The sequence below is a fragment of the Stenella coeruleoalba genome (genome assembly GCF_951394435.1).
Source record: "Stenella coeruleoalba genome assembly, chromosome: 11".
Classification (NCBI taxonomy): domain Eukaryota; kingdom Metazoa; phylum Chordata; class Mammalia; order Artiodactyla; family Delphinidae; genus Stenella; species Stenella coeruleoalba.
Window position 1 is genome coordinate 51,597,969 of NC_137157.1, and position 126,805 is coordinate 51,724,773.

General features: G+C 41.4%; 1 protein-coding gene across 2 annotated transcripts; it reads right to left on the reverse strand.

The window, feature by feature from the left end:
- Window positions 1-30,431: 30,431 nt before the first annotated feature.
- TBC1D30 (TBC1 domain family member 30) lies at window positions 30,432-118,284 on the reverse strand. 2 transcript variants are annotated; one of them, XM_079937837.1, is made up of 13 exons: window positions 117,645-118,284; window positions 112,899-113,063; window positions 74,900-74,961; window positions 74,308-74,373; window positions 71,719-71,844; window positions 69,693-69,878; window positions 58,329-58,497; window positions 56,004-56,172; window positions 51,528-51,633; window positions 42,088-42,200; window positions 40,157-40,296; window positions 37,551-37,757; window positions 30,432-34,298 (listed from the first exon to the last, which is right to left on the reverse strand). In XM_079937837.1, exons 1-13 carry the CDS (start codon window positions 118,081-118,083, stop codon window positions 33,511-33,513), a joined length of 2,736 nt encoding a protein of 911 aa, XP_079793963.1. In that variant the 5' UTR covers window positions 118,084-118,284; the 3' UTR covers window positions 30,432-33,510. The 2 variants fall into 2 exon arrangements, with proteins under 2 accessions (XP_079793963.1, XP_079793964.1); XM_079937838.1 differs by lacking the exons at window positions 112,899-113,063; window positions 117,645-118,284 and adding an exon at window positions 77,978-78,399.
- Between the last annotated feature and the right edge of the window lie 8,521 nt (window positions 118,285-126,805).

Consider the following 126,805-nt stretch of genomic DNA (forward strand, 5'->3'; position numbering starts at 1 on the left):
GAAGGGTCCATCCTTAGACAGCATTTAATCCAGTCTCCTGAGGGACTTGCAGATGAAGCAATTAAGGCCCCAACCGGTGAAGGGGCCAAGCCTCTGTGAGTCACATAGTCAGGATGAGCTAGAATCTGAATGTCCATGCTCTTCCCAAGGGGATGAGCTACACTCGTCACGCACAGATATTGGTCCCTATACACATATTTAAAATCTACTGTTTAGAGTTTGAGGTCACCTTAATCATCTACAGATGGAAAATGGAAAGAGATCCTCTGGTGAGCCAGATAAGGTCATGTCCAAAACCCCAAAACCAAGCTGGAGAGAAGATGGCACCGCCAGTCCCAGGAAACTGAGTGTTGCCCTTTCTCCCAGACACTTTCATGCACTCCAAGCAAAATCCTCAGTTGCACACATGTGGCCAGTGAGACAATGAGCTATTCAGTAGATATCCTCAGGGCAACCCATTGAGGTTAAAAAAAAAAAAAAAAAAAAAAAAAAGCCTCAATGGTTGAGCAACTGAAGCTTTCTTCTATATTCTCTGAGCTGGAAGCCAGGCTTCCCCATCCTGTTCTATCCACTGCTGAATTTAAATAATGGTGATAGCTACAATTTGCTGGGTGCAAGCGGCTGGACTATGTGATTTTCTTTTTTTTTTTTTAACATCTTTATTGGAGTATAATTGCTTTACAATGATGTGTTAGTTTCTGCTTTATAACAAAGTGAATCAGCTATACATATACGTATATCTCCATATCTCTTCCTTCTTGCGTCTCCCTCCCACCCTCCCTATCCCACCGCTCTAGGTGGTCACAAAGCACTGAGCTGATCTCCCTGTGCTATGCGGCTGCTTCCCACTAGCTATCTACCTTACATTTGGTAGTGTATATATGTCCATGCTACTCTCTCACTTTGTCCCAGCTTACCCTTCCCCCTCCCCGTGATTTTCTCACATCCTCAAAATTATCCCTATTTTTCTGATGTGACTGCTGAGTCTCGGCAAGATTGGTCCATTAGTCTCCCTCCAAAACCTGCTGCTGCCCTCCTGGCCATGCATTAGTCAACCAGGAGTCTGTGCTCTGTGTGCTCTCCAGGAGCGGAGGAGGAGCTGTTCAGACCCGTGGGACAGCAGGTCCAGAGGCTGAGGCAAGTGCATCTGTGGGTTTCCTGCCCCAGGCGTGTGAGGAGAGGTGCCTGACCTCCTGGAATAAAGATTCACATTATACGACATCAGGGTGGCCAGTCACAGCAGGAACACTATAATTCCTGCTTGAGCTCCAAGTCCCAATATTAGATATCTTATACAATTGCTTTCATCCCTCCCTATGACAGTCTCAGATGCGGCACGGTCCTGCCTCCTTCCCTGAAAAACCTCTTCTGCCACTGCCATTCTCTGGTGAGTAACTGGCCCCTGTTGATTCTGTGTTCGTTATACAGAAGTTGTCCTCTGCACAATCTCTTTGCTTCGTGGTGGCAGAGTCAGGTGATGTCTTCACAGTCACGTAACCTGAAGAACACTTCCGCTGCCCCAGTGAGTGCATTGGCCAGAGTCTGCACAGGACAGTGTAAATCCACTCCTGTGCGCATAGGTTGTATGCTGTGCTGTGGATGTGGCTGAAGAGATGTTGGTGCTTGAGATGAGTCCGTGTCTCAAGGGATTTCACATAAATGTTTCTCTAACTCTCATACATTTGTGATGGCCTCTAGGCTCTAAAGTCACAGCCCAGGTGACTGAGCTGGCCTCTGAATCAAATCAGCCTAGCTCATAGCTCATAATTAACCTCTACCAGATGCTGCCTCCTCTTTCCAGAACTTTCTCCTTCTTTCAGGTACTCATGGGACTTTCCCACATAGGTCCGCCCATCTTCCCCATCCTTACCTGCCATGGTGTTTATTTAGTATAGCTAAGCTTTTCTCAAACTTGAGAAACATACAGAAAGAGTGATGAACTCATACCCCAGTTTAAGAGAAAGTTTAAAGCTGTCACTTTCTGTCGTCACTAGTCACGAACCTAGAAGCAAATGTGGGCACTAAAATTAAATGGCAGTGCTTGGATGTGAGGTGATCACAGATATGATCCAAAATTCCACTTTTTAAAATATGGAAATATTAAATATATTTAATATTAAAGCATTGAAATAAAAAAATAAAACTTTATAACTTCTCACTGCATCTCCTGGGAATTCATGGCTGCAGCTTCAGAAATACCTTCAGAGGTGAAGCTCACTTTCCCTTTCTCACAGGTGGGCCCAGAGAGGCCCCTGTGGACTCTGTGACAGGAGATGCCATGTGTGTGTGTGTCTCTGTGTGTGTGTCTCTGTGTGTGTGTGTCTGTGTGTGTCTGTGTGTGTGTGCATGTGCAGCTGTCTGTGTGTGTGTGTGTCTGTGTGTGTGTCTGTGTGTGGTGTCTGTGTGTGTGTGTCTCTGTGTGTGTGTCTGTGTGTGTGTGTCTGTGTCTGTGTGCGTCTGTGTGTCTCTGTGTGTGTGTCTGTGTGTGTCTGTGTGTGTCTCTGTGTGTGTGTGCATCTGTGTGTCTGTGTGTGGTGTCTGTGTGTCTGTGCGTGTGCATCCGTGTGTGTGTGTGTGTCTCTGTGTGTGTCTGTGTGTCTGTGCATCTGTGTGTGGTGTCTGTGTGTGTGTCTGTGCGTGTGCATCCGTGTGTGTGTGTGTGTCTCTGTGTGTGTCTGTGTGTCTGTGCATCTGTGTGTGGTGTCTGTGTGTGTGTCTGTGCGTGTGCATCCGTGTGTGTGTGTGTGTGCGCGCACGTGCATGCAGGAGGAGAGCAGGGATGTTTTGGCTGACATTTATTGAGTGCTGTCTTTGTACAAGGCCGGTTAAGCACATTGTATGTTTTATTTACTTGACCCTCCTCCCAAATCCTATGCTGGGTGCTGCTCTTAGCTCTGCTTTTCCTGATGAAAAAATGGAGACTGAGCGAGGTTAAATCATTTGGCCCAGGTCACAATTAGTAAGCAGCGAAGCACTTGTCTAGGGTCAAAGCCGGAGCTCCTAACATGAACACCTCGGAGATTGGCTTGCTCTCTCTCCCTCTCCCTCTCTCTCTCTCCCTCTCATGAGAGGTGGCAGCACAGTCTGCCTTTGTCCTCCTCCCTTTCTTTTGCCACTTCTAGCTGTCCCAGCGCTGATTCTACAAAAAGCAGCTTCAGCCTTACTCACAGAGCCATGCCAGCATCGAGCACATGGAAAGTGCTTACGAAACACTTGTTGGTTTGTCATGGGGGGCAAAATGCTTTAAACAATGGGCTCTGTGTGTGTGTGTTATTGTGTTTTTCAATGATCCTTATAGTTCTGGTCCCCATTTTATGAATAACTGAGTACTGGCTGGAGTAAATCCAAGCAAATTAACTTTCTATTATTGACGGCAGAGCTAGGAGACCAAAATCAGGACCATATCCCCCAAATAGGTCCTCATACGCTTTCTCCTCCTCCTCTGGGACCAGCTAGCCTGTGAGAATCTTGAAGAGACAAAGCCCCTACATTTCTGTTATGAGGGTAAGTTCTGGGACAAAAATGATGAGGCCTCACTGGTGAGAGACATCCTTTCTGGTTTGGGGAGGGTGGGCTCCATGCCTGACTGTTGGGCTCTTTCCCTTGTCCTCCTTCAGGATTTCAAACAGGCAGGGAAGGACACGAGGGCTACCGCCACTGTCTGCCTGAACAATAGCTTCAGCTCCCCACCTCTGTCACTAAGGCTCCCTGTGGACAGACTTGATGGAAGCAGCATATGTTCAGACATGATTAAACCTGCGCACTTCAAGAGGCATTAAAGGCAGGAAATGAAAAAGAGATGAGCCGTATTACTCTACCTTTGGGGCCCCAGGTAGTATATTTACGGTCACCATGAGGTAACAACATGGAAGGGCTCCAAAGATTGGCATGATCTAACCTGCAAGTCTACTTTCCTGCTTTCCGGTCTAGAACCCTCTCCTTGGCCGGGGGTGGTGGTGCTAAGTGCTGTCTGGTGCTAAATGTTTCCAGTCAGGGAACTTGTAACCTCTCTCTCGAGACACTCCTGAGTAAATTAGTGGGTCCAAGTCTTCTCTTTCATTTCACCTCATTGCCATTGCTTATGCTCTGGGTATCAAGCTAAATAAGTCTTCACTTTGGTGGGTTACACCTTTCAAGTATTTTCTGTCTGTTATCATGTTCCCTGAAGTCGTTTCTGGGTCCCAGCTCTGTGTTTTTGGTGTCTTTAAGTTCTCCTCATAAATCAGCCCCCTCCCCCCACATTTGCTTCATCATTTTTATTGCTTTTCTCTGAACTCTCTCCATCTGTCTACATATTTCTCATGCTGGTTGTCTAAATATAATTTGCCAGACTAAAAGCCATCTTTGGAAGGACCTCACAAATTAATCTCCTGTCCTGAATCCTTTCAAAGGGTCTTGGGTACAGTTCTAAATACCACTGACCTGTTTACCTCACAAATGCATAATAAATATCCCCTAGAACAACATGATAATGTTTGTCATGGGGGTGCATGTCACAAGACTTCCTTACAGGAGAGGCTATACACTTTCCTAGGGAAATTGTGCTATTTGTGGTTAAGGCTGGACACCAGTCCACAAAATATACCTAATCAAGTTTTTAAACTTTCATAAACCCCAGTGTGAGCAAAAGAGAGGTAAAAGGGTAATGATAATGTTTGTGTGAACTGACGTAACCTTACTGTAGGGTAATTCCGCAATGTGCGTCCAAAATCTTTACAAAGTACACGCCCTTTGACCAAATGCTAAGCAACGAGGTTCCTTATAATAAGTTATCCTAAGAAAATAATTGAAAAGAGGACAAAGGTGTATGTACAAGGAGGTTTATCCAAGTATTATTTATAGTATATATTATTTATAGTAGTAGGAAAATATAAGAAATACCTAAATTTTTTTAAAAACAGTGATTAGGTAACTATAACTGAAAAAAGGCACAGGGCTTCCCTGGTGGTGCAGTGGTTAAGAGTCTGCCTGCCGATGCAGGGGACACGGGTTCGTGCCCCGGTCTGGGAGGATCCCACATGCCGCGGAGCGGCTAGGCCCGTGAGCCATGGCCGCTGAGCCTGCGCGTCCGGAGCCTGTGCTCTGCAACGGGAGAGGCCGCGACAGTGAGAGGCCCGCGTACCGCAAAAAACCAAACAAACAAACAGAAAAAAGGCACAAAGATGCAGATACAAGGATATTTAGCCCAGTATTATTTATAGTAGTGGGAAAAACTGGAAAAAGCCTAAAATTCCAATGTACGGTGATTGGTTAAACAAACGATGGTCCAGCTCCATATTTATTCACACAGAAAGATGCTTCTGGCACACTGAACCAAAAGATCCTCTTACAAAGAAGGAATCACAGTGTGATCCCAATTTTATTTAGAAAAATGTCTACCTCTATGTTCCTGTAAACATAGCAAAAGGTCTGGAGAAAAATATTCTAAAGTATTCAGAGTGGCTCTCTCTGTGGTGGGCTGAGGGTGTATGATTCCATCCCAATGAGCTTGGTTACTTGTAAAATGAGCAAAAACAGTAAAGCTTTTTCTTTTACCTTTTAAAATTTCAATTATAACCTAATCAGGGTTTACTGAGCTTCTACTACATGCTAGGGTACAAAGATAAATCAGGTGGCTTTCCCTGCCACGGGTAAATGTGCAGTTGCACGCAGTGCCAGGAGGGCACGCGGAAGACTGGCCACACTGAGGAAGGGATCACAGTGGGGCCTGGGAGGATGGGAGAGGCTTGAGAGAGGAGGATATTTCAATCAAACCTTAAAGGATGATCAGACAAAATAGACAGGAGAATTCCAAGTCCAGGCAACAGAATCAGTCAAGCACGCAAAAGCACACAGAGGGCAGCAAAGGGTCTGGAAGAAAATAAGGCTGGAAATGTGGGCAGGGCCTTGAATGCACACTCAGCATTATCCGCTTAATCCTGTAAGCGGATAGAAGCTGTCAATTTTTTTTTTTTTTTTTTTTTTTGCGGCACGCGGGCCTCTCATTGTTGTGGCCTCTCCCATTGTGGAGCACAGGCTCTGGATGCACAGGCTCAGTGGCCATGGCTCACGGGCCCAGCCACTCCGTGGCATGTGGGATCGTCCTGGACCGGGGCACGAACCCGTGTCCCCTGCATCGGCAGGCGGACTCTCAACCACTGCACCACCAGGGAAGCCCCGAAGCTGTCAATTTTTAAGTTGGGGTCAAATGTGGACAGATGTGTATTTTAGAAAGACAACTCTGGGGCGCAAGGAGAATTGATTGGAGTAATAAGGCTGGAAACAGGCCAGTCTGAAAGCTACGACAATAATCCAAGTTAGAGCATTGAAGGGAGAGGGATGGACCAAAACAAAAGACATATTTTCAGAGACAGAATCAAAAGAACTTGGTAGCTGAGCATAGATGTTGAAGCCTGACTGTTCAAGGTTCAAACCCTGGTTCTACCACTTACTGGCTATGTGATCTTGGGCAAGTTACTTGACCTCTCTCTACCTTAGTTTCCTCATCTGCAAAAAATATGTGGGAAATAATAGTATCCATCTTAAAAGATTGTTACAAAAATTAAATTAGTAAATATATGTGACACGCATGTAACATGGTTCCTAGCATCTAGGAAGAGCTCGTGTGTAGCTGTTCTTAAGCTTTAGCCCTTATTCAATAATAATTGCTAACATGTACGGAGGCTCGATTCTGAGCCCGCTGCTGAGCTCCACGCTTTACATACATTTTCTCTACCCACAACGGCAAGTGCTTTTAACAGAAGAGAAAACAGACTTGGAGACATATGTGATGTGACCAAGGTCACAGAGCTCTCCATGTCTGCAGAAAAGCTGGGTCTCCCCGAGCCTGTCTGGGGTCCAAACCTGGCTCTTTCCTCTAAACTTGCTTAGATTGCCGGGAGGTGAGGACGGGAAACAACTCAGGGAGGGCTCCATGATTTCTAGTTACGGAACTAGACAGGTGGTGATGCCATTGACCCAAACAAGAAAAAGAAAAGGAGGCTTTCAAGAATCCTAGAAAAGGAGACCTCTTTCAAGGTATCTAGTTCAACCTACATTTATAATTTCAAATGTTCCAAATCTCAGGCTTTAGCCCTCTCTTCATAACATGCTGTCTCCTGAGTATCAAATCTACTTTTTAACTTAAAAAAATACTTCCTAACATATACACACTACTATATATAAAATAGATAACTAACAAGGACCTACTGTAGAGCACAGGGAACTATACTCAGTATTTTGTAATAACCCATATTACAAAGGGAGGAGAATCTGAAAAAGATTCTTTTTCAGATATAGATATAGATAGATAGATAGATAGATAGATAGATAGATAGATAGATATATATATACACAACTGAATCACTGTGCTGTACACCTGAAACTAACACAACACTGTAAATCAGCTATACTTCAAATTTTAAAAAAAGTTCTATGGAAAAAGTAAAAAAGAAATCCTTTCTTCCCAACATTCTGTTAGTCTCAAACTATCCCTTTAGCCTAAATATTGTTACAATTAATTGGTTATCTCTGGAGCACACAAGTATTTAATGCTTGTGTTTTTATTATCTATAAAGCGATTAGTCAATGTATATGACTAGCATTTGGTTGATTTTCCCAGAAATCTATTAAAAATAACAAAATTAGGGACTTCCCCGGCAGTCTAGTGGTGAAGACTCCTCGCTTACACTGCAGTGGGTGCAGGTTCAATCCCCGGTCAGGAAACTAAGATCCCACATGTCATGCGACACAACCAAAAAAAAAAAAAACAAAGAATTAGAAGAACAAAGCAAACAGTTGCTTTAAAATCAGGTTCAATCAGACTCTCACTAAGGAAACACCCAGCTTAGAGTTGGCAAGAACATGTGCCCAGCACTGAGCTAGGCATCGCCACAGTCTCCTGCAACCCCATCCCAGCCTCTTCCTCAGCGCACCCTCACACACGTCCAGTTTTCATCATCGTGCCATTAAGCTGTGAACCAAGTGTTGATAAGTTTTCTTCAGTGCCATTGTAAAAGACCGAATCACATCTGAAGTTCTCACCCACCTTCCAGATTCTTGGCTCTAAGACAGAGAAGAGTTGATTAAATTCCAGATGCCAAGATGCAAGCATCATGAAACAGAAGGATGATTCCCTGTTGAGAGGCAGTATTTCTCTCCCTGCAGGTGACACGAGAAAGCAAGGATATTCTTTTTGTGGGCACTGGCTCACACCTTGCAGGGCTCTGGTTCTTTGCACAGGCTACCAAAAGCCTTTTGCATTCTAAGTCCATGGTTTACCTGCAGAACATTTTGCTGACCTGCCTCCCAAATAAAGGTCTTCACCCTCATCAAAGTAAACACCTACATTCTGAAGCAGCCCAAAAGGATAAAAATGGAGAAACCACTAGAATCCATATTGTTGCACTCTCCTCCACATGTAGATTCGCATACACACACATACACACACACACTTACACATACAACATTTGGAACCAAAGAAATGATCTAGAAATGCCAGAAGGGCATTTTCTTGAATTAAAGGAAGACCAATGTCTGCAGGTAGCAAGAACTCAAAAGTGCCGGGAAAGGACAACACTGTGAATGTTCTTAACATCACAGAACTGTACTCTGAAAAATGATTAAAATGGTAAATTTTATGTGATGTGTATTTCACCACAATAATAAAAAAAAGAAGTACCAGGGAAAAATGTACATAAAGTTGATCCTGATTATATAGAATAGGCAGGTAACATATATAATTTACCTGCATATGCATAGAAAATAAACTGGAAAATATTCTATAATATGAACAGGTCTTATCACTGGATATTGAAATTTCTGGTAATTATTTTCCTTTATTATAATTTCCTATACTTTCCAAATTTTGTATAATGAGTGTGTATTTCTTCTACAATCAGAAGAATTCAGTAAAAAATAATATAATACTTCTCAAATCTGCCCCTTCTTCACCATAGCCTTTAGCAAGACCCCCTCCACCAATCATGTTTCACAGGAACTATTTCCATAACTCCCTCACTAGTGAATAAGACCCTCTCCGCTTTCACCTCTACACCACCACCAGACATAGAAAGAGTTCTTCAGAAGTAGAAGGCAGAGGAGACATGCCATGTAATACCACTTAACATCTGAAGTAGTCATCCCCACCCTATTCCTGGTATTTACTTATCCCAAAGCCCCATTCCTCCCCTAAGCCTTGCCTTGTCCTTCCACTCCACTCTTTCTTCTTCCTTCTCTTTGGATGAGCATAAGGATGAGGCTGGTTTGTAGGTATAAGGGATGGGGATGAAGTAGAGGGGTGGGTTGGGTGAGGGATATAGGGCAGCGACACCTCCAGAAGTCTCTATAGGAGGGGATTCAGGTAGAAATCTAGTTAAAATTGGGGAACTTGTACTCTATATTAATTTTGCATAACTTGGGGTAGGGTGATGCACTTAGGGGTGTTGTAATAAAATAGTGTCTGCCCACCAAGCACAATGGTTTTAATTTGATTGTATATTCCCTTGGGTGGTGTAAATTAGGGTTGATGGAAATTATGGGGCATTCTAGTCCCATCAGGCCACCCCTGGTTTACCTCCACTTTAGCTTCCTGCTAACTCCTCATGACTAAGTCTCTCATCACTCAGTTCAAGCATCACTTTCTCCGGAGGTCATTCCCTGACACCCTAGTCGTGATCACATGCCCCTCTCCTGGACTCTCATAACACTTTGGGTAAACCTTGATCCAAGCACTTACCACACTCCAGTCTGTTGCTTCTCTTGCCTACCCTCACTAGACTACAGCTCCTTCTTTCATTCTGCACCCTGAGCACCAAGCACTGTGCCTGACAAATGACAAGCGCTCAATAATTACTTTTTAACAAATAATCATATGAATGAGCAGAGAAGAATTAAAGCTATAGGTAATTCATCTCAAGAACATAAGCGATTACAGAGGGATAACTGGTCTGCTATTCTATACCTCCACAACCCTGATGATTAAGCCAAAAGAAACAGGCTTTTTGGATAGGAAGTTACAGTGAACTAGCATGTGAATCAAACAGTCATTGATGAATTAATGAACTAATGAATTCATCTAAAACAAGGCTCAGGACGAATCTTAAGGCAAAATGAAACAAAAATGTATGACTATTTGATCCCCTAGAGCTGAAGGCAGATAACAGAGGGCAACAATACCTCAGACTCAGAATCTAAGAAAGTCCAGGTAGGGATTTGCCAGTCCCAGTTAGGCGATAGTTATTTCAAGATTACTATCTTGAAATAGTTGTGGGAGCATCTGATATTCCTCTCCACGGACCTCTATAGCCTTGTCTTCCTCATCTTCCCACTCCAGAGCAGTAGGAAAGCCACTCTTATTTTTAGTCGCTTGCGACCAAACATAATTCGAATTAATACAGCTTCCTAAAGGAAATGAATCTTGAACAATGAACAAAGGTTGGCCAAAGCGCAGAAAAATAGATAGGATGTTTCAGAAAGACATACAGCGTGAGCACAGGTATGGAGGTATGAAACTGCATGGTGTGTGGAGAAGCAGACAGTAAGAACTCCAGTACACGTTACAGGGCAGAGAAGAGCAGGATGTGAGGCTGGAAAACAGGTAGGAACTAAATCCAGGATAACACTGTATGCCACACAGGGAGCCTAAATTTTTACCCTGACTACGGCGAGAAGCTATAAACAGCTTTTAGACAGGGGTCTGATACAGTTGGATTAGCATTTAGAAAGATCACACTGGAAGTAGAGAAGGGAGCAAAGGGGAGAAAGCTGGAGGCGGATAAAGGGCTGCCACAATAGTCTAGACATCCACTGCCCTGAAATTTACCTCCACGTTCAAAGCAATAGAAAATAAGTCCACCCCAAGAAGTCAGAGATAACAGGGAATTTCGGGTGGAGTAATTGTGAAAAATTCATGTAGCCAACTCCAGTCCTTTATTTGAAAGGACAGCAAGCACAGAACTGACTAGTATGGCTTAGCCCGAGTCAGCAGGTCTGCCTCTGACCCATGAAGCCAACACCTCAAAATAATTAATCCCTAGACTTTTGCCTCATTCTTGACTTGTGTCCTGAATCAGTTCAACTTGAATCTGCCTTTGTCTGGGGCTCCTGCCTCATTTCCTGCTTATGGTCTTATAGTTAGCTCTCAAAACTCATGCCCAATTCTCTGATACATCCTCTGGTCAGCCACTGCACCATTTCTTTTTTTTTTTTGGTACTCGGGTCTCTCACTGTTGTGTCCTCTCCCGTTGCGGAGCACAGGCTCCAGACACGCAGGCTCAGCAGCCATGGCTCACGGGCCTAGCCGCTCCGCGGCATGTGGGATCCTCCCGGACCGAGACACGAACCCGTGTCCCCTGCATCGGCAGGCGGACTCCCAACCACTGCGCCACCAGGGAAGCCCCAACTGCCCCATTTCTTTGCTCCCTTTGCAGCAAAACTCCTCAAAACCTTCTCAGTACTGATTGTCTCCAAAACCTTTCCTTCCATTCTATCTCAAACCCCCCCACCACAGGCACTGAAATTTTTGTCAAGATCACCAAAGATATGCATATTGCTAAACACAATGATTGATTTTCGGTTCTCATCTTTGAATTATCGGATGCATTTGACCTCCTCCTCCTTCTTGATAAATGTCCTTCACCTCTAGTTTTGTCCTAGTTGCCTGACTGTCCCTTCTCAGTCTCCTGTGCTGTCTCCCTCTTCCACCTCACCTTTTTTTTTTTTTTTTTTTTAGCGGTACGCGGGCCTCTCACTGTTGCGGCCTCTCCTGTTGCAGAGCACAGGCTCCAGATGCGCAGGCTCAGCGGCCATGGCTCACGGGCCCAGCCGCTCCGCAGCATGTGGGATCCTCCCGGACCGGGGCATGAACCCGTGTCCCCTGCATTGGCAGGTGGACTCTCAACCACTGTGCCATCAGAAAAGCCCCCCACCTCACCTTTTAAATGTTGTGGGGTGTCCCAGGCTTGGTCCTCGGTCTTCTCTTTTCCATTTCCACAATGCTTTCTCAACTTGACACTCCTGACGCTTGGAGCCAGGTAACTCTTTGTGGCAGGGGGCCATCCTATGCACTGTAGGATATGCAGCAGCGTCTCTGGCCTCTATCCACTAGATTCCAGGAGCAACCCTTCCCCCCCATTGTGACAATGAAAAATGGTTCCAAACGTTGCCAAACATTCCCTGGGTGGAGTGGGGAATCACCTCTGGTTGAGAACCTAGGTCTATAGGAAATTCTCCTTTAAATATTTTAGTTTATTTTTTTAAGTGATTTTTTTCTCTTTTTTTATTTTTTATTTATTTATTTTTGGCTGCACTGGGTCTTCGTTGCTGTGCACGGGCTTTCTCTAGTTGCGGTGAGCGGGGGCTACTCTTCACTGCGGTGCGCAGGCTTCTCACTGCGGTGGCTTTTCTTGCTGCAGAGCACGGGCTCTAGGCACGCGGGCTTCAGTAGTTGTTGCACGTGGGCTCAGTAGTTGTGGCTCACAGGCTCTAGAGTACAGGCTTGGTAATTGTGGCACACGAGCTTAGCTGCTCCGTGGCACATGGGATCTTCCAAGACCAGGGCTCAGACCCGTGTCCCCTGCATTGGCAGGCAGATTCTTAACCACTGCGCCACCAGGGAAGTCCCTCTTTTAAATATTTTAGACTTTAGTGATCTCTTCCAGTCTTTAGGCTTTAAATGCTACCTGTGTGCCAATGATTCTCAAATTTTTATACCCAGTCCAGACCTCCCTCCTGAGCTCCAGACTATTCATTTTTGCGTTCAAGTATTTCACTTCCATGTCTAATGCATATCCCAAACTCCATACACAGTCTTCCCATCTCAGTTGAAGGTAATTCCATCCTCCCCCTTGTTCAGACTAAACATCTTGGATCCATCCTTGACTTCTCTCTTCTTTCCACACCCTGCATCCTGCCAAGAAATCCTATTAACTCCACCTTCAAAATACATCCAGCACCCAACCACTTCTCATCACCTCCACTACTCCCCCCGATCCAGGTCACCATGATCTCACACCTGGGTCACTGCAAAGGCCTCCTAACTGGTCTCCCTGGTCACATCCTTGCACCCCTACTGTCTGTTCTCAGCAAAGCAGCCAGAATGAGTCTTTTAAAATATTAGGTCTGATCATTTCATTCCTTGCTTAGAACCCTCCACTGTCCTCTCACCTTACTCAGAGGAAACTCAAAGTCCTTACAAGTTCTTACAAGATCTGGCTGCTTGTTACCTCGCTGATCTTATAAACTGCTACTTTCAGTTATCACCATCTGAGATGAGAAAGCTGAGGGGAGCAGGTTTGGAAGGGACAACCAGGAGTTCACGTTTGGATGTTCTTAGACAAAGATGTTGTGTAGCAGTTGGATCTATAAATCTGGAATTCGGAGGGATTCTTGACGGGAGGTATAAGTTTGGGAACTGTTAGTACATGGATGGCATTTAAAGACATGAGCCTGGAGCAGGTCACCAAGGGAGTAGATATAGATAAAGAGAACCAAGGACTGAGCCCTGGGGCACCCCAATATTAAATGAGTGGAAAGAAGGGGAGGACTCAGGAAAGGAGACGGAAAACAGCAATAAGTGAGGCAGGAGGGAAGCCAAGAGAGCATCGTGTCCTGCGAGCTAAGTGAAAACAGTCTATCAATGAACTAGAATCTGTCAGTCAAAGGTTTCTTTCCAAACCTAAACTCATCTCAGGGACTTCTCTAGGAAATTATAGTCTACTTGCATAACAAAACGCAGTGGGCAATGTAAATATTTCTTTCATCACTATGCTTAAATGCTCAATAAGTTATTACACACAGTTCTTACGGTTCAAAGTCTTGTCTCCATTTAACTTCCATCTGTTTTCCTATTTATGACAGTATCACAGTCTAATTAAATAAACTGAAAGCTTAGGTGTTACGTGAATAGGGCATATTTATGTAGAAATACCGAATCAACATGTATAACATCTGAAATGTAATAATTGCAACATTACCTAATTATTAATCGTGTCATTTATCAAAATGAGTAGCTAAGGACCAAAACTGGGAGAAAGAGCTGTTCCTAACTCTAAACTTCATCCTAACAAAACCCTCTAAACACAAAATGGCTAACATTTAATAATCAATGTAGTATTTGTTCAGATAATATATTAATTAGTCAGTTAATTTCAAAGGTGTAGCCCAACACTTAGTGAGTGTCGGAACCACTTCGACTTGGTTATTTCTTCCAGCAACAGAGGTGAGTACTGATCTGGCCAAGTGTGGCATTAGTACCTTACGATAGCAAGGCACAAATGAAACGAGAATTGGAACTCAGGTCAATGTCTTTGCAAGAAAAGAGATGCCTGACGTCATTTCTAGATGGCTTCTTGGAAACATTTCCTCCCCCATAAAGTGGAGACTGCCTGTTCTTAGCTTCTGATCACCCTTTGAAATCAGAAGCTCTTGCGGATATACTAAAAAGGGCCTTCAAGGTCTTAAAATGTGAAATTAAGTAACCATTCGAAATTTTTTAAAGCACCGTTTTTACAACACAAGGATAAATCCCAAACCCAAGCTAGGTTTCATTCATAGTCCCTGACGAATCAGACGTCATAAAAATAATTCAGGTCCTTCTAAAGTTCCTGTAGAGTAAACAAGCACCAACAGTCACGTTTTAGCGGTTAGGATGAGGTCAGAGCAGACCTACGTTCTGAATCTGAGAATGGCACAGTCCTGGGAGGGTCAGCTACGCTAGATGAAAGAAAAGGTAGAATAGTTGTCACGTCTCCTAGCCAAGTGACATGCACAACTGCGAGGTCCCCAGTACCCACTAATTGAATGACTGGATGAATAAAAACCTGGGTTTTAGTGAAAATGTCTATGAAAAAAAGTCCAGGATGGAAAAAACTGCCCTGACACAGATCCTGGGAAAAGAGCCCTGGGGAGTGAAATCCAACTCAAATTCAAATGATCCAGCATTGTTATAATACATAGTAAGTTAATACAATCTTATTAGATGGAAGCTTTCAGATCAAGTGAAGTAATTGTCCCTATACTTGACATGAATTAGACCTCACCTGGAATGTTCTGTTTCATTCCAGGAAAGACATGGTAAGAAGGACATTGGCAACCCCAGTATTCTCCAGAGGATGCCCTAGATGGCTTAGCACAGGACCTTGGACCTAAAGCTGCTCAACAGGTAAGTACGGTATTACCCTGATATTGTAGAGTCTGGAAATCACATGAGAAATGATTAAGGGAAGTCGAAAGGAGGTGGGCTTTATTTAGCTTAACACAATGCACTTTCTAACAGAGCTGCCCCACAATGAAACAAGACACCCAACGAAGTAAGAATCTTAGTATGGAGAGTATTTCAGCAGGTATTCCAGCTCATCTACCAGGGGTGCTACCCAAGAACCACTTGTACTAAGTGGGAGATTGAAATGAATGACTTCTAAGAGCTCTTTCAGCTCTGGGGTCTCTGGAACAGAGGCCAGGGCCTACAGAGGGTATTGCCATGGCTAGTTCGCTCCGCTCCCCACTGTGAGCCTCCACTCTTCGTCCTCTTCTTCAAAGAGGGATGCTGTTGGGCTCCAGGCTGCAACTTTACCCTTCGCACAGTCAAGGACGGCCGCCCTGTGGGGCATCTTGTTGTGACAGAGTCACCAGCACTCTACACTGGGTACTGCCCTATGCCTAAACCGGCCATACCACTTGCTTTCCCTTGCCGTGCTTCACACTCTACTTGAAGCTGATTTTGAAGTCATTCTGCAAGAAATAATGACCTTTGGCTGGGAACTTTGTACCTGAGCTCTCCTTATCCAATAGCCAATTGTACATACTTTAAAAAATTAATAAGATAGGAGTATGGGGTCGGGGCGGGGGGGCAGGTGCGCAGCAGGAGGAGCCATCCTGGTCCCTCCCTCACACAAACACCCTGAACGCTTTAGAGTAAAATTCCCAGCATATCGCTAGAACTCAAGCATCTGGCGATATTGCATGAGGCAACAGTGGCACCTAGTGGTTCCATAAATTAGTCACACCCATGCTCAGCCGAAGCAAGAAAAAAACAATAAAAACCCAATCTTTCTCCCCCTCCCTTTGTACCTCTTACCCAACCAGACCTGATGGGAAGTTAGTTGGAAAATAGAAAGTCAGTAAAACAGAGAATCATTAAAACGATGCATGAAGAGCTTCCTAAACACTTAACATAGCTAACTATACCTTCATTTAGCCATTGATGTATAGCCAAGGTTTCTTTCCTGAAGGTAGATCCACTAAGTCATTGCTATTCTATGTTGCATAAATCAAACATCATACATCATCTATAATATCCATTTTTTGTTTATTTAAATAGTTGAGAATCTTAAGACACTTGGGAAATGAGATTCCCTCCACTGATTTTTGTGGCGTTTTTTCTCTTACGGTTGTCTCTCATTACTTTTTTTTTATAATCATGACCCTTCAGCTCCAAAACTAACTTAAGAAGGGAGAGACACCAGGGTGGATTTCAGTATTTGGGGAGCTAGTTGCCCATGTGGCATCCCGCACACCATGGGAGGCCAGCCCCTGTTCCAGTCGACCCTAACTCAGAGGTGGGGAGATCTTGTCAGTGTCCATAGTACCCTTCTCCAGTTGCCTCCTAGTTCTGCCTCTTTCATCATATCCAATTTTTAACTGGGGGGAGGGGTGCAAGAGGGCAGATGAACGCACAGGCTTCTAGAAGCACTATCACTTGTTAGTTTAGGGTGTGAGAGCTGGAACCACACTTCTGGCTTCAACTCAACTCTCTGCCACTTTCGAACTCTATGACCATGAGAAAGTTCCTCATCCTTTCTAAGCCCAGGTTCCTTCCTCATCTGTAACCTAAGAAGGAACACTAGTACCCGCTCCTCGGGCAGTTATGAGAGTTGAATGAGGTAATCCACGTTAGGCCCTTAACACAGAACCCGTCAAACAGGAAGCGCTCAATAAATAATTATTGTTATCTTGTGTTTATCTCCTTTCATTATCCCGTGGACCAACAGTTCTCAAACTTTTTGGTCTTAGGACCTCTTTAACTTTTTAAAAATTTTAAATTCTTAAAAATTATAAGAACCCTAAAGAGCTTAAAGTTTATATATACTTTTTGGTATTTACTGTATTATAAGTTATTTTGAAATCTTTGAATTCTTTTTTAAATGACAATAAATCCATTAACATAAATAACATTTTACACAGAATACCTTCATTTTCCAAAACAAAAATATTTGGTAAGAGAGTGGCATTGCTTTACACTTTTGCAAATTTCTTTCACGTCTGGTTATTAAGATAGCTGGTTTCCCATATCTGCTTCTGCATTCAATCTGTTCTAATATCACACATCATGTAGCCTCTGAAAAACTCCTTGTACACCCATGAGAAAATGAGAGTGAAACAAACAAATAACATCTCAGTGTTGTTATAAACATAGTTTTGACCTCAGGGACCCCATGAAAGGACCTCAGGGACCCACAGGGTCCCCAGACCACCCTTTGAGGTTTGCAGTTGTAGCCCATAGCACCAGTCCAGATTTTCTGCTGTCAAGATCAGTACGGCAGGGGCTTCCCTGGTGGCACAGTGGTTAAGAATCCGCCTGCCAATGCAGGGGACACGGGTCCGAGCCCTGGTCCGGGAAGATCCCACATGCCATGGAGCTACTAAGCCCATGTGCCACAACTACTGAGCCTGCACTCTAGAGCCCACGAGCCACAACTACTGAGCCTGCGTGCCACAACTACTGAAGCCCGTGCGCCTAGAGTCTGTGTTCCACAACAGGAGAAGCCACCACAATGAGAAGCCCACATACCACACCAAAGAGTAGCCCCCGCTCGCCACAACTAGAGAAAGCCTGTGCACAGCAATGAAGGCCCAATGCAGCCAAAAATAAATTAATTAATTAAATTCATTTTAAAAAAAAAGATCAGTATGGCAGAATCACTGGTCACAAGTCAGAATCTGGGAGGATTTTTGTAGACTACAAGGCCAATGGACCTGGACATGAAAACACAATTGCTGGTGCAGACATGACCTTGCCCTGCTGAAAGGAGGCAGGAAGGCCTTTCATCCCAAGCCTAACTCATACCATCTGGTTCAGAAGCTCAGACCCAGGCCATGCAGAAGGCCAGATCCCCACTTCTCTACTGCACAGATGAAGCTGGGCTCTGACTAATAATATTATTACAGGAATCCATCCATTTCTCTGGGTCAAGGTATGCAGTTGTTTTTTGTTATTTGTTTCTTGTTTGTGTTAGTTTTTTTTTTTTTTTTTTTTTGGAAGAGAGTGATTTCAAGGAAAGTAAGATATTCACTTGGTATAATTCCTTTCTAGAAAATATCTCTTTTAAAATCTGGAAATCCAGTGGTTGGGTGTGACCTAATCATTAATTTGTTATTTTTACATCATTACAGGTCGAATTGTTGTTTGTGGCAAGCCTTTACACAAATTTTGATGCTGAGTGAGACCTTTTCAAAGTGTTTTATTTATTCTTTCCTTTCTTGACCTTTCAAGTTACTTCAGTGTAACTACGAGGTGACATCATAGTTACTGTGTCCCTCTGTGATACCCAAAATCCCATATGAGGCAAACTCAAGCAATGGTTTATTCTCTGCACCCAGTGGGGATGGTTCCTCTCTGAGAGGCTTCCTTCCAGAGATAATCTCAAAGAGAGTTTGCAAAAGGAGGGCAGAACCAGGCTGGGACTGACTCTGGGGGTAGAGCTTACATTTCACCCTCTTCAAGGCTCTAAAACACAGGTTATCTTCCCCCACCCCAGCCCCACTAGTTGAAGAAACTTGAAAAGTTACCTTATCTGTCAACACCTTGAGCTGCTGGCAGCAAAACCCAAAGCAAAGCGGCTCAAGTGGAGAGGGATTCCTGAAGGAGATGCTCATTTATTGAAAACACTTGCAGTGTTTCCACTCAGTTCAGGAGTGCTATGAAAATAAAAACAATATGATGTTTCAATTGTCGGCTGTGAGATTTTTAACATAGGAACACATTTGTATTAATATAAATAGGACACTAAGTGAAAATTTTCCTACTCTTAGGTGAAGCATATTCTAATCTCTAGATCTATCACCATCTCTGTCTCCTATATTATCTATCTTGTGCCTATTCCTATTTTTATACCTATAGCTATGTCTCTATCTACACACATGTATCCCAGTAACTTTGCCTTTGCTGTTCCTTCTACCTGGGACATTTCTCCCCCAAACGCCGACGTGATCACCTGTGACAATGGAGTGGTCCACAACATGAGCTCTCTGACCAGCTTCCTGTGACTCCCTCCAGCTCCTCTGCCAATGGTACACTCCATGCACATGGGGAGGGAAGGGACATACAACGGTGTTCTGGTAATGGTACAATGGTACCGTTGTCATCCATGAAAAAGACTAGGCCAGATCAGTGGTTTTCAAACTCTGCTCTCCAGAACCCCAAAGCCTCCACAGAGCAGCTTGGGGGTGACCTCAGGCAAGAAGAGGGGAAGCGAGTCAGGAAGGCTTTGGCCTCTCCACCCCTCAACCCCCAACCAGAGCAGCTCTGTTATTGCTCAGGAGATTTGCTTTGAATACAAGGTTCTGTTGTGGATCTGAAAGTCCAGAAATATACCGTAAAACATACAGGAACTTAGTATGGGATAAAAATGGCATTTCAAATCAGTAAAGGGAAGATGAATTATTTAATAAATGGTTTTCGGACCACTGGGTAACCATTTAGAAAAAAATGTGAAAAATCAGTTCACCAATATCAAAAACGAAGTGAAAATAAAGGCAAACAAAACTGGTCTTCTAGCACAGATGGATTAAGAAGCACTGATGCATTTATATTTGTGACCTCAACATGACAGCCTTCTATACTTCGTATACCCCTGTGCCTGATGGTTAAGGTGATTATTTCTGGAGATCTGATTGTGACAATGTCCGAGATTTGCCCATATAGTGTAGGATCATGAAGGCTTTTCTTCCTCCTCAATGAGTCCACTGTCTAGCAATGGTTATGTGACTTCAAGAAGAAAGCACCTGGTTGAATTCATTAAAACACGAATTTAACGTCAAACAACTGAAGAATCTTACAGCTGGTTCACTGGGAAGAAGTTTGTACACAGCTACCTGGTGCTAATCCTTTCTCACCTCTAGGGCGAGTGCCTCAGAAAGAACCAAACCAGTCCACACTCTGATCTTGGACTCCCAGCCTGCAGAACCGGGAGAAGATTAAGTTCTAGTAGATAAGCCACCCAGTCTGTGATACTTTGTTAAGGTGGCCCCATACGGTAATACACTCAACATGCACTAGATGTCGCCACACAGGAAGACTTTCATAATAAACTTGAATTTTGTCATCAAAAAAAATATGTTAAGAGGGAAAATAATGCATACCTTACACAAAAGAAAATACCAGTTGGATCAAAGATTTAAGCATGCATGGAGAGGGTGTGGAGAAAAGGGAACCCTCCTACCCTGTCTGTGGGAATATAAATTAGTGCAGCCACTGTGGAGAACAGTATGGAGGTCCCTTAAAAAACTGAAAATACAACTACCATATGACCCAGGAAACCTACTCCTGGGCATATATCCAGACAAAACTCTAACTGGAAAAGATACATGCACCCCAATGTTCACTGCACCACTAATTACAATAGCCAAGCAACCTAAATGGAAGCAACCACAATGTCCATCAGGAGATGAATGGATAAAGGAGATGTGGTACATATATACAATGGAATATTACTCAGCCATAAAAAAGGAATGAAATAATGCCATTTGCAGCAACATGGATGGACCTAGAGATTATCATACTAAGTGAAGTAAGCCAGACAAAGACAAATATTACATGCTATCACTTACATGTGGAATCTAAAAAGTGATACAAATGAACTTATATACAAAACAGAAATAGACTCACAGACACAGAAAACAAACTTACAGTTACCAAAGGGGAAAGAGGTTGGGGAGGGATAAATTAGGAGTCTGGGATTAGCAGATACAAACTATTATATATAAAACAAACAACAAGGTCCTGTATAGCCTTGTACTATATAGCACAGGGAACTATATTTAATATCCTGTAATATAACATAATGGAAAAGAATATGAAAAAGAATATGTATATTATATATACATACATACATATGTATAACTGAATCACTTTGCTGTATACCCGAAACTAACACAACGTTGTAAATAAACTACATTTCAATTTTTCAAAAGATATTTAAGCATGAAAATGGAACCTATAAAAGTAGAAGAAAAACATTAGAGAATTTTCAAATAATTACAAAGATGTGAGGAAGCACTTTCTAAATATCACACAAAACCCAGACGCTATAAAATAAAAGGCTGATGAATTTGAAAAGATAAAAAATGTTTTAAAATATATATAGGTGTCAACAAATTAGCATAATCATTAGAATTAGAAACAAAAAAGGAGAAGTAGCAACTGACACTGCAGAAATACAAAGGATCATGAGAGATTACCAGAAGCAACTATATGCCAAGAAAATGGAAAATCTGGAAGAAATGGACAAATTCTTAGAAAAGCACAACCTTCTGAGACTGAACCAGGAAGAAATAGAAAATATAAACAGAACAATCACAAGCACTGAAATTGAGAATGTGATTAAAAATCTTCCAACAAACAAAAATCCAAGACCACATGGCTTCACAGACTCATTCTATCAAACATTTAGAGAAGAGCTAAAACCTATCCTTCACAAACTCTTCCAAAATGTAGCAGGGGGAGAAACACTCCCAAACTCATTCTACAAGGCCACCATCACCCTGATACCAAAACCAAAGATGTCACAAAAAAAGAAAACTACAGACCAATATCACTGATGAACATAGATGCAAAAATCCTCCACAAAATACTAGCAAACAGAATCCAAGAGCACATTACAAGGATCATAAACCATGATCAAGTGGGGTTTATCCCAGGATTGCAAGGATTCTTCAATATACGCAAATCAATCAGTGTGATAAACCATATTAACAAATTGAAGGAGAAAAACCGTACGATCATCACAATACATGCAGAAAAAGCTTTTGACAAAATTCAGCACCAATTTATGATAAAAACCCTCCAGAAAGTAGGCATAGGGAGAACTTACCTCAACATAATAAAGGCCATATATGACAAACCCACAGCCAACATGGTTCTCAAGGGTGAAAAACTGCAACCATTTCTTCTAGGATCAGGAATAAGACAAGGTTGTCCACTCTCACCACTATTATTCAACACTGCTTTGGAAGTTTTAGCCACAGCAATCAGAGAAGAAAAAGAAATAAAAGAAATCAAATCAGAAAAGAAGTAAAGCTGTCACTGTTTGCAGATGACATGATACCATACATAGAGAATCCTAAATACACTACCAGAAAACTACTAGAGCTAATCAATGAATGTGGTAAAGTAGCAGGATACAAAATTAATGCACAGAAATCTCTGGCATTCCTATACACTAATGATGAAAAATCTGAAAGAGAAATTAAGGAAACACTCCCATTTACCATTGCAACAAAAAGAATAAAATACCAGGAATAAAGCTACCTAAGGAGACAAAAGACCTGTATGCTGAAAACTATAAGACACTGATGAAAGAAATTAAAGATGATACAAACAGATGGAGAGATATACCATGTTCTTGGATTGGAAGAATCAACATTGTGAAAATGACTCTACTACCCAAAGCAATCTACAGATTCAATGCAATCCCTATCAGACTACCACTGGCATTTTTCACAGAACTAGAACAAAAAATTTCACAATTTGTATGGAGACACAAAAGACCCTTAATAGCCAAAGCAATCCTGAGAAAGAAAAATGGAGCTGGAGGAATCAGGCTCCTGGACTTCACACTACACTACAAAGCTACAGTAATCAAGACAGTATGGTACTGGCACAGAAACAGAAATATAGATCAATGGAACAGGATAGAAAGCCCAGAGATAAACCCACGCACATATGGTTACCTTCTTTTTGATAAAGGAGGCAAGAATATACAATGGAGAAAAGACAGCCTCTTCAATAAGTGGTGCTGGGAAAACTGGACAGCTACATGTAAAAGAATGAAATTAGAACACTCCCTAACACCATACACAAAAAATGGATTAAAGACCTAAACGTAAGGCCAGACACTATCAAACTCTTAGAGGAAAACATAGGCAGAACACTCTATGACATAAACCACAGCAAGATCCTTTCTGACCCACCTCCTAGAGTAATGGAAATAAAAATAAACAAATGGGACCTAATGAAACTTAAAAGCTTTTGCACAGCAAACGAAACCATAAACAAGATCAAAAGACAACCCTCAGAATGGGAGAATACATTTGCAAATGAAGCAACTGACAAAGGATTAATCTCCAAAATTTACAAGCAGCTCATGCAGCTCAATATCAAAAAAACAAACAACCCAATCCAAAAAAGGGCAGAAGACCTAAATAGACATTTCTCCAAAGAAGATATACAGACTGCCAACAAACACATGAAATGATGCTCAACATCACTAATCATTAGAGAAATGCAAATCAAAACTACAATGAGGAATCACTGCACACGAGCCAGAATGGCCATCAACAAAAAATCTACAAACAATAAATGCTGGAGAGGGTGTGGAGAGAAGGGGACCCTCTGGCACTGTTGGTGGGAATGTAAATTGACACAGTCACTATGGAGAACAGTATGGAGGTCCCTTAAAAAACTAGAAATAGAGCTACCATACGACCCAGCAATCCCACTACTAGGCATATACCCTGAGAAAACCATAATTCAAAAAGAATCATGTACCACAATGTTCACTGCAGCTCTATTTAAAACAGCCAGGACATGGAAGCAACCTAAGTGTCCACTGACAGACGAATGGATAAAGAAGATGTGGCACATATATACAATGGAATATTACTCAGCCATAAAAAGAAACGAAATTGAGTTATTTGTAGTGAGGTGGATGGACCTAGACTCTGACATATAGAGTGAAGTAAGCCAGAAAGAGAAAAACAAACACCATATGCTAACATATATATATGGAATCCAAAAAAATATGGTTCTGAAGAACCTAGGGGCAGGACAGAAATAAAGACGCAGACGTAGAGAATGGACTTGAGGACGCGGGGAGGGGGAAGGGTAAGATGGAACAAAGTGAGAGAGTGGCTTGGACATACATACACTACCAAACGTAAAATAAATAGCTAGTGGGAAGCAGCCGCATAGCACTGGGAGATCAGCTCAGTGCTTTGTGACCACCTAGAGGGGTGGGATAGGCAGGGTGGGAGGGAGACGCAAGAGTGAGGAGATATGGGGATATATGTATATGTATAGCTGATTCAGTTTGTTATAAAGCAGAAACTAACACACGATTATAAAGCAATTATACTCCAATAAAGTTGTTAAAAAATATAAAACAAAGTAGCATAAACAAATTTAAAGATAATCAGCAATGAGAAAAATATCAGAACTCATATTACAGACGAGGACATTTTTCTTAGTGTATAAAGAACTGGTATCAATAAGGACCAAAAAAAAAGAAAGAAAGAAAGAAAGAACAGGGCTTCCCTGGTGGCGCTGTGTTTGAGAGTCCGCCTGCCGATGCAGGAGACACGGGTTCGTGCCCCGGTCCGGGAAGATCCCACATGCCGCGGAGTGGCTGGGCCCGCGAGCCATGGCCGCTGAGCCTGCGCGTCCAGAGCCTGTGCTCCACAAGGGGAGAGGCCGCCATAGTGAGAGGCCCGCGTACCGCAAAAAAAAAAACAACAAAAAAAAGAAAGGTTCAAGACTTCCCTGGTGGTACAGTGGTTAAGAACCCACCTGCCAATGCAGGGGACATGGGTTCGATCCCTGGTCCAGGAAGATCCCACATGCCATGGAGCAACTAAGCCCATGCACCAAGACTACTAAGCCTGCGCTCTAGAGCCCATGAGCCACAAATACTGAGCCTCCACGCCACAACTACTGAAGCCCGCGCACCTAGTGCTGGTGCTCCGCAACAAGAGAAGCCACCACAATGAGAAGCACGTGCACCACAGGGAAGAGCAGCCCCTACTCACTGCAACTAGAGAAAGCCTGCACACAGCAAGGAAGACCCAACGCAGCCATAAATAAATAAATTTATTTTTTAAAAAAAGGTTCAGAAGGTTATTATGCTGCTACTTATAAATATGTGCGTGTGACAGTGCTTGAACATGCATAAAATCTTCCTGGAAGGGTATGCAAGAAAATAGTAGCGGTGGTTTCCAGTGGGTAGAGAAATTGGTTGGCTAAGAGACAAGGCATGGAGGGAGACCTAGTTTTTACCATGTGCTTTTTTGTACATTTTGAATTTTCACCATGTGCAAATATGTGCAAAGTGAAAGTTTAAATAATTTCGTAAATGTCCTGTTGCTTAAAGATATTGAAAACCACTGAGCTCCATGATCTCTAGATCTGACATTTAGTAATTCCATTATTCCAATACAAACACTTTTGTCAAATAATTCTATGATTCTGTGATTTGTTTCCCACATAAAAAATGCACTAGACACTCTGGTCCATAGTTCCACGTGCAAAAAAAAAAAAAAAAACTTTAAGCTTTTCACCATCTGCTAGTTTGGTTGCATATACATATGTGGAGTTTATCAGGTGACAGTTATATGTAACCTGACTTTTCACAGACCTCAGCAAATTTTTCATCCAGGTAGGGTCCCTGTAACAGCAACAACTCAAACCACTGTTCTCACATACATCTTTTGAGGTAGGGCCTATAAAGTCTTCCTATCCTCTTAACACAGGGCAAGGTTTTCTTGAAATCCTCAAGAGGTGCTTCTCTTGTTTCCCCAAACAGGTGTGCTCCCCAGCAGGTGCTCCTACAACTCTGCTGGACGCCTCAGCTCCCCAAGAGGCCCACTCCCCAACCCAGCCCTGCTGCTTCCCATCAGATGCCACCCGAGCTGCTCCAGAGCCTTCTCTGTCAGAGAGCTGCATGAGCACCTGAGGGAGGGAAGGGAAATGCCCTCAGTTTCCATTATAGCCGGTGAGAGCAATTCCACAAATATGCTGTTGGACCCCCAAATTTTATGGAATTCGGTTAAAACAACCCTTCCATGTTTTGCATCTAGTTTCTCTGCTCTTCACAGAACTCAGCTGTGAATGCAGATGGGGCTGGAACAATAGGTAAGATTGGTGGAAAATCGTTTCATACTCAGAATCACTTGTCCTTCTGCCACAAGGAGATACAAGGCCAAAGAAGATCAAAAGGCTGGAGGAAAGAACCCTCTTCGTGAAACAAGAACCACTCTCCCTGACTCTATCACCAGCTTACACTATCTATTGTTATGATGGGGAGGACAGAGCCCCCCAAAAATAACAGAGCTCAAGAGAGGTTTGACTCACTAAACTAATAATATTAGCTAATTTTTACTGACTATACCACTATTTTGCCCTTTTAACCCGTAATATTCATAAAATGCCTGTTCCAATTGACAGGTTTTTAATATGAATGATAGAAAACCCAACCAAACAGGGTAAAACCCAAAACTGGAATGTTGGCTGATGTAATAAATGGTGTAGAGAGATTAATTTAACTTCAGGTATGGCCTGATCCAGGGGTCATCTGATATGAAAAGGGCCTGGTTTCTGTTTCTGAGCTCTGCTTGTTCAGTGTTGACTCACTTCTCCAAGAAACTCTCCTCTCATGGGGAGATGTTACAAGATGGCTGCCAGCAGCAACTCCTGGGCTTTTTCCTTTAGGTTCAAATCCACTAAAAAACGAGAAAATCAGCTTCCCCAAGAGTTCAAAACAAGAGCCCAGGAATTGAGTTTCTTTGCCCATGTGCTTGACCATGAGTCAGACACCACAGCAGGGAAGAGGGAGAGTGCTGAATGGCTTGGTCCCTGTGCTCCTGGGGCAGCAACTTCACCAGACTACATGGAGAGAGTTAGAGAACAAAGCTCTCCAGGGCACTGTTGCCCAAGGAAGGTAGTTAATTCTAGGCAGCAAAAATAGCAGAAGCCCACAACAAACCTTATGAGATTGAAATTATTATCCTCCTTGTACAGATGTGGAGATAGAAGGTCCCAGATGTTAAGAAACTTACACAACATCATACTATTGGAAAGTGGCAGGGATTGGATCTGATCCCATTGATGTGTGTGATATGACTAAAAGGATGGGTGGGTGTTTCCCAGGCAGACTGGAGCAAGGAGGGTGTTCTAGGCAGAGGTTAATGAATACACAGTTACGAGGGTGTTGGGAGAGCAAGGAGCTTTCAGGGAATATCAGGTTGCTGTATGCAAAGTTCTCAGACAGTGCAGACAGTGCAGGGCAAAGAGCTTAAGCTCTCGTGTCAGAGGGATAAGGACCCTGCTATTTGCCATGAGGTAAACGTGGTCAAGGACATAACAAGTCACCCCACTTTTATCATCTCTAATACAGGAATAATATGCTTTGTGGGGTTCTTGGGAGGAATATGCCAGCTAGATAACATATATAAAGGAGCTAGCATAGTGCCTAGCAGATAGGATCTCAACAAATGGTTGATGTTATTCTGCTGATGATGATAGATCAAACTACGGGCCAGATCAAACTAAGACAAGAGTTTTAGCCTTTATACTTCAGAAGATGGGAACCGATTGAAGGATTTTGTCCAGAGGAATGGTCTGATCAGTTTTTCATTTTAGAAGAATCACTCTGGCAGCAATGTGTAGCCACGGCAACAGAGAGAGGTGGGGTAGGATGGGAGAGACTAGTTGAAGGACATTTAAAATAGGTTGACCAGTGGGTGTCAAATCTAGTTCAGTATCAAAATTTCTAGGGGAGGTTTTTTTGTTTTGTTGTTGCTTTATTTTGTTTTAATACAGATTTCTAAACTCTCCAGGGGTTGGGAGACACCTGGGTTGAAATATCAGCTAAGTCCCACCCAGAAACCTGTTGGCCCCTTAGGGAAATTGATCCACCTCCTCCCCAAGGATCAACATCACCTAAAGAAAAACTAGAAGTGCTACAGGAATATATAGAAGGAATGCAAATATTAAGAAACAGTCAACTTTCTGGTTTTTTAACCTTAAACAGAAGACTCTCGAGGCCCCTGGGATGCAGGGTATAGCAGTCATAAGGCTTGCCTGTGCTGGAAGGAATGAAGAGAATGGGATAGAGAGTGACTTTGAAAAAGGTCAGTGGGTTTGATCAGAGCTGAGCACCAGGAAAGAAGTAGACTCAGATTCAGGACACAGGCAGCAAGGAAATTCATGGGAGCTGATCCAACCCCCAGAGTCTGTGGGTCCCCATTTGGTCCCTATTTAATTGAGCCCAGGCTGCCTTTGTGGAAGAGCTACACTGCACAGTTCTGCTTTAGCCATCATCCAGTAAGGGCTTCCCATCCGTAGCTGTATCCTAGTGATTCTATGACTCCAGACTTCACTGAAACTTTCATCTGAACTGCCTCATGTGGATAAGAGATAACTGCCATTTCAATGGCCCCAACACTCATGGGCCATTGCACTTCCATAATTAAGGTAACCATTACCCCTATTCTCAGATGTTTACATTGTTTCTACTGTTTCCAAATTTCCTCTAGTAAATTTAACAGTGCAATGAAAATTTGCACATAAAACTTTCACTGCTATCACTTGCAACTCTAAAATATCTTAATATGCTTCGATGAAACCCGGTAATGGCTATTTTCTCAAGTTCAAAGATACCAAATCTCAAGCACCACTTCCCTCTCAAAGGATGCAATTAGGGATCATTTGATAAAGTTAAATATTTGTTGATTTTTAAAAAATCTCTTAGTGAGCAAAGAATAAAAGGTACTTTCCTTAACCTGATAAAAGATACCTACCAGGAATCTCAGGAAACATCTGACTTAATTGTTTTCTTAAAAGTCAGGAATGAGATATGAATGCCCATTATCACTGCTTCTATCAATGATGGAGGTCCTAGGGAAAAAAAAGAAAGAAACTACTGCCTCATCCGGAGGTGTAGAGAAACAGGCATTCTGCTTGTATATATAGTAAGTTCAGTCTTCAAGGATGGCAACTTGGCAATACATATATATAAGTTTTAAAAATGCACATACTTTCTGACCCTGCAACTCCACCTGGATGAACATACCTTAAGAAAATTCTTAGGGTTGTGTACAAAGTTATAAGTATTAGGATGTTCTCTCCAGTACTATCTACAATGAAAAAATACCTGTTTGAGATACACACTACAATATATAAAACAGATAAACAACAAGGATTTACTGTACAGCACAGGGAACTATATTCAATATCTCTTAATAATCTATAATGGAAAAGAAGCCAAAAAATTATACATACATATATGTATAATCAAATTACTTTACTATATACCTGAAACTAACACAATATTGAAAATCAACTACACTTCAATTTAAAAAAAAAAAAACACCTCGTGGACGAGACACTGGTTATGTGAATTCTGGCAAAAACACATGATGAAATAACAGTTACTGAAAATGATACTGTAAAAGAGCATTTAATGGAAAGAAAGCTTAGTTTTCTCAATATACCTTTTTGTAGATAGTGGTGTGTATATACACGAACACACATAAAAAAACATAGTGGAGAGACCCATACCAGAATACCAATGATTCCTCGTGCTCTTTCTGTTTTCCAGATTTTCTTAACACATGTCATTTTTCTAATCAGAAAATTAATATATTTAAAATGCTGCCTCAAGTGACAGCTGTAGGTAGCAAAAAGAAGTGGCTCAGCAGCTCTATTTACAATAGGCAGGACATGGAAGCAACCTAAGTATCCATCGACAGATGAATGGATAAAGAAGATGTGGCACATAGATACAATGGAATATTACTCGGCCATAAAAAGAAACGAAATTCAGCTATTTGTAATGCGGTGGATGGACGTAGAGACTGTCATACAGAGAGAAGCAAGTCAGAAAGAGAAAAACAAATACCGTATGCTGACGCATATATATGGAATCTAAAAAAAAAAAAAATGGTCTGAAGAACCTAGGGGCAGGACAGGAATAAAGACGCAGACGTAGAGAATGGACCTGAGGACACGGGGAGAGGGAAGGGTATGCTGGGACGAAGTGAGAGAGTGGCATGGACATATATACACTACCAAATGTAAAACAGATAGCTAGTGGGAAGCAGCCGCATAGCACAGGGAGATCAGCTCGGTGCTCTGTGACCACCTAGAGGGGTGGGATAGGGAGGGTGGGAGGCAGGGAGACGCAAGAGGGAAGAGATGGGGATATATGTATATGTATAGCTGATTCACTTTGTTATACGGCAGAAACTAACACACCATTGTAAAGCAATTATACTCCAATAAAGATGTGAAAAAAAAAAAAAAAAGTGGCTCAGAAAGAGTAAAGGGAGATTTTATGAGGGGAGATGGCAGGCTGTACACTTGACCACGGCTCTCCGTTATCTAGAATCCATAAGACCAGGAAGCTAAATGGCATTCTTATTGTTCTATTTTATTAAAACAAAGAAAAATGACAGATCCACAGGTTATTTTTATACACACACATACTTCCACACACACATACACACACACGCATTCCTGAATAAACTCTTTTACTCATATTCGGGAACTCGCCATTTTGCCAAGTTCTTGGCAGGTCATAGGCCACCCAGCAACCCAGTGATTAGACTGGCGGAGATGGAGTTTATTGGGCTGTTCTCTTGGTTCACGTGACCAAGGTGGGGTAAAGTTGACAGGGTAAGAGAAGGGGGTGGGGGAAGTCACAACAGCGTTCTATGCAGGCGCTCAGATAAACAACGTCACAATAGCTACAATAATGAGAATCTTTATGCATATATCTTTGTAATCAGTACAGTTCTTCAGAACAAGAGAGACTGAAAAAGGGAATACAATATTCCAAACAGTTACAGCCCCATAGGTTGACATTACAAACTAGGTTTAAAGTATCTGGAGGCTTTTGTAAGAGAACCGAGGTGCAGAGACATGAGGAGTCGGCTCCGGCCTAAGTGCTGACGGGGTACAGACATATCTAAAAATGAAGAAACCGCTACTTGGTAAGTACTGGTGCTGGCATACAGTGTCCAATACAAAGAAGATAAAAGTCCATACTGGTCTCTTCGTACATGCTGTGTGCTACAGGCTACTGCAGATCCTTTATTTTCTAAAGTAGGCAAAGCTCACAAGTTGACCGATACACATGGTGATTACATGGTACAACGCATGCACTTTAACAGGACAGAGTGCTTTCACAGGAATCTGTCAGGTTTGGAAATCCTGATGAGGTCATTTTGACCTCAAAGGACTATTTTCCTTTCAGTAGTTTATTCATTCATTCAACAGATACTTATCCCAAGCCGTGTGGTCACATCCATTCTTTTCTCAGGAAGACCAACCCCAGGAAACAGATACAGCATGTGCTGCTAACCCTAAGACAGGTGGCAGACAGCGATGGTACACGCCTAAGAACTGCAGTAAGTGCCCTCCACCGCCTCACCCACCTCCCCAGACCCAGACCCTCCGGGAGCTGGGAGCTGACTCAAGAGAGAAAAGAAAAATTCTCTATTCAAGTCAGACATCCCTCAAGGGGAAATGACTGTTCTGACTCACGTGGGAAGGGGGAGGAGGAAAGAATACAAGGTGGAATGTAAAGTTCAGCAGATGGAAGAAAATCGTTTCACTGCCCTAACTTTGGAAAATGCAGTGGGTCTCGTCCTGGGGGTGGTATGCGAAGTAATCCCGACTCTCCACCTACACCCTTCCCAAGACACAGGCTGTGGGAGCGGCTGCTTTTTAAGAAGCTGCATGCTAACTTCAGATGGCACAGAATTCTGCAAGACCAAAACTGCAATAACTTATTAGTCATATTTTCCACCTTCAGTTCTTTGGAGGGTAAAAATACCACAAAAGGGATAACTTTTCTCATTGTATATATCATTCTTGTGTTTTCTGTGCAAAAAAGCCCACACAACCACATTCTCTGTTTTATTATAAAAATTAGTGCCTCTCATAGTAAAAACTCTTTCTAAAACTATAGCTTTGGTTTCAGAATTAACAATCCAATTAGCTCCAATGAATACTGACTGCCTCATCAAAATGCCGGCAAGCCTAGCCGAGGTCTTCCAGGGAACGAGGATAAAAATGCCAAGTCTATCTTCTAACGTTGGTGGGAGAAGGGGATTGAGGAGTGAGCCTTTTGTCCAGCCAAAATGACAGCTGCATGAAGCATTTTTTAAATGAACTACGTTTTCGGATAAGAAGGTCAAAGCTGGTTTTATGAAATGCCATCTCAGGACTCTGTACCATCTGGAGAAAGGTCCTTTGAGTCAGGAGGGAGTGCAGTGAATAGCTTCCCAGTCTTGGTTTCTAGAACCTATGTAGCCAATGCACCTGGGTACACGGAGCATAAAACCCACCTACTGCACTGGAGGCAATGTGGCTGAGTCACACTGAGTATCGGGAGTATTTACCTTGAGTATCTGAAGTACTACTTCACCTCTGTGTGGCTCAGAGTTCCCATCTGCATGGTGGAGATAACAGGTGCTGTCTCTGGGGAGGAATGGGCGAGACAGAGCTAGAAAGCACTGGGGCCTTCTCCGGGGAAAGGCTGTGTTCAAGTAAGAAAGTACTCAACAAAGTACTCCCACCCATTAAAAAAAGCACAAAATTCAAGTAACAGAGTTGCAGGTGCCATGTTCCGGCTTTTGAGCAGAGGCTCCTCGCATCTGCAGTGGAGAACTGATAGGTAAATGAGCTGCATGGTGGAGGCCAGACAAGCTCTGTATAGAGCCCATGGATCATCCCACCAACGAGGACCAAAACTCTGCTTAAGAAGCGAACACGAAGCTCGAGGAAAGCTCAGTGGAGTCAGCAAGCTGTTGAGAGCAATTGCTTAAGGCATAACCCATTTGTGTCCTCTTCATAAGATCTTCCAGCTGATGATCAAGCTACATTTCAACAGATAAAGGTTTTCTTCCTTTTGCGGGTAGAAATAGAAAGTGAAAGAAAGGCTATCTAGATTTTTCTCCTGCATTTTAGCACAAGAATAAAACCCAGTTTTGAGACCGGCTGAAAGAAACTACTGAAGGAAAACTCACACGTACAAACATTCTCCCCAGGGGGGCACGAAGAGGGAAATTGGGAAGTTCTTTGCAACTAAGGAACTTACTTTCTTTTTACAGTTTCTGTTCTAGCAAGCTAGTGTGTGCATGCTTGAGTATTAATAACACCCAGAGAACTGGAAGGTTGGGTGGGGGGGTTGTCAAAGGCACCCTGAAGGCCCTCAGAACAGGAGGAAGGAAGAGGGGTTAACAGCCTAGATACAAAGTCTTTTCTAAACAGCTCACAATGAAAAGTTAGGAAAACTTCACACTTTAAAACCACAATATTTATTTTGCCACAAGAACCCACTGTATCGATGATCGGAAGACATCCCTATTCTAGCACCCATTATAAAATTTCCAGTTCCCATTTTTATGAACCGTTGCTCATCTCTGAACCTATCTCTTCGTTTTCAATGGACAACTGAAGCTCTCTTGGAGCCTTCCAGCTGGAACCCTTCTGCCACCGCGAAGAGGTGAATGTGGATACACAGTTGCTGAAAGATGTCACCGTTTCTTAGTACTACTGTTTCCACCGCTGGACTTGCTGAAGCTCCTGCTCATGTAAGGAAAGTGCACGGTTGGGGTTCTTTCTGTAGGACCATATAATCCCAAATTCCTGGCAGTGGCTGACTTCCGCAGTGGCTTGACGCTGGGAAAGGGGCTAAAGATGGGAGTTTTCGGGTGGCTGCCTTGGGGAGACTTGCCAGGGGCCTTGTTTCCTCCAGGTGTGTCTGGCGGCTCCGGGAGGTGCTGCTGGCAGGGCAGGTGCACCTTGGGATCAGTTTCAGCAGCAGCATCCCTTGCGTTCAGTTCCAAGGCTTCTAACTTCACCTGGACCACAGACACGTCGGCATCAGCATCCCCAAACAGTGGCTCTGGAGACTGCCCTTCGATGGTCCTCCCAGTGCCGCCATCAGAGCTGCCACCTTCCCTTTGAGCTGCCCCCGCACAATCGGAGGAAAATGCCTGCACTGCCCCCAGACTGTGAGTCTTGCAGCCCTCGTTCTGCTCGTCTATCAGCCCGACGGTGTCCCCACAGCCCAGCTGACTCTTGGTCCTCGCCGTGTTCTTTTTGTGGACCCGGATGTGAGTTCGCCATGGAGAATTGAGCTTGGTCCTGAGGTCTTCATAGGGGACGGGAGATACTTTGCCTCCTGTGTGACCAGGGATGTGGATGACGGCATTCTTGGCAGCTCTGTTTGACATTTTCATCTTCTTTCCTAAAAGAAGGTGGTTTATAACTGGAGAGTTGTTTACCTGAGATGGGAGAATGCTGGTCACTGGCCCTTTGTCTGAAAGAAATGTTGAAAGGTCGTGTGAAAGGTACCACAGAGAAAGACATCCAGCACAGAACAGGAGTCACACACAGGTTGTGCCCGGACCCTGCCCACATATTTCCCAGGTCTTGGCAGAGTCATGTAACTGAAGGCAGCAGAAACTGAATTCGATCCTAGAGCCTGGGGTACGGATTCCCTCCTCTTCAAAGAGGAGGAGACAAGCGGCTGAGGATACAAAAAGGAACAGACTCTGACCCGTTGTTACTAATTAGAGCCCAGCCTCCCTAATGTTTTTTACAGAGAGCCTTGTGTCTGAGAAGCAACCTCGGAGGTCTTGTATCTAGGAAATCTTTGAGGATTTTTTTTTTAAATAATAGGTCAAACACTATGACCATATAGATTACCAGCTGTCAGCTTCTGAGAGGTAGAAAAACAACACACTGCATATTATTGAGAGACAGCAGAATGAGAGAAGTGATAAGAAGGTGGTAAAAATGCAGTGACATCACAGCTATCCAGTGCCTGGCTCTACTTCCACTCCTGTGTCCTCAATTGACTTTGAAAGCAAATTGAAAACAGGAAAGCACCAAAAGCTGTGTTCTCCTGCAAGGCACTGTTAACAGTATTACCGTCCTCATCCTGCGGCTGACCCAGCCCCTATTTCCAATGAAGCTTCAACATTCATGGCCCCAGGGACGACAGCTGCAGGCAGAAGTATCAAAAGCAGACCCCGCCGCCTTTGGCCTTTGTGTGAACAGCCTTCCTCCTGATATCCAGGTCACGTGGCTGAACTCCCGTCTGTGCTTCTCGACTGCTCCTATCTACCTACCTCTGGTCACAGTCCAATCTTCACTGAAATTTTGACACCTGTTTCCTCTTCGCTCTATGTCCTCTTACCTACCTCGGTTACTTTACTGCCTCGGTGACTGACCCATCCTCCACCTGCCCAGTTCCATCCTAAACCTCATCACTCGGCTCTGCCTCATGTGAAAAATATTTAACTCTCATATTCCTCTCTTTGACTCTTCCAGCTCTCAGACTCTCGACGTAACTATACTTGGTACTAAACCATAAAGATTTCCGTTCCTTGATCCCTCAATCTTCTGATAACCTCTCACCGTCTCCTCGGCTCAATTACACCCCTACCCTGCTAGATGCACGGTGGATCCCTTGGACCACACCTCACCAATAACCACACATCCAGGCATCCCTATGGCTTCATCACACAGGCCTGGCAAAACTCCACTCTAGATCCACAATTCACATTCTCCTTTCCAAAACAGGAGCTGCTAATAGCTGCTGGGGGTGGGGATGCGGGTGGGGGGAAATCACACAGCCATGTGGATTGATTTCCCTTAAATTCATAACTTCCTATTTTTGTTAGGTCCGCAATGCCGCTGAACAAACTTTCTTTCCCTCTCCCATTGCTTCTGATGGCCGATCCAAATCTTCATTACTTTCTTTAAGCTCCCACCCAACCTTCAACTTACTCCCAAGCAAACAACTTTTCCTCCAATTTCTTCATACAAACAGAAGCTATCAGGACTGAAAAGCCTTAACTTCCTGTCCTCCCTAACCTAGGAAGCTGGTACCTCAACCACCATCCTTACCACCTTCCTTTAAATCTCAGAAGCTGAGGACTTTTGCCTCTAGCACAAGTTCAATCTCTCCGCCTGTGCTGCTGATCCTATCCTACACCATCTCCTCTAAAACCCCCGCTACTCAAAGTGCAATCCCCACCCAGCAGCAGTGGCATCGCCTGGAGGCTTATTGGAAATGCATCATCTCAGTCCCACCCACAGCTACTGAAGCAGATTCCTCCTCTTGACACATCCCCAAGTGATGCGTATTCACACTAAAGTTTGAGAAACAATGCTCTCAAACTTTGCCCTTGAGCAGCAATCTCTCCCTAAAAATAACCACATAAACCCTGATCTAGAGTAGGGGTCTGCGAACTTTTCCTGTAAAGGACCAGACTATAAATATTTTAGCCACTGTAGTGCAAAAGCAGCCAATAGACAATATGTAGACAAATGGGCATGCCTGTGTTTCAACAAAACTTTATTTATAAAAACAGGCAGTGCGCAGAATTTGACCTACAGACCATAGTTTGCTGACCCCTGACTAGAGTACAGACACTGGGCAGATTTAGTACCCAATGGCAATTGTTCACCATTCCACCTAAAGCTTCTGAAAGTGGTTGGAAAATAACTACATAAAGAATCAGAACATGGGGGTTCTAGCCCTAGCCTGACCACTCACTATAGTTATATAATCCTAGACAGTTGCTCAGCCTTCCTGAATTACCATTTCCTCATTTTTTAAAAGGATAGAAGAATATCTGTCCTTGCCTTTCTCATAGATTTAAGGACAAATGAGGATATGTATGTGCCAATGTTTTGAAAATTAAAGTGTTAGAGTTGTTAGTTCCTTTTGTGATTGCTTTTTTAATGATTCAGGATAAAGTAAGCATCTTTAAGAAGTTGCCTACTCCTCCCCAACAAGGGAAAGGTAAATTCAGTTTTTTTGCAAGATCAGTCACATGCTCACAAGCCTCTTAAAAACATGTCAAATTTACATCTTGGTTAATCCTGGATCGGCATCATTTTCATTAGGATTTCGCTTAAAAGAAGACAAACCAATTCCCAAATCAGCATATATTAAACAATAAATCAGACTGTTCATTGGGATTTGGGGAATTTAAAGGAAAAAAGAAGCTTGACAATCCTTGGAAAAGAGCATTTCCAACTGCAGTACAATTGTGTTCTTCTCAGCAGACTCCCAAGACACCGCTAACCCACAGTTAGCAGGCACAGTAATGGCTTTTTCCTTTTCCTCTGATCACAACATCTGTTGTATTACTACCTAAATGACTGGTAGCAATATTATTTACCAGTATACAGATGACTAAATTCTACTTCCAAATGCCTGAAATTTAAGAGGCAATAGCTCCCAAATGTCTCAAATCCAAGGACTGCATGGCTTTGCAACATTCTAATCATTTGTAAAGCCTTCTCCACAAGCATACAGAGTAAAGAAGTATTGAATACCATCAATTGCCTGGTCCTTGGGACCTTTCTCTTATTTAGAGCCTGATAAGATAAAATAAAAAGTGAGAAGATAAAGATGTTATTGTCTCCTGCCAGCTGTGTTGGTGGATGCCGAGCCAGAGTGAGCAGTAATTCCCAGGACATCCTGGGAATACTTGGTCTTCCTTTCACAATTTGACATGGAGCTGAAATTGACTCAAACAAAGAAGTACATTACCTGCCCTGATATACACCTGATGAACCTGCTGCTGCTGCTTCTTTTTAATCCGAGAATATTGCTGCTTCAGCGCGTTGATATCTGTGGTCATGCGTTCCATCATCATACTGTTAAAAGCTGCATGGTATTCACTTCGGCAGGAGTTGATCGCTCCTGGACTCAGCTCCGCAATGTTATTGGATCTCAGATTCTGGTCCCCATTTGGCTCTATATTCCAAGGAATAGAGACAAGGAGACACTATCACAGGAGGAGAACGGGACTAACTGGGAATTGCTTACACTATATAACCTGGGGTAGTATCTTAACCTCCAGGAAATTCTGAACCATAAAAAACATGTACACTAGAATTTGTCTAGTATTTGTTTTTATTTGGTCCTGAAAACATTTCTGCATTTTCTTATTAGGCTAACTGTGAGTCTGAAACGAGCTGTGTGGGTTCATTGTTTGATTTTATGACCCCTTTGTTCATTATATGGACATAAGATCCGCTGTTTCCAGATAAAAAATCACTGTCATTTTCTAAAATTCCCTTAGAAAAATATCACTCTAGCTGTCCAAAGTCAGGGTACAGATTTCCATATAACCACATGAGGATTTACAAGGTTCCACATTACTAACTGCACGAGGACTCACAACTATAAATTTGTACATTTTACACTGTAGGGTTTAGTCAGTCATTAAAAGTGAGTTTTTCTTAAATTAAAAACAGCAAGATAGTCTATAAGATTATCAAGACCTTAGATCATCGTATCACTAGAAACGAAATGTTTTTATTCATTTAACAAGCACTTCCTGACTGTCTACTATGTGTGTTATGTCTGACGTGGTTTCTGCTCCTGTTAACACCAACAACTCGTAGATTTATCCCTTAAATAAATTTGAGATTACCTCCAAGAAACAGAAATAAGTACCGTGTGAAAATACACTCACATGCCACACAGGTAAACAGGGGATAAAATTAGGCTTTTCTAACACGGTATGTAAAACTTTCCTGGGGACAAGCTTAAAAAAAGAGATTAGTAGGGGATTTCAAGTATCCTAACATCTGCTCAAAGTGTTATTCAGATAAAGACCGAACATCTGGTAAACTTTCTTTTTTATTGAAAATACTTCTCTAAGGAGAAGAAAATTAAAAGAGGACCTCTAATCTAACTAAAGTAAAACCAACAAGAAAGACTAAGGATGAAATTTAGGAGAAAATGACCATGTCATCCCAGAGCCTGTAATTGCACAGAAAGAATAACGGGGGAAAAAAATGGAACGTAGACCCAGATGACAGAAAGCAGATTCAAAAACATTAGAGTTAAAATACTAATTGATCCCGTAGCTAGAAACCAAAAGCTAAAATTCAGGCAACTAAAGAGGAGATAGAAACCATTACAAAACCAACAGAACTCTTGTTGAGTTCAGATTTTTTTAAGTCATTTAAAAAGATGACAGGGGAGTGCATACCAAGAACACACACAAAAAATGACATGAACCGAACATTAAGCAGGTTAAAACTCAAAACAAGCTAAGGCTTGCAGAACATACTCAAAACTACCACGACCAAAACAACAACAAAACAAACAGACAAACAAAAAGGAAGCCTTCTAAGCAAGAGGAACAAAAACAAGAAAATAGCCCCATGACTTTGAGAAGGCAGTATAAAGCTAGCAGATGGCAAAGAGAATGCAGAGGTGCCTGACATCTTTTGTTTCTGTCCTCTTTCAGCACGGAGAATGGTCTTCAAACTAGAATAAATGTCATAAAGGAAGAGCTGCCACCAAAGATAGGAAAGATCACAGTGGGGGAACCGCGAACTGCTTCAAAAGAGTTCATTACACGAATAATGTCCAATCTATTTTCTGCAAGAAAAAAACAAACATAGCATGACATTCAATTCAGAGCACCACTTTTTAAGGGGGATACTATCAAACTGCAGGACATTTAGAGGTGAATTTATAGAACTTTAAAAGTTCTGGAAGACATATCTTTGAGAAATTCTGAATTTGGACCATGAAGAAACTTTTGGGGGACGTGATGACTGTCCTCAAAATTCAAAGGAGACATCCAGCAGAAGAGGGAGCAGACTTGTTCTATTTTGTTCTGAAGAGAAGAACTATTAATAGAACTAGTAAGTGGAGTTTCTCTCTTCAAAACTAGAAACGCTGGGCTAAGCAGAGGAATTAGCAGAATGTCTTATGAGATAATGAGTTTCTGGTCACTGAAATTCAAGTAGAGGTACCACAATATTTTGGCTTTAGGGAGTACTTCTATAGTGGAAAAGAAGCCAGTCTATAATGGATTCAATTTAACTCAAACAGAATGTAGTAAGCATCTATTATATGCCAGGCTCGGTGCTAAGGAACTGAGCACACAAACTTAAATCAGACGAGTGGGAGGCAAAACGAATCATAAAGAAAAAGAAATATGTATTATGCATGAAACACATAACAGAGAGATCCTCCTAAATGATAAAGTAACAGAGAAGTTACTTTTAATAAAGACCTTTAATAGTGGTAATCAGTTCGGGAAACAACAGGCATTTATAGGACACAATAATACTACCCTTGCTATAGTGAACCAACACATTGTGAGTATCTAATAGATGCCACCTCTTTACCTTTAACTTGCTTTTGGTACTTCTGCAGTTCAGGTGCCAGGAGCCCACTAAAAGGTCCGAGACACCCCACTGCATTAGCAATAGCATCTTCATCATCTGGGTCATTCTCTTCATCGCTGTCTCTGACCTTACCACGTCGTCTTGGAAAACATAAAAGAAAAAGGAATATTTTTCCAAAAAGTGGTATTATTTTTAAATAAGTAATATAGCCACATGACTTAAATGACATATATATAAGGTATATACATGATTATAATTTCTATAACATATTTATATATTTATATATTATATTTTTATAATTTATACATATATATATAAAGTCCATCTCCCATCCCTGTCCAACTTCTACCCTGTTCTTGCCCCACTTAATCCCCACAGGTGACCACTGTTACTAGTTTCTGATGTGCTCTTCAGCTTCCTTATCAGTTAAATAAGCAAATATGACTATACAGTCTCATTTTTCACCTCTTTTTCATAAGTATTAGCATGCTATATATAAGTACACTCTTCTGCACCTTGCTTTTATTCACCTAAAAAAAAAATCTCTCCATATTCACAGAGAGCTTCCTCCTCATCCTTTTCTTAATGTCTGCACTGTACTGTATGTATACATTATTGTTCGTATGTCTGCACTGTACCGTATGTATACATTATTGTTCGTAGGTGTGCACTGTATTGTATGTATGTAGCCCATGTTATGGAACCAGGCTGCTAAATGATGCACACTCAAGTGGTTTCCAATATTAAACTATTATAAACAACACTGCAATAAATAACCTTATACCTACTGTGTTTTGCATGTGTACAAATATATTTGTTGGATAATTCAGAAAGGTAGACTTGCTGGGTCAAAGGATATATGCAATAGTAATGTGGGAAAATACGGTCAAATTGCCTGCCCCAAATCCCATGGTAATTAACCTCTCGTGAGCAAAGTGTAAGAGTGCCCGTTTCCCTATAGCCTTATCAACAGAGAGCACATCAACCTTTTGAATTTTTGTCAACCTGATAGGTGAAAAAAACAGAATCTCAATCTTGCTTTAAGCTGCATTTCTCTTAGTCCAAGTGAAGCTGCCTTTTATGTAAACTGCCTATTCCCATACTTTCATCATTTTTCAGATGGTGGTCATTTTCTTATTGACTTCTAAGAACTTTATATATGAGAGGAATCAGTTACAAATATTTCTTCACAAATATTTTTGTGTCTGCTTACGGAGGTTTTCTTTTGCTCTGTTTTGGTTTTAGTCATGCAGAAAATTATTTTTAAAGTACTTAATTTTTTATCCCTTATTGGTTTTTTTGAGTCAGTTATTAAGGCCTTCCCAATTCCAAAGAACTAAAGACATCCTTCCACATTTTCTTCTGCTTATTATTTCAGTTTTTTCTATTTAACTGTCTCATCTCTATGGAGTTTATCCTGATGTATGGTGTAAAGTATGACTCTAACTTTATTCCTTTCCAGACTGAGTCTCATTGGCCCAGCACCATTTACTAAATAGTATATCTTTTCAGTGTTGATTTACATTTTCATATATTAAATTCCTGTGTGTGTGTGTGTGTGTGTGTGTGTGTGTGTGTGTATACATATTTGTTAATTTCTGGTCTCCACAGTATTTTAAACTAGCTCATCTGTCTACACTTCTTTGATTCTACCCTTTTTTAATTACTGAGATTTTTAATATTTGATATTTTTAAATAAGTTGTGGGGTTGCTAAATATCCCTTCAGTTTATGTTCCAACCTTCTTTGGAAAGTACACTTTCAAAAATCTCCCTCTGGAATTTAAATCAAAACCTTTGGGAAAGAGATATTCAGATTTTAAGCACCAAACTACTTCAAATGTATTTCTGGGGTTTAACAAATATTAATAACAAATTAAGGTATTAAGTCTTCCATCATGAAAACAAGAAGAAAAAAAAAAAAGGACCTTACCCAGAAACTGAGGTGGGCTTAATTGTGGCTGGGAATGGTGTAATGTTGTAGGTGTATTTTTCCCTCAGCTCTGCCAACTGTGGAAAAGGGAATGGAGCCATAGAATATACAGTCTGGAAAACAAGAACAAAAATGCCAAGTCTGAAATGGTGGCCTTAAACAGCTCTTATCAATCCTGCAAAGACATTAAAGTTCTATGATTTGGGTGTGAAGAGGTAGATACTGCTCCTTACACAGCAGGTGGAGAGAATATACTTCAGTATCGTTTTAGAGAAAGACAAAAGAATACTGATAAAACAACAGTTAGTCCCCAGATCAACCCAGCTGGGACTGGGCACGCCAACTGGTGAACATGGGTGGGCAAATGGGGACAGTCTGACGTTCTCTTGCTCATTTGATAGATGGGCTAATTCAGAAATTCCCAGCTCCCTATTACTTCTTTCGCCGTGAACCCATCAATCTTCTTCATAGGTACCACTCGTTTCTCAAAGCTTTGCTTGATGATTGTTATAGGCATCAAATGTCAGCCTTCCAGATACAATTATGTCCGGGGGAAAATCTTGCGATCACCTGCAAGCTTTCTCCAAAGATACCACCTTTTCAAATGTCTGTGAATCAGTTCTAGGTGAAAATTGTTAACTGTTATTTTTTTTTTTTTTTTTTTCAGTACGCGGGCCTCTCACTGTTGTGGCCTCTCCCGTTGCGGAGCACAGGCTCCGGACGCGCAGGCTCAGCGGCCATGGCTCACGGGCCCAGCCGCTCCGCAGCATGTGGGATCTTCCCGGACTGGGGCACGAACGCATGTCCCCTGCATCGGCAGGCGGACTCTTAACCACTGCGCCACCAGGGAAGCCCCTTAACTGTTATTTTTAAAGAAAAAAAAGAAAGAAAAAAAAGTGACAGGGTGTAAAGCACAGGCTGTTAAAAATCTATAAATAAAATTGGGAAAAGCACCTGTGCTTCCTCCAGGATTTTAAGATTATGTATCATTCTACCAGCAGGAGGAAAATCATCTTGTTTGTTCTCTTAATTTTATGAAAATTTAACTGCTCCAAACATATTTCTTCAATCTTTCGGGTTCTTATTCACCAGAAAATGTATATTAATCACATTAACTTTCATTTCTTCCAGGAAGCCATTCAAATGTCCTGATAACACTTTTCTAGGACAATATTTTGAAGTGGTATTTTTCATTTCAACAGTACTGTTTTCCTGAAGGCTTAGGAGATGTCTAATATCTGCACAGGTAGGAAAAGGAGGGCTCTGAAAGGGGCTTCCTAGCACTGCAGCCTCACCCCACAGCTCAGAGCCACCACCGGGACAGTCCACCACAATTTCGATTCTAAACAGTCTGCACATCTGACTGTCCCCAAACTTCTGTGGTATCCGCTTATACCTTAGTGTAACATCCCAAGATTCCAAACAAGGAAGTGTTGACTAAAATTCCTTCCCTTTGATTCTCCATTGCTTATTAGGCAAAGTTACACAGTTTATTGGGACCACAAAAGTCATCTCCAAGTCGTATTATCTCACACATACTTGATTACAGACAGTCCCTGACTTACAATGGTTCAACTTAAATGATTTTTCCAGTTTACGAAGGTGCAAAAGTGATACACATTCAGTAGAAACCCTTCTTCGAATTTAGAATTTGGAACTTTTCCTGGGTTTACGATACGCCATAGGTCCTCTCCCGTGATGCTGGGCAAGGCAGCTCCCCATCAGCCACGGGATCACGAGGGGAAACAACCAATACATTTACAACCATTCTGGACCCAGACAACCGTTCTGTTTTTCACTTGCAGTTCAGTATGCAATAAATTACGTGAGTTATTCAACTCTTCATCATAAAACAGGCTTCGTGTCAGATGATTCTGCCCAACTCTAGGCTAATGTAAGTGTTCTGGGCATGTTTAAGGCAGGCCAGGCTCAGCTGTGATGTTTGGTAGGTTAGGTGTATTAAATGCATTTTCAACGTATGAAGGGCTTATCTGGATGTAACCCCATCGGAAGTCCAGGAAGATCTGTGTACCCAAAAGGCTGAGAAGCAGTACAAATTTACTAACAGTCAACTGTTCCCCACTGGGAAGAAGCAGAAGGCGCCCTGTGGTTCCCACTAGGCTGGAGTGTGAGACTAAACTGGTTCCCAACCTCTCTAGGCCTCCTTTCTCTCATCTGAAAAAATGAAGGCATGAAACTCAGGACGCTGGTTACCTCTGAGAGGAGAGGGGGTGGCGGGATCAGAGAGAAGGGTATGAGGGTGTTCACCTGTGCTGTTAATGTTTTATTTAAGTTGGGTCATAGGTGTGTAAGTTTTATTATTTTAATGCATTCTGTATGCCTGAAATACTTCATATAATTTCATTAATAACATGGTCAGAGTACACGCTCACATTTTTTGATCCCACAAAGTGTACCAGCAGCCCATCGCCCGAGAACCTGCTTTACTGCCAGTATGGAATTCTTCCCTCCTTGCTCCTGTGACCTGTCTTAACTCCACATACCCTTTTGAGGGAAATGGAAAGATGTGAAAACCTCAGCACCCCAACTTTAAGTGCAGAGCACGGCACCTCTGCTTGGGCCTCAGTACAGCAGCATCACTCTCTGACACATCAAATGTTGGTCCCGCTGCTGGGCCAAGAGTCAGCCTGTCCCTCACTCATGAGACTTTTCTTCCTTAACAATTTAGAAACCTGGTTCAGATTTCAAGAAACGCATACCATGCAATGAATAGCACGGTGACTATAGTTAATGATACTATATTGCGTATTTGAAAGTTGCTAAGAGAGTAGATCTTAAAAGTTCTCATCACAAGAAAAAAAATTTGTAACTGTGTGTGGTAATCAGTGTTGACGGGACTTACTGTGATCATTTCACAATATATACAAATATCGAATCATTATGTTGTATATCTGAAACTAGTGTAATGTTATATGCCAATCATATCTCAATAAAAGAGAAACCCACACCATCTGGATTCAAGTTTAAAAGATGAAATTATTAATGCTAGGAATTTCAAAATTCTCTACAAAGTAAGATGCCTCATTGGAGACAATTAGTGGGATGTCTAGCTGAAGATTCACTTGTTTTATTTTTGCCAGTTTTATTAAAAGTTATCAGAAAACTCCTTTGTCCAGCCTCATGAAGGAAGTGTGTAAGAAAAGAAAGTGCTAATAAGGACCTACTGTATAGCATGGGAAACTCTACTCAATACTCTGTAATGGCCTATATGGGAAAAGAATCTAAAAAAGAGTGGATATATATATATGTATAACAGATTCACTTTGCTGTACATCTGAAACTAACACAACATTGTAAATAAACTATACTCCAATAAATATTAAAAGAAAAAAAAGAAAGAAAGGGAAGTACATCTTGCCCCTACTCTGTCCCATCCTGCTCCAGGGTAAACAGTCTGGGGTCTTACCAAGCTTCCTTCAAGGGCGACTCAGCTAAAGACACTGGACCAAAAGGAACACTGGCTCCATCGAGCTGCATTCTCTATTCCTGGTCTTCCTTTCTCTATAATTTACTTTTAGTCAGCCCTTCAAAGCATACATCGGTGTTCCTGAAACAAATGTGCTAAGAGTACTTTGCATATACTCACTCACTTAAAGGTCTCACATGTCGGCAGGCATGTTTATCCCATGAAGGTACACCACACACACCACCACAGTCCTCAGGATACCTGAGAAACTGTAGACTTCCAACTGTGTAAATCAGAGATTTGTAACAGATTTCAAGAAAGGAATTTTACTAATCATCTTAGAGCCAAAGTATAGTACATGAATAGGGTCTTAGGGTTAGAAAGAAATTTAAACATAATTTAGTTCAACCTCCGTCCCAAGCAGGAGTTCGCTCTAACGCATCTCCAACAGATGATCATAAAGGCACTGCTGAAACACCTGCAGTTACGGGCACACACAATTCTGCAAGGCAGACCGTTTCATTTTGACAGCACTAATTAATCAAACAGTAACCTTCTACTGGACAAGCGTTCACATCCACGTAATTTCTACTTCATCACTGATACCAAAAAGGGAACAGTCCAAGGGCAGGTCCTGCCTCACGGCACGTGAAAGCTCCCCGCAGCTAACAGTAAATTATTGACAACCACTTCGGGCTAGGTTTTCCTAAGCACCTAAAACCCATCTAGTAAACAGCATCTAACTAACTTTTCTCTATATTACTCTTAAAGAATTCATGAGAGACTTTGTCAAAAGTCTTACTGAAATCCATATACACTATTTCATCAGCATTCTCCCAACATCTTTTTCTAACATTGTTTTTTTTTTTAAATGGCCATTACTAGTAAAATAAAAGAGTAATGCAATTTGCAGGGGGAAAAAACCCAGTAGATTATTTTGCGTATGGCCCCTAGAACTGAAAAAAATACAGAAGACCAAACAGGGAGAACGTTTTCAGCTCGAAAATAAAGATCTGTATGCAGTCCAAATTTTTCATCTGGAGTCATTTCAGGTTTGCTGACAGACTTAAAAGTCTACCATAATTGGATCACAGCCATTGAATTAATTTTTTTTAAGAGTACAGAAAAGAGAGTGCTTGAAATGACATTCAGCGTTTCTCTCCTTAATACTCTACGATGTCAAGGAAAACCAAGCCTATTTACTGCCCAAACTACCAACACACATTTAAATAGACATTTATATTTAGGCACTGCTGAAAAGGAGCTGTATTTCTCTTTTTCATTATTGACATGCTTTAAAAGAAACATGAAAACATAAATTGTACAAAATTAGGCTCAATTCATCTTCACCAGATGTTTCCCTCGGCAGGAGAAATGCTGCTAAAATGGAATTCTAATCAATCAAGCCACAGCCTACATTTTTCCTTCCAGGATTCTCTTAAAGCAGAGTAAAGAAGAGGTGCTCTTTTCTATTTTTTTTTTTTTTTTTTTTTTTTTTGCGGTACGTGGGTCTCTCACTATTGTGGCCTCTCCCGTTGCGGAGCACAGGCTCTGGACGCGCAGGCTCAGCGGCTCCGCAGCATGTGGGATCCTCCCGTACCGGGACACGAACCCGTGTCTCCTGCAACGGCAGGCGGACTCTCAACCACTGCGCCACCAGGGAAGCCCATCTCTTAATACTTAAGACTGGAAATTCCTGAAGGACAAAGATGGAGTACCTCAACATATCTATCATTCCTTCTGGCAATGTTTAAACTTTAGGTGAGATAAAACGTTCCTCATTCTTCTAAAAGGGATTTCAGCTTTTAGAAAGTCATGTTTTCAATAAGGTGGAAGCCCTGTGTTGGGTGGTGAGGAGAAGCACTTGGCCAGGTGTCGAGCTTGGGCCCCAGTTCTGGGTCTGCCACTAGACAACCTAAGAATATGGCAAGAGGCTCACTCTCCACGTCTTAGTTTCTTCTCTGTAAAATGACAGAATTAGGTTAGTGGACTGTTAAGCTTCTTTCAAACCAGTGTTTGTCTAAGTGTTAGCTCAAAGCCACTTGCATCAGAACCACCCACGGGCCAAATATCTGCCTTTTAATACACTCCTGACGTGCGGCTTACACACAGTCACGTTTGAAAACCACTGCCTCGAGTTCTAATGGTCTATAATTCTGTGTATGCACTGAGCAACCAGGTGGGTTCTCAGCGCTACATTAGATGTTATGGGAATACAGGGTAATACAAGGCCCTTATCATTAAGGAAGTTGCTAGATAAGATTAACATATTTGAAAAAATACCAAACAATATAAAATAATTTGTAATGAACATTAAGTCAATTGCTGACAATCTTAAGTACTGAAGGAGTAGGGAAGAGGTATCATCAACGAGGGCTGAGATGACAGAGCCTGAGGGGAGGGGAGAACAGACTGAGTAGGATCCGGTAGGCAGAAAGGATCTGCCCAGATAGGGTGTCAGAGGGAACCACAAGCCCTGTCATGGGGATGAGCAAGGCCCACAGGGGACTGGGTGGGGACAGAGCTATGGCCAGTGCAATAGGTCCTGGCTGTGAAGTAGTGGGGAGCGCCTCTGGATAGGTAAGAAATGGGGCCACCACAGAATACCTCCAATGCAACCACTGTGAAGACAAATCCACCTTCCTCCCCTGTGAACTTTTCCTCTTCTTCCTAAGCCAGAAACCTGGGGGCTGTCCTTGGTTCTCCCTGTCTTTCTCCCTCACCCCATGTCCACTTCCCATGGCCAAGTCCTGTCAACTTCACCTTCTAAGTACTGCCTCTGTTCCATTCTTGCTTCGACCCTTCACTGCCTCCCCATGGTGACCCCTTCAAGTCCACCCTTCACAGAGTTGCCCCTGTAATCAACATCAGACACAACTGAGACCATTTCCCTCTTCTCCCTAAAACCTCTCAGGCCCACAGCTCTTCTTCTCTTTCCAAAGGTTCCACAGAGGCCCAAGAACTCCAGCAAGCACAACCTCACAACCACTGACCTCCAGGATCAAGTCCACACTCCTAACCATGGGTTGTGGTCTCCCACGAGCCATCCCTGTATACCAAACTCCTGTAGCTTCCTTCCCACACCATAAAGGTTTTCATTGCCAATGCCTTGTCTCATGCTGTTCCCTCAGCCATGAACTGCCTGTCTGCTCTGCACCACTGCCTCAAACTCAAACACACACACACACACACACACACACACACACACACACACACACACAGCCTGACCTACTCCGATCCATCTTTAAAGGTAAAACCAGGGCTTCCCTGGTGGCGCAGTGGTTGAGAGTCCGCCTGCTGATGCAGGGGACGCAGGTTCGTGCCCCAGTCCGCGAAGATCCCACATGGCCACTGAGGCTGCGCGTCCGGAGCCTGTGCTCCGCAACGGGAGAGGCCACAACAGTGAGAGGCCCGCGTACCATACCACAAAAAAAAAAAAAAAAGGTAAAACCAGATATTAATTCCCTCAAGAAAGGCTTCTGACAGAGAGAGATGTTCTTTTAATATTTGGAGAAGTTAATACAGGGCCTAGAAAACTAGGCTGAAACATTTTATTTACTGCAGTTGATAACAAGGAAGCACAGGTTTTATGAAGAACAATAAAATGACCAAAGCAGTAAGTGTGGACAAATACTCTGGCAGCAAAGTGAGGATTGTATTAGAGCAGGCGGACCCCAGAAGGAGGGCCATCATCTCTGAGTGTGGTTTAATTTAGCAAACATTCACTGAGAAAGAGAAGGCAGAAAACTAGTTGCAGACTCTCCATAGATATTTGCTTAATGAATTAATACATTTATTGTGCAGCACCAGTAAAAGGCAAAGTGCTATGTGCTATGAGCAAAGCACAGTCCCTGTCCTTAAGGAACTTACAGTATCACAGCCTCAACTCAAGGTAGAATGTAATGAAGGCTCACAGAAGAGGTACAAGGAAAATGTGGTGAGGCAAAGAAGGAGACGCTTTCAGTCGAGACTATCAGAACGTTTCACAAAGAAGATGGCATCTGAACTGGACATTTCACAAGGAAGCAGGCCTGAAACACGTGAAGGGAGAAGAGAAAGACGGAACAGAGAGAGCAAAGGCGTAGAGGAGGCATGTTCCCAGGCCTTTCTGGGAACAGGGAAGACAGTGTGACTTGACTAGACGAGGTCAAGGGTACAAAAGGGAGGAATAGGAACTATGGCTGAAAAGATGGGTTAATGCCGGACAGTCAAGAGCACTGGAGGATAAGCTGAGAAACCCATGCTTTGTGTTGTAGGCAGTGAGTAGTCACTGTAGTTTCATGAGTGAGGGAGAAGGGATGAGATCTCACAGTCCCGCCTGGGGCATGTGAACCAGGCAATTCTGTAGGATGTAAAGGATCTCACACGTGGAAAATGCCAAGCTTGGACCTCACATCCACAACAATGTTCAATAAAAGGCCCTTCCCTCTAAGAGAGAGAATGAGCAATGAAGCAGCAGCCCAGGACGTGTGAGAGGAGTTGAAATCAGAACACAGAGGTCAGGGGCAGATAGAGCGTTCCACCTCTGAGACAGACAGGAAGGAAGAAAGACCAGATGACAATGCAAAGAAAACATGAAATACAAAATATGAATGTTCAGGGAAGTTATACCAGGTGGTCAGTATTCTCAGTGAATCGGGCAGCTGTCTGCTAAAAGTGAGGGATTCTGAGAAAGAGCTGGAGGTACCAGGATACAAGCAAAGGAACTGCAACCTCTTCACTTGACAAGTCCTAAATCAGGGCCTGAGTCTCTGTTTTCTAACCTGTTGACTGGGCTCCACCACCCAGAAATGACCTCAGGCATGGAACCCAACATGAAAATTGACACCAAAAAAAAAAAAAAAGGGAGAGAGAAACCACAGAGAAAGAAGGAACTAAGGCCCAAGGACAACCTTGGACAAGACCAACTGTTGGTCAGTGGGCAGGATGAAGGAAGAACTAGCAAGAGAAGCAGTGGTCAAAAGCGGGAGGAGGGCTTCCCTGGTGGCGCAGTAGTTGAGAGTCCGCCTGCCGATGCAGGGGACACGGGTTCGTGTCCCGGTCCAGGAAGATCCCACATGCCGTGTAGCGGCTGGGCCCGTGAGCCATGGCCGCTGAGCCTGCGCGTCCGGAGCCTGTGCTCAGCAGTGGGAGAGGCCACAACAGTGAGAGGTCCGCGTACCGCAAAAAAAAAAAAAAAAAGCGGGAGGAGGCTGCAGAAAACTCATGTCATAGAGCCGAATGGAAGAGAGCTATCTCTTCTATATATATACTTATATATAGAAGTATATATAGTATATATATATACTATATATATATATTCTATATATATATAGTATATATATATATTCTATATATATATAGAAGAGATATACTTATCTCTTCTATATATATCTCTTCTATATATATCTCTTCTATATATATATATATATACTTCTATATATATATACTATATATATACTTCTATCTCTTCTATACTCACTGCCAATTTTAATGATTTGGAGAATGTAATCTTGAGATACAGCAACATGCCAGAAAAATGACCAAACCCTTCAAGTCTTCCATTTTGAAATTTATGATGCATATGTAATAACATGAGTTGCAAATGTGGGCAAAACAAATAAACCAAAATGCTGATTAGAATAATCTCCTTTTTATCCTCAATAATCCCTTCTCAGAAATAATGATTTCTCCCCACATGTCTCCCTTTACAGCTAAGAATCAGATTCAGAACAAATACCTGGTGATTTGGGGGGTGAGGGAGGAGGTATTCTGGTGGTTTTTTGGTTTTTATATTGCACGTTATGATTTTTAAGCAACACAGTTGGAACGAAAGCCGTAACGAATATCCATTTCTTCCTTCCTCTTGTGACACAGTTAAGATGCTTAACAAATTATATATAGACTCTTGGTCATTTGAAAAACTACATCTGAGGACTGGGAAAATACATTTCCCAGGATCGCTGCTCTCGCACTGCTTGCTCCCACGGTACCAGGGTCCCCCGAGCCAAGGGGGGTGGCACTGCCCACTCACCTGCATGAGTTCATGGCTTTCCAGGAGATCATTCTCCAGCATCTCCTGGGTAAGGCGCCCCATGGTGCTATAGAATTCATCTGCTGTTTCACAACATTCTATCTGCCTAGATAAAGGACAGAAAAAGGAACTGTTTAGGATACCCACGCTATCAGGTACATGCTGCAGGCACAACAAGGCATGTGTTCTCTTGCCATCAAATTGACCAAGTTAGCAACCAACAAAAGTCAAAATCCTATGATACACTCACAGGACAGCCTGTTTTAGGCAGAGAAAAGATTTTAAAAATTCGAAGGACAATGTAAAGGTACTTATTCTAGGATGAGTTCCCACCTTTGCTATGCTGCTCCGCTGACTCACAGCCCCATCTGTGGCATCTTTATTGTTTCCATGTGACACATTCTACACATCAGAATACCCATCACGGATCAGCAATTATAACCAGGAAATTGGGTGCCCAAGTACAATTATTCCCTAGAGGGGATCTGTTTCTCTGGATCTGCAAACTGCAGTGGCATTGACAGACTGAAATCAAACCACAGTAGAAGTGAAAGATGAAATATACAAGAACTTTATCTGCATATTTCATCAGTCCACAGGATATTTTCACAGGTAGTCTTTTCAGCCCTTCTCAGGACACTGCTGCTAGTTGGAAATTACACCCTGTTTCTTGTGTTTGGTTCGACATGTAAATAAAGAATATGTCACCTCCCATCCTGTGAGACAGGTGAGACTTTAATCCTTCTTCTAGAGGGGGAAGGAATAACCCAAAGCAAAGAGACCTGTGTATTTGTTTTATCTATTATGACATTCTTTGTATAGCAGGATAACTCTATTTGCCCACCAATCATAAGACATGCTCTTTGGCATACACTAAGGTTAGGGGATTTCTATAGAGCCATCCAAAACCAATATGATGATGGGAAAATTCCATGCTCTGGAGTGCTGTTCAAATCCCACTGCCACAACATGTAAATAAATAAATGAAATAAACGGCTGACGTGTTAATGAAAAATACCGAGTACCATGTGGGCATAAATAAAGTGGTTAAGTTTATCCTGTGAGTGGCAGGAAGAGCGAGGAAGAGAAGTAATGCCTAAGATGAGTTTGAAAAATATTCTGCAGGTTGACAAGGTGGAAAAAGCATCCCAAAGATGTGGATACAGGAGACAGAAGGCACTACCGGGGGAAATGCATGTAGGTCCCCACCACCAGCATGGGAGCGGCTGCACAGCTGGGGGCGACAGGGAGAGCTGAGGGCAGAGAGGTGCAGAGAGCAGATCGCAATGGCCTCCCTTGCCTGCTGAGCCCCCTCGGGACAAGAGTCACTGAAAGGCCTTTAATATGGAGTGTGGGAACAGACATGCCCTTGGCAAGGTTGCCCGGGAGGTGGCATGGCGATTTCGGGGTACGACGGGGAGGCCAGGGAGGACAGTGCCAGGCATGAGGCAACGAGGGAGGGAATCAAGGCAGTCAGATCAGAAAAGAAGGGACATGTGAAAGAGATGCCAGTGGGGCTAAGTAGATGGTCTACAGCTTACACGTTCCAAAAGTACCGCTGGTATGAGCAAAGGAGGAAATTTCACGTTGCAGAGGCAGGGTGATGGGAAGGGTCCCATGGATAACCACACACAAGGCACATATGTTACTCAGGAACACATAAGCTGGAGATCACCTGCATACTGTTTACGATTTTTCCAATGGAAAGTTTGTGGACAAGATTATAGGCCCTGGAGTCTGACTGATTACAGTCAGAAAGATCCAGGATTAAGTCCCAGCTCCGCTACTCATTAGCTGTGGGACAATGAGCTAGTTAATTAGTCTTCCTGGGGTAGTTTTCTCACTTGAAAAGACAGGGAGAATAATCCTACCTACTTCACAGGGTTGTGGGGAGAATCGAATGAGATGATGTGTGTAAACTTCCTAACACAATGACGGCACGGCAGGTACTTGATGTTGTATACATGTTGGTTGCCTTGCCTTTCGTTTAACAAACTGCATGCTCAAAACATGTATAATTATAACAAGCAAAGACTATGAAACATTTAAAATTCTACGAGTCTGATTCATAGATCCCTGAACTTCATAAACAGGAGCTATTTATAAGCAATAGATTCACATTATTAAAAGCACAGATTATAGAGCCAAGGTACCTAGGTTCAAAATCAGGCCTTTCCACTTACTAACTCGGTGATTTGGGGCAATTTACTTAACTTCTCTGTGCCTCAGTGCCCACATCTATAAAATGGGGATGATAACAGTACCTACCTCATAGGATGATGGTGAGGACTAAATGAGTTAATTTTACATCTAGAGTGCTTAGAACCATGCCTGTCCTTCGCAAGCACTCCATGAATATTGGATTTTAAGTGTAGCTATTATTATTTCAACAGTGTGCCATCCCTGGGATGACCACATGAATAAATTCTGATCCTACAAATAATGGATAGATGGGAATAAAATGAGAACCACCTCTTTTCCTCCTGCCCCATAATTAAGAACTAACAAAAAGGGGACCGTAACTGACTCAGCATACAGTAAAGTTCTTTAGCATTTTAACCCCATAAGCTAATTACTCAGTAACTATCACACCAGTTAGAGTGTGATAGTGTTTGATAGAGAAATTATCAAAGCTCAAAGAGTTTACGAGGTGTAGAGTGGGTTGGAAATATGTGACTGCAGAAAGAGGTAGACATCAGAAGAAAGTAATCAGGTAAGTAAATAGCACGACAAACCCCGCACAGATGAATTTATTTGCCTAGCTGAAAAGCTATGTACAATAAAACAAAGGCAAAGGAGATAGCTATATGATATTTAAAAATACTTCCACACAACAATGACTTTTTTTTAATCCCTGAATTGAGAGTCAGTGGATCTTTCTTACAAAAAGTAAAAAATACTGCAAGTCTCCAAGGAAACAACTGGTCATAGATAAAAAGGCTACTGAAAAAGGTTTTGATCCGTGTCGCCTATGGGTACCCACTCAAGTCATTTACAGCTCTAGGAAAGAAACATTAACAACTTCTCTGCATCTCCAAGTGGCACATATACACAATGGAATATTACTCAGCCATAAAAAGAAATGAATTTGAGTTATTTGTAGTGAGGTGGATGGACCTAGAGTCTGTCATACAGAGTGAAGTCAGAAAGAGAAAAACAAATACCGTATGCTAACGCATATATCTGGAAACTTAAAAAAAAATGGTACTGATGAACCTAGTGGCAGGGCAGGAATGAAGACGTAGACATAGAGAATGGACTTGAGGACATGGTGGGGGCAGGGGGAAGCTGGGGCAAAGTGAGAGTAGCATTGACATATATACACTACCAAATGTAAAACAGACAGCTAGTGGGAAGCAGCAGCATAGCACAGGGAGATCAGCTTGGTGCTTTATGACCACAAAAAGGGGTGGGATAGGGAGGGTGGGAGGGAGGTTCAAGAGGGAGGAGATATGGGGATATATGTATGCATATGGTTGATTCACTTTGTTGCACAACAGAAACTAACACAGCATTGTGAAGCAACTATACTCCAATATAATTTTTTTTTAAATCCTCTGCATCTTCAGTTAACTGCAACAACTTCATCCTGACGTCTCTTCCAGTACCCCAAAGGCAGAATTTTAATGTAATAGTCATAATACATTAGAGGTAGGTGAAAATACCCTAGTTTTTTCAGCTCTGCTACTAGACAAGAATGTAAGTAAAATCTGTCTAGTAGTAATAGATTGCAACATAGAATTAACTCTTTTTTTTTTTTTTTTTTAATGGTACGCGGGCCTCCCACTGCCATGGCCTCTCCCGCCACGGAGCACAGGCTCCGGACACGCAGGTCCAGCGGCCATGGCTCACGGGCCCAGCCACTCCGCGGCACGTGGGATCCTCCCAGACCGGGGCACGAACCCGTGTCCCCTGCATCGGCAGGCGGACTCTCAACTACTGCGCCACCAGGGAAGCCCCTAGAATTAACTCTTGATGAAATGAAGTAAGTTCTACTGTTGACTAGGTACCAAGCACCATGCTAGATACCCTTACACATATTATCTCATTTAATTTTATCACAGCTCACAAAATAAATTATAAAGATTCAAACATAAGCCAAATTGCAGTCTTAACCAACAAACCCACCCAGTCCTCTCCAGATCTGCCTGTTCCTCTTCCACCTACATCCCTTTCCCTCTCCCCAACCAGTGTCAGGAAAGATGCCGACAGTTCGGACCAGGCAGGACACCAGCACTGAGGAGGAGGAGACCTACAGGCCTGAAACAGCTTGCCTCCTTCAGTAAAATGGATTCTCTCTGCCCCCAACATTCACAGAAGAGCCAGCTGAGAGTTCAGAAGGCAGAAGCAATTGCACCGAGTTCACAACTTTCTCTCCTCCTCAAACCTAAATAGCAATCCTTTACTTGTTAGAGCACAAAAATGGTGTAAAGCCCTCAACACCACAGAAAAGAACAGCAGTGGGAAATCACTTACTCTCCTAGTTTTGCCCAGATAGCCAGCGACACCCTTAGGATGATTTCCGAACCTTCAAAGAAGACTGAATCCCAAATCTTTAAAACCGTATGGTTAGGGAGGCACGTAGCGAAGAGAGTCAGAAACCACTGCATCGTGAAGACATTAGTAAGTGGGGGCTCATATCCACCTGAAATGAAACAAACACTCTACATCTCTCCAGAATCGACAACTTGTAAGATATAAAAATACCCTCTTTCAGTCTCCCATGTCCACCCAAATATGTTATTTCCTGACTGATTTCTTTATATCTCTAAATTCTGGTTCCTTCCTCCTTTTGTCCTTCCTTGTTTCTTTTATTTTTTTATTTTTTTTTTACGCGGGCCTCTCACTGTTGTGGCCTCTCCCGTTACGGAGCACAGGCTCCAGACGCGCAGGCTCAGCAGCCATGGCTCACGGGCCCAGCAGCTCCGCGGCATGTGGGATCTTCCCAGACCAGGGCACGAACCCATGTCCCCTGCATTGGCAGGCGGACTCTCAACCACTGCGCCACCAGGGAAGCCCTGTTTTGTTTTTTTTTTTTGGAAGAACACTGGTGTGTTTAATAAAAATCTCAATAATTTGAACTTCACAGATTCTTTGTGATATTTCAGAAATCTTAACCTAAAATTTAATTTGGCTTTACCTATTGTGGGGTGCTGAAAATTAAGGAGGATGTTTTCCTTACCGAAAACAGGATAAAAAGGATTTTAACCTCTCAAAGGTAAAAGTTGATTTTCAAAACCTCCTAAAGCCTACCTTTATTCAAATGCTGCCGATAAAAATAAAATTGCTCATTAGCAGTTACCTGTCTACTTCTTAATTTATACATAGTTCTCAGACCACAATGGAATTAAACCAGAAATCAATAACAGAAATAAAGCTGGAAAATCCCAAAATACTCGGAGATCAAGCAAAGTGAAATTTTACAATATTTTTAACTAAACTATACCCAGTTTTAAAGACCTGGGATCCAGCTCACTTTGAAGTTTCTGGATTCACTAAAAAAGAGTCCCCTCCCATTTCCTGTGATCACATAAGCGTGTATTTTAATGAAATACAAAAACTTAGATATTTGGACTAATCCTCCCTCCAAATTACAGTCAGAAGGTGCAGTTACCCAAGTACAAGCAAAACAAGATCTGTTCTCCTGCACTCATTTTCTTGCTTCTTACCTATGAACAAAGGAATATCTTTGTTCAGAGACTAGAATCTGAGGTCACCACTTAAGCAAGTACAGGGCATTTAGGGGAAACATGGAGCCCAGTAAAAGTGTGTCTGACTCCAGGACAGAAAAGTTTGGTCTCGCTGGAAGCTTTATGAAATCCCCATCGGTTCACAAGTATACTGCACAGCCAAATTAAGTAAGATTGCTCAAATGAGTTAGAAGAAAATGCTTAGAGACGCTCAGGTGTCACTAAAATTTCCAGTGTATCTTAATCACAGATAGGGTCCTCAAAATCCTTTCGTATTTTCCCAGATTTAGATGCATGGATCAGGAACTGGCAACCATTTAAAGGAAACATAGCAAACTTCTGACTATTCTATTTCTGGTATCCTGAGCACAGCCGGGGAAGTGCAAGCAGTGGGTATAATGACAGCTACGAGCTCAGGTACTTGGGAAGCTGGACGAAGCCGGCTAGACGGAGGAGACGCAGAGCTGCTTGCAGAGCTGTCTCCATCACCGCCCCACTCAGCCCAGTCCATTCCTGCAGGGCTCAGGTTCTAGACAGAGGTCCAGAAGAGCCCTTCTCCAGCAAGACCAGGCCCATTCATCTCAAGTAAATCTAAATACCCTTCGCATGAATGAATCAAAGGAACTCAGTCCAAAGGACTGCTTTTATCTCCTACAACTCTATGAAAATACATATTCCACTCTCCGTAACATCAATGGTTGAGGCAAAACCACAGTCTGTGCTAAGCTGTACCTGTAGCTCAGTTTTAAAGAACTCCTGTAGTTTTGGTGCCAACTTAAAGCAGTTTAACTAGATGGCAAGACACGGATACCCTTCTTTACCTAGAGTACAATATATACTTGGTGATCTGGCACTGGTGAAGTATTAGGTTCTTGTCTGAGTTCCTAACCATAACCAGTTAGAGGTTCAACATTTGCCCCTCTGTTTTTTGTTCTTGGTTTTGTTTTTAGTTTTGTTTTTGTTCTCTAGAAATCTATTTCATTGCACTAAACTCTCACCAATAGAAATATCTGAAAACACATATTTCCATTCAAGGTTTAGGCTCTTATGTACAGTGGAACCAGAGAAGTAAACTATTTTCAAAGGTAAAATAGCATTGAATCATCACTACCTCCACTTTCCTTGTTTGCAGTTTTCTGAAGAGTATCCAGGTGCTGAGATAATTCAGGGAGCTTCAGTCTCAAGAGGTCTCGGAAGACGGCCATATCCACAGACAGTGCCCGGAGATTGTTGACAAAATAGCTTTCAGGAAGTACCTTGTCGATAAGGTAAATCATAATCTGAAGAAAAAGATAAAGAATAAGATCACTTCATATAGGCCGTGGGGCAACAAAGCCCGCGCACCACAAAAACTGAGCCTGCGCTCTAGAGCCTGTGAGCCACAACTACTGAAGCCCACGTGCCACAACTACTGAAGCCTGTGCGCCTAGAGCCTATGCTCCGCAACAAGAGAAGCCATTGCAATGAGAAGCCCGTGCACCACAACGAAGAGTAGCCCCTGCTAGCTGCAACTAGAGAAAGCCTGCATGCAGCAATGAAGACCCAATGCAGCCCGAAAAAAAAAACAAATAAACAAAATAAATCTATTAAAAAAAGAAGATTGCTTCATAAAAACCAGTATATTCACATATCTTAAATAGAACATATTCAAATAGATAAAATGCAGTTAGCCAAAGCACACTATCCTTTACATATGTCAGAACTAAATGTTCTGGATTTTCAAGGCTCCTCTCCCCCTGGGTAAGGAGCGGGCGGCATAACTGTCTAAGTACCTCAGACCCCACATCTGCCAATGTCTAAAACTTCTAGCTGGGCCGCTAGACCTGAGTTCATCCTATAAGTAGCTGTGATGATAAACACACCCCTCAGCCTCCTTCTGAGAAGCCATGGAGCACGTGCTTTCTCAGCAGCCGGCAGGAATCTCAATGTCGGCTCCCTGATATCAGCACAGTTTTACAACCTTAACCTGAAAACCAAGAGCTGGCCTGTCATGGAACATCCCAACTGCAGCCGGTCTCAAGATTCACTGACCATCAACCTGGGTTATTTGGACAACTGATGTCGGCTTTTTGTCCACTTCCTCTCCTGGGAGAGTGCAACAAGGTTTTGTTTGAGCAAATGGTACTTTTAAATTGGGATTTCTTTCATGAGATTGGCTCATGCTCTTCAAATTACTATTTTCATTCTGACTTTTCTATCTGATTTTTCTATCTTTTCTAAGATGTCAAGGACCACCACAATGACCCAGCAAAACACACGTGAGTTCTATATGTCAGCTTGCATGCTCTGTTTACGCCCTCCTCCTTAGAAGACCTGCTCTTTCCCTAGAGCACAGAAAAAGCAAAATTAAGAGCAAAATCATAGGACTTCCCTGGTGGTGCAGTGGTTAAGAATCCACCTGCCAATGCAGGGGACACGGGTTCAAGCCCTGGTCTGGGAAGATCCCATATGACATGGAGCAACTAAGCCCATGTGCCACAACTACTGAGCCTGTGCTCTAGAGCTCTCGAGCCACAACTACTGAGCCCGCATGCCACAAATGCTGAAGCCCACCACCTAGAGCCCGTGCTCCGCCACAAGAGAAGCCACCGCAATGAGAAGCCTGCACACCGCAACAAGGAGTAGCCCCCGTTCACCGCAACTAGAGAAAGCCCGCGCGCAGCAATGAAGACCCAATGCAGCCAAAAATAAATAAATTAATTTAAAAAATAAAAGAACAAAATCATAGTGGGTTCTATACGTTGGTAGAGAGGTAGCTGTCTCATATTTTGATTTTCAGCATATCACAAAACACTATTTTCAAAAAAAAAAAATTATCTCCCAGACCTGCCAAGGGCCCATTTCCCCCTCATCTTTGGCTTGTAACGTCTACTTTTACGGTCATAGTTGTTTTGTTTTGTTTTTTATAAATTTATTTATTTATTTTTGGCTGTGTTGGGTCTTCGTTGCTGCACATGGGCTTTCTCTAGTTGCAGCGAGCAAGGGCTACTGTTCATTGCGATTCGCAGGCTTCTCATTGCAGTGGCTTCTCTTGTTGAGGAACACGGGCTCTAGGTGCACGGGCTTCAGTAGTTGTGGTACACGGGCTCAGTAGTTGTGGCGCACGGCTTAGTTGCTCTGTGGCATGTGGGATCCTCCCAGACCAGGGCTCAAACCCGTGTCCCCTGCATTGGCAGGCGGATTCTTAACCACTGTGCCACCAGGGAAGCCCTAGGGTCATAGTTTTGACTAAGTCAGTAAGACTGGGGACATACTCTCAAGAAGGCCCCCCACGGCCTTTACTATAGGAGTGAACAGGCCCAGGGAACCGCCTTCGCCTTCTGACACAGGGTCAGAATTTACCAGGTAAATGCAGCATCACCCTGAAAATAGGAGCTTAGCAGTAAAAGCAGTACGTTCAGCCTTTGTGGAGGGAGGAAGCCCTCACACAGGCCAGCAGAGGGGAGAGCAAATTGTCAGCAGAGCAGAGAGCACTGTCAGGGACCTTGCGCTCTACAGGTAAGGAGAAGATTTATGGGATCTGAAGGCAAAATTTAAAGGTAACAGTCTATTACTGCACTTTTCATCTAGAATAAGTTATATAATACCAAGAAAGATTTTTAAATGAATTTATAAGTTTTTATGAGGCATCACAATCCCTCAAAATTACATGAAAACAAGAAAAAGAATTCCGATTATCACAGTAATTCTTGTGACACAATGAAATTCTCTGTCCAAACGCATCTCAAAATCTGACATAAGGGCTTCCCTGGTGGCGCAGTCGTTGAGAGTCCGCCTGCCAATGCAGGGGACACGGGTTCGTGACCCGGTCTGGGAAGATGCCACATGCTGCGGAGCGGCTGGGCCCATGAGCCATGGCCGCTGAGCCTGTGTCTGGAGCCTGTGCTCCGCAACGGAAGAGGCCACAACAGTGAGAGGCCCACGTACAGAAAAAAAAAAAAAAAATCTGACATAAGACAGAAGAGCCAGCTATGTACTATGTCAGCTATGTTACTTCACCTACTACTGTATTCCAAAGACCAAACATTAGATCTTTAAAAAAAATAGGATACATAATGGCAATAGAACTGACAGTCTCCTCAACAAATGGTGCTGGTACAACCCTACACTCTCCACAAAAAGTAACTCAAAAGGGATCATAGACCTATGATCTAAAACACAATACCATAATACTCCTAGGAGATAACAGAGCCTAGATGACCTTGAGTATGACTTTTAAGTGACTTTTTAGATACAATACCAAAGGCACAATCCATGAGAGAAATACTTGGTAGGCTAGACTTCATTAAAATTTAAACCTTCTGCTCTGTGAAAGACACTGCCAAGAGGATTAGAAGAAAAGCCACAAACTGGGAGAAAATATTTGAAAAGACAGATCTGAAAAAAGGACTGTCACCCAAAATGTACAACAATTCTTAAAACTCAACAATAAGAAAACAAACAACCTGATTAAAAAATGGACCAAAGACCTTAACAGACACCCAAAGAAGATATACAGGTGGTAAATAAGCTATGAAAAGATGTTCCACATCACAGTCATCAGAGAAATTCAAATTAAAACAACAGTGAGGTACCACTACACACTTATTACAATGGCCAAAATCTGGAATGCTGACAACAACAAATGTTGACAAGGATGTGGAGCAACAAGAACTCTCAGACTTTGCTAGTAGGAATGCAAACTGGTATAGTCACCTTGGAAGACAGTTTGATGAGTTTTTTTTTTTTTTTTATAAAACTAAACATACTCCTACCATACAATCCAGCAACTGCACTCCTTGGTATTTATCCAAAGGAGTTGAAAATTTATGTCCACACAAAAACTTACATGTGGATTTTTACAGCAGCTTTATTCATAATTGCCAAAACTTGGAAGCAACCAAGATGTCCTCCAGTAGGTCCAGACAATGGAATATTATTCATTACTAAAAAGAATCCAGCTATCAAGCCATGAAGAGACATGGAGAGACCATAAATGTATATTGCTAAACGAAAGAAGCCAATCTGAAGAGGCAACATACTGTATGATTCCAACGATATGATATTCTGGAAAAGGCAAAACTATGGAAGTAGTAAAAAGATTAGTGGAAGGGGGGCAGGGAGTGAAGAAAACAGAGCATTTTTATGGCAGTGAAAATACCCTTATGACATTCTAATGATGACTACGTGTCATTATACATTTGTCCAAACCCGTAGAATGTACAACACAAAGGGTGAACCCTAATGTAAGCTGTGGACTTCAGGTGATTATTGAAGTGTCAATGTAGGTTCATCGATTTTAACAAATGTACCCCTCTAGTGAGTGATACTGATAATGGAGGAGGCTGTCATGGGGGGGGGGCGCCAAGGGGTATATGGAAAATCTCTGTACTTTCCTCTCAATTTTGCTATGACTCTAAACTGCTCTTAAAATGAAGTATTCAAAAAATAATGGGGAAGCTTCAAATTTTTAACAAATAGTTAAAAACAAAAGAGTTACTAAGAAAAAACAGTAAACACAAAAAAGCAGGGAAAATGGTTTACCTACTATGATAAACTATTCATTTCCCTAATAACTACAACTTGCAGAGGCGAAAAGAGCTGCTGGAAAAACAATGACACCCAATATGTTCCTTAGCATCAGAAGTGTCTTCATAAACCCAACCTTCCTCTGCACATTAAATGTCTAACCACAAGATTCCTAAATGATGATGATGTCATTTCATTCCACAGAGTTCATTTTCTTAGAGGCAGAAATATAAATATTCAGTTTCTCAGCTTTGAATAATCCATCTTTTTATGTGAATTTTCAGTTTCTCAAATATCACTGAGATTTTGTGATTTGATTGGCATTTATATCCCCTTTCCCAAACCTGTTTATTTCAACATTTCAACTGGACAGCTCTCATTTCATAGTCATGCAAATTACACCAGAAAAAAAAAATGACTAAAGCTGATAGACTGAATAAACAAAATTGCTTCTTAATAAAAAATGTTTTAAACTCACGTATTTGATTTGTCACTGCCTCCTCCCCTTCTCCCCTGCCTATTTGATGAACGAGTACCTTCAAAGCTGTTTCCTTAAATACATGAATGGAAAAATCGAGAGGGTGAATACAGATTTAGATCATGTCATGCTGGATTTATAGTTAATTACACCACGATGTGTATAAAACCAGGAGGAAAATGTGTTTATTTTTCCATATGACATTAAGTGAGTGATTAAGAATATCACTAAGTTATTTGCTGCAATCAAACACAGAATTGGGAGGAGGCGGGGGATCCTGAATACAAAGACTAAGTATTCGTCCCATCCACCACACAACATTGCAATCAAAAACAGCTTCAGGATTCAAACATGAATAAGCAACCCCATACTACACCAAGCAAATAAGGCAGTGGCCATCCTCTACATCTGAAACGCTTCATTTCTCATAAAGACCATTTGTGGTGACTCACTGAGTCATATTCAGACCTATATGTTTAACTTGCTAGCGACCCATCTCAAAGTGTTTCCAGAATTTTTTTACTAAAAAAGGCCCGAGGGCTTCCCTGGTGGCACAGTGGTTGAGAGTCCGCCTGCCGATGCAGGGGACACAGGTTCGTGCCCCATTCCGGAAAGATCCCACATGCCGCGGAGAGGCTAGGCCCGTGAGACGTGGCCGCTGAGCCTGCGCGTCCAGAGCCTGTGCTCCGCAAGGGGAGAGGCCAAAGCAGTGAGAGGCCCGCAAACCACAAGAAAAAAAAAGGCCCTAGACATCCAAGATTAAAAGATAAGAAACATAATTCACTTCCATAACCTTTCTCCACACAAACACCTTCCATAACAGACATTCACTCTCAGCCTACTTCATTCATACCTTGCCCCAGATGTGAAAGCAACCTATTAACAAGATCCAACCAGAATTAAGCATAACAAATAAGGCAGTTTACAGCGTGACCCCTCAGGGTCTACACCTCCTGGCAGTCACACCCTTGTATATGCCCTTCGCCTTGAATACAAGCTGGACTAGTGACGGGCTTCTAATAAATAAAACATACACTAACAGCCATAAAAGGGGAAATCGACAGTAACACAATCATAGTAGGGAACTTTAACACCCTACTTTCACCAATGGACAGATCATCCAAAATGAAAATAAATAAGGAAACACAAGCTTTAAATGATACATTAAACAAGATGGAGTTAATTGATATTTAGACGACATTCCATCCAAACACAACAGAATACACTTTCTTCTCAAGTGCTCAAGGAACATTCTCCAGGATAGATCATATCTTGGGTCACAAATCAAGCCTTGGTAAATTTAAGAAAATCGAAATCGTATCAGGCATCTTTTCTGACCACAACGCTATGAGACTAGATATCAATTACAGGAAAAGATCTGTAAAAACTACAAACACATGGAGCTAAACAATACACTACCTAATAAGCAAGAGATCAATGAAGAAATCAAAGAGGAAATCAAAAAACACCTAGAAACAAATGACAATGACAACACGACGACCCAAAACCTATGGGATGCAGCAAAAGCAGTTCTAAGAGGGAAGTTTATAGCAAAACAATCCTACCTTAAGAAACAAGAAACATCTCAAATAAACAACCTAACCTCACACCTAAAGCAATTAGAGAAAGAAGAAAAAAAAAACCCCAAAGTTAGCAGAAGGAAAGAAATCATAAAGATCAGATGAGAAATAAATGAAAAAGAAATAAAGGAAATGATAGCAAAGATCAATAAAACTAAAGGCTGGTTCTTTGAGAAGATAAACAAAATTGATAAACCATTAGCCAGATTCATCAAGAAAAAAAGGGAGGGCTTCCCTGGTGGCGCAGTGGTTGAGAGTCCGCCTGCCGATGCAGGGGAAGTGGGTTCATGCCCCGGTCCGGGAGGATCCCACATGCTGCAGAGCAGCTGGGCCGATGAGCCATGGCCGCTGAGCCTGTGCATCCGGGGCCTGTGCTCCACAACGGGAGAGGCCACAGCAGTGAGAGGCCCGCGTAGGGCAAAAAAAAAAGAAAAAAAAGAAAAAGAGGGAGAAGACTCAAATCAATAGAATTAGAAATGAAAAAGGGGAGGTAACAAATGACACTGCAGAAATACAAAGGATCATGAGAGATTACTACAAGCAACTATATGCCAATAAAATGGACAACCTGGAAGAAATGGACAAATTCTTAGAAAAGCACAACCTTCCAAGACTGAATCAGGAAGAAACAGAAAATATAAACAGACCAATCACAAGCACTGAAATTGAAACTGTGATTAAAAATCTTCCAACAAACAAAAGCCCAGGACCAGATGGCTTCACAGGCGAATTCTATCCAACATTTAGAGAAGAGCTAACACCTATCCTTCTCAAGCTCTTCCAAAACAAAGAAGAAGGAGGAACACTCCCAAACTCATTCTACGAGGCCACCTTCAACCTGATACCAAAACCAGACAAAGATGTCACAAAAAAAGAAAACTACAGACCAATATCACTGATGAACACAGATGCAAAAATCCTCAACAAAATACTAGCAAACAGAATCCAACGGCACATTAAAAGGATCATACACCATGATCAAGTGGGGTTTATCCCAGGAATGCAAGAATTCTTCAATATATGCAAATCAATCAATGTGATATACCATATTAACAAACTGAAGGAGAAAAACCATATGATCATCTCAATAGATGCAGAGAAAGCTTTTGACAAAATTGAACACCCATTTATGATAAAAGTTCTCCAGAAAGTAGGCATAGGGAGAACTTACCTCAACATAATAAAGGCCATATATGACAAACCCACAGCCAACATGTCCTCAATGGTGAAAAACCGAAACCATTTCCACTAAGTTCAGGAACAAGGCAAGGTTGCCCACTCTCACCACTATTATTCAACATAGTTTTGGAAGTTTTACCACAGCAATCAGAGAAGAAAAAGAAATAAAAGGAATCCAAATCGGAAAAGAAGAAGTAAAGCTGTCACTGTTTGCAGATGACATGATGCTATACATAGAGAATCCTAAAGATGCTACCAGAAAACTACTAGAGCTAATCAATGAATTTGGTAAAGTAGCAGGATACAAAATTAATACACAGAAATCTCTTGCATTCCTATACACTTATGATGAAAATGCTGAAAGTGAAATTAAGAAAACACTCCCATTTACCATTGCAACAAAAAGAATAAAATACCTAGGAATAAACCTACCTAAGAAGACAAAAGACCTGTTTGCAGAAAATTATAAGACACTGATGAAAGAATTAAAGATGAAACAAATAGATGGAGAGATATACCGTGTTCCTGGATTGGAAGAATCAACATTGTGAAAATGACTCTACTACCCAAAGCAATCTACAGATTCAATGCAATCCCTATCAAACTACCAATGGCATTTTTCACAGAACTAGAACAAAAAATTGCACAATTTGTATGCAAACACAAAAGACCCTGAATAGCCAAAGCAAACTTGAGAAAGAAAAACGGAGCTGGAGGAATCAGGCTACCGGACTTCAGACTATACTACAAAGCTACAGTAATCAAGACAGTATGGTACTGGCACAAAAACAGAATTACAGATCAATGGAACAGGACAGAAAGCCCAGAGATAAACCCATGCACATATGGTCACCTTATCTTTGATAAAGGAGGAAAGAACATACAATGGAGAAAAGATAGTCTCTTCAATAAGTGGTGCTGGGAAAACTGGACAGCTACATGTAAAAGAATGAAATTAGAACACTCCCTAACACCATACACAAAAATAAACTCAAAATGGATTAAAATCCTATATGTAAGGCCAGACACTATCAAACTCTCAGAGGAAAACATAGGCAGAACACTCTATGACATAAACTGCAGCAAGGTCCTTTTTGACCCACCTCCTAGAGAAATGGAAATAAAAACAAAAATAAACAAATGGGACCTAATGAGACTTAAAAGCTTTTGCACAAGAAATGAAACTATAAACAAGACAAAAAGACAACCCTCAGAATGGGAGAAAATATTTGCAACTGAAGCAACTGACAGAGGATTAATCTCCAAAATTTGCAAGCAGCTCATGCAGCTCAATATCAAAAAAACAAACAACCCAATCCAAAAAAGGGCAGAAGATCTAAATAGACATTTCTCCAAAGAAGATATACAACTGCCAACAAACACATGAAAGAATGCTCAACATCATTAATCATTAAAGAAATGCAAATCAAAACTACAATGCGATATCATCTCACACCGTCAGAATGGCCATCCTCAAAAAATCTACAAACAATAAATGCTGGAGAGGGTGTGGAGAAAAGGGAACCCTCTTGCACTGTTGGTGGGAATGTAAATTGATACAGCCACTATGGAGAACAGTATGAAGGTTCCTTAAAAAACTAAAAATAGAACTACCATATGACCCAGCAATCCCGTTACTGGGCATATACCCTGAGAAAACCATAATTCAAAAAGAGTCATGTACCACAATGTTCATTGCAGCTCTATTTACAATAGCCAGGACTTGGAAGCAACCTAAGTGTCCATCGACAGATGAATGGATAAAGAAGATGTGGCACATATATACAATGGAATATTACTCAGCCACAAAAAGAAATGAAATTGAGTTATTTGTAGTGAGGTGGATGGACCTAGAGACTGTCATACAGAGTGAATAAGTCAGAAAGAGAAAAACAAATACCATATGCTAACACATATATATGGAATCTAAAACAAACAAACAAACAAAAAATGGTCATGAAGAACCTAGGGGCAAGACGGGAGTAAAGATGCAGGCCTACTAGAGAATGGACTTGAGGACATGGGGAGAGGGAAGGGTATGCTGGGACAAAGTGAGAGAGTGGTAGTGTATATATGGACATATATACACTACCAAATGTAAAATAGATAGCTAGTGGGAAGCAGTCCCATAGCACAGGGAGATCAGCTTGGTGCTTTGTGACCAGCTAGAAGGGTGGGATAGGGAGTGTGGGAGGGAGGGAGACAGAAAAGGGAAGAGATATGGGGATATATGTATATGTATAACTGATTCACTACGTTATAAAGCAGAAACTAACACATCATTGTAAAGCAATTATACTCCAATAAAAACGTTAAAAAAAAAACCCAATGCAGTCAAAATAAATAAATAGATACATACATACATAAATAAATACATAAATAAATAAAATAGGGAGGGTGGGAGGGAGACGCAAGAGGGAGGAGATATGGGGATATATGTATATGTATAGCCGATTCACTTTGTTATAAAGAAGAAACTAACACACCATTGTAAAGCAATTATACTCCAATAAAGATGTTAAAAAAAAATCGCAAAAATGATGGAATGTCGCTTCTGATATTAGGCTACAGATCTGTAATGTAATCTCTCCTGACTTGCAGTTCTCTTTTACTCTCTCGTTCATTCTGAGGGACGCCGGCCACCACGTTGTACAATGGACAGGTCCACATAGCAAAGAACAATAGCCAGCAGAAAAACTGAGGCTCTCAGTCCAACAATCTGTGATGAATGAAATCCTACCAACAACCACATGAATGAACTTCAAAGTGTGTGCTCTCCCTACTCAATCGAGCCTTTGGATGAGACTAAAGCCCCAGCCGAGAGTTTGAATGCCACAATGATGTGACTCTGAGCCAGCTAAGCTGCACCCAGATTCCTGACTCAAAGAAACTGTGAGGTAATACACGTTGGCTGTTTGAAGCAACTAATTTGTTAGGCATCTCTGGAAAATCAGTACAGTTAGTATTTAGCTTGCTTTAAATATGACGTCTCTAAAAAGAAATGAAATTGAGTTAGTTGTAGTGAGGTGGATGGACCTAGAGTCTGTCATACAGAGTGAAGTAAGTCAGAAAGAGAAAAACAAATACCGTATGCTAACACATATACATGGAATTAAAATAAAATGGTTCTGAAGAACCTAGGGGCAGGAAAGGAATAAAAACGCAGACGTAGAGAATGGACTTGAGGACACGGGGAGGGGAAAGGGTGAGCTGGCACAAAGTGAGAGAGTGGCATGGACATATATACACTAACAAATGGAAAACAGACAGCTAGTGGGAAGCAGCCACATAGCACAGGGAGATCAGCTCGGTGCTTTGTGACAACCTAGAGGGGTGGGACCTAGGGAGGGTGGGAAGGAGACGCAAGAGGGAGGAGATATGGGGATATATGTATATGTATAGCTGATTCACTTTGTTATACAGCAGAAACTAACACACCATTGTAAAGCAATTATACTCCAATAAAGATGTTAAAAGAATAAAATTAAATTTAAAAAAATGTGACGTCTCATAAGTGAGACTAAAAACATAATCATTCTCCTCAAATTTGGCAGCTACATAAGTCTGTCATGTGACTAGGCTTTAACCTGGGAGAAATGGTGTCATGGATAATAAGAAAGGTGTAGTCAATACCCTGGAAGGAGGTGGAGCACCAGGGAAGAGAAGTTATAGCTCCAGTATTTCACTCTCTGAAGAATTTTAGTTGCCTTCTTCAGAGCCTGATACTCACTTTCAGAGCATCGCCTTCATTGCCTTCCACCACTTCCAGAATTAGTGCAGCCAGGATGTTAAAGCCTTGGCAATACCCGACATTCTTGTTCCATCGGGCGTAGGCCAGCAGAACCCGCTTCAACACAACCCTGTCCTGCTCAGCCTCCTGGCCACAGTAAGAACTGCAGCCTGTGCGGTGAAGATCCTAAAATGACAGGGAAACAACATTTTTTTAAATACCTCCTTAAACTCTCTAAAAACTTTAGTTTTTTCTCTGCCTCAGCATTCAGTAGAGTCAGAGTATCAACATGGATTTTAGTTTTCAAAAATGTATATGCAACTTAAACACATGGACCAAAACTTTTTTTTTTTTTTTTTTTTTTAGTTTTCTAATATGCTGAGGCATTTTCAAGAGGAATTTCAGTCAGGCAAACTTGCTACCAAAAGTATTTCCAGAGTTAACACAAAAAGGGACTCAGAATTAATATTGCATTATAATTCCAAATAAATTGACAGTTTATTTTAATCATACATCTCAAATAAAACAAGTCATTTTAACACATTATGATAGATGCTAACATTATTTCTTTCTATAAAAAATGATATAATATTTAGCTATCAAAACTCCAAATAGTATTAAGGAGCCAAATGAAAAGAATAAAAAAATGTAACCGGTACTGTAAAGAGACAGAAAAACCATTCTCTCCAAGTTGTTTTATAAATTTGTATAAAAGAGGCAGAAACATTTACTGTGCTTTAATATTTAATGAGGGCAATATCTATAATTTAATTACCCAACAGAGACTATGATTTTCAGGAGCTGAAGTCATTTTACTGACATATCATTCATTTCAATGAGAAAAAAACTTCTCTTAATAACATGATTGTTATAAAATGTGCATTGCCTTAATTCACAACTTAAATAGAAAGAAAATATTTCAAATATGGAATATTTCATCTCTGGGAAACATACACCTAAATTCCAAATAAACAGCTCAAATGTGGACAATGCAAAGGCTTTTCAAGCATACAATATAAAAGTTCCTTTTTTATATTATATGCTTGAAACAGACCAAGTTAGATGAGAAAATAGCTCATTTTAGTTAGGACCTCCTCCTGAAAAACATATCTTCAAATCTGCCAAAACATTAGCCAACTTCTGGTGACCGAAATTTAGATGAAACAACTTTCCTTTTAAAACCTCAGTTTAGCATCACATGTAATGTACTCATATAAAATAAAAAGCATGTGCTAGAGGCTTATGTAAGAGAAGAATAATGGGATTAAATCAAATCAGCATCCCTGGCCTTCGGTGCCAGGCTCTAATCAACTGTAATAATCCAGGTAGGTGAACCACAGCTGGCTTGAGCATTTGACCATCTGGTTTAAAGTAAACCCATCAGTCAATCTAACTATCTTCATAAAATGACAGTTAAGAAATTATCAAAATCCTAATAAGTACCCAATTATTCTAATATGAAATAGATTTAACTTTAAATTTCTCAGTGACTTTTACATTAAAATCCAGTTAAAAGCACTGACCCATGCTAAAGAAAAAAGGAATTTCAATTTCCTATCATGTGAGCAAAATAAATAAGTTGAATACGAATGGAAACATTTTCTTCTTACTAGCAACATACAAATTTATGAGGACAAGGCATCATCAAGTTCCCCATTAAAAAGCTGTTAACTGGGCTTCCCTGGTGGCGCAGTGGTTGGGAGTCCGCCTGCCGATGCAGGGAACACGGGTTCGTGCCCTGGTCCGGGAGGATCCCGCGGGCCGCGGAGCGGCTGGGCCCTCTGGCCGTGGCCGCTGGGCCTGTGGGTCCGGAGCCTGTGCTCCGCAACAGGAGGGGCCACAACAGTGAGAGGCCCGCATACCGCAAAAAAAAAAAAAAAAAAAAAAGGCTGTTAACTAATGAAATTAGGAAGCAGGAAATACATGGACATTCAATCCATAAGGCTTGATCCTCTGTCCAGGAAACATCTGGCTCTTAGAATCTTTCTTCTCAATTAGGACAATAAGCCAAACTTAGGGGCATTACCTTGACTATCTGAATTCCCATCGAGTCATCATCAGGATTACTCCTTTCATTGAAAGTGAAGCGCATGGTTTTGTCCCAATCAATGGCTATACTGTGCAAATAATGATCTGCCAAGGTCAACCAAACCTAAAATATTAATAAAAAAGAATGCTAAAGTAAAATACATAATTTCATCTTTCTTTATCAGGAAATAATGATTGCGTCCAATAAGAAAATGAGAGCTGTTACTAGAACAGATATAGCCTACATGTAGAAATCTCTAAGAACCTCACTGAAAAGTTTGCTGTACTAAACTGTACCAATTAGGGGCTTTCGTTTATTCTTTCAATTAATATTGTTGAGTTCCTACTATGTACCAAGCAATGATCCAGCCATTAGGGATATTGTTAAGAAAACGAAAACATTTCAAATTTTATTTCAGTTCATTGGAATAGCTAAATTAGCTCATGAGCTTTTTATACCTGCCTCTGGATGGCGCTCTATGCTTGGGCAAGAGCTCCCTGGTCATCCGTGGAGTATGGGCCTGTTTTTACCATAAAGTGGCTTCTGCCTTTAAATCATCCCTCTCTCACACACACAAAAAACTGACAGATGGGTTCCTATAATGAATAACTTTTTTAAAGGAATCGCTGGATATTTTTACTCCTTTCATTACCTTATCTGGAGAAGCTGTTTCATAATGCTATTTCTAATTGCATCTTGAGGAACCAAAATGTTCAGATTCTAGGAGTATTAAGACCTGGTTTATAATACAAATGAATTTATTTACAAAACAGAAAGAGACTCACAGACTTCGAAAACAAACTTACGGTTACCAAAGGGGAAATGTGGAGTGGGGGGATAAATTAGGAGTTTGGGATTAACATATACACACTACTATATGTAAAATAGATAATCAATAAGGACCTACTGTATAGCACAAGGAACTCTACTCAATATTCTGTGGTGACCTATATGGGAAGAGAATCTGAAATCGAATGGCTATATGTATATGTATAACTGAATCACTTTGCTGTACACCTGAAGCTAACACAGCACTGTAAATTAACTATACCCCAATATATAATAAAAATTAAATTTAAAAAAAGGAATGGGAATTGTTGTTGCCAGAAAGGAAGGGGGTGGGGGAAGGATAGATTAGGAGTTTGGGATTAGTAGATGCAAGCTATTATATATAGAATGGATAAACAACAAGGTCCTACTGTATAGCACAGGGAACTATATTCAACATTCTGTGATAAAGCATAATGGAAAAGAATATAAAAAAGAATGTATATATATGTATAACTGAATCACTTTGCTGTATAGCAGTAATTAACACAACATTGAAAATCAACTATACTTCAATAAAATTTTTTAAAGAAGGAAACAAAGACTACGTTTATGAATTAATAAGATGGCAATTCAAGTTTTGGTATTTGAACATAATTTAGCAGGAATAACACTGATTAGTATCTCCAGCCATACTTCTCTCTTAAGCATCAGGATCATACGTCAAAATGCTCACTTGACATCTTCAACTTAGACATCTAACAGGCATCTCAACCTTAACATATCCAAAACCAACTGTCTAATCCACCGCCACCCCAACTATACAGACATACACACAAACACACACACGTGCTTGTCCCCTCTCTGGGAAAACAGTAACTCTACCCTTCCAGTAGCTCAGGTCAATCTTGAAGTCATTGACATCCCTCTTACACTTTTTATTCAATCCAGTAGGAATTCAAGTCAACCCAGCCTTCAAAATATATCTAGAATCTGACCTTCTCTCCATCTACACTACCACAACCCTGATCCATCTCTTGCCTGAATTATCTCAAGTCTCCTACTGGTCTCTCCGCTGCTGCCCTTGTCCTTCATATTCTCAAGTTAGTAGCCAGAGTGGTCCATTTAAAATATAAGTCATATCACGTTATTCTCCTCCTCAAAACTTCCCAATGTTTCTCATCTCACATTGGGCAAAAGTCCTACTATGACCTGTAAGGTCCTATATGAGCTGCCATTCCCCTAAGGTCATCACATTACCTCTATGACCCTCCCCCCCCCCCATTGCTTTCCCTTTTATTCACTGTGCTTCAGCCACCCTGGCCTCTTGCTTTTGCTTGCATACTCCTCAGTGATGCTCTCACCTGAGGGTGTTTCCTGTTTGGAGTACTCTCCCACCAGGTAGCTACGGGGTCAATGGCTCACCTCTTTAAGGGCCCTATTCAAATGTCACCTTGCCATTTAAAATGCTACCTCCTTACCTCCATTCCTCTCTCCTGATTCCTTTCTCTGCTTTATTTTTATGCATGGCACTTAGCATCATCTGACCTACTTTATGTTATATGCATTGTAAACTCCATGAGGACAAAAATTTTGGTCTGCTGTTTTTTTTTTTTCCGCTGCTGTATCCCCATTACCCGGCAGAACAGTACCTGGCATAGAATAGATAATCATTAAATACTTACTGAATTAATGAATAATGAAGAGAGACAGATTTCAAATGACTAAATCTAGAATATCCTTTCTGACATTCCAGACACTTTCAAGAGGGACAAAGTGATGGGCCTTTTGTACTTTAGCCATACAAATCCGCCTCACCTTTCTCCTCCATTCCTTTGGTATTCCGGTCGATAGTCTGGCAACCGCTTTGAGCGCATCATACCACTAGAAACAAAGAAGAAAAGCTGTCAAAGTGATAATACTGACCTGGTTAAGCACTTGTCAACTTTTCCCCATCTTGACGTTCGTAGAGCATGAGAAAATGTATACAGAACACTGGGGTAAACATTCAGAGCTTCCTTCAGCCAGACATGACTGGTCTAAGGGCTATGACTGCCCCAAGGTCCCCCACTTAGGTACCCTTAACACACCCGTGATCCAATTGCAGTACACACACAAAGGCTGGGAACTCTGAAATCAAAACATGTGTTACGGATTCGGAATAACGGCATTTGGTTTTTAAATTTTTTCACACTTGAACCATTAAAAAAAAGTGCAAAAATTTTCACTGCAAGTATAAATCCAAGTCACTTATAGCTTCACAAGTTATTTTATCTATAATTTTTAAAACTGACTCATCTTCTTAGGCATATCCAAGCACATGTTAATTTTCCCACTTTGAGAATATACCTCAGTGTACCCTGTAGGTACCCCAAAATAAAGGTATTTTCAAAACCAAAAATAAAATTACCTGCTGAAAACCATTTTGACCTAAAGATGGCTCAAGAGTGAACTTCAACTTTGTGTCAACTCCTAAAAGAAAAATACATAAATAACTGTTATTTGGGGGAAAAATACGTTACATCAAAAATAAAAGTAAAAATTAACCTGATTCTACTGAGTCATCATAAAATTTTTAAAACATTTATTTTTACTAAATTGTAGTCAATTTTGTTAAAAGAAAAAGAATACTGATTATTAAGATAGAAAAATGTCCTGTGGTAATAGAATGAAGCTTATCACATAGAATGGTGGTTTCACCGCTGTCTGGAGTAGTGCAAAAACAAAAAAATAACACCACAGGCTTGGAGTCATGCACACTTTAATTCACCTTTGGTTCCTAGAGTCAAACAAATTATTTAACCTGTCTCAGTCTCAATTCTTTATCCTTAAAATGAGGATAACGTCTATCTCAGTTAGTTGTTGCAATAATTAACTGTAAATCACTTAGCACAGTATAATTAATATTTATGAAACTTAGGAAGAGAATTCTCTACTTACAGAATTTGTTTTCTAGGACACTTGCATGGACTAAGTCTATTAAGGAAACTTCAGTGAAATATCAAAAGTTATAAAAATAATGTCACTGCCTTCCCACTTGTGGAATAATCCATTTTAACAAGACTATTTAGCAATTTTCATGTATTTTTAAATTCTGTCATGATAGACTTATTCATTAAAGATAAGTTTACACATTTAATTATAGGCTCCAAGCTAAAAATATAACCGAACTCTAATTCCAAGTTATCTACAACTTTAAACTTCTTTGACTCAAATCCCAAATCTATGGAATAGAAGTAAGTAAATAGGAGAATATATAAAGATTATACGCTGTATTCATATTGGGCTTTTTTATTATTGAGGTGAAATTCCATGACAATTTTTTTAACATCTTTATTGGAGCATAATTGCTTTACAATGGTGTGTTAGTTTCTGCTTTATAACAAAGTGAATCAGCTATACATATACATATATCCTCATATCTCTTCCCTCTTGTGTCTCCCTCCCTCCCACCCTCCTTATCCCACCCCTCTAGGTGGTCACAAAGCACCGAGCTGATCTCCCTGTGCTATGCGGGTGTCTTTTAAAAAACATATATGGAGTCAAGAAGCTGAAAAAAGATGTGTCTGAGTTGCCCAAGCCCGTGACAGTATGAAGATGTCCTTCTTGGAGTCCTAGAAGAATACTGTGTATACATGAGTTGGGTCCTAGATTTCTAAAGTCAAGCTGTGTGTGATAGAGAATCCCAGGCATCCAACCAATGCCCTGATCATTCTCTTCAGAGCTTCAGGGCCAAAACCATACTCTGCCTAGATAGATAAGATTTCCTTCTTCGAAGGTATATTAAGTACCCCGACGGATTCCCAATTCTCTGAGATGGTTTAAATTAAGTCCTGCCTCAGTGCAGCACAATGATACAAAGACCACAAGAGTGCCTCCAGCTGGCGCGCATGATTTAAGACACGATAAAACGGACCTCTTTGTGAGGTTGCTGTCCATACACAGGGTGCTGAATGGAGGAGCGTATAGTCATGACGTTTGCTTTATTGTAACAAAGACCAGGAAATTCGGTCCCACGCTCCTATTTCAACCGACCTAAAAGCCTCGGATTCCTTGCATGTATGACCGAATATGCTCCCTTGACTTTTTTCAGAAGTACCTGCTGGGCACGATGCCCATCGCCTTGCCGAGCTGAAACCCGGCTGGGGTTAGTCAAAATCACAACTATTTTCTCACTATCAAAAATGAGTTACAGGATTTAACTGGAATTGATCATTCGCTGCCTGCAGGCAAAAGCTGAAATCAGGTCATTTCCACCTATTTTCTTCTAATTGAATAAGGGAGGGGAGAAGGTTTATGTTTCATCTGGTAATCACTGGCTGTTCCGGATTCAGAAATACAAAACACTTTTAACGTGGGAAGGAGGTTTCTTTTTTTAAGGCTAAAGGAAGACGGTGAATAACTACTACAGTCTCTGCAACTAGACACTTCCTTGGGGAGAAAAACAAAGAAACCACGAGGTTCGGAAAGGCAGCGACGTGTTCCACCCTTTGAGGCTCGGTGCCTCGACAGATTCTCCCCTGCAGCCTCAGGACAGCAGGTCCCCAAAGGCGCTGGGAGGCGGGATGGGGTGGGGTTGGGGGAGGACAAACCCACCTGGAAGCCAGCTGGTGCCACTCCAGGGACAAGTGTGCGCTACGCACGGGTACGAGTACAGCCGGCTCCCTCTGCGGCCACCCCTAGCCGGAAAGCCTTATGTCCAGGGGCCCGCGCGCCAGGGCCGGCCTCATAAAACCCTGCGGAGGGATGCCGGGTGGTGGAGCAAGCGCGGAGTTATGCAGCCTGGAGAAGCAGGGATGTGTAAACACAGGCTGACAGCAGAAAGGGCCTAGCCTAGCACAGCCAGGAGAACTCTCAGTCTTTACCTATAGAAAGAATCTCTACTTTGCAGGAGTGTTTCCTGCCCGCTCTCCACCCGGACACACAAATTAGAGGCTCCAGGTGAGACGATCCCGGCACTCACGAAGCAGGGACCCTCAAGAAAATGCACCCGATTTTTTCCTTCGCGGTCACTGCCTCCTCTTCTGACAACAAGCATCAGACCTGTGCCTTTCTCCTGCCTCACACACCTCTTTCAAGGTGTGGCTTCTTGTGGGTCCGAAACACAACTGGTTGCTCGGCCTCTGATAGCCCGGGTAGCCGCCAACACTTTCCCACCACTCGGAGAAAACCGAGCGCATCGCTCGCCAGCAGCTCCCGGCACAAACAGGGCTGGACCGCACACAGGCGGTGGGATGGGGGCGCACGGGCAGCCGGCGGGAGCAGCCGGTCCTCCGCGCCGTGGGAGGCCGCTGCCCCCGCCCAGGCCTCGGTCCGCGCTCTTCCCTCCCAAGCCGACCCAGCCCCGCCTGCGCCCAGCCGCGGTACCCAGCACCGGGCGGCCGGCGACTGTTCCCTGGCCTACGCGGAGTTCGGCTGAGGCAGAGGCACCAGCTCCGGGGGCGCCACGCTACTTTCCAGTGCCCCATCTGCCTCCCCGGGTCCTCACCCGGCTCCAGGGTGCAGAGCAGCCGGGGCGCGGTCCGGGAAATGCAGCTGCGTTTCTTGAGCACATTGCTCAGGATGGTGCCCACGCCGCCGCCACCGCTGCCGCCACCGCTGCCGCCGCCGCCGCCCTGCCGTTTCAGGCATCTCCCTCCGCGCCTAAGGGAGCCGGTCAGCTTGTCCTGCCGCATCCGAGAGCGCCCTGGGCTCCCGTGCGGCCGCCGTCCGCCTGGGTCCTCGCTGTCCCGCCGGCGCAGCGGCTTCGCACGCGTGGGGCTCGGCAAGACCGGTCAGTCAAGGGTCTCTCGAAAGCAGCAAAAGTGCTCGGGGGTCAAGGGACCCTGCGGAGCACCGCGGGAGCCGCCAAGCGCGAGGCGGCCGGCAGGGATCTGCAGTGCGGAGCCTGCAAGGCTGAGGCAGGAGAGGACTTGGGGCGGGGAGGAGGGCGGGAGCGAGCGAGCGAGCGCGCGGAGACGGAGGCAACGCTCCCGCCCCCAATCCCGGCATCACCGTGCGCAGGCGGGGCTGCCTTAGCTCCCGAGCGCCCCGCCAGCTCGCGGCACCTGCACTGGGCAGCCGCAGAGACCCGGAGCCCAGGAGCGGGGGGCTGAGCAACTGCGCCCGGGGACCAGAAGCAGTGACAGATTTCCGTGCCTCTCCCAAGATCTGGGAGGTGCAGGAGGGAGCACCCAAGGGAGCGAGTCTCAGGTGCAGAACGCCAGCGAGATGCAAGTGCCCACCTCATCTGAGCAGTCTTGCAAGAGTCGGTCAACAGACCGCAGGAAGAATCTAGCAGCGCGGCGGGAACGTTGGTGGAAGGTGAAGCACCAGCTTCATCCCAAATTGTGTTAAACTCTTTTTCTTGGCATCTTAGAGAGGCATAGGAAGCACGTTAAAATTATTATTATATATTACTATTAATATATACTTTGTACATTAATTAAATCTATAACATAATTATTATTATAATAATGGTTGTTTCTTTTGGAAGAGTAGACTTCAAGATAAAAGTGTTCCATTAAAAGCAGGGGTTTTTTTTTAAGTGCTTCCTCCGTCTCTCCAGCCAGAGACTTCAGCAGGCAGAATGGTTAGTGATAATTACTTTTTTTCTAAATCATTCTTAAACTACGACATTATGACATTCACCAGTGGATATTAATCATAAAGATGAATAAGTCATAAGAAAGGAAAGCATATGGAGGGAAATACAAAGATATTTGTATATGCTAATATTTAGAGAAGGAACACCAGATGGATTAAAAACAACTAAAAAGTATTTATGTGGAAGGGAAGAGTGTAGAAGAGAGAGGAATAGAAAACAGATTTCTCTAGATGTGCCTTATGTAGTTTTGACTCTGGAATAACATCTTATATTAATAATATTAATAAATCAAGCAAAAAGAAAACCCTAAAATTTGAAAATGAATGGAAACAAATGAACCTAACTAGAAATCCTGTTGATGGCATAAGAACACAGAAAAGATGAGTAAGTTGTTTTAGAGTGTAGTGTTATGCCTGTGTATCAATGGTGGTATAGACTCCAAGGGCAAAAAGAGCTGCAAAGAAATCTTAAATGTCATTCAGTAGCATTACTGTTATTAATAATATTGGTGTTATTTCTTAATTCTTATATACACTATAGGATAACCTAAATAAATAATTATGTTAACATCATAATCAGTCTGCTAATTTGGGGTGATTTTAAATGTTTCACTAAGTAATGTGATGGATATCTTTGTTGACTAAGCTTTACTAGATTTTTGAACACCTAAAATGAATTTCCACAGTGGGGTTATTGGATCTAAAGGCATAATCATCTATATGACATATATTGCTAAATTAAATCTTAAAGGATTATACCAGTTTAGTCTCTGATTGACACATTTTCATCCTCCATCTTCAACAGCTCTCAGTATTATCATTTAAACACTTGCTGATTTGATAAAGAGAACTGTCATTTTGTTGTTTTTATTGGCATTTTTTATTAGTAGTGCAGTTGAACTTTTTTGGTATGTTAACTAAGCAGTTATATGATATTTTCTGTGAATTTCTTACTCGAATATTAAAGTCTACATGTTTTCTTAGTGAAAAAATAAATAAATATGTTAAGGTCAAAAGAAACCAAGATGTTTTCAGTGTAACAGAAAATACAGGTGTGCAACCAAAGAAATTAAGTTTTTTTTAATCCTGCAATAGTATATTTTAAATGGAAATAATTGTATGAACTCATCTTTTTTCTTTTCAAAAATACATATAAAGCCACTGAATAGGTTTAGAACTAAGGACAACCCAGCAGCAATGAACACCCCCAGCACTCAGGATGTGGTCTCTAAAAACCATTCCCCACTAAAAGGAACCAGGGCTCCTTTGAGGTGCAACTGATTCCAGTTCTGGGCCAGAAAAAGTACAAGATGAGCCTGAAATATATTGATGAATTCAGGAAGGAAGGATGTGCTCCAAGACTAAAGGGGTTATGTCAAAAAGACATGAGAGGGGCTTCCCTGGTGGCTCAGTGGTTGAGAGTCCGCCTGCCGATGCAGGGGACACGGGTTCGTGCCCCGGTCCGGGAAGATCCCACATGCCACGGAGCGGCTGGGCCCGTGAGCCATGGCCGCTGAGCCTGCACGTCCGGAGCCTGTGCTCTGCGACGGGAGAGGCCACAACAGTGAGAAGCCCGCGTACCAAAAAAAAAAAAAGACATGAGAGCCATACAAATAGGATACTATTGGCCAAAGATGGAACACTTTGAGCATCAAAAACAATGACTGCTAATCGACAGATGAATGGATAAAGAAGATGTGACATATATACAATGGAATACTATTCATCCATAAAAAAGAATGAAATTTTTGCCATTTGCAGCAACATGGATGGACCTACAGACTATCATACTAAGTGAAATAAGTCAGAAAGAGAAAGACAAATATCATATGATATCATTTATATGTGGAATCTAAAACATGACACAAATGAACTTATGAACTTATTTATGAAACAGACTCACAGACATAGAAAACAAACTTATGGTTACCAGAGGGAAAAGGAAGAAAACAAACTTATGGTTACCAAAGGGAAAAGGAGGTGGGGGAGGGATAAATTAGGAGTTTGGGATTAGCAGATACAAAGTATTATATATAAAACAGATAAACAATAAGGTCTACTGTATAGCACAGGGAACTATAATCAGTATCCTGTAATAAACCATAATAGAAAAGAATATGAAAAAGAATATTTTATATATATATATATTTATAACTGAATTACTTTGTTGTACACCAGAAACTAATGCAACATTGTAAATCAACTATACTTACATATAAATAAATTTTAAAAAAACAATGGCTGCTATTGATTGAAACTATTAACTTTTTAAAAAATGCATTTCTTATGATATTCTGAAAGAACTAAAAGAGAAGTCCTTCACACAACTCTGGCACACTTATTTCGTAATCAGCACATTCTGGACTTTGTGAATTGCCCTCAGAATTTGAGGACAATGTCAGAAATGATATAACACTAAGCATGAAATATACATTTCACATATAAAAATCTGTTAAAATGACATTGGTCATCTGCAACAGTAACGCCAGCTGATAGGGATATAGAAGCTATTCAGTTATGCCCACCTGACTGAGATAAAGATGCCTTGAAACAGGCAGTAGCCTGCCTCATCACTTTAGAAGATAAAATCATTATTGCGCCTGGTTGTGATGAACTGTTTAGCTTAGATTTCCCAACATTTCACACCAATCTCAGGTACAGAAATCTACACTTATTCAGCCTGATGCTTACAGTTTCAGTACATGTTTGTTCTCCTTCAGCTTTCTCTTCATTTTATTAAGATGTCCCTTGACTGCTCTGGCCTGAGAATGATAACTGAAAGATATCTGGTGTTTGGCTTTGGACAGTTTTTTAGAGGGCAACACGGACCCCTGGGTGAATGAACACCCATAGTTAAAGGAAGAAAACTGGAAGGAGAGGGAAAATCCAGACCAAGGTGGTAAGTGCATGCACAGTATCGTCTTCCAGAGCTCTCACCTTCTCAAACCATAGAGGGTTCATGTTCTCTTTTAACAAAAAGGCTGTTCATGCTCAGTTTTAGCAGTGGGCCAGCAGGAAAGACAGCCTCGCCGGCCAAGAGGAGGAGCAATGGGCTCTGCTTTACAACACTGCCTCTGGGGTAGAAAGGAGGACGTACAGGCCTGGCTGACGTCCACCACTCAGACCATCCCACACCCTTTGGCTCGGACTCCCTGCTCACCAAGCAAACTTTTGATTGTCATTTGGCTTCCCATAGAGACTTTGCCGCTGAGGAGAGGACACGCTGACCAGTTAACAGCAGTCAATATCCCTGAGTTTGCTCAACTCTCAGTGAGCTGAAGAAATCAAATTTCTGGGCTGCCAAAGCTGAAGTGTAGACCCTAGATTGCCAACCCACCCAGATGTGTCACGGCTGACAAAAAGGCCTGTCTCTGAAATTCTTCAGTTACAGCATTTTTCTTACTATTAGTGACAGGGGCTTGTTTACTTTCAAGATAAAAATTCTCTTTCACTCAGATTTATTACAAGGAAAAACTGACTTAAAAAAAAATGCTTTCTTGAAAACTTCCCATGCTAAACTACATAGAAGTTGAAACTCACACAAAAAAATTTAAGTTTCTACTATTAAAGCAATACATAATGAAGGAATTAAATAATATTATTTTGTTTACATTGGAGAGGAAAGTCAAGACTGACAACTTTCGTAGCAAACAGATAATTAAGCACTAAAATACAATGCTCTAAAAACAGCCATGGCACAAGCCTAGCATTATATTTATTGTATGACTCATAGTTTCTTATTCGTGTCTGGAATATTGTTTTCCAAACGCAAAAGAAGTCATCTGAAGTCAACCTGCAGAGGAAACAATGCCAGCATGAGCTCTGCTTGAGGATCTCAGCTGGTGAGATTTCCAGCCAAAGCCAACTTACCATCACTCTTCACTGAGTGATTTTTACTAATCAAATAATATCAATGAATTCACATTTGGGCGAATCATACCTTGGCATGGTCCAGAGCAGTTATGATTTAAGCTGAGTTTGGGAAAAGGAAAACTTCACATCGAATGAGAATCTGTTACTGGCTTGCTAAAGAAAATGAGTGCTTTGAGGAAATACTCTGAATGTCTCAGAGAGTCCAATACCCATGGTACATCCCCAGAGATCTAAGCTCCCAGGCCAAAACAAGGAAGTAGGGGTCATTCAGCTACCCCTGCATCTTCAGGCTTATGTGCTGGCAGTGAGGCTTCCTTGAGAGCAAACTATTCCTTTAATGGAGAAAGGGGACAAGCCAGAAGAAAAAGCAAGTCCAGCATAAATAAAAGCTATGTCCCATGGGGCTTCCAGAAGGGAATCAGGTCTGGGATTCCTGTGGTTTCCTAATGATGTTACTTTCGTCTAACAGTAAAATCGTTGGGTTTTTTTTTTTTTTTGCGGTACACAGGCCTCTTACTATTGTGGCCTCTCCCGTTGCGGAGCACAGGCTCCGGACGCGCAGGCTCAACGGCCATGGCTCACGGGCCCAGCCGCTCCGCGGCATGTGGGATCTTCCCGGACCGGGGCACGAACCCATGTACCCTGCATCGGCAGGCGGACTCTCAACCACTGCACCACCAGGGAAGCCCTAACAGTAAAATCTTAAAATACAAAGGGCCTATGTGTTTATCTTCAGGGACTGAACAGAGCCAATGGTGACAGTTACCGAGAGAAAAAGCTCCGGAAAAAGCTCTCTCTACAGCAAAGAGAGAGAAAACACAGGGAGCTGGTCTGCTCTGAGGTGAGCCTGGAACTCATCCTCACGGCTTTCAGAGGCCCCTGGCAGCTGTTCTCCAACCCACAAGTCTCAAAGGATCAGAAGAGATTGTACCGAACATCAGGCCCAGCACTGTCTCCCATCGGGCAGGAGATGGTACGTCTTGGCACTTGTGCTAATGAAAAGGGTGGTGGTCTAGTGGCATAAAAGTCACTCTTCTCCTCTCTGCTCTCCCCACCATTTCTGAAGGTCTGTGAGCAACTCCTAAATAGGAAAAGTAATATCTCCTAAATGGATGGTAAACTGTGATCAGTCACATAAGAAGCTAACACTCTCCTCAGAACTACTTAAGAGCAGGGCCTTAATAAGCAGCTCCTTCAACTCATTATCCAGGACGGAGCCCACAAAACTATGAGCTCATGGAGACGAGCATCATAACCACCTTCCCTCATGAAAGAGACAGAAGCGGGACAGCAGGAAGAAACCAAGGGGAAAGGAAAAACCTTACAATTATCTGACACATCACATGACGTACATGGGACATTTTGTTTTCTTTTTGTATGGTTTCCCTTCTTAGTCATAAAAACCTATTTCTCTACTTAAATACAGGCATCCTTGAAGACAATCAGGTGTAGCTTTTGTATTTTGCTTATCACAGAGAAAGGATTCTGTCCAGCGTGGTACAGAGAAGCTTGGACATTCCAACACCGAATCACACTCAGCACCGTCTTCTACCTCCCAATAGTCCCTGCTTACGCTTTCCAGGACCATTCATTTTAATCAGATATTTTCAAAACTGAAACCACTCTTAACATTCCCCCCAAGCACACTCAAATATTTTGGACGAAGTATTTTAAGAATAACCGGTTTTATTTACAGGCCAGAAAGTTTCAAATTCAAAACTTATCTAATATAAAGATTTAATTCCTAGCTGGAGTGAAGCTAGGAATTTCACAGTACCATAGTGGAAATACACGTAAAACCCTGCATCCAGGTCCATGTAACTTCAGATGCATAGCTAACCCAAGATTTTCTATTTTCTAGTAAGTATTTTCTTGCTTCAGAATAACTGAAACTGATTCAGCACCACTTGAGGTAGGTTTATGTTGCCCATACAAGACATCTTCCTACTTCTTTTATTCATTCATTCATTAGTGAAATAAACATTTATTCCTCAACTGCTGTGGGAAAGGCATTGTGTTATGGCCTGTGGGGAATAAAATTATGAATTCAGTATGTTCTCTACCCTCAATAAGCTTACAGTTTACTGAGGGACAAAGTGGGTAGTGATAGGACAGTGTGAAAGGTTCATTTAAAATACTATGCAAAATCAAAACTACAATGCGACATCATCTCACACCAGTCAGAATGGCCATCAACAAAAAATGTACAAACAATAATGCTGGAGAGGGTGTGGAGAAAAGGGAACCCTCATATACTGTTGGTGGGAATGTATATTGATACAGTCACTATGGAGAACAGTATGGAGGGTCCTTAAAAGACTAAAAATAGAACTACCATATGACACAGCAATCCCACTACTGGGCATATACCCTGAGAAAACCATAATTCAAAAAGAGTCATGGGGCTTCCCTGGTGGCGCAGTGGTTGAGAGTCTGCCTGCTGATGCAGGGGACACGGGTTTGTGCCCCGGTCCGGGAGGATGCCACATGCCGTGGAGCGGCTGGGCCCGTGAGCCATGGCCGCTGAGCCTGCGCATCCGGAGCCTGTGCTCCTCAAGGGGAGAGAACACAACAGTGAGAGGCCCACATACCGCAAAAAAAAAAAAAAAAAAAGAGTCATGTACAACAATGTTCATTGCAGCTCTATTTACAATAGTCAGGACATGGAAGCAACCTAAGTGTCCATCAATGGTGAAAGGATAAAGAAGATGTGGCACATATATACAATGGAATATTACTCAGCCATAAAAAGAACGAAATTGAGTTATTTGTAGTGAGGTGGATAGACCTAGAGTCTGTCATGCAGAGTGAAGTAACTCAGAAAGAGAAAAACAAATACCATATGCTAACACATATATATGGAATCTAAAAAAGAAAAAAAAATGGTCATGAAGAACCTAGGGGCAAGATGGGAATAAAGATGCAGACCTACTAGAGAATGGACCTGAGGACACAGGGAGGGGGAAGGGTAAACTAGGACAAAGTGAGAGAGTGGTAGTGTATATATGGATATATATACACTATCAAATGTGAAATAGATAGCTAGTGGGAAGCAGTCACATAGCACAGGGAGATCAGCTTGGTGCTTTGTGACCAGCTAGAAGGGTGGGATAAGGAGGGTGGGAGGGAGGGAGACAGAAAAGGGAAGAGATATGGGGATATATGTATATGTATAACTGATTCACTACATTATAAAGCAGAAACTAACACATCATTGTAAAGCAATTATACTCCAATAAAAACGTTTAAAAAAAATAAAAATAAAATACTATGCAAAAAAATATTGCTGCGATTTTTGTCAAAGAGTGTTCTACCTAAGTTTTTCCCTAGGAGATTTATGGTATCCAGTCTTACATTTAGGCTTTATTTTTGTACATGATGTTAGAGAATGTTCTAATTTCATTGTTTTATATGTAGCTGTCCAGTCTTCCCAGCACCATACTGTTTTGTTTACTGTAGCTTTATAGTATAGTCTGAAGTCAGGGAGTGTGATTATAGCAAACACAATAATTATAAATGGAGTATAACCTTTAAAAATTGTGAACCACTATATTGTACATCTGTAACTTATAAACGTTGTACATCAACGATAATTCAATTAAAATTAATTAATTAAATACTATGCAAGTACTTGGAGGGATACCATTATCTCTACCTCCTCCTAGGTATCATACATTCCAATGTTTTCCCAGGGCTTCATTTTATTGAACTATTAAATTTCAGCTGAAAGCAGGCCAAAGACCAAGCTCATCTGTGTTCTTCTCATAATTATGATATTCAGCCCTTTATTTGCACATCAGGAGTGGATCTCAGTCTGGAAGACTGAGACCCATCACTTTATTTTATTTTATTTTTTGTTTATTTTTTTTACATCTTTATTGGAGTATAATTGCTTTACAATGGTGTGTTAGCTTCTGCTTTATAACAAAGTTAATCAGTTATACATATACATATGTTCCCATATCTCTTCCCTCTTGCGTCTCCCTCCCTTCCACCCTCCCTATCCCACCCCTCCAGGCGGTCACAAAGCATCGAGCTGATCTCCCTGTGCTATGCAGCTGCTTCCCACTATCTACCTTACGTTTGGTAGTGTATATATGTCCATGCCTCTCTCTCACTTTGTGAGACCCATCACTTTAGAAGATGAAATCATTGTTCAACCTGGTCACAAATGACTATTTAGCTAAGATTTCCCAACCTTTATATTAAGCCATTCTGAGATCCTTTTTGACCCAGTTGAGGGATATGAAAGGAGAGGTTTCTCATACCTATTGATGCAGATCAGTTTGGCTTAGGAATATATATTCCTAGTGAGAAAAAAAGGTGATACCTTTGAAAATAATATGCTTAACTTTGATGGTAAGACCAGAGAGGTATCAGGAAGAGGAGAGAGATTTGAATTAACATGAATGTTGGCTTGGCTGGCCTGGGAGCCTTAGATCTCCCAGATGTATTTATTCAGAAGAGAAGAGTGTAGAACATGTGAACTGATGAGGGAGCTCATAAAAGCTTCACCTGAAAGGCCTCAGGAGGCAATGTGGTGTATCAGAAAGGGCCTGCCCACGTGGCGGGGAGACCAAGATTAGAATGCCAACGTCCATACTTACTAGCTCTATGCCCTTGGGCAAGTTACTTAAAATTTCTGCGCTTCGGTTTCTTCATCTTGAGAATTAACAATACTTACCTGAGTACTTGTGAGAATTAGCTAGCATAATGAAAGTCAAGATTCTAACACAGTAGTGGTATAAAGCCGGCACTCAATACATGTGCACTGGGGTGTCCTCCTTAGTATTTGTTGATAATCGTACAAGATAAAGGTTAAAATGGCCCCGCTCGCGGTCTATCCAGAAGTCTGCCGCCCAGCACAGGATCAGGACCTGACCCACAGGGAAAGTCTGCCCGGCCAGAACACCCAGGTCCTGGGTCCTCTGAGGTCCCAGGTCCTCACCAGATGCTCCTCTTTTGCCTTCTTACCCTGGTGCCCTCACTCAATGGGAGGAAAACTGAGGTTAGCTTCATGTTCACTCCAAAGTGCAAAACCAGAACTGCTAAATGGGGTGATAGAGAGGCAGACATCAAAATTTAAGGACACTATAACTGTCATAAAAGGGCCTCAGGAGATCATAAATGTCCTTTCTTTGGAGTTCTCAGGCAAAGACTGCAAGCCCAGCAGTCAGGAGTGCTGTGAAAGGGCATTTAAAACGAGGTGAGTTTCAAGCATCAGTATCAGTAAAACAGCTTCCAACACTATGATTCTCTGAAAGCAACTGAACTGATATTCAGGTTTCTTACTCTGTAAGATTTCCTCAATCCAATACAAATCCTGACCAACTATAATGCTGGGAGAATACAGCATTGGATTGTTATAGTTTCAGGTAAACTGAAGTTTAAGCAGAAGAGATCCAGTTGGCTTCAATCCTTATTAAGGATATTTTTTTAAATGTACCATTATACTTTCGTTACTTAAAAAGAGAATTCTGGGGCTTCCCTGGTGGCGCAGTGGTTGAGAGTTCACCTGCCAATGCAGGGGACGCGGGTTTGTGCCCCGGTCCGGGAAGATCCCACATGCCGCGGAACGGCTGGGCCCGTGAGCCATGGCCGCGGAGCCTTTGCTCCGCAACGGGAGAGGCCACAACAGTGAGAGGCCCGCGTATCGCAAAAAAAAAGAATTCTGAACAAACTGAATTTTTATGTATTTACTAAAAACCTTACGTTATATTATTATTCTCATTGTCTGAGAGTCCAGGACACATGTTAGAAAGGAACTGCAAATCATCTTGGGAACTACATTAAAAGGAAAATGCATGTCTCCTGAATTATACGGGTGACAGATACTTGGAGGTAAGAGAAATTTTATGGTATGTCAGCCAATACAGGCCTCAGCATTTCAAAGGGTAGCATATCGGGTGACTTACATCCACTTTTACCTTTACCTCCACAGATACAGGAATTCACCAGTGTAGTCTTAAAAATGGTCCTATGTGTTCTAGTTTTTGCAAGTCAACTTAAAGTTTTGGTACTAGAGAAAAACTCCTAACAAAGCAGCCCCTTTTAATAAATATACTTCCGATGTACTCCTTCTCTTCGAGAAACAATACGAGTGTGGCCCATTATATATTCATGTACTTAAAATAGCAGCGCTGGCACCTTGAATTACCACCATCTTTAGTACCACCTTACCACAGAGTGTCACTTGGCAGTATGTCACTCTGGCCTAACACCAGCTTCAATCAGATACACCAGCTCCTAAGGAGGGAATAGATTATGGCTAAATAAAGTTAACCCTGGTTTCTCTAAACTTTAAACCTTCCTAATACTTGAAAACTAAGTACCACAGTGTATTTTAGGAAAATACAGAATAATTTTCTTTCACAGGGCCTGAAATACAGTAGGGACTCAGTAAAATTTTTTTTTTTTTTTTTTGCGGTACGCAGGCCTCTCACTGCTGTGGCCTCTCCCGTTGCGGAGCACAGGCTCTGGACGCGCAGGCTCAGCGGCCATGGCTCACGGGCCCAGCCACTCCGCGGCACGTGGGATCTTCCCAGACCGGGGCCCGAACCCATGTCCCCTGCATCGGCAGGCGGACTCTCAACCACTGCGCCACCAGGGAAGCCCAGTAAAATTTTTTAATTGCATCTATGACACAAAGAGTATCAGGTTGGGATCTTGCTGACTGGACATTTTTAAATGGTACCCACATTAAAACCTGTATTTCAGATGCCACACTTATCCCACCCCCACGTCTGATTCATCCATGCCCTTGAATTATTTATAGGCTTCTCAATAGATCATAAACTGCTTTGAGCACCAGGACTAAGACTTCTTCTTTGTTGGATCTCTCCCCTTCCCTGCCTGCAGCCAGCATGGGGCTCATACACTTTCGACACTCAGTACATGAACATGAACAATAACATCATAAACTCATCACAACAAGAAGAGAGCTAGACCTTCCCACTCATTAAAAAAGGGCTTTTTATTCAACTACAAGAGAAATAAGCAGATGTGTTTATGAAAAGATATTTTGACTGACATTTATGCAATGTACCCCCCAAAAATCCACAATCACTATTCTTAGTCTCCCTGACAAGTTTCCAAAATATAAGATGCTCAAATATCACATAGTTGCTCTACCCATCGGGTGAAAGACGCTCCTGAAATTCTAGATATAACGGCAGTCAGCATAGTATAGCAGCTAAAATCAGACTCTAGAACCAGCTACCTGGATTTGAAACCTGGTTCCACCACTCAGTAACTATCTAAACTTGGGTAAGTTAATTATCTCAGTTTCCTCATCCATAAAATGGGAAAACTATCTACTTCTTAAGCATTATTCCAAGGATCGAATGATACAGAGAAAGCACTTATGCTGTCTGTCTTACAGTAAGTTCTTATAGTAAATGACTTATTGTGCCATTAATATATAGTATTAAAGGCACTCAGAATATTTTTTTAAAGGAAAACTATTTTAAGCTTATACATCAACATTGTTGTAGATTATAAATGATGCCACCTGGTCACTCAAGCATCTTTGCACTTTAATTATGTTACCTTCCATCCGGGCAGAGATTTTAGTGCGAAACCAGTCTAGGAAGCCCATAAAAGGGAACATCCATTTAAATTGACAAACTGTTCACATTTCTCATCATCTTGATTTTTTTTTCAAGCATGTTACTTGGGGAGAATTCATTTCAGTGCAGACAAGCTAATCCTTCCCTGCTCTTCATAAACTAACAAAGCCCCAGCATCAGTTACCCAACAGCCTCTTGCTTTGCGAGATCACTACAGGGAAGAAATCAATCTTTCACAGCAGAGTTTAAGTAAGCAATTTTCTTCTCAATCTTTCTATTCCTCCAATATTACAGCTTTTTTAAATAATGCATGCAGTTTTCTAAAATTTGGTTCAATCATTTTGTTTTAAAGGGTTTCCCAAATGTAGTCCATCATTCATCAGAAAGTTCTGGTCTTTCAATGTATTTTTTTTTTTTTTTTTTTTTTTTTTGCGGTACGCGGACCTCTCACTGTTGTGGCCTCTCCCGTTGCGGAGCACAGGCTCCGGACGCGCAGGCTCAGTGGCCATGGCTCACGGGCCCAGCTGCTCCGCGGCATGTGGGATCTTCCCGGACCGGGGCACGAACCCGTGTCCCCTGCATCGGCAGACGGACTCTCGACCACTGCGCCACCAGGGAAGCCCTCAATGTATTTTTATTATTTGCCATATAAATAAGTTGTATGGTGTATTCTATCCATTTCTACATGCATCAACATCAATTCCTCGAGTTGGGGTTGGGGGGGGTTACAAATACACCCTAGAAGGAGAAAGAGTTTGTCAAAAAAATAATTTTTCTAAGTTTGTCAATGTTCCAGTACTAAATTTTCTAATGGAGATGCACCAGGAGAAAAGTAAGCATGGGAGGAGAAAAATAAGTAACAACTACCTGTACCAGCTGTCTGCTGTGGATCAGGCACTGGGCTAGGTGTTTAAGTATCTTATCTCATTTTAACCCAACAAGGTAAACATTATTCCCCAAGAAATGGGGAGTAAAAGGAGAGTGTACACCTATATTATCAGGGTAATTTTTTCCTAAGCATGGAGGTGGGGGAGGGCAAGAAGATATATTCAAATATAAATAGTTAATTCTGAGTGGTGGGAGTATGGGAATTTATTGTATTTTTCCTTGTACTTTTCTGATTTTTTTTTTTATTCCTGAAGGAAGGAAGGAAAAAAAGAAGGAAAAAACAAAGAGGTTAAATAAGTTTCCCAAGGCCATATAACTAATAGGTGGTGGAGTTGGGATTTGAACCCAGGTCTATCTCACTGCAAAGCCACACCAAACCAATAAAATATAGCCAGGTATTTTTGATCTGAGCAGGATCAAAAACACTTTGGAAGTTCTGGAAGGAGACTTGTTCACAGTCTCATTGATGTTACCAAGTGAATGAAACATCCATAATTTCCTCAAACTCCCCTCTTATTATTTACCTACTAAAACAAACAAGATACTGGTAGAGATGATAGAGAAGCAGCATCAACAGGGTCAGCCCAGCACTGCCAGGTAAACAGAAAGATTCCATGATGCCAGAGCAAATGAGTGAAGCTCTTAGGTGAGGATTACAGAAGACCAGCTGTATCCTATAGGATACGTGGCAGGGCATGCAGGAGTTCATTAGAACCCACAGCGAGATGGGGCTTGGTGGAGACCTCATGGGGCAATTCTTTCTGCATCAACCCACCCTATAACTCATCCAGGAAAAATCCGGGCCACCTTGAAGTTCCCCCAAGAGACTGCAGATATGATTTGTCTCTGAAAATAATTTTCAGGAGACAGGAAGCTGGTTCATTATTTGAGAAAGCAACAAACCAAAGACCCTCTCCATAGAGAGAAAATGTTAAATGATGAGGACTTGGGGTATAATCAGTCTCAAATAATTTTTGTGCCATTGTTGTGTTCCCTCTTGTGCAGGGGCCAGCTGTCACAATCACTGTATCTCAGAGTTAGGATAACATTCAAGATGATTCAAACTAAGTTGCCCAGACTTTTAAAAATGTGTTTGAGGGCTTCCCTGGTGGCGCAGTGGTTGAGAGTCCGCCTGCCAATGTAAGGGACGCAGGTTCGTGCCCCGGTCCGGGAAGATCCCACATGACGCGGAGCGGCTGGGCCCGTGAGCCATGCCGCTGAGCCTGCGCGTCTGGAGCCCGTGCTCCGCAACAGGAGAGGCCACAACAGTGAGAGGCCCGCGTACTGCAAAAATAAAAAAAATTTTTTTAATTTTTTTAAAAGTGTTTGAAAACTCTTGCACAATATCACAGACAGCAGAAAATTCTCATTAACCACTCACTGATGTTAAAGATTTGATGCAGTGAGTCAACGCTTCAGATGCTTCCTTGCTGTATGTCCAACAGTTGCTTTACAAAATTTGGTGTACAACTGGTCAGAATGGCTATCATCAAAAAGAACACAAATAACAAATGTTGGCAAGGATCTGGAGAAAAGGGAACCCTCGTACACTGTTGGTGGTAATGTAAGCTGGTGCAGCCACTGTGGAGGATTCTCAAAAAACTAAAAATAGAACTACCATATGACTCAGCAATTCCACTCCTGGGTATATATCTGAATAAACACTAATTCGCAAAAAATACATGCACTCCAATGGAAGCAACCTAAGTGTTCAGGTTTAGAGTGAAAAGACAGTGCTTATATGTCAGTCCCAATCCCCCAATTTATCCCTCCCCCTTATCCCCTGGTAACCATAAGTTTGTTTTTTACATCCGTGACTCTACTTCTGTTTTGTAAATAAGTTCATTTGTACCCTTTTTTAGATTCCACATATAAGTGATATCATATGATATTTGTCTTTCTGTGTCTCACTTACTTCACTCAGTATGACAATCTCTAGGTCCATCCACATTACTATATATAAAATAGATAACTAATAAGAACCTGCTGTATAGCACAAGGAACTCTACGCAACACTGTGTAATGGCCCTTATGGGGAAATAATCTAAAAAAGAGTGGCTATATGTATAACTAATTCACTTAGCTGTACACCTGAAACTAACACAACATTGCAAATCAACTATACTCCAACAAAAATTTTTTTTAAAAAAAGACAGTGCTGCAGGGACAGACAGCACATGACAGAGGAGAAGCAGGATGGCCCCAGTCAGGACAGATGTGAAACTAGCCACTCTCCCACCCAATCTACTAACAAGGGCTGTTGGGAGTGGTGGCTATATTTTGCAATTGTCTTTAGTTCAAGAGGTCACTTTTCATTTCTCCAAGGCCTTGCAATCATGGGAAATGGGGGAAGGGGGTGCAGTAGGGGCCAAGGGTAAGGAAGGGGGGCTTCACGCCGAACAGAGCATGGGAGGGCTGCTGCCAGTGGAACCTCCCTTCTCCAATGGGAATAGGTGGCAAAGTGGAAGAGAAAAGCCTGGTGGGGTGGAGAAAGTAGAGGGGTAGGAGGAGGGGGAGACATTCTGTCAAGAGATCCCAAACTCCACGAGGTAGAGAAGCAAGTCTTCTGACTGGACCTGTAACATGACTGATCCGAAACCACAGACAAGGGGTTGTGTATGAACCCAGACTGAAACCACAGACGCAGTTCTAAGTGAAGAAAACAAGTCACAAGGTCAACGCTGGGGAGACTGGAAGAGGACAGAAAGCAGATGGATGGAGAAAAATGGTTCAGGATGGAGGATGTAAGAATTCAGGGTCTAAAAGGTGTGTTTTTTATGTGGTGCTGTATGGACGGCACAAAGACAGACCTGTCATGCTTAAGAAGTCAGAGCTACCCCATGTTCACAGCAGCATTATTCACAATAGCCAAGGGGTGGAAGCAACCCAAGTGTCCATCAATGGATGAATGCATAAATGTGGTACATACATATGGTGGCATGTTATTCAGCCTTAAAAATGAAGGCAATTCTGACACATGCTACTACTACATAGATGAACCTTGAGGACGTTATGCTGAATGAAATAAGCACGTCACAAAAGGACACATACCCAATGGTGGTTGCCAGGGACTGAGGAGAGAGAGGAATAGGGAGTCATTGTTTAAGGGGTGCAGAGTTTCCGTTTTGCAAGATGAAGACTTCTGGAGATGGATGGTGGTGACGGTTGCACAGCAATATGACTCTGCTTAATACCAATGAACTATGCTCTTAAACATGGTTAAGATGGCAACGTTTATGTTGCATGTATTTTACCACAATGATTCAAAATGAACTTTAAAAAAAAGCCGGAGAGTTGCAGATCAGCGACTGGTGTTGGGCAGTTTTGAATATGTCTCTCTTACAGCAGTATCTTCCAAGACACAGTTCATCTTCTGGCAAAGGTTTTTGAGCCCCTACCCTGTGCAAGCGGTGTGCTCGACACTGGGAACATCGAGTAAGTAAGGCACAGTCCGGCGTGAAGTGCAGACCGGGAAACAGAGCAGGACAATTCCACGTAGCCAGGACAAGCCTGACCAGAGGAAGCACCAAATTCAGACTCTGGGGTCAAAAGTACTTTCCAGAAGGAATGATGCCTCAGCTGAATCCTAAAAGTAGAAGTTACCATATAGCAGAGAAAAGAGTACCAAAGCAAAGAGCATGTGGCGAGAGAGAATGCGGTGAACTTTAAGTACCACCTCTAATGCATCCTGCCTGGAGCACAGAGTGGGAAGGTGTGATTTGAAGAGAGGAGGATGGAGAGTCAAACAGCATCCACACATCAACAGTGAAAATTATTTTTCTGGGCAGTGACAAACCGGTTGGGGGAAGGACGCTTTAGCGTCCGATGCATGATTAATTTTGTGGAAAGAATATCATTAATGGCGTATTAGGACAAGCACAGAATAGTTGAGAGTAAATGAAACGCCACCTATCCATGTGGACATAAGCTCTTTCGGTGAGGGGCGGGGGGGGCGGGGGATAAAATACACGTATCATAAAATTTACCATCTTAACCATTTTTAGCGTGTAGTCCAGTAGCGTTGAACTGTCGTGCAACCAATCTCCAGAACTCTTCATCTTCCCAAACTGAAACTCTGTAATCCATTAAACAATTCCCCATCCTCCCTCCTCCAAGCCCCCGGCAACCACCATTCTACTTTCTGTCTCTATGAATTTCACGATTCTAGGTGCCTCATATAAGGGATACCTATCTGTCTTTTTGTGACTGGATTATTTCACTTAGCATACTGTCCTCAAGGTTCATCCACGTTGTAGCATGTCAGAATTTCCTTCCTTTTCGAGGAGGAATAAGATTCTACCCTATGTCAAGAATATACAATGGAGAAAAGACAGTCTCTTCAATAAGTGGTGCTGGGAAAACTGGATGGTTACATGTAACATATTGAAATCAGAATACTCCTTAACACCACACACAAAAATAAACTCAAAATGGATTAAAGACCTAAATGTAAGACCAGACACTATAAAACTCTTAGAGGAAAACATAGGCAGAACATCCTTTGACATAAATTGCAGCAAGGTCTTTTTTGATCCACCTCCTAGAGTAATGAAAATAAAAACAAAAATAAACAAATGGGACCTAATGAAACTTAAAAGCTTTTGCACAGCAAAGGAACCCATAAACAAGACGAAGACAACCCTGAGAATGGGAGAAAATATTTGCAAACGAAGCAACTGACAAGGGATTAATCTCCAAAATATACAAGCAGCTCATGCAGCTCAATATCAAAAGAACAACCCAATCCAAAAATGGGCAGAAGACCTAAATAGACACTTCTCCAAAGAAGACATACAGGTGGCCAAGAAGCACATGAAAAGCTAGCTGCTCAACATCACTAATTATTAGAGAAATGCAAATCAAAACTACAATGAGGCAACCATACTCTAATAAAAATTAATTAAAAAAAAACAAAACACTAGTCCTAAATGTTGAGAAATGGGTGAGGCCAAATAAAATAAATGTGAACAATCAAAAACAGAAAGCTACAGTGAGGTATCACCTCACACCAGTCAGAATGGCCATCATCAAAAAAGCTACAAACAATAGATGCTGGAGAGGGTGTGGAGAAATGGGAACCCTCTTACACTATTGGTGGGAATGTAAATTGATACAGCCACTATGGAGAACAATATGGAGGTTCCTTAAAAATCTAAAACTAGAACTACCATATGACCCAGCAATCCCACTCCTGGGCATATACCCTGAGAAAACCATAATTCAAAAAGATACATGCGCACCAATGTTCGCTGCAGCACTATTTACAATAGCCAGGACATGGAAGCAAACTAAATGTCCATCAACATGGAATGGAATGGATAAAGAAGATGTGGTACATATATACAAAGGAATATTACTCAGCCATAAAAAGGAATGAAATTGTATCATCTGCAGAGACATGGATGGACCTAGAGACTGTCATACAGAGTGAAGTAAGTCAGAAAGAGAAAAAAATGTATATTAACGCATATATGTGGAATCTAGAAAAATGGTATAGATGTACTTATTTGCAAAGCAGAAATAGAGACACAGACGTAGAGAGCAAATGTATGGATACCACTCTCAAACGTATGGATGAATTGGGAGATTGGGATTGACATATATACACTACTATGTATAAAACAGATAACTAATAAGAACCTACCGTACAGCAGAGGGAACTCTACTCGGTGCTCTATGGTGACCTAAATGGGAAGGAAATCCAAAAAAAGAGGGGATATATGTATACGTATGGCTGATTCACTTTGCTGTACAGGAGAAACTGACACAGCAGTGCAAAGCAACTATACTCGAGCCAAAAATAAATAAATTTTTTAAAAAAGATTCCACCATATGTATAAACCACATTTTGTTTATCCATTCATCCATCAATAGACACTTGGGGCGCTTCCACCTTTTGGCTATTGCGAATAATGTTGGTATAAACGTGGATGTACAGATACCTTTTCCAGACCCTATTTTCAATTCTTTGGGGTATACAGCTGACCCTTGAACAACATGGGTTTGAACTGTGCCGGTCCACTTATACACAGATTTTTTCAATGAATACTACAGTTCTACACGATCTGCAGTTGATTGATTCCACAGATGTGGAGCTGTAGATACAGAGAAACTTGAGCATTTGTGGATTTTGGTGTCCACAGCTGGTCCTGGAACCATATGCTGCAGACACCTAGAGACGACTGTACACCCAGAAGAACGCTGGATCTCATGGTAATTCTATTTTTAATTTGGGGGGGAACAGTCATACCATTTTCCATAGCAGCAGCACCATTTTACTTTCCCTCCAAAAGTGTACACAGGTTTCAACTTTTCACACATTCTTGCCAACACTTATTTTCTGGGTTTTTTTTTTTTTTAATAGCAGCCATCCTAATGGATGTGAGGTAGTTACAACCATCTTATTAGCGCTTCTGAGCCTCCAATTTCCTCATCTGTAAAATGAGTGTGTTGGACTAGATGATCCCCAAGGAGCTCAGATTTCATGATTCTATGAATTGAGAGGAGAATTAGGTTGATTTACTGGGAAAACTCAGGTCATTTACTCATTCTGAGGCTCACATTCCCTAACTATAGTCACAGCACTGACACCCCTCTGGATGTGGTTTCAAGTAAAACACAGACTGAAATTCAAGTGCAAAGAGCATTAACTTAACGGGAAAGTTTAAGAGAGGCTGGTCCCAGCCATCCGTGGCAAGGACACGGATACCACTGGATGCTGAAGGCAACTGGTCGACACAAGTGGAGCAAATTTCACATGCCACGGGTCTTCCCACAGGTGGGTTAATTATTAGCAACAACTGTAATGAGGACGCCTTCTACTCATTGTTCAACTTTCACTTTCACTCATATAAAGGGATGAATTGATTGCAACTAATTTTTTTTTTAATGGTCAGGCTGGGAGGGCAGAGAGAGATGGTCATTTCCCTGGGAAATCTGTCATGTTTTTCTGATGTGGGGTGAATCCTCCCCACTCTCAAATACAACGGCTAAAACTTGAAAGAGAAAATGTATTTTCTTCAATGAGACACCCTGAAGAAAAGTCACCAGTAAGTCCCCAAGAAGAATACTGTTTTTACAAACTGGTGAACAAAGGCTAGCAAGATGATTTGCAGAAAATCCAGAAACATCAAAAACAGAATCCAGGACTCCTGAACTCACAGCCCAATACTGTTTGCAAATTTAGTTCCTCCTCTAAAAAGGAGAATTATTATTATCACATCTTTCCATGAATAACAACAAAAAAATCTATTAATATGGATGTGTACAGACTTTAGCTCCATGTAAATCTGTGTCTTTTTGTAGGAACGCTGCAACATTGTGGACCTCGATGTGGGAATCAAACTTGAGAAGCCTCCTTAACGACCTATTAAGAATCCTCCTCCAGGGTTTCCCTGGTGGCGCACTGGTTGAGAGTCCGCCTGCCGATACAGGGGACACAGGTTCGTGCCCCGGTCCGGGAAGATCCCACATACCGCGGAGCGGCTGGGCCCGTGAGCCATGACCGCTGAGCCTGCGCGTCCGGAGCCTGTACTCCGCAACGGGAGAGACCACAACAACATGAAGACCACAACCTCCTCACATTACAAGCGTTGAGGGTTGAGTCCCTTATACCTTCCGTGCGTCATCCTGGGAGAATATGGGCAGAAAAAGCTCAGAGAGGGCCACCAACGTGGGCTAAAAGACATCTGCCCCAAAGAATCAAGATGTATGGAGAAAACAAGAATGACGTTTGTGTCCCTTTTCCACTAGTTTTTAATTATATTATAACTGATTCTAGAAACTGTGTGATCTGACAAATCAGAAAACTGCTGGATATCAGAGGCGACAGACTGGGCCGGAAGAAGGCAGTGCAGGTCCCAGATCAGGGAAAGGAGCAAGCCTGCCCTCTGCTGGCAATCCTGGGTAGTGGCAGTAAGATGTGAGGAGATGATCTCCACCTTTAGCTGGAGGAACTAGACACACAAAAAAACCAAGACACCCAGCTACAGCAACTTTCATACACAGCAGAAAGCTTATGGAAGACATTGCGGGCCAAAGAGCAAACTTTGATGTTGCCTTAGTAACCATGTCCTGGAACATTCCTTTTTGCAAATGGTGTTGAGAAGGCAATACTGGATGAGACCGAAAAAGAGCTCCATCTAAAAGACTAGGCATGGGCAACGATGAGCGTTCATTAGCAACAATTCTCTTCCAACATAAGATATTAAAATATATTTCTATACAGAGTCCATTATAAACATCTACTTGTTCACGCCCTCCCCAGAAAAAAATATTACATTATTGTTCAATGACCTCGAAAGTAAAATCATGACAGAAATGCCAAGAAGCAGGTAGGAAAAAAAAGCTCCTGCAGGCTGGGGAGGGAGATAGGTCAGATCCATAATTAGAACTGAGCAGGTACAATTTTACAATGCCGTTAAGGACATATTCTCTGAAGACAACACAGCTGAATTATCTGTCTTTGCTATTTTCCTGCTGCCTGGTATATACATTTTCAAACTTTCTTTCTAACGAGAGTGATATCATCTAATTTTCCCTACTCACTTCATCCTCACGTAGAGATAAGGCTGCACTCTCATTATCGGTTAGTATTATGTACTAAATGTTCACGTATCAAGTAGTTATTGTCAAATAGCCATATCCTCAAACAGCTTTCAATCTAGTTAAGAAGGCAGTTCCCAGACACTAGTGTTCTATGTTCAAGAGGCAGTTACACCAGATGAATTCTGAGGTTCCCTCTAGCTCTAATTTTATATCCAGAAATACTAGATTACTAAAAGTATCCTAAGTACCTGATGTCCTCGCAGCCTCTGCGCCATTATCTCTGCCTGGAATATTGCCCCAGCCCACCTACCCTTAGCTACGTAGCACATTCCTGTCATTCTTCTCGTTCGAGTTCTTTTTTGAAGTGCTTCAAGGAGGATTTGGGTGATTCTCACCTTGGACCCTACTGTCCTTGTACACACAGGCAGTTGCCTACTTTCAGATATGATGTGTTTACTTATCATCTTTTCAACTGAATCACATAAAAGAGGAGCAATCTCCTTGCATGTTATTGGACAAGAGTAAGCCATCCTTTCCCAAAGAGCTAAAGAAGTCTAAAATCCCTAATTATGATCATCTAATATCTCCTCCTCCAACAATCCCATCCCATCAATTTTTTTAAATGTGAGGAACCCCAACTCCAACCTTCTCAATTGCCTTCAAATGCTGGTAGTATCCAAATGCTGGTAGAAAGGGCAGCCTCTAAACCTCCCCACAGCAGAAATAATGGCAATAATAGTAAGTAATATGGCCAGACACTGTCCTATAAGCATTTTATATAATTTCACTCAGTTCTCATAACCACCCTATGAAATGGGTATTATCATCATGTCCCTTTTTTTTTTTTTTTTTTTTTTTTTTGTGGTACGCGGGCCTCTCACCGCTGTGGCCTCTCCCGTTGCAGAGCACAGGCTCCGGACGCGCAGGCTCAGCGGCCATGGCTCACGGGCCCAGCCGCTCCGCAGCAGGTGGGATCTTCCCAGACCGGGGCACGAACCCATGTCCCCCGCATCGGCAGGCGGACTCTCAACCACTGCGCCACCAGGGAAGCCCCCATGTCCCTTTTTTAACTGATGAGAAAAATGAAGCACAGGGATGTCAAAGAACTTATATGAGACTGCACCTTGAGGAAGTGGCAGAACCAGGATTCAAGCTGTGACAATACAGAGAATGTAAATTTAACACAGTTCTTAGGAAAGCTTAAAAGAGAAAGAGAACTCCCCCTGCTGGCTGTATATACAGTTTTCTTTTGTCACAACTGATAGCAAGGGCACCACCAACCAGGGGAGCCCTGACTGAGTCACCAACCAGTAGACTGAGTTCCCGCAATGTTTTGTTTTTAACTGAAGTATAGTTGATTTACAATACTGGGTTAGATTTAGGTGTACATCATAGTGATTCAGTTATTCGTTTTTTGTTTTTTGTTTTGCAGATTATATTCGGCAACACTCTTAACTCTTCCACCTCACTTTGCCCAGCCCTAAGGCTGGGAGTAAACAGAAATCAGATTTAAGTTCTCTTCTAGCTCTAAATTACTATGACTTTGAGATTCAGATGTTTTTCTCTAAAAACCAGTTCTCTCTGTAATGTGCACAAGAAACAGCTACTGTTTTGTTGTTTTCCAAAGCCACAAGAATCTCTCAGGGGCTTCCCTGGTGGCGCAGTGGTTGAGAATCCACCTGCCAGTGCAGGGGACACAGGTTCCAGCCCTGGTCCGGGAAGATCCCACATGCCGCGGAGCAACTAAGCCCCAAGTGCCACAACTACTGAGCCTGCACTCTAGAGCCCGTAAGCCACAGCTACTGAGCCCACGTGCCACAACTACTGAAGCCTGTGTACCTAGAACCCATGCTCCGCAACAAAAGAAGCCACCACAGTGAGAAGCCCGCGCACTGCAACAAAGAGTAGCCCCATTCGCCGCAACTAGAGAAAGCCGGCGCGCAGCAACGAAGACCCAATGCAGCCAAAAATAAATAAATAAATGTATTTAAAAAAAAAGAATCTCTCGGAAGTTAGAGGTTCAAAAGTTATACGGTACTTTCAAATATTTCACAAATTTGCAGTAAGGATAAGAATAAGTAAATTATGACAAAATAAAAAAAAAACTCAGCTGCAAGACACTAAAAGTTTAAAGGAAATGAGAGGAAACTGTTGCTAAAATATGTTGTAAGCAATAAGAATCCAATTTCTTTCACCTAGTCATAGTCTTACTTTAGGGCAGACCACGCTGCTAATTATATATCAAAACAAACCTAAATCGATTATCAATATTAACAAATTTATACCAAAAGTCACAACTCTGCAACCAAGTTCCAAAGTTAAGGCACATCCACCTTAATCTAAATGCTAACTTGTTTATATGTCAATGATATCTCAATAAAGCTGAAAAAATACTTTCCATCCAGCAAAACAAATGAGCTTATGAAAAAGGAATACATACATCTGGGTTAAGAAGGAAGATTCAAAAAAATTCCATCGAATTTTGGTCCCCACCAAAATCACACTAAAAAATACAGTTAAGAGATTTTTGTTTATCATAACCCACAAGGACCAAGAAGTAAAAAAAAAAAAAAAAGCATCAGAGACAACAGCAATAGAATTTTGAAGATGAAAAAACATATGGACAAGTAGAAATTGACTCAGCAGATCCTAGAAAGCCAAATCCCAAAATCGCACGGGAAAGTGGAAATCCAACCTCTATTACACCACATATTCCACAAAAGACTCAGAGACAGGCAGCCAGGCTTCATAAGGAGAACTGGGAGACAGCTGTTGAGAAGCAGTTGGATCCCTATATCCTCTGCCCTACTTCATGAGGCTGGACAATTACTCTTCTTCCATCCCTGCCAAAGACTGAAGGTTTCATTTCTGAAAAGGGGTAAAACAGAGAGTTGCTGGACAACCAGCTGAGGGCGGGAACCTTACCTAAAACAGAGGGAATCCAGTGACCATATGCACACTGAATACTGAATGCAGAGACCCAGCTCTTAGTTCCATAGACCTTCACCATCCGGGCAGGAAGTCAGCGGACTCTTCCCTGAGGACTCTGACCAGCTCCACAAGAAAAACCTGGAGACACTGACCTGGGGGCCCTATAAGAAAGGGCCCATCCAGACGACACTCCAGTAAAGCTCAAAGTCCACAAGCTCTACTGGGCGAGCTCAGAGTTCAACTCATTCTTTTAGATTCTCACACTTATGAGCAGACAGTCAAGGATCACCGGATATCCGGGGAAAGACTTGAATTATAACAGCATTTTGAAGGTTTCTTTCCTCCCTGGATAATCTATTTCCTCCAAATTGTTATTTTCTGTTTGTCTGTTTTAGTCTCTATCATTAATATCCTTAGAGCAACAAGGAAATAGATTGCATCTATGAAATAAGAACAGAATACCATATATATGCATGAAATATTCAACTAACAACTTAAAAAAAAGGTCTCAGTAACAGGAGTGGGAAATAAAGTTGCGATAATCTCTGAGTAAGTAAAGCAAAAACAAGAAAATAAACAACAGATATAGAAAATAAGACAAGACTATTACAGAACTAGTCCAGACGTTCTGACAGCCAAACAATAGAATTCCAGAAAGAGGAAAAATGAAAAAATAAAAGGAGAGAGGAAAAGCATCAAAGAATTAATTCACATAAATTTTTCAGAGCTGAAAGACATAGTTGCCTGATCAAAAGAGCCCGTCTAGACCCAGGCACAGTGGGTGAAAATAGACCCACGCCAAGCAACATGATCATGAATTCCAGAAGACCAAGAACAAAGAAAGATCCCACAAGCTTTCAAAGAGGAAAAACAAACAGTCCAGTACAAAGGATAAGGAATAAGACTCTAGACTTCTCTAGACCAACAATGAAAGCAATAAAACAAGGCGATAAAACAGGTATAGAAATGCCAATTAAAGCAAGGATATAATAAAGATATTTTCATTCCTGCACAATTTCCAAAAATTTACCTCACAGGCACCCTTCCTCAAGGAGATATGGGCAATGATATTTTCAAAAAAAGAAAGAAAGAAAACACAGGACACAGGAAGTAACAGATCCAACACAGGAGAAAAAGAGAGCCTCCAGGCTGAGAGTGAAGAGAGATCCCAAGATCACGGGTGTGCATCAGACAGGGCACAACCGCCAACAGTTGTGTTGACTGCAGTCAACACAAGATGCTTCCTGCTACTGGACCCTTTTTCTAACTCGAAGTGAGAATGCCCAGGTGAGCTGGTCCAGATTCTCATCTGTGCTTGTTTATCTCACAGTGTGCTGATAAAGTGCCTGTTCTCCACTCCCCTCCATGCCCACAAAAGTGTTCTGCTTGGACCTACTTCTGAGAGAAAGAGCAAGGCCATGTTGGCGAGCTTCAAATCAAAAATAAGCAGCAGTCCACTCCTCCAGCTTAGCTGATCATTCATCAACTAGTCCAAAACACAGCCCTGGCAGATGCCACAGGACCTGCCCTCTGACTCCCCCAGAAGGGGCTCCTGTGAATTCTCTGAGGAACCCAACATCAGACTGTGACCCAGAAACGGTTTGGCTTACCTTTTGAGAGCTTTTCTCTAACAGAGGCAGCAACATTACCCTTTCCCTACACAACTAGGCATGGGCTTGCTACTCAGCTTTTCAAAACTATATGTTGTTTAGGGATATGTACAAGAGGCAGAAAAACTATAAAGAGAAGCGAGGGAATAATTAACACAAACGCAGGGGAGAAAGGAGATTTCAGCCAGGGAGGAACACACAAGGGCTTCTAATGTGCCAGTAATATTTATTACTCAATCTTCATAGGTAGATATCATACATAGATTCTGCTTATTTTTAATATATATACATGTATTAGAATACTCTTCTTTATGGTGATGCATTCTATAATAGATATCTTAAATAGTAAGTGAATTTCTATTTAAATCAGTGATATTGTTTTAATATTGTGGAACACTAAAGGAACCAAAAAAATATTCTTAAAATTTTTATGCCTATAAATGTGAAAGTTTACGTGAAATGGGCAAATTGTATGTAATTTACCAAAGCTGATATAAAAAGAAATAGAAAATACAAATAATCCTATAATTTTTTAAGTTGTCATAATTTAAAACCTTCCTATGAAGGAAACTTCAGGCCCAAATATTTTACCAGTAAATTCTACCAAACTTTTATGAAAGAAATAATTCCAGTCTTATACAATCTCTTCCAAAGAATGGAAAAAGAGGGTACTCTGTAACTTCTTTTATGAGACTCCCAAAACTTGACAAGAGCATTACAAGAAAGAGGAATTATAAGCTAATCTCACTCATGAACATAGCCATAAAAAATCATAAACAAAATATTAGCAAATCAAATCTAGCAATGTATATATGTATGTACATATACATATTGTGTGTGTGTGTATATGTGTATATATTCGTGTGTATATTATATGTGTGTGTATGTATATATATATATATATATATATATAATGACCTAGGTAGGATTTTTTTCAAGAATACAAAGTTGTTTTAAAATTCAACAAAAATATAAAATTCAACATATTATCTCAATACAGCAATAAAGTATGTGATAAAATTCAGCATCTTAGCAAACTGGACAAGAGAATTTTCTTAATTTGATAAAGGATTTCTACAGAAAACTTTCAGCAAACATTGTACTTAATGGTGAAATGATAAAAAGAAAACTTTCCTTCTGAGGTTGTACACGAGACAAAAATTCTCATCTTATTTTCACTACTTCTATTCAAGATTAAACCGGAGGTCCTAGCCAGTACATAAGACGAGAAAATAAATGAAAGGATGGTAAAGAAATCCATAAAACTGACAGTATTCACAGATGATAAAGATTATATACTTAGAAAAAACAAATGATTTTACAGATAAATTATTAGAATCAAGAAAAGGAAAAGTAAGATTACTGGATATAGTACCAATATGCAGATAACAATCATACTTCTATGTACTAGAAACAAATAGAAAATGAATTTCTTAAAAGACACCAATTTAAAATAGCATCAAGAAAACTCAATTACCTAAGAATAAATATAGTAAAAGATATGTAAGACCTCTGCATAGAAAACTGTAAAATATTATTCAAATAAATTTGAATAATAATTTTAAATACCATAGTTATGGATTGGAGGACCCAACATTGTAAAGTTGTCAATTCTCCCCTAAAAGCCAATAATAAGCAAAACAGTCCTGAAGAAGAACAAGATGTAAGAACCTACACTATCAGAGAGTAAGAGTTATTATAAAGTGCAGTAATTAGGGCTTCCCTGGTGGCGCAGTGGTTGAGAGTGCGCCTGCCGATGCAGGGGACACAGGTTCGTGCCCCGGTCCGGGAAGATCCCACATGCCGCGGAGCGGCTAGGCCCGTGAGCCACGGCCGCTGAGCCTGCGCGTCCGGGGCCTGTGCTCCGCCACGGGAGAGGCCACAACAGTGAGAGGCCCGCGTACCGCAAAAAAAAAAAAAAAAAAACCAAAACAGTGCAGTAATTAAGACAGTGTTGCATTGGCTCAAGGATAGACAAATAAAACAATAAAATAGGATAAGAGACCCCAAATAGACCCACACACATATAGAAATTTATATAAAAATCTCACCACAGAGCAGTGGTAAAAGGATGGTCTCTGATAAACCGTGCTGAGTCAATTAGATGTCCACATGGACAAAAATGAATTTTTTTTTTCTGGACAAAAATGAAATTTGACTCCTTTCTCATTTCATGTGAACAAAATGAATCAATTTTAGGTGGCTTTTGATCTGAAAACAAAACAATAAAGCTTCCTGAAAATATAATGGGAGAACAGAAAGCACCAGCTATAAAGGCAGGACTGGTTACCTAACCTGTGGGACCCCTTGTTCAAAAATCACTAAGAAAAGCAACAGCAGAGCATTAAACCAATTGTAGGGCCCTGATGAGCATGGGCCCCAAGTGACTGCACAGATCACATGCCCGTGAAGCTGGCCCTGCAAGAAGCTAAAAGACTAGTAAATTGGACTAAATAAAAACTAAGAATTCTTGTTCATCAAATGACACTCTTTTTTTTTAAAACTGTTCCATCTCCTTTTATTACAATCCTGTCCTTGTGTTCCAGAATGAATAACTATTTAATACACACACCACTCCTAAAATTGATCTTAACAGCCCCAATTCTTTCTCAGTATATTAAATCAAAAGGAAAAAATCAAAAAAAAGAAAAATCACCTGGTTTAGTACATCCCAGGAACAGCACCTTTACTAAACAACAGGAAACGAAACATGCCAGAAGTCTGACCAAACACACAAAGCCGCAGGTGAGATGCCTGATAGGAAAGGATGACTCCCAATGGAATGTTCATAGATGCCCTCTAGATGACACTCTTAAGAGAGTGAAAATGCAAGCCAAAAAAGTGGGAGAAGGTATTTGCATCACATGTATCTGACAAAGACTCATATTCAGAATACATAAAGAATTCCTACAAATCTATAAGAAAAAGGAGACTAATCCTTTTCTTAGGAGACAATTAGTCAGTAAACACATGAAGAGGTGCTGAACCACGTTAGTAATCAGCAAAATGAAAATGAAAATCACGCAGCCACTAAAGCACTCACTAGAAGAGTTAAAATTTAAAGGACAACACAAACACCAATTGTTGGCCACTCCAAATCTGCCTTTTCCTGTTGGTTTTTTTTTCCCCATGGCACTTATCACCTTAACCCCTTCTTACATACATTTAAAAAAGGGTTGAGTCTTAGTAAGCACGTGACCCAACTAGGTCAAGGAAAGTAAATTATGGGACTTTCTGGAGCTACGGAAAAAGATGTTCTTTCTGGTACGTTTGCTGATTCGGAGCTGCTGTTGGCCATTTTGGTGTTGTCCAATACAGAGGAAAGCACAGCTAAGAGATGAAGTCATATGTCTTAAAGATACTCTCTGAGCACCTGTATTTACCTGATTTAGCTACACCTGAAGGCACATCCTTGGACTTTTAATTATGTAAGCCCATCAACTTCCTTTATTGCTTAAATCAGTTTGAGTTGTGTTTCTGTACTCACAACTGAAAGGAGATTCGTCACTATTACAATGTGGTGACAAAATAAAATGGTAGACTGAAAAGTAGTGCATTAATCATTCAAAATTATGTTTATGATAATTTATGCCAATGGCACCAGCTTATAATATGTTACATGAAAAAGGCAGGATACAGAAATATTATACAGTACACCGACTTTGGAAAAACTTCATATTAAAAAACCACTTGCATAAAAATTCAAAAACATTAAGAGACTGTCTTTAGAAAATGGTTTTTCCTCTTCTTTTTACACTTCTGTATTTTCCAAGGTTTCTTTATTATTATATTTTAACACTTTTTATTGAGATATTATTCACATACCATAAAATTCACCCTTTTAAACTGTACAATTTAGTGACTTTTAGTATATTCACAGAATTGTGCAACCAACACCACTATCTGACAGCACAACATTTTCATCACCCCAGCAAGAAACCCATGCCATTAGCAGTCATTTCCTATTCTCCCTACCCGCAAGCCCTGGCAATGACTAATTTACTTTCTATTTCTATGGATGTGTCTATTCTGAACATTTCAAATAGAATCATAAAGTATGTGGACTTTTGTGCCTGCTTCTTTCACTTAGCATCATGTTTTCAAGGGTCATCCATGTTGTAACATGAATTAGTAACTTCATTCCTGTTTATGGCTGAATAATATTCCATCATATGGATGTATCACATTTGTCTATCCATTCATCCATTGACATTCAGGTTGTTACCATTTTTTGGCTATTATAAAAAAAAACTGCTATGAACATTCATGTACCAATTTTTGTGGGGATATACATCTCCAATTCTCTTGGGTAAATACCTAGGAGTAGATAGCTGGTTAGGTGCATTACTTTTTATAATTTTTTAAAAAACAATGAGAATTGTTTCTTAGTGGAAAATGTTGAATGTCAGTGATACCAAACTCAGCGTCACACAAATTCCTTCTTCTGCCGCAGAGGACAAGGTACTACTGTAGAGAAGAGACCCATAGAAAAAGAAGAACAAAGGCCACTCACTGTTTGACAAAAGTATCAGTCTCTACCAGGCATTTATGATAGCAAGATTTAATTACATTATCAGGATGCCAGGGTGGACACATTAACAAAATAAGTCTATAAGCTGCCTAAAATTCCTGTACTTAGAGACCAGGCTAAAATAAAGATAATACGTCCATTTACATTCACGTTTTTTTCATGCTTCTCTCTTTTCACAGTTTTCCAATCACCACTAGATTGGAATCATCCAGATCAATCACTTGATCTATAACACCTTTCACAAACTCAACCAGCAGAACAAACATTTAATATACCAATGCAGAAAACTGTAGAACTAGGCAACGCTGATCATTAAGATGGCCTCCCTTCTGTTTTCAGGAAAAATAGTTACACCACGGGATAAGCAAACTACTTAAAAATCTTATCATCAGAATCAAACTCCCGGCCAAATATCCACCTTATTCTTCCCATCATCTTAATGCCTTTGGGTAGATTTTCCTGCACACCACACTACATTCGTTCCATAATCCAGATGGCCAAGAAAAGATATTTACTTCACGTGCAAACTGCGCTAAAGCAGTATATTCTAATAAACCTGAAACTCTGTATTATATCCTTCGTATGTTACAAATTTCTTATTGCTCCAACAGTAATCCAGTATTAGAGAAGTATCAATCTAATTGCTAAGAAAAAGCAGACCCCTCTTATGTTTACGGTCCAAAGAGTGAAGTTTTGAGATACCTATCTTCAAATTCCTTCTCAACCACTAGGCAAATTACCTAAACTTTCTGAATCTCAATTTCCCAATAAAATGTGCCTAAAGACAATATACTTTTGGAATTGCTATGAGAGATAAAACCAACACTTTCGCATAAAGCACATACTTAGTGAAGAGTAGCTGCTGATACTATTCTTATTATTCATTTTAAGATTAATATTGAAGTGGTTATACTATGGTTACCCTTAGATAAACGGTAAAATCGAGGGGAAAAATCTGCTGTGCTATAAGGCAAGTATTGATCCTGCTCTTATTCTCACCCGTTTGAAAATAAAGGGATTCTACCGTAAGGCTTGGTGTAGAAAATCAAAAAGTCTAAGCAGTTACATCACCTGTGTTAGAAATAGAAATGATCTAGTCATTTTGGTTCATAATCCACACTTTCTGATTCATCATCCACTTGTGATTCTTATTTCAAAATTAATATATCCCCTTCGGTGTATCAACAGGAAATAATCCATTTTAATAAAAGATTTAAATTGTTTAATTCTATAATATGACCCTGTTTTTGTAAAACTAACAACAAAAAAAATATTTCATGTATATGTAAAAAAAAGTGTTTAATTCTACAGCGTGTTATAAAAGGGGAAAAGTCACTTATAGAAAGAATCATAAGCACTGAATCCATACGGAGGGGAAAATAGGGGTTATCTGACTTTTGCACATTAAATGCAAACAATTCAACACGTATGCTGTATTGCAATGCATCACTGACAGTCACTACTAAACTGAAAGTTCAGTGACTAATCTAATTAAACATATTTGTTATTAGTTGACTTTGAGGAAAGAGGACAAATGGGTAAGTACTGGAATCAGGCATTTAGTCACTAAACTTCTAACCTCCGGGGCTTCTCTGGTGGTGCAGTGGTTAAGAATCCGCCTGCCAATGCAGGGGACACGGGTTCGAGACCTGGTCCGGGAAGGTCTCACATGTCGTGGAGCAACTAAGCCCGTGCCACAACTACTGAGCCTGCGTGCTAGAGCCCGTGAGCCACAACTACTGAGCCCATGTGCCACAACTGCTGAAGCCCACGTGCCTAGAGGCCGTGCTCTGCAACAAGAGAAGCCACGAAAATGAGAAGCCAGTGCACCGCATCGAAGAGTAGCCCCAGCTCGCCACAACTACAGAAAGCCCGCGCGCAACAACGAAGACCCAATGCAGCCAAAAATTAGTTAATTAATTTTTTTTTAAATCTAACCTCTAGAGTTCTCAAATGGATAAATAACCACTTAGTCAAATTTCTAACAATGTCTACATCATAATACTTTATCACATGATGAGAATGATAATTCTAATACACTGTTATTTCTTAATTCAACAAAAAATTCTGTTTCATTTAATAGAGTCTTATTACCCAGGGGGGAACTGAAATCCAAGGAAAGGAGCCATTAACCCCATATTCTCTGACATGCAAAACTCTGGACGTAAAGAGACAAAAATCTAAAATACATAGGAATGCTGCACCCACAAATCCACAAATTAAATTGGGGGCGTGTGGACACATTTTTCTAAAAAGACATAAAAGCCAGTCCTTTCATCAGTCAAGCAAAGTGAAACTCTAAACGATTATCAGTCTCTGGTACTTACCAGCCTGTGATCCTGTGCTAGCCTGACATTCCTCTCTGTCTCCTGACACTGGCTCCAACGCCCCCCCTTATACTTTCCCACACATCCAAATCCATGCATTTACCACTTTGTGCTTTTAACTTCTGGTACAAACAATAATAATGGGAAGATGAAAACACAGTTGAGAAGAGAAAAATCAAAATCAAAACATTTCAAAATAAAAAGGGAAAATAATACCATTTTTACTGGACACTAGTGAAATCAACCAGAATGCATGGAAAAATATCAAATACTTATAACACACGACAACTTTTTGTATACATACACATATATAGATATACATGTACTATATGCTATACATGTATATCTATATATGTACACGTATATCTATATATCTCTACCCTCCTTCTCTACCTATTTCAGACAAGTGTCTGGCTCTGCAGAAAACCCTATTCAAAACCAGTCTACTCAATTATATTCCTGCTTCTTGTATGGACTATTACATCATTATAACAATAAGAAGTATTCCGTTTAATACACATTAGGTTGAAACCTTCCTCAGTAAACAGCATAATAATAATTTGGGGATAACAGTGATATAATAAAAGGAGAGGAAGCAAACAGTATTTTCTTTTAATAACAAACGTAAGAATGGAATTTAAGTCATTAATTTTATTATCTGAAGCTAATCAAGCCCTAAAAATTGTTTTATGAAAACAGACACATCTTCATTTGGAATTAAAAAAAAAACACTCTAGTAAGTGTCACTTTACATACAAAATGTGACAGGGTAAAGGAAAAAGAAAAGGCAACTTTCACATGCACCTAAAAAGCTGCCACGGGCATTCTGTCAAAACACATAATTGTGCCTCTGTTTACCATACCTGTTCTGCCACGCTGCATGTTAATAAAAAATAAAAAACAAAAATAGGGAAACATTAGCAGAATAAAACATAAAACTCTTGCATGGAGAATTAAAAAATCAATTCACAAGCTTTTATATCCAGTATCTAACATGGATTAGTAAGTTAATATTTTGTTTTTAACTCAGTTAATAAACCATGCATCTCTTACTTATGAATGGATTACCCACGAGACAGGTTTAATTTGTTAAACTATGTTGTCCTTTTCGGATTTCAGAGCAAGTTGTAAGATCCTGTTCCAAGAGTCTCCTTCTTTTAAATCAATTGTTTAATTCACTTATTAGAGCAACACAGCATAAGAAAGTAGAGACATGCCTTTTAGGTTGTGTCTCTTTGCTGCTGTTTTAAAAGTAAAGATTTTAGTCATTATGTAGCATCAGGCAAAAATAACCATTGTCAAAGTGAAGTGCTACCTCAAATCTATAATAATAAAACTAACTACATTGTAACATCAGACATGTAATATACATTTTAACTGAAAAATACAGGAAGCTGTCTGAGTTGTTCATCGTTCTTAGTTCTGAAGGTATAGACTTCCATTTAAAACTTCTCAATACATATATTCAAAAGCATAATGACTACTGACGTGGCTTCACTAACATTCCGGTCCCACGTGGCAAAAGGGCTTACCCCAATCCAGCACTTACTTCTCTTCTGAGACACAGCCTGCAAGCACGCCGTCACAACATCGCAGTTCCTCTGTACTTTGTGCACAAGCCTATCTTTCTGCTTCAGCTGCCGAAGTAATTTCGCCGACTGAATGCCAATCCTGTACTTTAGCTCTCGAAGGATCATCTTCAGTTCATTTGTGTCTATCAGTAAAGAAACAGGAAAATAGAACAATAAATACCCTGAGAGGAATACAAATTCCAATGTGATACCAATCATGAGACAAATCTCTGGAACATCCATTTAAACCAAGTAATCCTGGATTCTCACCCAGGATTACATGTAAACATTCAGCTGAAAGATTCTGATGAAATAAGTCACTCATTTGTTAATATTTCTTGCCCTGTCCATGCAAAGACTGTAAGATAATTTTATTCTTGAGGCTACTTGTAACATGTAAGCAAAGACTCTTATGATATCCAGCTCTGGTTTCAAATTTGTTTCATTGCCTTAAAATTGGCATTTTTTTTTTTTTTTTCCGGTACGTGGGCCTCTCACTGTTGTGGCCTCTCCCTTCGCGGAACACAGGCTCCGGACGCGCAGGCTCAGCGGCCATGGCTCACAGGCCCAGCCGCTCCGCGGCATGTGGGATCTTACCAGACGGGGGAACGAACCCGTGTCCCCTGCATCGGCAGGCGGACTCTCAACCACTGCGCCACCAGGGAAGCCCGGCATGTATTTTTTTTCTATCATTAAAGTGCTCAGACGGTAAGCTTACAGAAAAAGAATCTTTAGTCTGTTAAATCAATGATAAATCTAACAGCTGATAACAAATGTTTTTTAAAAGCACTCACTTTTGTAAATGATCAAAGTAATATTACCACATTTTCTAATATAGATAAACGTAGTGATAATGGTTTTGTTTTAAATATACAGCCTTCCCATAGCTTGACATTGAGTACAACATTTCATTTTCAAATATGGTAGAAAATATGTCCTTCAAACAGATAAGTAAAAGACAGTTCGCATCTATAAAACTAATATTCTCAACAGCAGTTTTTCTACAAATGAAAAAAGACTTGGGAATCAGAAGTGACCACAACATCTATATGAATAATCATTACAATTGGGGAGTTTCATTTGTCATACTGCATATTAGTATGACTAATGTCGCACTTCATTAGTCACCATACTGTGACCTGTCAGGCAGGCAAAGCCTTCCACTTGGCGTGGCACAGGCTAGGCCCTCATTAGGGGTCCTGTGTGGGGTTTGGATCTACTCATTTTGAAAGGGATTTGGAGAAACTAGAGAGGATCAGAAGAGAACAAAAGAAGTGTGCAAAAGTAAGAAAAACATTCCAGAGATCACAGGAAGTGAACTGTCGGGGTCTGTGTCAGAGAAGTGGGTGAGGGTTGCTTTAACAGCCGTCATACTGGATTGACCTCATTATGGAAAATGCATTTGACCTTGAGTTAAAAAGAATTGCCTTTGGATCAATCCACTTATCTGTGTGATCTCAGGCAAGGCAGTGCTCCAAGTCTCAAATTCTACAAGATTATTCTGAAAAACAGATGTGAATAGCCTTTATAAACATTAATATAAAGAGCACTAAAGTAAGAATAAGTAATTACTGTTAGGAAGAAAAAAACAGCCAGCTATTTCTCTCACCTTGAGTTCAAATGTGGTGAGATATAATGAGAAGTAAGAACACACTTAGGTTAATTGAAAACAGTTGGGTTCTGAGGATGATTAAACGTGGAATGGAGCAACAAGAAGACACCAGAGACCCTTCAATCCCAGATTCCTTCAAATAGAGCAAATTCGAATGTTTAAAGTTTTTCCCTCTATTAACAGAAACAAAAGGGACAGGGATATCATCATCTTATATTCAAATTACACTTTCCTTCCACAAAAGAGTCATTTTCGGTGACTCTTCAGATACCTAGAGCTCTATGATTTTCTGAATGATATGTACTGTCCAATGTAGGAAAAATCTTCAGAGTTGAACTTGAAAATGTCTTTTACAGCAACATGTGCTGGTATATAAATATCTGGAAGACAGAAATAAGGTCTGCTTTATCTTTATTATGTCCCACAGCATCAGCCATAGCTCCTAACACAGTGTTCAATAAATGAGGAAAAATGAGATCATCAACTGACAAACTGAACAATTTCCTCTTTAAGGAATTCCAGTGTATATAATAATAAAAACAATATCTAACATTTATTGAGCACTTCACACCCATTAACTTACATAATTCTCACTACAGCCCTATGAAGTAGTAGCATTTTCTTTTACTGAAGTATAGCTGATTTACAATATTGTATTGTAATTGTAATATTGTATTGTATTGTAATACAATATTGTATTAGTTTCAGGTATACAGCAAAGTGGTTCAGTTATACATATTTTTAGATTCTTTTCCATTATAGGTTATTACAAGATACTGAATATAGTTCCCTGTGCTATAGAGTAAATCCTTGCTGTTTATCTATTTTATATATAGTAATGCCTATCTGTTAATCCCATACTCTTAATTTATCCCTCCCCACCCCCTTTCCCCTTTGGTAACCATCAGTTTGTTTTCTGTGTGTGTCTGTTACTGTTTTGTAAATAAATTTATTTGTATTATTTTTTTAGATTCCACACGTAAGTGACATAATATTTTTTTTTCTCTGCCTGACTATGAAGTAGTATTATTATCCTTATTTGTAGGTGAGGAAAATGAGACTCAGAGAGGTTAAAGAGCTTGCCCAAGGTCACACAATTAGTAAGGAACAGTGGCAGGATATTAACTCAAGCTAACTCCAAAGTTCACGCCCTTAATGACAACAGTGAAAAGAGTGCCTAGATTTCCTGAGAAACCATTTTGGTGCCTCACATAAATAAACAACCCACACATGCTGAATATCTAAATAGGTCCTACAACAAAATCCGTATCAGAGGGAAGAGCAAATTAATACACAGGTTATCTACATTATAGAGTCTTAACTACATATTATGTTAGGAGGGATATTTTTTTGACCCTGAAAACAATCAAATAACCTAATAAGCTGTAAAATTATTTAAGTAGACGGCTGTTTCCATTACCTGATTCCTTATTCTTTAATGATGTTTATCGATGAAGGAAAAGGGATATATGTGTGTGTTTGCATGTGTAGGACTATCATAATATGGCATCATGTACATTCTAATAGGGTCGACTACAAGGAAAGAAGAGATCAGCAGATAGCTAACCATGCAGAAAGACTGAGACTTGGGCAAAACTGACTCTTACAGGTCTTATGAATGATTAGTAGAGTGGTCACTTATTTGAAATCTGTATTTCCAAAGCTGTACTGTGACGTCTTCCCTAAACTTTAGCTTGCCAAATTTCCTCTTCCAAAAGGAAATCACTAATCCACAAAATTCTCTCCGTAATGAAAAGTAAATAACCTTGTAAAAAACAGAAAGCCAAATCATAAGTCTTCAAAATTGATTCTGAAAGAACTACTGCCCTGCAGAACTCTTGGCATAAACACCCTGAGAAGAGCCAAATAATTGTATAAAATTAAACAGCACAACTCCAGCTAAAGTCCCAGGCAGGGGTTGGGGGGGTGGAAGCCATTTGTAACAATCAGCTGGGAAAAAAATCCTCACCAGGAAGCCAAAAGAGGAAGCTGAAAGCTGTTTACACAGATTTCAGAAAGCAGGGAAATTTATTCCTTTTCTAGTTAGGTCCACCCCCCACCCCCACCCCATCCCCGCACCAGCTGGGCTGACTTTACAAATAGGAGACAAGAGACCCATCCATAGTATTCTTGTTCCTCCCTTTCCTGGTAATTTACCACAAGGACATTAACTCAAGAAACGTTATGGTGGCTTAGCATGTTTTTCCACACCTGACTTCATTTTGTAAATTGAGGTCTTGATATATCTATACCAAAAGACAACTGTAATAACTGTGTCAGTGCCTGAAAGGAAATCTATTATGAACAGTTGAGGGAAAAAAAAATCTCAATTAGGACAGAGCATCAGAGTCTGATAACAAAAGAAACCAAATTAGCCTCTCCCCCCAAAGCCAAGGCCCTTTTGGGATCGACCTCTCCAACTGAAGGTACTGGTAGTTAAATGCTGTGATAATGACAACGCCCTAGGGCCCTCCACTAATCCTCCACCCAAGGGGGAAAAAAAATCCACCCAGTGAGCTTCTTGAAACCAGACGTTCTGAGAAATGGATTTCACACGTTCTGCTTAGAAACTGCATTACTGAATTATTCTGCCTCACTAGTTAAACACTCTCTCAGTGGTGTGGCCAAGGAAGGTGGATGTAAAATAAAATTTTTAAAAAGTGGATTTTGTTTTTTTTTTAAACCAGCCCCAAGAGTCGCCTCTATTCTCTCCCAGGGCCCTCTAGATAACTTCAGATAGACAAATCGGAAACTCCAAACCTGTCTTAACAGCTGTTCTGGTGAAATTAGAACCTGGACTGCCTCTCCCCTTGGGCCTCCACAAACACAAGGAGGATGGGGGACGGGGGGAGGGGGGAGGCCCGTTGGTACCATTCCGATAACTGATGCTTCACTCGACAACTCGAGAAGGGATGGGGGTACAATAAGAACTCAGTCATGAATCCGTGACACTGTGGCCAGCCGTGCCAGGTCAAAAGAGACGTCCCAAACTTAACATCTGGGCGCACGGCCCATCAGCACAGGTGCGCGCTGGTGAGCCGGAGAGCGCGGACTGTCCCAGCGGGGGCGCGGCTCCGGGAAGCTCCCGGGAACCCCCTCCCCCGGTCCTCACCTTTCTGCCACAGGTACTGCATCTGGTGCCGCTGACTCGGCCGCTCCTGCAGCTCCTGTAGCACACGGGAGTCGCCGGCGCCGCCGCGGCCGCCCACGAACACGTCGGAGCCCGAGGCCTCCGTGGAGCTGTCGAGGCTGTCTCGGCGCCGCTGGCGGCCCCAGGGCCCGCGGCCCCCGCCGGCCGCCTCCTCCTCCTCCGTGCAGCTGTACAGCTCGCTGAGCAACCCGCTCACCAGGGACGCCGTGCAGCTGCCCCGGGGCTCGCCGGGCTCCGGGTCCTCCTCGCCTTCCCAGGAGTCCCTGGAGCCCCGCGCTCGCTCCGCCGGGGGCGCCCCTCGCAGGTTTACAACCAGGGGCGCTCTGGGGCCCGCGTCCTCCATCCTCACCTCAGGCTGCGGGAGCCCCGTCCGGCCCCCGCCGGCGGGCAGGACCTCCATGGCTCCCGCCGCTCCTCCCGCCGTTCCTCCCGCGGCGCCACGCCGCGCCGGGCAGTTCCGGGAGGAGGCGCGGCCTCGGCCCCACCGGGGGTGTCCTGGGCCGGGCGCAGCGCCAGCGGCCTCCGGATACCCCAAGCGCCCGACCTCCCCCCGGGTCTGTACGCGCGGCGCCGCCCTTCGGCCCCGGGCGGGGAGGATAGGGCGGCGGCCACGCCGCTCGATAACTGGGGACACCTGCAGCAGGTGAGCCCAGCCTACGCCCGGGAGCGATCTCTGAAGAGCGTCCAGGAGCAGGATGTGGCCAGAACGAATCAGGATGAAGCTTTTAGCCCGGAGGGGGAAGGTCGCTCTGGCTGCTGCCACCTTCACGTTTATGAACGTGATTAACTCAAAAAGAGGGCAGCTGTAGCATCCTATTCAGCCACCGGCTCGAAATAGTGCCGGTTCTAAGCGCCCATCAATAGGCCGAGGCCGGGAGCTCCCTCCTTCACCTACTCCGGGCACAATGCCCAGCCCTTCTCACCTTCCCACCTGATCTGGGCGCCTTTAAAGGCTTTCTTAGTTTAGTTTCTGACAATAACTTTTCTGAAGACCTGGCATATACTTGAGATTTAATAACGCTGTGAACTTTTTTCCTTCGGTGACAGATCAAGTACTGGATTAAAATCAACTAATGCCCTGACGCAAGACCTAACAGAGAATGAGGATTTAATACGTGTCATGAGAAGGCAAAACTAATAAATTGATGCAGCTGATTCTATCAGTAAAATCAAGTTCACCTGATCTCCTAAGCGATGTATCTTTACCCTGCACCTCAATGGAAGAACTGGGTGCCCCTCCACTGTAGATATTTTTGTGAATTTAGTAATAATTGTCAATGTTTTTGAGCACTTTTTGTGTGCCAGGCACTGTTCTGAGTTCTTTGCATGAATTATCTCATTTAATTCTCACTTTAACCCTATAAAGCAGTAAGCACTATTTTTTTATTGAGGCATAATTGACCTATAACATTATATTAGTCTCAGGAGTACAACATAATGATTCGATGTTTGTATACGTTGCAAAATGATCACCACAATATGTCTAGCTCACATATGTCACCATATAGTTACAAAGGTAAGTACTATTTTTTCCTCACTTTTCAGATGAGGGGGCTGGAGCACAGAGAGGCTGAATAACTGCCAATCTACAAAGAATAAAGTAAACTTTCTTTAAAGCTTAAAGTGTTTGGTTTTAGTACAGATGCGTATATATTTGTCTATCTCCTAATGCTATTAAATGCTTGCCATATTTTTTAAAGGAACAGCAGAGCACCTAGTGAACAATGGTGGTACTTTTTGTTCAACACACTTTTTACTTTTCAAGGCACTTTCATAATAGAGCCTGTAGAAACCTGGTGTCCCTTGGCATCACCACCAAAATACATGTAAACGTAGAGTGAGACCAATAGGACCCTTTTAGAAACTGGAGTTACTATAAGGGAAGCAGAAGTTTTATAACTTTTCCTTTATGTATCCAGAATTTAAAATTATACTAGAAATAGTATTTTATGGTTTTGTAAGTGTGTTAACTACTACTGTATCCATTTAACTTTAAAATGTATGCAGTAGAAGGAATGGAATTATTTGTTATTTTATTGTTGTTTTGTTTTTTGAGGTTTGGTTTTTTTTTCTGTTGTCTCCAGCATTGAATACAGTCCTGAAGTCTTTCCTTCAGATGTCAAACTTTGCAACAAGCAGGACTTAAACAAAGGGAAACGCTGAAATTGGATCTCTTTTCTTAGTTGACTTCCCAGCTCTTTCTCTCTATCTCCAGTAAGAGATGTGATAACTACTAGTCTTCAGCACAATTCACATCTCGGGTATCACTATCAGGACCTATAAAGAAACTCAAAGTTAGCTGAAATGAATGGTGAAAGAGGCCAGGAAAAACAGTAAGTCATTGACAGTCAACATTTCTAAATTAATCAAACTCCAAAATCATCTCCTGTTACCCATCATTACCAAATCACCTGAGGACAGAAAATTGGCAAAATAAAAACTAACAAGGAAAGCAGATTCAAAGTCCTTTGCCCTTGTTAGAACGATCTTGGCCCAGATATCCACGTGACTCCTCTCACCAGCTGAGGTCTCTGTTTAAATGTCATCTTCAGGGCTTCCCTGGTGGCACAGTGGTTAAGAATCCGCCTGCCAATGCAAGGGACATGGGTTTGAGTCCTGGTCTGGGAAGATCCTACATGCCACGGAGCAACTAAGCCCGTGCGCCACAACTACTGAACCCGTGCTCTACAACAAGAGAAGCCACTGCAATGAGAAGCCCACGCACCACAATGAAGAGTAGCCCCCCCTTGCTGCAACTAGAGAAAGCCTGCGCGCAGCAACAAAGACCCAACTCAGCCAATAAATAAATAAATTTAAAAAAATAAAATAAAATGTCATCTTCTCAGTGGATCCTTCCTAACCGCCCTATTTAAAATTGTAGCTCCCTAACCCCCAGTATTCCCTTCTTCCCCCTCCTTGTCCTCTTTTCTTCCATAATACTCACCACCTTCCAACATATTATGCCATCTATGGACTTATTTTATTCTCTGTCTTCTTCCACTAAAATATAAACTCCTGAAGGCAGGAATTTTTGTCTCCTTTGTTCACTGATGTATGCCCACCACCTAGAACAGATGCTAGCACATTATATGTACTCAATAAATATTTGTTGAATTAATTAACTGAATGAATAATATGAAAACTAGAGAAAAGATCAACCAATTACCTACTTTCCTAAGAAAAGTGAGTTCCATTAAACAGAGTCCTAGAAGAGGTGTTGGCAAAGAGCAGCCCATTTTTGTACCCTACATTACTGCTGCCCGGTGATGGGATGGACCCCAATGAGTTCCCTAGAGGTCTGAAGCCAACTAATTGGATATGAGAGGGAACCATTGGCCTGACAGAATATGATTTCAAACTGATCACAACTAATTAATAGCTTAAAGTAAATTTACTATGGTTAACTATGCTAATAATAATCAGCATTTTAATTTGTTTGGAGCTTTAGTTTTAATATTTAAATAATTATTAATTATTTGTATCAGATATATGGTCCAATATTGCATTATATTTACAAGGAGCTAAGAAGCATCTATCTCTAAGTTGAGTACAATTTGCTATAATCTGTAGGATATAATTTATATAAATCTGTGTACAAGATACAGACCATGAACATTTCAATTATTTCCAAACCTGTATCAGGGTCTTGCCAATAACCTTCTGTCACCTGTCATTTAAAACTACCTTAACCTATATAAGATGGATTTTGTATATTGTTTTCTTGCTCAACATTTTATTATGAGTATTTTCCCTACTATCCCATTTAATAAATGATATTCTATTTAAAAAAATAAAACTACCTTAAGACTCTCAACATTATTGATAATTTTTTTCAGCGTGTGCAAACACACATAAAGACGAAATTGCTATGATGAAAGTTATGACTATTCTTGGAATGGCTGATTTGTAAAATCTAGCAGTTAACCTTTTACTCTAATCTTTCAGGGATTACTCATTCTCGAGTCACAGGAGAAATGCACAAGGTCGTTGCTGGGTTTCAGCTTCTCATAGAAGCCCACTCTCAAAATTAATTGCTGGTTACAATTTATTTATATCCTTGGAATGCAATACAATCTCTATTTTCAATTTAATAACTATACATGAAGAATCATATTTTTCAATCCCAAAAGTTGGGATAAGAGGTAAAAAGGGGATTTTCATACTTTAAAAAGCCACCAAACCTTAGACCTTGGGAAATACATAGTAATCCATAGTAGACAGTCAATAAATAAGAGCTATTAATGTTGAATGACATTTCAGTCATAAAATTTGAGTGCTTAGAAGAACTTTGGAGATCTCATTTGACTACTGCTTAATAATTAATTATCATACTATATTTCAAAGTGACAGATTATATAACCTTTCCTTTGCAAGAGTAGAAATAGTTGTGATTGCTCAATGCATATCAGCTGGGAACTGAACTTCTGATCTCTCACCCATATTCAAGTGATATTCTTTGAGAGTAAGTGAGGTGTCTTAGGTAGCCACTGACAAGGGCGGACTAACATCGATGGCCTCAACTGCTTGGTCTACTTCATTGTTTAGTGCCTCTTCCATGTGAATGCTTTCTGGTGGACGTATACACATCATACTAAGATCTTCACACTTTGTGCCTATTCCTACCTGTCTATCCCTGTGCCTCCACACCAGAACTCCCCATCTCCAATCTCCCAGTCATTTTCCTTCCAGGGTCATGACCAGCCAGCAGAGGCCATTCACCACTGCCAGTGAGTCCATATATATTCTAATCTCAGGTCACTTCTTTCTACACAAACTGGATGGTCAGGTGCATCACTCAAAGCTCTGCCCATTAAGATGGTTTTCTCTCACCACTGTCATTCAAGGCCAAGCTGAGTGAGGCTGTAATGCAACCATCAACCACTTCCACTTTGCACCCATATACCAAGCTGTTCTATCCTTAAACAAAGCTCAGACTTTCTCCTCCTCTTTCAGCTGGTCTATAGCCTCCCAGGTGTGAGCTGAGATAGGTGTAAGGGGCAACCATGATGAGTGATATGGGAGTCTGGGCTATCTCTTCATGCACTTGCTTGTGCCCTCTGGTCTTCTTCATGCTTGGTTCCAGGTGTACCGTTTCATCTTCTATAGAACTACTGCTGATCCTGACCAACTTTATGACTTGGGAATCCTAGAGGACCCAACTGGTGATGGATAATTCAGGTAGCATCATCGTTTAGTGCCTCATGGTCGAGAGTCCCATCTTTCTCAGGGCTCAGTACATTAGGAGCTGTTTTTCAAAAGATGCGTGATTCCTGCTATAGGTATCATGACCTTGCTCCAAAACCACAGGGGTCTGTGTTGTGATTTTTTCCTATTGGAGTGTGTTTGACATGGCATCTGTTCCCACCACTGACATCTGGAATGCCATAGGGTCTGCTTGCAGGTATGCCCCAAGCAGCAGGGCTACCTGCATCACAGGTTGGACCTGCCACCAGGATGGACTTCAAGATGTGACCTCTGCACTTGTACAGAGCTGCACTTTCAGAATGTCCCCACACTTGGCTTCATGCTTTGTTGTCATCATCTTGAAATTATTAACAATATTTTCTTTGAACTTGTGTTTTGTAAGTGAAGTCCAGTGGGACAATGGAAGGTGTGCAGGAGCAGTAGAGATGAGCCAGGACTGGGGGGTAGAGCAGGCAGCAGCCAAACACTGAGAAATTGTCACATGTGCGTACCTCCAGGCAGTCCCGGGAGCCTCAGGGCCCCCAGGTGGGCAGGCAGAGACCAGAACCCAGCTTGGTGGCAGCAACTGTAGAGAGAATAGTGGAAAAGCAGCAGTGGTGGCCAACAGCAGTAAGAAAGAAAGGTTTTCTATTTAAAACTGGTGCTGGGACCTGCTGTGGGGATCCAGCTTGCCCATCTGTTTCCTGAATGCCATCTTTGTGACATTTGCACAAATCTTGGAGATCTGGGACAGGAACTGCCAGTTTTCAGGCATTACATTTTGTCAGTAAATTATTATAAAATATAAGCACACATATGGATATTGAAATAAAGCATATCAGAAAATTATTAGAATTCTTCACTGAGTTGAGTCTCTGGTTTTGAAAACTTCTGCAATGCGGCAAATCAAATTTCCACAGTCTTGGAAAGAAATTAAAGATCAATGCATTTGATGGAAAAGAACACTATTTTTAAATGTAGCTCCAGATAAACCAATTAGTAATGATGAAAACAACTTAAAATTTTAACTTTTTCTTATAATTGAAGATGCAGTATTAGAATGCAAAAACAGGCACTCCGAATTATATAAAAACTTGAAGCCATCTGAAGTTTCTTGTAGGTCCTTCACAAGTTACAGGAAATGTTGGAGGAAATATTACAATGTAACTATTACACCAGTTACAATTTTACAATTGCAAAATTATAATAATTTATGATTTACATTGAAATTAAATTCATATCTAAATAAAACTCATCTGTAGAGAGATTTAAATGTTTTTAGAAAAATTGTTCCACAATCATCAGCTCTACCTGGGCTAAAATTTGTATTTTGAAATAATCTGTCAAAAGTTTATCCCACATTGTTATACACCCTATAAAATACTCTTAACAGCTCCAGTAACAGTTATATCAGAAGATCCTCCTCAAAATTAAAAATTATCAAAAATTATTTGCAATCAGGAATTTGCTGAGAGTCACGAGATCACTTTTAGTTATATCAATTGAAAATGAAGTTGCTAAAAATACACATTCTGATTTTGAAATGAATTTGTAGGAAATTGTGAATTTATAGGCCTACAAAATGAATTAATAGGAAAGCAAGCCAGAAAAATTATATAATCAATCAAGATATCACATTAATAATCATTATTTATTGTATTACATAAATTATAACACCAAAAGTTTCTCTGCAGTTTGTAAGATTACAGTGTTATTCATGTATCCCTATAACACCCATTGCATTTTGTAAGTAATTCAATATTTTTTAATGAAAAACTTTATATTTTACCACTTTCAGTGGCACTTTTTTCCTGCTTTTTTAACAAAGGGCCCCACATTTTTATTTCACGCAGGGCCCTACAGATTATGTAACCAGGCCTGTCTGCTACAGAGTGCTTTTCTGCTCCAGGCTCCACTCAAATCTGGTATCCTTTCCTGTCACTCAGTATATGGGCTGGAGCTGTACTCCTAGGTAGAATGGGTTGCTTATGAATACCGAAAGGTCTACCAAGCACTGTGCCTCCGTTTCTGCAATAAGAAATGCAAGAAGCAGCGATTTGTTTTCACTTTGGAGGCAATGTCCTGACATTAACACTGGACCCCTAAGATCCTCTACTGAAGTGCCAAGTCCCTGAATTTTTATAGGGTCTCTCTCCTACCCTCTGGAGTACGTGTCATATGAAAGATTCCAGCATGTTAGATGCCTCTCGTTCATCCTGCCTGATCAGCATGATGTCATCAATGTAATGGATGGATATGATGTTCTGCAGGATGTCCAGATCTGTTTAAACTCTATTACGACATATGGTTATAATAGGTGTTTTAACACACTGATCTGCTAATTCCTTCATCTCGTCATTTATTATCTGTTTTTGCTGCCTGGTTTTTGTTTTGGTTATGGGTCACATTTTCCTGTTTGGGGGCCTGTGTAGTAATTTTTTTAAAAAATAAATTTATTTATTTATTTTTGGCTGTGTTGAGTCTTCGTTGCTGCACCCGGGCTTTCTCTAGTTGCAGAGAGCGGGGGCTCTTTGTTGTGGTGCACTGGCTTCTCATTGCGGTGGCTTCTCTTGTTGTGGAGCACGGGCTCTAGGCTCATGGGCTTCAGTAGTTGTGGCGCACGGGCTTAGTTGCTCTGCAGCATGTGGGATCTTCCCAGACCAGGGCTCGAACCCGTGTCCCCTGCATTGGCAGGCGGATTCTCAACCACTGCGCCACCAGGGAAGCCCAGTAATTTTTCTTTAATTGGATCCAGGCCATTGTAAATTTCATGTTGTCGAGTATCTAGATTTTGTAGTCTTCCCTTAAAGAGTATGGGGCCTTATTTTGGCAGTTAAGTTTCTAGCAGATCAGCTTGACACTTTGAGACTTGTATTTAAACTTTGTCATTGTAGGCATACAGTACTTTTCACGCATGAGAGTTTAGCTCTACTACAAAAGTATAACCTTTCTGGGTTCTCTACTGGATGCTCCTTGTGATCAAGAAAGACTTTCCCTTCTGGCTGGTTGGATCTCAAACATTTCCAGCTCCTCTGGGAATTATTACATATCCTTGGTCATTCATTGCATTACCTTATGGTGCCTTCACCCTAGGCATGTGCATCTTTGTGTTCAACAATGTCTCCCAAAGATATCTACCCAGATTTATGAAGCTTTGCACCTACGTAGCCTCCTCTTTGGAACATTGCCCCACAAGTTCCAGCTACTTCAGCCCCCCTTAACTGTAATCTTTCTCTCTTCAACTCAATTTTGTTCTGCATGGGACCTTTTTTCTGGCTCCCTGGTTCAGGATGTGCCTCCAGGTAGAAAACTGGGGCAACTGTTTGTTTCCCTTCACACGTACTCTTTAAGGGCAGACTAAGAGGAAGAGACAAATTGCAAATAAAAGTAATAAATAGGCTCTTGAATCGTTTGATAATTTGTAAAGAGAAGTGAATCATACAAATTCATTTAAAAATATTTAAATTTTTTTCTGATTTGACCTCAAACTGACATCAGTGAAATTCATATAAACTGATAATATGTGATTACAATGAGTGCACTGATGACTAAATTAGTGCCTTCAATTCAAGGAATATCTAAGATTAGTAACTGTGCAAGATAATTTGAAATGCCCATCTAAAAATATTTGATAGAGCTCCTGAAATTTCACACACGCGCACACACACACACACAAATAATGAACTACAAGGATGAAAAAAATTTTTCTGAGCTATTAATAATAAAAAAACAAATACTGATCAACCATGCTAGAGAAAAAGTAAATTATCTTCATATTCTCTCTATAGAAAATATTACAAACCATGGTCATATGAAGAGTCGATTAAAGAGTACATAGCCATAAAATTTGGGAAGAAAGTTTGGAGAGGCGTGCCTGACAGTTTATTAATAAAAATATTTTGTTATTTTTACATTTTGCATTATTTGTAATATTTCTC

Coding starts and splice junctions, on each gene's coding strand:
- TBC1D30 (XM_079937837.1), bottom strand. CDS start 118,083: ATGGAGGTCCTGCCCGCCGGCGGGGGCCGGACGGGGCTCCCGCAGCCT. Junction 74,962..112,898: donor GGCTGTGTCTCAGAAGAGAA/GTAAGTGCTGGA, acceptor TTTTTCTTTTAG/GAGTTGACACAAAGTTGAAG. Junction 69,879..71,718: donor TGGGAATTCAGATAGTCAAG/GTAATGCCCCTA, acceptor CTGTCATTTTAG/GATCTTCACCGCACAGGCTG.